The following is a 141,660-nucleotide window of genomic DNA, read 5'->3' as shown; positions in this document are numbered from 1 at the left end:
TTTCATCTTGAAGTGACCTCTTTCTTCAACTGACCCACAAAACACAGAACACCACAACACCTAGACATTGAAGAAATCATAGTAGAGAAGAGTGATTGCTTTCTATGATTTAAAGAATTGTTTTTCTGAAGGAGTTTTTTATCCATTACGTGACTTTAGTCACAAGACTATCCAGGCGTGCTTGGGGTATTGAGTTATTGGGTACTGCAAACAGTATACAATAAGGACTAAAGGTTGTGGGAGTGTGATGATTTCCTTCAAGGAACATATAGAATAGATTAAAGGGGCTTTGGTATGAGGAACTTGTTGTACCCCAAACACAACCTTTGTGTATAATAAATGAATATGCTTCTGAATGGAAGTTCGAGGTTCAGTTCACAGAAACTGTTCCTCCCTGCTGCCAGAGAGCCTAAAATTACATTCTATAGTGACTCTCCTTGTTTGAATGTCCCATGCAACACAGAACACCTGACACTTGGTAAGCACGTTTTTTCTGTAAGATGTGTAGGAAGCCTTCCTCCTGAACTCAGAGTTACCATACTATCTAGTAACTCACATAGGTAAAAAACTTTATGAATGTCCTGAATGTCAGATGTTTAATTGTACATCCAGGTACATGATGGAATTCACACAAAGGAAAACCTTACAAATGCCCAGAGTGTGGGAAGTCGTTCAGTTATGAATCCCATTTAAAGGTGCATCATCGAATACACACAAGTGAGAGACTTTATGTGTGTTCTGACTGTGAAAAGTACTTCAGCCATGAATCAGTCATCAACACACATCAAGGAATTCACACTGGGGGAAAGCCTTACCAATGTAAGGACTATGGAAAATCATTTATTTGTGCATCAGAACTGAAGAAGCATGGCTCATTTTGCATAAGGGAGAAGCCTTACAAATGCCATTTCTGTGAGAAATCATTCAGTATTAAATCCCACCTGCTTGTGCATCATCAAATTCATACCAATGAGAAACCTTATGAATGCCATGGCTGTGGGAAGTCACTCAGGAAATTGTTCCACATAAAGGTGCATCATCAAATATACATTGGTGAGAAACTCTGAGTGTGGAAAGGCCTTCAGTGATAAGTCAGTTCTTAATACCCATCACAGATTTCACACTGGGAGAGACTTAACACATGCAGTGATTGTGGAGAAGCCATGTCTTCTAAAGCTCATCTCAAAGAGCATGAATTAATTCATACAGATGAGGAGCCACAAGTCTTCAGTAAATGTGGGAAAGCTTTCAGTGGCAGGTCTTCCTTACACAGTAGAATGTGTGGTAGACTCCATACTAGGGAGACCTGCACTAGACAGAATACCCCGACAAATGTGGGAAGGCCCTCTTGCAGAATTTACAGTTGACTTCTGTCTTAGTTAGGGTTTCTACTGCTGTGAAAAGACAACATGACCACGGCAACTTTTATAAAGGAAAACATTTAATTGGGGGGCTTACAATTTCAAAGATTTAGTCCATTATCATTATGGTGGGACATGGCAGCATGCAGGCAGACGTGGTGCTGGAGAAGGAGCTGAGAGTTCTACATCTTGATATGCAGGAAACAGGAAGTGTCTACTACTCTGAGTGTAGCTTGAGCACTGGAGACCTCAAAGCACATCCCCACAGTAACATTTCCTCCAACAAGGCCACACCTACTCTAGCAAAGCCACGCCTCCTAATAGCGCCATTCCATTTGGGGGCCATCTTCTTTCAAACCACCACACCATCTCACCAGCAAACTCACCTTGCAAAGAAATTACAGTGATGCTGTCATTGGGAAGTCATTCGGTAATACGTGTCAATGGAGGGTGCATCATAAAAGTTACACATAGAGAAATATGACCATTACAATGACTGTGGGAAATCATTAAGCTCCTGGAGTACCTTGCAATCATGCTGTGAAGAGACCTTCTGTGTGTTGTGAATGCAAGCAGCCCTTCCAAATTGGCTCAAATTAGGAGCTGGGGAGATGCAGTTAAGAGTACTTGCTATTTTAGGGGAAGACCAGGGTTCAGTTCCCAGCACCCACCTACATGGCAACTGACAACTGTCTATAACTCCAGTTACAGAGCTCTGGTACCTTTTTATGGCCTCCCTGAGCACCAGGAACTCATACACTGTACATACATACATGCAGGCAAAAATATTCATACACATAAAAATAAGTAAATTTTTTCTAAAATCATGTCAAGCTGGGTATGGTGGCACATGCCTTTAATCTCAGCATGCAGGAAGCAGAGGCAGACAGATTTCTTAGTTTGAAGCCAGCCTAGTCTACAAAGTGAGTTCCAGAACAGCCAGGGCTGTTACACAAACAAAGCCTGTCTCAAAACACCAAATAAATAAATAAATAAATAAATAAATAAATAAATAAATAAATAAATAAATAAATAAATAAAAATCATGTCAAATCGCAATAGATTCAAGAACACATAACCAGGCACTGTTCTTACAGACTCCATGATTATATAAACAGCTTTACCATCAAGTCAGCCAAACCCATATTGCTCACTGTAATATTTTGCTTGACTTATATGAAAAATAGTATTTTATAATAGACCTAAGTAGGGGTCTAATTATATAGTTCAGCTTCTATGGTGCTTGCCTTTGCAAACTGAAGACCTGAGTTTCCAGAACCCCCATAAAAAGTCAATTGTGTTTGGTGTGTGCTTGTAATACTAGCACTGGGGACAAGGTCCTAGGTGATCCCTGGGGCTCACTGGCCAGTTATCATAGTGTAATTGATGAGTTTCTGTCGAATGAAAGATAGCACCTCTAAAAATGTAGATAGGACTGGCAAGATGGCTCAACACCTAAAGATACTTGTTCCCAAGGACCCATATGGTAGCAGGAGATAGTCAACTGTCAAAAGTTGTCCCATGGCTGCCACACTTCCAAGTGGCATGCATACACACATCCAAGGCTGTCTTCTGGACTCTACAGTCACACTTATTCACATTCAAACACAACACACAATAAAAGGGACCTAATTATATTATACTTCATAGTTAAGAAAAAAGTTATTTAAAAATATTGCTTAAATGATTATGAATGAGGAAATGTAATAATGATCTTAGAAGAAGCACAAAATGTTTATATTGTAGTAGACATTTTAAGGACTGTCATTTTCTAGGCATGAACAAACATTGAGATAAGCTTCTTTTTGGGGAAGGAGGGGGTTTTGAGACAGGGTTTCTCTGTGTAGTTTTGGTGCCTGTCCTGGACTAGCTCTGTAGACAGCCTGGCCTCGAACTCACAGAGATCCACCTGCCTCTGCCTCCCCAGTGCTGGGATTACAGGCGTGCGCCACCACCACCCAGCGAGATAAGCTTCTAATACATAATAGTAAGATAACTATTTTTATATAAGATACATTAATAGGTTTTCTGCCCCCGATAATAGGTTTCTCTGCCTGCTCTGTAAGCCAGATCATGTCGAATTGAAAAAGTACAACAACAGGTTTTCTTGAGCAAAGCAGTTCCAGAGATCAAGGCCAGAAAAGTCACATGCCCAAACTAAAGCAGATATTATATAGGTTGTAGGCAAGGAGTGATGTCATGTCCGCCACAAGCTAGGTTTATGCCCAAGTATGGTCAAAAGCTGAGTGCTTAGGAGGGGACTTGAGCAGCTGACAACTTCAGGAAAGGATGCTGCAGTAGCCACCAAGAACTCAGAACTGGGCTTTTTGGTGCCTTTCCTTTGTTCGGAGATTCTCTGAGTGGGCGTGGCTTTGAGAGAGATGGGAATGGGGCTTTCAGGATTATGTGCAGACCAGCTGGAGGTCCCACCTGAACATACATGTTTTTTTTTTTTTTTTTTGGTTTTTCGAGACAGGGTTTCTCTGTGTAGCTTTGCGCCTTTCCTGGAGCTCACTTGGTAGCCCAGGCTGGCCTCGAACTCACAGAGATCCGCCTGCCTCTGCCTCCCGAGTGCTGGGATTAAAGGTGTGCGCCACCAACGCCCGGCCCATGAACATACATGTTTTGAGGTAAGCCCTCTACAACAGTACAAGATTTGTGTTGTAGGAATTTTCTCCTGGGGGAACATATGATCCCAATGTCACCCCAAGGTTCAGTTTCACAGTCGTTCACCCTGGGGAACCAGTTTATTGAACTAACTAAAAGAGTATGGATGAGGAGTCACTTACAGAAAGAAGCGTAGGTGACCCTAAAGGAGCTTCACTGGAGGTTTTTATCCTGTATGGATAAAGGCTTTCCCATATGCTGCGGGCCGCAGAAATATATCATAAGAACTCAGCTGGTCATGGCAAAGTCACTACCTGGAGGGATCAGGGAATTCCTCCGGAGGAAGCCAAATCCCAAGGAGTTTTTGGTGTTACTTGGCTTGTTATATATCAGCTGTCTTCTGTTATGAAAATCATGTGTGCCTTCATAGTTTTCCCAATTGACTTTCCCCTAAGAAGGACTAACAGTGTAGACTGATCACTCTCTGGACATACACATTCCAGGTATTTGGAGAACAGCCTCAGGAAAGGCTTTCTCTGAAATCAGATATCTCCCCTAGCCACTTTCAAGGACTAAAGGACACATCCCCCATGTGGTCACCCAATTTCCGAGGATTAACAGTGATAACAACCCACAGGCAAGTCTCCTGACTTAAGGTAAATTCCACAAGGGGACACCGCCTAGGTCAGGTAGACATTAAGTAATAGCTTTACACAATTTAGCTCAGACCCCTCCTTTCTTACAGCCTTACTAACTTTATAGACCTCTAACTACTTACCTAACCACTTCTAGGAATATTTAGATAACCTTCTGTGCTAACAGCTATGCTCAGCCAGAACTCCCAGTTCAAGCCTCCCTGTAATTATCATTATTGGTAGCATCCGGCCAGGTCCATCACTGGATGGAGGAAAGTACCTTATCAGAGATACCTTTGTACTCTCTAAGAACAGACTTAAGCATCCAGGCTACCTGTTTGAGAAGGCCTGGTGGATGTGCTAATTAAGCTTAACTTCCTCCTTTCCCAAATCTTACCTCCAGTTTCAGATCTCCCTTTAACTATCACCAGGGGCATCTAGCTGTACACAGGTTGCCTAGAGACTGAGCACACTTTCCCCCACCCTGCAGAAAAACGGCAGACAGCTTGGACAGATAGGAGCCACAGGAAAAAAGAAGACAGTTTTATTTTCTCCCATTGACCTAGCAACTTATAGATTTTTAACATCCTTTACCAAACACATTTAAGATTATAGTTGTGCACGTAAGATCCCTCTTCTTAGATATTACCCATATTTAGCCTTTAGTTAATTCATTAGTCACTTCCCCTTTGGGTCACAAATGGTAATTAACAACTAGTGCCCCTCTTTGTAATTCTTATCAACCCTCCATTTGATCCTGATAGCGGACAATCACTGCCTGAGGAAGTTCAGGCTGAGTGTCCTGGGTGGAGGGGAGGATTGTGATTTTGGGGAGATATATAACTGTAAAGCAGAGGATGAGAGGAGAGAAGAGAATGGAAGAACGAGATGGGTAAGAACTTGAGAGGAACGAGCTGAGATGGGGAAGAACTAGATTGAAGAGCTAAAAGAGAGGACTAGAGGAACGAGATGGAAGATGAGGAAGAGCCAGATGGGGAAGAACAAGATGAGGAAGAGCCAGATGAGAGAGAAGGAGATGGGAGAGAAGCTGATGGAGGAAAGAACTAGATAGATGAGAACCTAGAAGGGACAGAACTAGACAAAGGAATTAAGATAGAACATAGAGGGGACAGTAGATAAATATAGAGAGAAATCAGGCAAGAAAGGAGCTAGACATGAGAACAGAACTGAAGCTGTGTATAAAGGATGTTATGCCAGACGAATTAAAGCAAGTGGACTATATAGAACTTGGTGTGCTGAGATTGTATTTCCTGATAATAGTCCTCGCCGTTAGTAGTTCTCTCTCCTGAGCCCCTGGGATGTATAATATTAAGGCTGGTCCCTCTAATATTATACAAGACCCATAGCCACGTAAGTGGAGCCCCGTCTTGTGTATCCTAGTCTCTCTATGAAACTACATGCAATTAGGGCAGAACTGCAACTGCCCAGAAGGAGCAGCTGGTAGGAGGATACATGGGTAGGAGTCCAATGAAATTCCTGCCTCTCCAATGAGCAAATGTCAACAGTCAACAAGACTAGCTGTGATAGTATTTCCAAAGAAACAGCTGGTTGGTCATACAAAAATGGTTTTGTTTTGCTTGGATGATAGTTTAGCAACATGCTACCAGACTACTTCTAGGAAAGCTTGTGGAAAATTCTATCAGTGGTGTCCCTGTTTACTAACATTTTTAAGTAGCACAAAGCCTTTGATTTCCATCTCTGTCCAGGAGGGGATGTAGGTGAAAGAGAGGGTGCTACACATGCTGGGCTTGTCCACAACATGGCAATACCACTGCTATGGGGTGTTGTGGCCCGTTTGGGGCTCCCAACTCTTCAGTGGGTTCTTCACCACCATCTCCTGCCAGAGACCTGATTTGGCATGTGTGTGTGTGTGGGGGGGGGGGGGGGTGGGTGGGTGGGTGGGGGGGGCGAGGTTCCCAGGGAGGATTGTGTATAGTCAGGCATACATGATCTGAGGGTTAATCTGGCAGGCCGCCAGCAGTGTTTAATTGAAAAAAGACTACACCTTTTATTGCACATAGGATTAAATGGGAGAAGGGGGGCATGTGAGCTGGGGTGTGGCTTGAAATCAGAGACTGAAGAAGTAGCTAGGCCTTGACCTTGACAATAGGCATCAGTCATATGTTAATGAAAGGGCCATAAATTCCTCTTGCCATGGATATGGAAAAAAACTGCTTTAGCAAGTCGGGACTTTCCTCAAGCCCCAGAGAATGTAGACTCTTATCCAAATACCTGACCTTGGGAAAAGGACTTCTTGTGGGGAGCAGACACTACTGTGAGACCAAAATGAGCCATCTTAGAAATAAGACCAAAATGCTTTCACCCAAAAACTAAGGCCTAAGATTTCTCCTTTTGGGAATAGGCCATTAGTTACTGAAACCAGTCAGTTCAGATTCCAGAAACCAGGAAGTGTAAAAGTACAGAGTCACAAGATAGTCACGAGGTAATGCCTCCCAGACTATGGAATGTCCTTTCCCTGGTTTCCAGGGTAACTGATCACAGAAATGCCTCCACCTGAGGTCAGCCAATGAGAAATGGTAGTGGGCAACCACTCCCTTAGAAGTAATTTCTAGAAGTCCCTAGAAGCGAGCCAATCAGAATTGTATCCATACTAGCACCCCTAAATGATGTAACCTTGTGACTTTTCCCTTTAAAAACTGAGCTTGCAGACAGGTGGGCGCTTCCTCCAGCCTCCACTGCGTTGGATGTATTGGACGAAGTCCCTGCCTAAGTTTGTATTGCTTTTGGATATCCAGAATTAAACCTTGCTTTTGCATTCCAGCATGCTCGTCTTTGGTGGTCTCTCTGGGGGTCACGATCTGGGCACAACACTACAAGTTCTTAGTCTTACTAAATGAGCCTGTTCCCCTCGTACGCTCCCAAAAGGGAAGGTCCTGATGTCTTACCCTTTTACCATTATACGGTACCATCTGATTTCTCTGTATTTATTAACTGGACTCCTGTCCTTAATGGGCTCAGGCTCTAGATATGAATTGTAGGCATTTCATCCTTGGGATCAGGGGTGTCTAGTAAAAATCTTTATTTATTTATTATGTATACAGTGTTCTGCCCAAAAGAGGGCACCAGATCTTATTATAGGTGGTTGTGAGTCTGTAGTTGCTGGGAATTGAACTTAGGAACTTTGGACAACCAGTGCTCTTAACCTCTGATCCATCTCTCCAGCCCCACCTAGTAAATCTCTAACTTTGCAGTTTTTGGTGTAATTAGGAGGGCACATTGGAATTCCTAGTTCCAAAGTGGCAGGATTTTTTTTTCCAGAGAATTACTTTGTTTAGAGAGGCTACCATTGTACACATTTTCATCCTTTACCAAAGCCCGCACAAAATTTTCCAAAGGGGAAGGCATTAATATTTAAAATCATTAAATATAAAAGTAAAAACGTGCTAGAGAAGTGTGGTCTGCAATGCTGAAATGCTAGAACTTTGTCAAGCAGCGATGATCGCCATGCGATCCACACCAGTCTCAGGTTCTCAGGGGTCCTCATCTTCAAGGGACCATCTGACAGACACAGAAGTCCAGAATATGCTAGTACTTCTGTTGTGCCCAGATCGTAACCCCCAGAGAGACCACCAAGGATGAGCATACCAGAATGCAAAAGCAAGGTTTATCTGTTACAAGTCATGACAGGGAACTCAACTCAAGCCATCTGAAGAGTTATTCTTTCTTAGGGAAGTTAGTTTTTATAGGCAAAACCCATAAAATTTCTTAGAGGGGAGAGGGTTAGTATGGGTCCATCCTTGATTGGTCCAGTTTTTCCTGGGCCTGGACTTTATCTTATTCTAGCTTATCTGTTTGCCCTGTCAGGAGTTTTACAACTCCTCTCCGGGGTCTGGTCATGTTATCTCTGGAGAGGGGCATCTCGTGGTTAATTGGTTACCATCAGACATCCTGACTCTGTTCTTTTGTTCCTGGGGCTGGCGCCATCATTTCTGGGGACTTGAAACTGGCCTGGGTCTATCTATATTGAGATATCTTTGTCTAAGGCCCCCTTTTTGAGACAATAGAGTGAGGGTCTTGTTGTGCCTAGATCACGTCCCCAAAGCCGCCACTGGAGACTTTAGGTACAGAATGCAAAAGTAAGGTGTTTTCTAAGTTTACAAGCCTCCAGGGAGGCTCTTCCAAATCTCCCACTCACAGCAGGGAGGTTGGAAGGAGCGCTCCCCTTTCTTTGTGAGGCTAGTTCTTTTTTTTTTTTTTTTTTTGGTTTTTCGAGACAGGGTTTCTCTGTATAGCTTTGTGCCTTTCCTGGAACTTGCTTTGGAGACCAGGCTGGCCTCGAACTCACAGAGATCCGCCTGCCTCTGCCTCCCTAGTCCTGGGATTAAAGGCGTGCACCATCACCGCCCTGCTGTGAGGCTAGTTCTTAAAGGCACAGACCATATAATTTATTTTAACCTGCCTCCCTTTTTAGTCTTTTGGTCGAATATCCTGACTGTGTTTTCCAAAGTCCCTGTAGCAGATACAGCCACCTGGGGAAAAGGGGTCTAAGTTCTTATCTACACTTACGAATCCTGGTTTAAGCTTCTCTTTGTCTGTAGGGAATAGAGTGGGGGGTTTTACTGAGGTATCACACTTCCACAGCCCAGTTTTGCTGGTGTGAATAATGCTCATCCATAATTTGTGACCTTCTAGAACCTCAGAAGGTGCCTTGTGGAAAATGGCTTCTTTGTAGAAGTAACTTGAGAGTCAGTCATGCTGGTCGGTGTTGGAGCTGAATCCACTCACAGTTGTTTTGTGTGTGGGTGGTTTCCCTGCATGCACATCTCTGCACCTCATGCATGTCTGGTGTCCAGAGGCCAGAAGAGGCCATTAGATTCCCTGAGACTGGAGTTCCAAACGTGTGTGTGCTTCCATGTAGGCACTGGGAATTGATCCTGAGTCCTAAGGAAGAGCAGCCAGTGCTCTAACAACTGAGCAACCTCCAGCCATGATTCCTCCTTTTTATGAATTCAAAGCCCAGGAATTTGTGCCACTCTCTTTTAGGGTATAACTTCTCACTTCAGTTAACCTGATCAAGATATCTTTATAGATAAGCCTTGGGGCTAATCTAATCTTTAAAAAAAAAGAAACTCACAGGTAGGCCTGGTGGCTTTTTTCCCAGGTAATCCCAGTTCCTGCCAAATTGACAAAACTAGCAAAATCTACCATTCCTAGCTTTACACCCTTGTTTATTCCCTTGTTCTCATACTGGCTCCCATGTTTCTCATTCTTCTCTCAGAAAGCTTATCTTTTTGTTGTTGTTGTTGTTGTTGTTGTTGTTTTGTTTTGTTTTGTTTTGTTTTTTGAGACAGGGTTTCTCTGTGTAGCTTTGTGCCTTTCCTGGAACTCACTTGGTAGCCCAGGCTGGCCTCGAACTCACAGAGATCCGCCTGCCTCTGCCTCCCGAGTGCTGGGATTAAAGGCGTGCGCCACCACCACCCGGCTATCAGAAAGCTTATCTCATGCTGGCTTTTGTTATGCCCAGATCATGGGGACCCCCAAAAGACCACCACAGAGACCATATCCTGTATATAAAAGCAAAGAGCCTTTATTCAAACTCGGGGTTGGTCTCTCTGTCTGTCTGACACAGTAGTGAGGGCAGAGAGCCCTGAGCCCAGGTTGAGTAGGGTTTTTATCATAGTAGAGGTTGGGGTGAGGGGATTTCCAGGCTTCAGAACCCTGGTTGGCTGACATTTGTCTGGGGGTCTCAGCAAAAAGGAGGAATAGGTGTGTGTTAGGCTCAAGGGTATCTGGCCGTCTTACCTAACCTTATCTAGTGGTTGGAATGTTTGGGATGTCAGGTACTTCCCATCCCCGGCCCATTCCTGGGGGCGTCAGCTTATGGCTTTTCCTGGATCTGGGTGTTGCCTGCCGGTAAGCCAGTCAGAGCAACCATGTGGTCTAGCTGTTTTGGTACCCCTCCACACCGTTTTCTTTCTATGGGAGCAAATATGGTCATGGATAAGCTCCGGGTGTCTCCTTCGGATTCTCAGATCTCTGCTCCCTCTCACATTTTTTCTTGTTGTGGATCCCTGTGTTAGTATTCTGACCTGCCCCTTGGAAACCCACCCCTTGGGGCAGCCCTGCGTCCTGACATAAAAGCCCGCTTTTAAGGAAAAATCCTTCCCCTTCCTCTCTCTCTTCCACTCTCCCTCTCTCCGTTCCCACGAGGTGTGCATACCTCTGCTTTCCCTCCCTTCCCTTTCTTCCTGTCTCCCTCTTTCCTATCTTTCTCTCCATCCCTCTATTATACAAACTCTCTCCACATGGATGCAGAACCTGGGTGTGAGTGACTGTTCCATGCACTGGGCTGCATCTGCCCGCCATGTTTCCCAGGGTATCATGCGATACCCTGGCCCGGCCAGCTGGGATCCCCCACATGATGTATCATAACACCCTGTACATTCATTCCCTTTGTGAGCCAGATCATGTTTTGTGTTTTTTAAGGAGTTATTTTTATGTATATGAGTGGTTTTTCCTATATCTGTATTAGTGTGTGTACCATGTGCATGCAGTAGAAGCTGGGACTTGAACCCAGGTCCTCTGAAAGATCATCAAGTGCTCTTAACCACTGAGGTGTCTCTGAAGCCATGGGTTTTCTATTTTGTACTGTTTGAGACAGTATTTCATGTCTCTCACCTTTCCCACTATTGAACCCCTGATTCTTCTGCCCCCACCTCCCAAGTGCTGGGCCTCTCTTGCCCAAATGATATTTTAACCAAAGACTACCACAACACTGTATCCCATCAAACATGTTCTTATAGTGTAAATTTGACTATTCTGTTGCAAAGTGAGTCTATATCCCCAGTTGGGTGGTCTTTTATCCTTGTTTCAGTATATCAGAAGTAGCATTATGTCACTATTAAAACCCCAACATTAAAAGCCATAGGTGCCGGGTGGTGGTAGCGCACACCTTTAATCCCAACACTCAGGAGGCATAGCTAGGTGAATCTCTATGAGTTCAAGTCCAGCCTGGTCTATAGAGTGAGATCCAGGACAGGCTCTAAAGCTACACAGAGAAACTCTGTCTCGAAAAACAAAACAAAACAAAACAAAGTAGGCTTCTACTTTATCTGAATGTTTGTTCTCTTTTTAAATCTATTTAAATTTTATGCATATAGGTGCTTTGCCTGCATGTATATATGTTCATAATGTTTATACAGCACCTGTGGAGGCCAGAAGAAGGCATTATAGACTTCCTGGAACTGGAGTTCCAGATGGCTGTGAGCTACCATGTAGATGTTAGGAACTGAATGCAGGTCCTCTGCAAGAACAGCCAGGCCCCTTAACCACTGTTCTATTTTTTCCAGAGTCTGAATGCTTGTTTTTGAATCCTTCAGCTGCCATATAATAACTAAGTCTGTGCTGAAGCTGGTAAGCTATGGGAAACCCAATGCAGCCTATAGAGAGACACTGTGTTGAGAGGTCCTGAGACGTACATGATGGACATCAAGATTGAATCAGCTCAAAGCTGAGTGTGGTAGTGCATGCCTTTAATCCCAGCACTTGGGAGTCAGAAAACAGCCTGGTCTACATAGTGAGTTCCAAGACAGCCAGAGCTACATAGAGAGACCTTATCTTAAATGAAAAACGAGATAAAAAAAAAAAAAAAAAAACGCTTCCAAGACTGGATACCAATATAAATGCTTAACTGAATGCTTAAGGGAAATTCCTTGTTTGTGTATCCTGCATATTGAGCGTTAACAGCTTAAATGCAAGAATGTAGAACATTCGGTAGCGAACTACTGCCCTCTGAGGTCCCCCCCATTGTGCTGTAAGCCTGTATTTAAGGTTTCCTCCCTCTTTCAATAAACGGCATTCGGCATTCTGCTGTGGCAAATGACTCACTGTCTTTTGTCTCTGTGTTTCGATCCACAGCCCCTTGTTCGGACATGGTAAATGGGTGGTGGTAGCGTGGGCATTATTGCTACAAAATGGTCAGACCTGAAATCATATTCAAACAAGTAACATTATATGGAATAAGCAGGTTGTATTTATGTATCTAGGAACACACACACACACACACACACACACACACACACACACACACACACACACAATTAGGAAATAGAGGCCATTAATTAGAGAGAGTGCAAGGGTGATTGGAGGGAGGAGAAGGAAGGGGGAGAATGTTGTAATTAAAATTTAATTTCAAAAAATTAAAAAGAATATTATTTAAAGAGATTGAACCAGTTCCCAAGGTGTCATTCTTGTTTTTGCATTCCGGTTGCTCATCAGCTGCATGAAAAACCAAGATTACAGCCACTCCACCAACCCCTCACCAAATCCCTGACCCACACAACATTAGAAAGGCAGTAGTCTCTCCAAACAGTAGGATTCAGTGTGGATTATGGTGACGTAGCAGGAGATAACCAGAATATCCTCCCTGCACCATATCCTTGGCTTTGTGCTTCCAGGTTCTCCTAGACTTCCTGTGGACTTTGCCACATTCCTAGATCCTGAGGTGGGGTTGGAGGTGGAGAAAACTCACCTGCAGGTTAGCATTGTAGGTTGAGGTGATGGGGAAGTTGAGTAGATCTGCCTCACTGATACTCACAGTTGAAGCTGCATGGATTGATTACAGGTTATAACGAGGCATTCTTGGGCAGGAGAACTGGCCCACCAAGGGAGTCATTCTCTCACCTTCTACCTGTATTTTTTTTTTAGGAACACAAAAGAGGCCAAGACTCAGTGGTGATGTTTTTGATAGAGAAATTAATATATAAGCAACAGTTATACCAAGAAATTATACCAGAACCACTCCTGCTGAAAACCTCTTAATTTTGTCCATGGACCCGTGGGGCTCCTTCCTTCCTCCTGCACCCAGCCTGGTCTGATTGGTGTTCAGCTGAAATCTCCAGCTCACCCCTGCTTGATCCGGGAAGCCCCTTTCCTCTCTCTCCAAACCCCACCCTCTCAGAGGGTCTCCAGCCAAGAAAGGCTGCCAAAAGCCCAGTTCAGCACTCTTGGTGGCGGCTCCTCCTCTGAAGCTGCCTGAGTGCCTTGATCCCTGCCTGAAGAGTTGTAATTAGGGACAAATCCAATTTATGGAGGACGTTCCATCACTCCTCACCTACAGGGTATTTAAGTTCTTTCCTAGTTTGACCATGTGGTTTTTCTCCTCCCTCTTCTCCTCCTCTTCTCTCGGGACTAGAGGACTCACCTGGGAGTTGCTTTACCCAAAATAAACCTGGTCTTTTACTTTTGTAATTTGGCTTGATCTGGCTTATTGTGTTGGTGGAGATACAGAAAACCTATTGACTTCTGAAGACACCAGAGAGGTGAAGACACTGTGAAAAGCATCTCGATGCCATGCTACCTTTGTGAAGCTGGTAGTTGTCTTCAGGAGGTGTCCTGCCTTCTAACCTCATCTTCTCCAGCCCCTCTGGTAATACCAGCCACAAATACAAAATAATTACAAATACAGAAGTAATTACAACTCTTCAGGCAGGGACTGAGGCACTCACTGGCAGCTTCAGGGGAGGAGCCACCACCAAGAGTGCTGAACTGGGCTTTTGGCAGCCTTTCTTGGCTGGAGACCCTCTGAGGGGGTGGGGTTTGGAGAGAGAGGAAAGGGGCTTCTGGGATCAAGCAGGGGTGAGCTGGAGATTTCAGCTGAACACCAATCAGACCAGGCTGGGTGCGGGAGGAAGGAAGGAGCCCCATGGGTCCATGGACAAAATTGAGAGGTTTTCAGTAGAAGGAGTAGTTCTGGTATAATTTCTTGGTATAACTGTTGCTTATATATTTTGATCATTGCTTGATATATTGCTGATCATTTTCCCTAGTGAGCAACTTGAAATGAGTTCTTGTCCATAACACGGAGCTTATGATTGCTATCTTTGCTGAGGTGTGTGTTAGGATGGACTGTTGTGCCCAGATTGTGACCCCCCAGAGAGACCACCAAAGACGAGCATGCTGGAATGCAAAAGCAAGGTTTAATTCTGGATATCCAAAAGCAATACAAGCCTAGGCAGGGACTTCGTCCAATACATCCAACGCAGTGGAGGCTGGAGGAAGCGCCCACCTGTCTGCAAGCTCAGTTTTTAAAGGGAAAAGTCACAAGGTTACATCATTTAGGGGTGCTAGTACAGGTACAATTCTGATTGGCTTGTGTCTAGGAATTCCAGAAATCACAATTCAGTTTTCCTTCTAAGGAAGTAGTTGCCCACCACCATTTTTCATTGGCTGCCCCCAGATGGGGGCATCTGGTGATTACACAGTCACTATGGAAACTAGGGTTGGGACATTCTATGGTCAAGCAGTTGCCTAGGGGGCCAGGGAGAGGACATTCCATAGTCCGGCAGCCATTACCTCCTGACTACCTTGTGACTCTGTACTTTTACACTTCCTGGTTTCTGGAATCTGAACTGACTGGTCTCAGTAACTTCTGGCCTGTTCTCAAAAGGAGAAATCTTAGGCCTTAATTTTAGGGTGAAAGCATTTTGGTCTTATTTCTAAGATGGCTCATTTTGGTCTCACAGGACCAGTACGCATAGGTACTGCTAGAATTCCTTCCCGGGGAGATATAAACAATGTCTACCCCGTCCTTATAGGGTCCTAACAACAAAGTACAGTTCCAGCAGTGTTCAGCCTGGGGAACCAACGAGTTTGTTAGAGAACCAATGACTTACTTAGGGAGCATGAGCGAGGGGCTCCGGGAGCATCGGGACCCACAGCAGTTGGGCTGAAGTGTTCACCCAGCATGAATGGTCGGTTTCCCTTTATTGAATAGAATTGTTCTCTTCTGTTCTCTTTCCAACCTAAAAGCACTAGGGGACAAGTACCCCTCACCCCACTCCCACCCATATGCAATCAAGAACAATCACATATAAATGACTGGGTGGGGTGCCTGGAGCCCACAACTACATTTCCATACACGTACCTCACAGTCCCACCCCTTCTAGCAATCCTGACACTGCTTTGGCTTGGGCAGACTGAGGTCCAATGACCAAGCCCAATCTTATGGGACTACAGGAGCCTTTGGCCCTAAAGCTCTGCTCACACTCCTGTGGTCTGTTCTCAGAGGAAAGAGCATGACCATCTGTGGAGATGGGCACAGCGGCACATGCCCATAATCCCAGCACTTGGAGAGTAGGTGCAGAAGATCCATCTAAACAGTGCAGGTCAGCCAGGGCTAGAGCTGAAAGGACACTAGCCCACCTGAGCATGTGGCTCTGGCGGGCCTTACCCTTCTCTCATTCCCTCTGCTTTGCCAAAAACCATCAGATTCATTCCTAAAGGTAGCTAGCAAGGACTGTTCCCTTATCTGGCCAATCCCTCCTTCCAAGGCGGACTACCAGGGTCCAGCTATCAAAGAACTGAAAGCCCAGCAATCAGAAGCCCCCTTTGGTTCACCTAACCAAATTAGCCGATTAAAATTACACACTTCGTCCTAACACCGGGCTTCCCCCTTTACCTCTGTCTCCTCTCTATCCAGAGGCCGTCCTTTGTCGTGGTCATGCCTCCCTCTCCCACTAGACAAATACCCTGCCCTCTTTCCCTGTTCCTTTCCCCTTCTCCCGTCTCTATCTCCTCTGCTACTGCATCATATCCATCTAACACAGACCTCCCTCCCCTCTCTTCTCCTCTTAAAATTGCACCTGGAAAGTCATTTGCTGCTGTTTTTCTGCCTGAGTCAGAAAGCAGCCGCTTTAACTTTTCTTCCCTGCTTAATAAAGAATCTCTCGGTGAAAACGGGTGTTTGGTTGTGGTTTGTGCCTAGTCCAGGGTCTGAGAGGGAGCCCCTGTTCTGCAGGAGGCCCCCTCTAGAGTTCTCATTAGGAATATGGACGTTCATTCTACTGTTCTGGTTATTTTCGCTATTTGACTGGCGTCTCCGCAATTTGCTCCTCACCAGCCTGCTCTGCATTGTTTCTATTCGGCACTGTTTGTTTTGTAGTTACACTTCTAAGTGAGGATAGATGTTTTTCCTCAGGGAGCCATGACATGTTCCCAGGATAGTGTACAAGGTTCATTATTTCAGACTTCAGTGTTCCCCATTGATTCACTTCCTGTTTCCCAATAACCCTTCCAACTTTTCAAATTTTAGAAAATCAGAAGAAAAAGAAAGCAAGCCTCAAGTTCGTGTGAAAATACAAAGAAATTTTAGGAATATGCAATATCACTGTCTCTTAGATACGTGTATACCCACCCACGTAGAAAATAAATCTCCTGACTATGTGTGACAGATTCAGACTTTTAAAGTCTGTGACATTCCACATGACTCAAGGATGTTCGGAAATGTGTATTCTGATGGTGACTTTCGCATAATTGGAATATGGACATGGCCATGACAACGTCTGGGGGGGGGCGGGGGGGGGAGAAAGAGAACCAGAATGTACACCATTATAACTATTGGCAAAACATAACCTCCCACGGGTGGTGGGCATGCGCAACACTACTTTGTAACTTTGCAAGCAGTAGTGGCAACGCGCAATACCGACTTCCGCCCGGGCGGGGCGGGGGGGTGGGGGGGAGGCTGAGGTGTGACCAGAAGTGTCCTAGAGTATCCATTTCCGCTTAGATCTTCACGTGGTTAGTTGTTGTTATCGTTACCAGGACGCCGTGGGAGTTTGGATTCGGAACCTGGGGAATCCTGAGGGTCCGTGGGCGGAAGTCGCGGCCCCGGAGTGCCGTGTGCAGAGTTCTCTGCCGTGCAGTGTGAGGTGAGTGGCGGCGGCGCAGGAAGGATGCTGTGCTGCTGAGCGCTGGTTTGTGCTGAGTGGCGGCTGAGAAGGCTGCTGGGGCATGCCAGGGTTGAGCTGGGCTGGGCGTCCTGTAGGAGTCTGGAGAGCAGGGTTGCTGAGGGCGGCGATGGAGCCTGCTGTTGTGAGCTTGGGGCTGGTGTGTGTCTGAGGGGCTGGTGTGTGTCCGCGCCGCTTTCTGTACTGGGAGTGTTTGCATAGCCCGTGACTGGCTTGAGTCCGTCTGTGAGAGGAGAAAAATTAGATGAAAATAGAAAATGAGTTTATAGACTGTTTTGACTTACACCCAGGCTGCAGTATTCTCGGTCTGCCCACGCCTAAGGAGTGTCAAGAATTGATAAAAGGGATGGTACAGTCTGTGCGAGCTCGTAGCAGTGGGCTCCAGGGAGCAGAGCTAGGAGAGGAGCCTTTGTGCAGGTGCTGGGGACCATGGCTTCGGCCCATTTCCCTAACCGGCTCCCCAGGGAGCTGGTGCTGAGAAAGAAAAAAATTAAAACTTACAATTCCTGTGGCCAGTTTTGGGTATTGGGGTCCTTGAAAGTGTGTAGGTTGCTCCGTGCTGGCCTGGCTTTAGGACTCTATGGACGTGGCAAGGCTCTGTGATCAGCTGTTGAGCAGCATGGTGCTGTAAACAGGTGTTAGGGTAAGTGCTTGGCCTCCTCCTGCCTCAACAGATTGACCGTGGTCGGGAAGCCCTATTGAAAAGACTAGTTAGTCATGGTGGAAAGCAGAGAGAGAAGGGGAAGGTTCTTCAATTAGCCACATCAGGCAGAAGAGGTAAAGAACCCAGTGACCGCAGTCTGTTGTAGTGACACAGAGGTTTGGGATTGCTGGTCAGGATGTGGTGGCTCCTGACTACCCTTTGGAGGCCCCTGACTACCCTTTGGAGGTTCCTGACTACCCTTTGGAGGCTGCTGACTACCCTTTGGAGGCCCCTGACTACCCTTTGGAGGCCCCTGACTACCCTTTGGAGGTCCCTGACTACCCTTTGGAGGTCCCTGACTACCCTTTGGAGGCCCCTGACTACCCTTTGGAGGTAGTACCGGCGGGATCCCTGAAAGTGGAGGCTGCTTAGTGTAGCAGGAGGGCTACATAGGCAACATCCTTTTTTGTTTTGACCTGTGTACATAGATGATTTAAGAAGTCCTGGGCGTGGTGTGTGTGGTCCTGCCTGTCTTTTTTTGAGCCCTGTCCTGCAGAATATTCCTTACATTGTTAATCTGTTCCTTGTCCTCGGCCCAAAGAGACCAATCTGTTTCCTCCTTGGTGTTTATTTCTGCTGTACAGTGAAGCCTCAAACGCATGCCTAATTGTCCTCCTCTGGGAGCAGTCTGTTCTCGGAGGCTTTACAGTTTCTGGAATTGAAGATGACTGCATCTTTGTGCCTTGAAGAGGGATGTATTAATCCTACCAGGAGATAGTAAGACCACTTCCAAAATTTTGAGTCAAATTTGAAGCAAGCTTGATTTTTATTGGGGTGTACCCAAGAACTGACCAGCGACTGCCTCCTAAGTAGGGTTAAAGAGAGTAGCCCTGAGTCCTTTTCTTAGGGCCCTTTTAAGGAGTAAAATTGTGAGTAGTTGCAAAGCAGATTTATTTTATTATTTATTTATTTTTGTTTTTTCAAGACAGGGTTTTTCCATGTAGATTTTTGGTTTTTCAAGACAGGGTTTTTCCATGTAGCTGTTTCCTGGCTATCCTGGAACTCGTTCTGTAAGCCAGGCTGGCCTCAAATTCACAGAAATGAATTCACAGAAATCTGCCTTCTGAGTGCTGGGGTTAAAGGCATGCCACCACCACGGCCAGGCTTGCAAAGCAGGGTTACCTAAGACAATGGAACAGTAAGGAATTACAGAATAATCTCAAAAAAACATTAGCCATCACCGTGTGGTCAGCCTGTGATCAGGGAGGGTTATGGGGCTGAGTGTTCCCAAAAACAAGTCAAAGTCATGAGTTGGGGCAGGTCAGGTTCCGGGAAACAGAAACTTGGGTTTAACAATACAGCATAATGGTTCTTGCCTTCAAAATGGAGTCAGGCGGGTTCCTGGGATAGTGTAGGTTGGATAGAGACAGCCAAGCAGAAGTCTAAGCCAGAGTGAAGATCTACTTAAGTAGACCAGGCCAGCCTCAAACTTGGCAGTGATCCTCCTGCTCCTGCTTCCTGAGTTCTGGGTTACAGGAGTGTGTCGTATAAATTGAAGGTCCCAGAAAATTAAAGTTTCTTTTACCTGATTGACTAAATAATCAGGAGGACACAGTTGTATGAAATCTTATCCCTCCCACTGCGACTTTTTTTTTCTTTTTTATTTTATTTTATTTTATTTTATTTTATTTTATTTTATTTTATTTTATTTTATTTTACAATACCATTCAGTTCTACATATCAGCCACGGGTTCCCCTATTCTCCCCCCTCCCCCATCCCACCCTCTCCCCTTACCCCCAGCCCACCCCCCATTCCCACCTCCTCCAGGGCAAATCCTCCCCCCCCCCCCCCCAGGACTGCGATCAACCTGGTAGACTCAGTCCAGGCAGGTCCAGTCCCCTCCTCCCAGACTGAGCCAAGCGTCCCTGCATAAGCTCCAGGTTTCAAACAGCCAACTCATGCCACTGCTACTTTTATTCTGCCGTTTCTCCACAAAAACTTCCCGTGGTTTCATTTCTACATTTCACTTCTTGATTATTTTAAAGCTATTAGGTGTATGACCTTGTCATGAATGCAGGTCGCTGTTAGGAGAACTTGGCTGTTAGTCATTTTCTACTCTGACTATTTAAGGATTTTTTGGGGGGAGGGGAGTAGGTAGCAGACACTAGCAGGAGTCAGTCTGATGGCTTTTGTCCATCTGTAGCTGGAGCTAAGCTGATTCAGGGTGCTTTGATTTTGAAGACAAACCATCGGATTTACTTTCTTAGGAATGTGTTCTCTGGCCCTCAGTAAGCGAAACTGAATGTGCTGTCTTTGCCTGGATGCCTTTTGAAAACACATTTGGGCTTCAGTAGCACCTGAAGTTTTCCATCTTCCACAGCACAAAGCACGAGGTCTGTTTTCCCCTCCCATGCCTTCCTTCCCATGTCACCATAGTTGTCTTTCTAATCTGACAACAGGAATGGTGTGAGGCAGGAGAGAGGTCCATCCCCTGCACTTGTACTTAGTGACCTTGGGTCCAATTATGGAACGCTGCACACAGCCTCATTCGCCTCTTAAAAAACCAGGTACACTAATGCTTGTGACATACAGTTCAGAGTATTGCGTGAAAATTGAATAAAATTGAGTTGACACTTGCTGACTTTTAGTCAAATTTCTTTCAACTTTTAATCGTGATTGTGTGATAAGTGCAGGTGCACGTGGAGGCCCAAGGCTTCAGATCCTCGTGGAGCTTGAGTGACAGGTGGTTGTGAGCCACCGACATGGGTGCTGCTGGGAGTCAACTTGGATCAGCCATGTAAAACAGCAAAGGGAAAGACTCGGTATGGGCTGAAAAGGAGCATTTTTACCAATATACACAAAATGTGAGGCAGGACAATAAAGGAACAGCTGTTATTCTCCGTAGAGCACAGCGGCTTAACTGTGAGAAGTCTGAAGTAGGATAGAAAGCCACTAAACAGAAAGAGTATTCTTTTATTTGTATTTCCTTCACTGCAGACAGGTGGAAGGACTTGATCCCCAATGCCTGTGAACACCTGCATCTTCCTTTAGAAACTTCACGTTGCTTAATATCCTCTCTTCTCACAGTTAAAGGGTGGGAAATCTGCAGTGAATTCTTTATAACCCTTTGTTCAAAACTGTGATCTTTTTGTTTGTTTTCTGGATCTTCATAAAAGATTTGAGCCAGGCATGGTGGCACACACCTTTAATCCCAGTACTCAGGAGGCAGAGGCAGGCTGATCTCTGAGTTCAAGGCCATCTTGGTCTACAGAGTGAGTTCTTGGACAGCCAGAGCTACATAGAGAAACCTTGTTCAAAAAAAAAAAAAGAGGAAAAAAAAAGAGTTGGTATTTTCTTAACCTTGTCCACTGCTCCGTAATGTTTGTGATGCCTGTCAGGTAGGGCTAAAACTTCACATGCAAATGTTGGGTGAGTGTCCCACAGTCACTGACTTTCCAGGACTTTCTGTGTCTTTGTAGATCCCCGAGTCAGGCCAAGTCATCCATGCTGCTGATTTTCTAGGACAACCAAGCTGAGTTCTGCTTGTCAGCTCTACTCAGCGGCTCCACATGCTCACCCGAATCCTGAGGAAAGCCAAGACCAAGAGTAGACACCACAGAGGACATGTTGACCGACATGAATTTCTGCCAGAAGCCCCAGAGACTGGAAGTGGAGGAGCAGGAGGGGTCATGTGAGGTGAGGAGACGTGCCCCAGAACCAGAGTGTAGACATTGGAAGTTCCAGATTGTAAGCTGTGTTCCTGAGGCAACCTTGATGCTCCAGCTAAGGACTGAAACCTCAGCATTTCCTCATCTTCTTGTGACATGTACATTGTGCTGCTTCTTGGGTTTAGGTTTAACTGCCCGTCTGTATGACATCCTCGGGAGCCCTGTTTCTATTCAACCTCTCTGTCTGGAGAGGACTGGCAGGACAAAGGAGTGGGCGCACCCAAGTCTAGCTCGGTGAACCAGAGGTTATTTTGGCCTCGTTATGGGATCGCAGATGAGGAGTGGCCTCCAGAGGCAGGAGCGGTTTGGGCAGTTGTGTTACTGATCTCTAGCATGGAAGATGGTTTGTGAAAGCTGTGCCTCCAAATCATCCCCCACCCAGTTGTGTCTCGCTGGTGGGTTTCTATTACTTCTGAACCTCGCCCAGAGCCCCCTGGTGCTCCCCAGATTCACTGTGATTTTCCTGCCTCTCCACTTTTCCTCCATTCCTTCTTGGAAAATGGTCTTCTATCCTGTTTCAAGACCTCATTTACAGCGCAACCTCTGTGCTCTGCAGATCGTGACAGCCATTCCTTAATTTCCCTCCCAACATTTTCTTGGTGTCGATTTGTAAACTGTTCCTCGTTAGCCCGTGTTGAGTCTTTGTCTGAGTTTTTCCAAGAGTGGAAGCTCATACTGGAGTGCTGAACTGCAGGAACCACACACAACTGTGGGCAAGCATAGTGTGGCTTAGTAGCTGTCATCCCACTTAAATTTGGTAGAGAAATTCTGTCCTTCATGAGGGTGGGAGTGAGTGAGACGTCACATGGCAGGGTATTTCTAGATACTGTCTTCATGCCTGAATGTAAAATGTGAAATCAGGATTTTTGTGGAAAGTTTAAATGGAACTTCCTGGGGGGCGAGGAATTACTAAAAACACATGGTTACTTATTGTATCTTTCTGTTATTACAGAGATTGGTGTCCTTTGAGGATGTGACCGTGAACTTCAGCCAGGAGGAGTGGCAGCAGCTGGACCCTGCCCAGAGACGCCTGTACCAGGACGTGATGCTCGAGATCTACAGCCACCTCTTGGCAGTGGGTGAGCACAGCTGGCCGGGGGTCCAGGATGAGCCTCATATTTTTCTCTTTGCAAAACTTGGTGGAATATCAGAAATCTGTCCTAATTTCTGTTGTTTGGCTCTGGCTTCACTCCCGTTGGGCACCTTTTATGTGTTCCTTTGCATGCAGTACTTACTGTTGACTTGGGCAGTTAGCCGGTACAGAGTTCACTGGCTACCCTCTAAGAAGATGTAACAAATCCAGTATCCTTCCAATTCACAGGGTATCCCAGGCCAGAGGCCATCTTCAAGGTGAAGGAAGTTCATTTCCCACATCAGAGGTGTCAGTGTCAAGGTGAGTGACTATTGTCAGGTGGAGGCAGATAGTTGAGAGGTGTAATCAGCCAGCTGACCTACTTATCCCCTCAGGAGTGGGCACCCAGATTGCCCTTTACTCCCAGTTTTCATAGTAAACACTGTACTACATTTTGTTAGGAGTCTTTAATAGGGACAGAAAGGTGGTTACTGGATATTTGCTTAATGGTCTGTACAAATTCATAGTCTATGTTTGCATGTCATGAAACATGAAGAAATCACACATGGATTTCTGTTTGTGCATCTTAACTGTCAACAGTTGACATCAGTGTGATGTATTGCTTGTGCAATGAGTAAAAAAAATGTTTCCTTGTTTTTGTTTTTTAGATTGTGTGTGTGTGTGTGTGTGTGTGTGTGTGTGTGTGTGTGTGTGTGTATGCGCGCGCGCACTAGAAGAGGCCTGAAGAGTACTAGAGTTACAGGTGGTTATGAGCACCCATGTGGGTGCTGGGAACTGAACTCAGGGCCTCTGGAAGAGCAGCAGACACTCTTAACCACTGAGCCATCTCTCCAGGCCCTCCTGTGATATCTTTTCATAACTATTTAGAGCATCTCATTGTATCTGTTCTGTAACCAGATTTTCTATGTATATATTACTTTTTGTATGTTTTGTCATTTTGTGGTTTTCTAATTCTTTCACCCCATTTATTTATCCCTTCATTGGTGTCCTTTTTCATCCTGGCTCTTCTTTTGTGTCCTCCTAAGTGAGCACCACCATATTCCTGTTTCACATGTTCTCCTGTAGTCATTTCTTACTACATTTGTGTATATATTTATGTTCCTGGGTGTGCACATCCACTCACCCCTGTGGAGGTCTGAGGACGACCAAACTCCGATCATCGGGCTTGACGGCAAGCACCTTTACCCCGTGAGCCATCTTGTGGGCCCAGTCCGACTTTCTTACAGGAGCTGCCTCTTAGTCCTCCTGTGGTTTGCGTTGTCGTCGATACAATGCAGAACCACCTGGAAGGAGTCTTGATGAGGAATTGTCTACATTCGATTGGCCTGTGGGCGTGTCTCTGGGGAATTCCATTCATCGATGTGGGAAGACCCAGCTCTGTGGGCAGCACCGTTCCCTGTAGCTGGGTCATCCAGTGTAGGAGTACAGACAGTGAGCTGAGCAATAGATGTGCATGTAGTCAGCCTTTCTCTTCTGTTCACGTGCCTGTGATGCGACCAATTGCATCCCACCACCTTGAATTCCCGGAAATGATGGACTATAACCTAGAATGCAAGATAAAATAAGTCCTTTCCCCCTAAATTGCTTCATGTCAGGGTATTTTATCACAGCAGTCAAAATGAAACCAGGACAGGCTCCACATTTGAATTGTGGTGATTTCTGTGTTAGCCTCTGCACTCTCTGTGTGGTAAACCTGCTGCCATGTCTAGCTATTTGGAGGACTGGTCCTGTGGATGGCCCCTTCCGCATTTTTGAGACATGAGAAACTAGAGTCATCATCATCCAAGTTAGAAAGTGCTTTCCTATGAGAAGCTGTAGTTTCTTGGCTCTTGTCCTTGAGTTTATTACATCACAGTTCCTGCTCATTTTTATTTTCCAGTATACGATGTACATGACTATTTCTTAATTCTGCTAAGATCAGTACAAACTAATTCCCTATTTCCTTAGACTCTTTGTTCCTAATGAGATTTTTGGATTTCACTTAGGAATTCAGTTTAACATTCTATCAACAGGTTTTTTTTTAGAGCAAACATTCTATTTTCTTTCTCTTCTTCCTGATAGAGTTGATGCAAATATTCAGTTATTTTGTATGATGTAGAATTCACCAGCTCTTCTGGTGGCCATATATTTCCAATTTGCAAATCTCTCCAAGTATTTTTTTACTTGTGCTCTGAGCCAGGTGTAGCTAGGTCTCTGTTAATGTCTCCTCTGCTGCTCTCCCCCATTGCATATAATCTGTTGATTAGATTGCCCCGTGGACAGCAGTTTGAGCTAATAAAGAATTATGTGTACTGAATTTCCAAAGATAAGCAAAAGAGACCACTTTCCCTATTTTAGGAGATTTTTCAGTGTCTGCTAAAGTAAGTGGAAGGAAACAGGTTGTAATGGATGGTGTGGTGTGACAGCATGGGAATCAGGAAAGCAGCCTTAGTGCCTTTGTCCTGTGTGGTTGAGGGAAAGCTGCTTGGAATGCAGCTGTCACCCGAGTGTGTAGAGAGTAACTGCCCTTGGGACTCACATGAAGTAGCCTCACCCTAATGGGAGATGACATGGAGTTGATTTTGAGGGCACATGGACTGGTTATTCATAAAGTAATTTTGAATTGGAATAAAGGACGAGACCAAGTAAACTTAGTTAATTTAGAGCAGTGGTTCTCAACCTTCCTAATGTTGGGACCCTTTAATACAGTTCTTTATGTTGTGGTGACCCCCAACCATAAAATTGTTTATGTTGCTACTTTGTAACTGTGATTTTGCTACTGTTATGAATCATAATGTAAATATCTGATATGTGACCCCCGTGAAAGGGTCATTCAAGCCCCCAAAAGGTGTCATGACCCACAGTGAGAGCCACTGAGTTAGAGGATATGTGTAAATGCTCAGAGTTAGGAGTAACTGACCATTTTTATATTGAGGTTATGGAGATATAGTGGAGAAATAAAATTTATTCTAAAGATGTATTTATGTTTATTTTATATGTATGAGTGCTTTGCCTGCATGTATGCCTGTGTACCATGTGTGGGCCTGGTGCTTGCAGAGCCATAAAAGAGTGTTAAATCCTCTGGAACTGGAGTTACAGATGGCTGTGAGTGGTCATGTGGGTGCTGGGAACCAAACTTGGGTCTTCTGCAAGAGCAGCAAGTGCTCTTAACCGCTAAGCCATCTTTTCAGCCCAATATTGGCAACTTATGGAGAAGCTTTTCAGAATCCTTGTGGTGCAAAGTTTATTATAGTGCAGATGGATGCTGAAGGATTGACAACGTAGTATCAAAAAGAAAAGTGAAGACAGTAGTGTGTGAAGTTTGTATTTAAAAGTTTGTTGCCCCCGTACTAAGGGATGGGAATGGGAAGACAATAGTCAATTTCTAGGTCTACCAGCCAGTCTAGCCAAAATAGTGTCCTCTAAGTTCAGTGAGCATGTCTCAAAGAAAATAAGGTGGTTGTAGCTGGTGAGATGCTTCAGTGAGTAACATGATTGCTGTGCAGTGAGAAGGACCTGAGTGTGTGTCCCCAGCTCCCAATTAAAAACCTGTGTCCCTGTAACTCTAGCACTAGTGGTAAGCTGTCAGTGGCCTGGGAGCCAGTCCAGCGGAAATAGTGAACTCTCGATTCAATGAGACACAAAAACTAACTAGTTAAATTAATTAATTAATGGAAAGCAATAGAAAGATCCAAAGTTGATCTCTGGTGTCCACGTGTACATGCAAAGGTGGGCACACAAATACCACACAAGAAGTTGGAGAACCATAAGAGAAAGATACTTAAAGTCCACCTCTGCCTCCACAAGTGAGCACACAGACTAACACACCCATGCACACAAGTCACACATCAGAAGAACAGAAGTAGGGCCATCTGGGCAGGTGGCTCAGTGGTAAAGTGCTTGCTCTGCAATGTGAGGACCCAGGCTTAATCCCTAACACTCCCATCAGAACCGAGCACAGTGGCACGCTCCTGTGATCCAGTGCTCGGCTGGCAGAGACAGAAGAGCCCAGAGCCTTTCTAGCAGCCAGTCTAGCTGAATTGGCAATTTCCAGATTCTGTGACGGACCTTGTCTCAGAAAACAAGGTTGAAAGTGAGTGAAGAAGGCACTGAGCCGTTGGCCCCCACATGCATGAGTAAACAAATGTATACCCATGAACACAAACATTACACAGATAAATAAATTACAAAAAATAAACATTTGGGGGTGTAAAGTTCAGAGGGAGGGCTTGTGGAACCAGGGTGAAGTATGTAGCTAACCCTTACAAACAGAGGGAAAGAAAAAATGTAACAAAAAAAACTTAACCAGGTGAGAAAATGGTCAGGGCTTTTCTCCAGAGTTAATGAAGTCTCTGCCTACATCCCCTTCTTCTGACGCTGGCTGCCCATTGCCAATAAAGTCGTGGCTGTTTTCTCCCTTACTCATTTATCTTTCTATATCTATAGCACAGGCCTCCTGCATAGTTGGTTGTCTTTCACCAAACCAAGTCTTCCCAACAAATTATCTAAGTCCTCTTGGCTACTGACCAACGCTTCGGTTTCCTCACGAGGAAAAGGAGGAGTGTAGGTGCAGATGCATTGTGGGATGGCTGTGGGGATTAAGTGAGCTCATCTATTCACGGCATAGTGTCAGGTGCCCTGTGTTGTGTGAGTTCATCGAAGAAAGACGTCACTCCAAGATGAAAATTTAAGGCCTGTGTGGCAGCAGGAAGGACCAGCCTCTGATGAACTGAACCCTGAATGGCACACAGGCATATTTATTGATTGTTGCACAAAGTTGTTTGTTGGGTAAACAAGTTCCTCAAACCAAAGTCCTCATTCTAATTCATGTTTCTTTAAAGGAAAGCATCATGTCTCCGCTACTCTAGTCCTTATTGTGTACCTTTTGCAGTGCCCAATAATCCAAGAGCCTCAGGTATTCCAGAAGCATCTTGTGACCAAAGTCATGTGAAGGCTGTAATGCCCCTTCAGAAAAACAGTTCTACAAATCATGAGAAACAATCACTGTTTTCCACAATGACACTTCTAGAGAACAGCTGTTCACTGTAATGTTTACCCTGGAGACAGTGAAAACTGTTCATTCTAATGTTTACCCTGGAGACAGTGAAAACTGTTCATTCTAATGTTTACCCTGGAGACAGTGACTCCTAGATTCACACAACAGCACAGATAGTTGCGCGGCACACATGGATGCTGTATTTCGTAAGTGTTGGCATTCTAGCCACGGTAGCATTTCTCGGCCTTGTCACCATCGTTAGCATCATTACTGCCTGACACAGATTTCTGTTCAGACTGATTCCTCCTTCATCATGCTCACTGTGTCTGTTCCTTCATCTCTTCTCTTAACAGGGGAATCAGAGCATGGCTCACCACATCAGATTTGTGTGAAAGCTGCATTTCCAAATGATGTATCAAGAGAACATTCTGTTAAAGAGGAACTGTGGCAGGATGGTGGCCCTACAAAGACAGATCAGCAAAACCAGATCCCACTCTTGAGTTCTGGCACTTTCTTCAACCAGAAAACACTGATAGGTGACAATAGTTATGAGCGTGAAGCCACCGGGAGATATATACCTTTAGGCCTCCACCTCATTTCTACACAAAACAGATCTCCAAAATGTTGCTCATTTGAAAAAACTCTGCAGCCTAATCCTAACCTTCAAGCAAATGGTGAACCTCAAAGCATTGCCCCAAAGCAGTCTAATGGCATTGTTGAATCCTGTCAGTTCTTCACACAAGGCCCTTCTAATGCTGTGTGCACAGTTCCTAACAGAGAAGAGAAAGCATGCAAAGGTAAACAGCTGGGAAAAGTTCTCAGCCCTAAGCAGCCACTTAGACAGCATGAAATTCCTTCTCAGGACACGCCGGTTGCATATACCATATATGGGAAAGTCTCCACTGCTAAGTCAGCTTTGTGTCAGCAGCAAATTGCTAACACTATAGAGACACCTTTTATTTGTCACATATGTGGAAAATCCTTCCTTCAGAAATATGAGTTGAGTTCTCATCCAGGAACAAACAGAGGAGAGACACCTTCTGAATGTCCTGACTGTGCAAAATCACTTAGAAGTACATCCAGCCTGCAGGTGTCTCATGAAGTCCACACAAAGGAAAAACCTTACAAATGCCATGACTGTGGGAAATCATTCAGCTATGCATCCCACCTAAAGGTCCATCTTCGAATACACACAGGTGAGAGACCTTATGTGTGTTCTGACTGTGGGAAAGCCTTTAGCCAAAAATCAGTCCTCACCACACATCAGAGAATTCACACTGGGGAGAAGCCTTACATGTGTAAGCACTGTGGGAAATTGTTTGTTTATGCATCAGATCTGAAGAAGCATAGTCGGTTTCACACAGGGGAGAAGCCTTATGAGTGCCTTGACTGTGGAAAGTTGTTCAGTAATAAATCCCACCTGCCTGTGCATCATCGAATTCATACTGGTGAGAAGCCTTACAAATGCTGCGACTGTGGGAAATCATTCAGAAGAAAATCCCACCTTAAAGTACACAATCGAATACACACTGGTGAGAAGCCTTACATATGCCCTGATTGTGGGAAGGCCTTCAGCCACAGTTCAGTTCTCAGCACACATCAGAGAATTCACACTGGGGAGAGGCCTTACACTTGCAGTGACTGTGGGAAAGCCATGTCATCTAAAGCCCAACTGAATGAGCATCAGAGAATCCACACAGGTGAGAAACCATTCGTGTGCATTGAATGTGGGAAAGCTTTCAGTGGCAGATCCTCTTTGCAAGTACATCGTAGAACTCACAGTAGTGAGAAACCTTTTGTCTGTCACAAATGTGGGAAAGGCTTCCTGCGCAAGTCACAGTTGTCATCTCACCAACAAACTCACACTGGTGAGAATCCTTAGGAGTGCTGGATGTGTGTGCAATTGTTCCGCCATGCATATCGGCTGAAGGTACGTCATCAAATTGAAATGGAAGGAAATGTTGCCGGTACTTGACTAGGAAAGTTTTCAACAACTGAAGGCTCATCTGTTTTAATCTGTGCAGAAAGACCTGATTTCAATAGACCCAGGGACTCATTCATACCTCACACTGTTCTTACAGATACTGTGATCATATGAAAGGTTTTACCACAGTCAATTCTTTAACCATTTTTTTTTATTAACTTTTTATTTATTCTTTGTAGATGGATTTTTCTTTTAGGGCCACCAGCTCACAGAGAATGACACAGAGACTTACTATTAATTATAAAAGCTCGGCTGGTATTTTAGCCTTGTTTCTAACTAGCTTTATAACTAAATCAACTCATTTCTGTTAATTAACTTTCTGCTTTGTGACTTGATTACCATTACTCTGTACTGCCCATCCTGCTTGCTCTGTGTCTGGCTGGAGACTCTGCCCTTCTAGCGTCCTCTGTGCCTGGAAATCCTGCCTAGCTATTGGCCGTTCATCTTTTTATTAAACCAGTTGCAGTCACATCTTCACACAGTGTAAAGGAATATCCACAACAATTCTTTGTGTCTTTTACATTATGCATCTCGATCCTATTCATTTCCCTCCCTTTTTTATCCACCCTCTGCCTTTGCCTACCCCCCCCCTCAAATAAAATAAAATTTAAAGAAAAATCTTGTCATTGAAGCTGCAGTGTGACACAGTCATACAGTAAACCCTTTCGTCCATACATCTTTACTTGCATGTGTTCATCGCAAGGAGTCATTGGTCCAGTTCAAAGCCTCTGGTTTCTGCTACACTATTGATGCTGGGCCCTCACTGGGACTCCTCTTGGATATCCTGGTGTTGCCCTGTGTCATGGAGAACCTGCAGCTTTGGGTCTTATTCATGTTTTTAATTTAAATAAAGAGACCTAATTATAGCTATACATTACTTATTTTAAATTCACAAATTATTATACCTGAGGAAAAGAATAAAGACAAGGAGAAGCACAAATATCCATGTTTATGCACTTCTGTTTATGTGTGTGCATGCCTCTGGGTGCATGTATTTGTGGATGTTCTTGTGTATTATGAGAACTCTTTTCTTGAGAAGACAGATTTCTACCTTCTCCCAAGAATTCCACCAAAGCCCAACTTAGGGAACCAGTGAGTTTACTGAGCACGCTTACAGAACATGAGGGATACTTTCAGGAGCCTAGGTGACTCCAAAGCAGCCACACTACTTAAAAGTTCACCCCAGCATAGATGACAACTTCCCCATAACTGCATAGATGACATTCCTTCAATTAATCTACCATAGTCTATACTTTAGCATCTTCCAAAACCATGAGGCTACAAGACTTGGAAGTATTCTGGAGTTGCACAGTGACCATTATTATATGGTAGTGGTTGCTGGCGAATTTGTCATGAATTTTCTCTCAAATGAAAATGTGTATCTATAACTACAAGTTACAAGGAGACTCCAGTTTTCATGTGATACTGACAAAGATATAAAGAGTTTGCAGGGACTGTGATCTGGCTCACTGCTTGTCTGTACATTTAATCCCAGTATGGAAAAGCAAAACAGCAGTTGAGAACCCTGTTGAGAATTGACAATTGTCCAGAATTGTCAAAATTTAAAAGATGTGATCCAGCTACTTTTTGGTTATTTTATGTCGATGACACACATTTATGGACATAGATCCAAGACTGTTTTTACATATTTCTTCAGCAGAATGAAATCAGATATCCACAGAGTTGGGGTCTCTTGTATCAGGGGTCTCTGAATTGAAACATTCTGTCCTGGAGGGAGGCTTAGTGGTTGCAAACATTTCCTGTTCTTCCAGAGGACTTGAGTTTGATTCCCAGCATTCTACATCAGGTAGCTCACAAATATCTTTAAATCAAGCTCAGGAGGATCTGTACCTCTGGCCTCTATGGGCATCTGCACTCAAGTGTACATACCCACACCAACACATATTTAAAAGATGCCAGGAGCAAACAACTCACAAGTCTCAAGAAATTACCAAAACATAAGGTTTATAAAGGCCTCTCCTCAAGGTTATGAAGTAGTAATTACTGCAGGGCATGAGAGGGTCTCTGATCATAAAAAGCTGCCTACAAGTTGTATAGGGAGCTCCATGGAGGCAGTCATCATCCATGCTGGGCTGGACTTTCTGTTGATGCAGCTGCTTTTGAGCTATGCGAGCCTTTCTAAAGAACCTCTCATTCACACTCCAGTAAGTCCATTACCTCATTGGTTCACTGATTGGACTTTTGTGGAATCATGACTTTGGCCTGTCGTCAGTGCCCTATCTGGGATAAATAGACATTGTTCACATCTCGGTAAGTCAAAACAGTCCAGCATTTCACTGGAGATCACTGTCATGACTTCTTAGCTTATGTTTTATGGGTGTTTGCCTGCATGTATGTATATGCACAAAGGCCAGAAGAGGGCATCAGATCTGGAACTGGAATTACAGATAGTTGAGATCCACCATGTGGATAATGGGAACCAAACTTGGGTCTTCTGCAATAGCAGCAAGTTTCCCTAACCACCCAACTTCTTTTTTTAATTGGATTATTTGTTTACTGGATTTTTGTTGTTGTTGTTTGTATATTCTAGATACTAACCCATATATATATATATATATATATATATATATATATAATTGTTAAAGATTTTTCCTTATCCTATAGACTGATGTTTTGTCCAAATGATAGTGTCATTTGCTGTACAAAAGTTTTTTAGTCTCATGATGTCCCATTTATTGTTGGTCTTAATGTCTGTGTTATCAGTGTCCTGTTTAGAAAGTCCTTTCCTGGGCCAATGAAATCAAGCCTATCCTGCACTTTCTCTTTGGCCAAATTCAGCGTATCTGGTTTATGCTGAGGCCCATGATCCATTTGGAGTTTTGTGCAGAGTGATAGATATGGATCTACTTTCATTCTTCTCCATGAGATATCCAGTTTGACCAGCACCATTTGTTAAAGATGCTGTCTTTTCTCCAAAGTGTATTTTTGGGTTGTCAAATCAGGTATCTGTCTGTATGTATGTGTGTGGGATTATATCTGGGTCTTCAACTCAATTCTATTGATCAGCATGCCTGTTTTCATGCCAATACCATGCTGTTTTTATTACAATAGCTCTGAAGGACAGCTTGAAATCTGGAATAGTGATACCTCCAGCAATTCTTCTATTATTCAGGATTGTTAGCTATTCTGTTTTTGTTTCTTTGTTTTTTGTTTTGTTTTTCTCCTGTGTTGCCATATGAAGTTTAAGATTATTTTTCTTTCAATTTTTATGAAGAATTATGTTGGAATTTTGATGGAGATTGTGTTGAATCTGTAGGTTGCTTTTGGTAGGATGGCCATTTTCACAATATTAATCTTATTGATCCATTCTTTCTATCTTCCAATATCTTCATTAATTTCTTTTTTTAATATCTATCTTGAAGTTTCACCTGCTTCGTTAGAGTTATCACAAGTTGTTTGTCTATTTGAGGCATTGTGTTTTCCTAATTTTTTTCTCAGGTATGTTTGTCATTTTGTGTATTGGAACGCTACTTGTTTTGTATGTTAATTTTGTATCCTGACACTTTTCTATAAGTGTTTATCAGCTGTAGAAGTTTCCTGGTGGAGTGTTCAGGGTCTTTTATGTATACAATCATATCTGCAAATAAGGATGCTTTGACTTCTTCCTTTCCTATTTGTATCCCTTTGATCTTCAGTTGTCTTATTGCTCTAGCTAAAACTTCAAGTATCATTTGAATTGCTGTGGAAAGAATGTGGACATTGTTTTGTTTCCAATTTTAATGAACATGCTTCTGAGTTTCTCTCCATTTAGGATGATATTGGCTGTGGGTTTGCTGTCCTTTATATCCCCAGAGTCTCTGGGACTTTATCATGAAAGAATGTTGGATTTTGTCAAAGGAATTTTCTGAATTTAATGAGATGATTATGTGTGTTTTTCTTTCTTTTTTTTTTTTTTTTTAAGATTTATTTATTTATTATGTATACAGCATGCATGACAGCAGTCCAGAAGAGGGCACCAGATCTCATTACAGATGGTTGTGAGCCACCATGTGGTTGCTGGGAATTGAACTCAGGACATCTGGAAGAGCAGTCAGTGCTTTTAACCTCTGAGCCATCTCTCCAGCCGGTGTGTTTTTTTTCTTAATCTGTTTATGTGGTGGATTGCATTTATTGATTTAAATGTGTTGAACCATCCCTGCATCTCTGGAAGGAAGTCAAATTGATCATAGTGAAATTGATCATATCTTCAAATAAGCCAAATTGATCATATCTTCTTGAATTCAATTTTCAAGTATTAAGAATTTCTGTATCTGTGTTCATAAGGGATATTGATATATAATTTTCTTTTTTTTTTATTGAGTCTATGTGTTTTTGGTATGGGATAATAGTGCCTTCATAAAAAGAATTAAGAAATGTGCCTTCTTCCATTTCTATTTTGCACTCTGGATCTTTAGTGGAGCTAGGTCCATAAAACAAAGATTCAGGGTCTGCAACATAGATTTTCCCCATAGAAGGCTAGAGACCCAAAGAGCATCTGAGAAGCTCTAAGGATCCAGAGTATATCCAGTGCTGTTTTACTAGAGGCAATTACATGTAAAGATACTATACAATGATTAAAGTATGTTTACAGCTAACAGAATGTTTTGTTTAATAGATAACCAGGGGAAACAAAAACAAGGAAGTATGGATAGAAAAATATACAGAAACTTAAAAGGCCTGAACATCTTAAGAAACAGTACATGCCCTGAACCTTGAGGTGGACGTGTCTGTTGTACAGACTATTTTCCTCTGTCAGTGTGACAAGGGTGCTCTTAGATGCAGGATGTTTCTTTCTCATACAAGGCTGCTGACAACACTTTACAGCCTCTCCTGCTGAAAATTCACATTGCCAGCTCCCAGTCCTGTTTCATGGACTGAGCTGTGCTGTCTGCAGCAAGCATCACACCAGATAGCTCACAGATACCTGTAACTCCAGTTCCAAGGAATCTAACTCCCCTTTCTAGTCTTCTTAGACATCTTGCACATCCATGGCATACACTCAGACATACATATACCTAAATAACTTTTAAAAGGAAAAAAAATACACACAGAGGGTATTTTTCAGAATATGTTCAGTGTGGAGCCAGATGTCTATAATTATAGAAAGGGGAAACTAGGGACGGATGATTGCCTCTGAAAACCAAAGCAGATAAATTATACTGAAAATATGCGATGTCAGTTTAAGTTAGAAATAGGTTACTGTACACAGTATTAAGAAATGGCCCGTCAGTGTGGTACAGCCTCAGACTTTTCCTTTCATTTACCCACCCCTCCCTCAGTTGCACTGAGTGACAAATCCTTACTTCTGTCCCCCAGTATCATGATCCTATGGGTGCCGCCATGACACTACCCGAGGTAACAGGAAACAGGAACTCATAAGTACTGAGGTAACAGTACTCATAAGTACTGGCACATCACAACTAACGTTAGTAGGCATTGGTACCCTCCTCCACGTGATTCCTACAGCAGTTCAAGCCGAGGAGCACCAGGAGGAGGTGGCCGTGGAGGAAGCCAATCTGATAGAGGAGGCAGAAGCAGATACTAGAACCAAGACTTTGGATCAAGGTCTCCATTCAAAGAAACAAAAAGATGGAAAGTCTTCTGTCGTAACTACCCAAGGACTACTAAGAAAAGTTGTATTACCTTTTTAAATTTTTCTGTTTTAAGTTCCCCTTCATCATTTTTGTGTTCTTGTGAGGATAAAAGTAAAACATGATTAATTTTGATATTATGAATTGCTTTCCATAGCAAATGTTAAATGTGTAAGACTTGACTTGTACTAGTGTTGTAATTTTCCAAGTAAAAGTGTCCCTAAAGACTAAATAAATAAATAAATAAATAAATAAATAAAGTTAGTAGGCATAAACCTCATTCACTTCTCAGGGGAGAGATCCAGATGCAACTGGAACAGAAACCGGAAGTGGCAGGGAGGACCGTTTCCGTTTAGTTCCCTAGGAGGTTCTGCATTGGTGTCTCTGGACACGGAGGGAATTTGGAATGTTACATCGGGGATTCCCTAGCATCCGTGGGCGGAAGTCGGGCGGGGGTGGTGGTGGAGGGCGGCCGGTGTGCAGTGTGCAGCTCTCTGAGTCGCAGTGTCCAGTGAGCGGTGGCGGCGCAATGAGGACGCTGTCCTACTGAGCACTGGTTTGTGCTGAGTGACAGCCGAGGCGGCTGCAGGGGGATTCTGTGGTTGAGCTGGGGTGGGAGTCCTGTGGGAGTCGGGAGAGCAGGGTTGCTGAGGGATGCGGTGGAGCAACTGCAGTGCTTTCTAGCCTGAGAGTGTGATTGGAGACTCGGCTGTGAATCCTGGCTCTGGGACAAACACTGGCCACGGGAAGAGAAAAATAGCATAAAGATAAAAATGGGAAAACTAATTTATTCACAGTTTGGGCCAGAACTGAAAAGATAACCATTTTCAGTGTTTTTGTTTATGCTTTTTTTTTTTCCATTCCAGAGGTAAAACTTACAGAAGGATAGAACAAGAGCCAGGACATAAGCACATGTACATTTGCCTCTGGACTCCAGCCAGGATGCTGGGCGTGGTGCTTTGTGCAGGTGCCAGGGCTTTCCAATCCCAGAAGGCTATTTCCTGTAAGGCCTGGAGCTCAAAAGAGGAGTAAAAACAAGACTTTAGTCCCTGCTTGTATTCTTAGGACATGTACATGGATATGGGCCAGTGCTGTCTTCTGACCCCGTGGACATGGTGTCTGATTGGCAGGTGACCAGAATGATGCTGCTTCCATATTGGGACATGTTATTTGAGCTATGTTTGGGGTTGAGTCTCAGGAAACCAGTAAATTAGATTCTGTGGGAAATGTCTATTGACTTTCAAGGTAGTGACATTTTCAGGAGCCTAAGACATCTCAATGACTGGAAGGTGAAACTACAGTTTGGTGATCGGAGGATACTGAACGTTCTTGGTGTCAGTGTCTGCATTCTGGTGTAGTGGAGGCCACTCCTTATGGGCAGGCATGAAGTGGCCTGTGAATAGAGGCCCTGGTGCACAAGTACATGTTTTCCAAACCACATTTAAGTGATGTTTCAGAAAAGAATAGGATGTATGGCATGTCATGGATGGACACAGAACTAGTCTGGAAATGAAATAGGAACCAGAAATGTCTATTGGCCCCTGAGCTTCTAAGTCAAGAGGAACAACCAAGGGCTCTTTCTAAGTGCTGACCACATGAGACAGTGGGAACAGTGTGTCATGTGATACCGATCCCTGCCTGCTCTTCTACTCAGTGACCATCGGGCAAATTAAGGAATAGCATCCAGCCTCATTATTATATATGACTGAAATGGTCATGTAAAATTTAAATAGAAATGAAGTTGGCAGCTTGCTGGTTTGGATGCATATTTGCCATGTGCCGGGCAGGTGCCTGGTCTTGAGTCTTATCCTTCATCAGACTCCCATCCAGTGCTAGTGAACATCACCTGCATCCTCACTTTGGTAATAACCAAGTTAGACTCTGATGACAGGAGCAGGACCCTCCTGAGTCCGCTTTGCCAAATCTGCATAGCGACCTTCACTTGGATCCTGAGAGTTCGATGTTAGATCAGTGGTCACATGGTCATTGACTTCCCAGGACTTTCCAGTGTCTCTGCAGATCTATGGTCATGCCACATCATCCAGACTGCAGTACTCGGGTGATATCACAGCTGGCCTCTGCCCAGCAGCTCTGCTTAGAACCTCTAATTGCCAACCCAGCTTCCAGCTCTTGTGGATATTAGGTCTTCTAGGAAGAGACACCAAGAGTGGAAACCAGTGAAGGCGTGTCTGCTGATGTGAAATTATCCCAAGAACCCCAGAGACTGGGAGCACAGGAGTAGGATGGGTCATGTGAGGTAAACAGGATCTTTCCCAGGTTTCCAGATCCCCAGAGCTAGAGACAGACACTGGAGGCAGCAGGTCCTGGGCTCCCAGTTTCTGAAGTGGTGGAGTGGACCACAGGAGTCAGATCCTCCCCCCATCTTATTGTGACATGCTGATTGTGCTACCTCTTGGGTTCTTCATTTAGATTTGTCCATGTGCCCAATGACTTCCTGTGGAGTCCATTTTTCTACAGCACACCTGCAGAAGGCAACTACAGATCAAGGGAAATTTCAAGTACAGCTTGGTGGACCAGAGAGTTATTGTGGCAACTTGGGCAGCTGTTTCACTGAAAAGTCCCTTCTCAGCACTGGGGAAGAGGCATGACGGCTAAAAAGACCCCACGGTTTCCTGTGCAGCTGTCGGAGAGCCGCATTGCTGAAGATTCTCCTCGCCTCATCCTCACTCCCCAGCTGAATTTCAGTCCAGAAAAATAACAGCTACCCAACAATTAAACATTCGTTGAGCCGTCTCTCCAGCCCATGCAGATCCTGTTTTTACAAGTTTCTGAGTTTCTTAAGAAGCTCATGTAACACTGGATCCCAATGACTAGGCACAGATACAGTCTATGTAATGCTACTTAAGAAATGTCATGCTGTTTGTACTGTGTTAAAGTTTCTGGTATCTGGGAATTGTGTCTGGTATCCTTCAAAAGGGAAACAACTTGAATATATAATAGCAAGACTTTTGTTTTTATTAAAGTAAGCTTCCTTCATGCCTAGAGTAGAATATGAAATGGGTGTTTATAAGAAGCCTAATGATGCATCCTGGCGAATAGTCACTACCAGCCCAGCCCTACATGCCATGCTCTAATCCTCAATGATTTACCCATTATTCATGTTACAGAGATTGGTGTCATTTGATGATGTGACCGTGGACTTCAGCCAGGAGGAGTGGCAGCAGCTGAACTCTGCCCAGAGACGCCTGTACCAGGATGTGATGTTGGAGATCTACAGCCACCTCTTGGCAGTGGGTGAGCACAGCTGGCCGGGGGTCCAGGATGAGCTCCATTGAGGATTTCCTTCTTTCCCTTTGCCAAACATGGTGGGACATCAGAAGTATTTAATGATTTTTGCCTAGGTAGTCCTGAAGTGTAATTCCTTTTGGGTACCTAAATGTTACACTAGGTTCAGTGGGAAATGTTGACTTCATTGGATGAGCTAGAACCCAAGAAGCTACTGGTAAAGAAATAATTTTTAGAAGTCTGACATCCTTCCGATTCATAGGGTATGGCAGTCCCAGTGTAGAGGTCTTCTTCAGGATTAAGAAAGGAAAGAAGCACAGATGGGGAAGGCTGAGTTCGCAAACCAGAGGTGTCAAAGTGAGTGACCATCACCCAGGTAGAGGTGGATTAGCGTTCTGGGGCCATTATCAGCCTACTTTCTTGCCCAATGGACATGTAGGTTGTTTCCTACTTCCAAAATCTACAATTGGTGCCAGATGCATTATATTATAACTACATCTTGTGGGCCACAAGAATATATCATAGAGATTCAGCTGTGTATTAAAGCTATTCCTTGATCAGCCAAGGGCCTGTCAAGAGGCAAGCCATTTATTATGAATATTTGGTGCTATCCAGCCTTTAATATTTCAGCTGTCTTCTACTATGAAATTCTTGCATGGACAAATATTTTCAGACCTGCTGAACTTCTAGGTAACTTCCCTGCTGGAGCCAGTACCTGGATAAGGTCAGGTAAGCAAAGACAAGCTGGCGGGAGATGCATACATAGCTTTGCTTCTTGTGCAAATGAAGCTCAGACCATCCCCCTGACCTGAGGCCTAGCGACTCTCCAGAGCAACTGACTGAGAACAAAAAAGGTTTTTACATATCTAGGTGAGAGGTAGAATAACATTCCTGAGGAGGCAGAGAACCTCCTGCCCAGGAAAGGAAGGGCAGGCATTTTCTGTAGAAACAGATAGAATGGCATGGCGAGAGAAAAGAGAGGAAGACAGAGGTTCTGTAGAGGTAAGCAGATCTCAGATAGAGTTTTCTGAGTGCCAGGAGTAGAGAGTAGCAGAGATGGAGAAAGAGGATACAGAGGATGAAGATGAGGTTGGTAGTGTAAGAGTTTAGTCGTTAGCAGGACTGTGAGCTACGGAGCTGGACAGAATTGAAGCTATGGAAACAGGATTTCATCCCAGAGAAATATAGTAGTCAGATACAGAGCTTGGTGTACCTAGAGTTATTCCTGCCCTGAATGCCTGTTGGAGCTGTAGCTGTACAGATAGAATTTGTCTTAGAGGAGTAAAGTTAACAGACATAAGAACATAGTGTACGTAGATTTTTTTCCCCTCAGATGTCTTATGCCAGATGTAGCTAAACCCCAGACTCCTGGGTACTCCATAAATACAGATGTGGGGCCACTGTAAAACTCAGTCAGAAGTGGACATTAAGAACTAGTCAGCAGCCAGGCAGCAGTGGTGCACATTTTTTTTTTTTTTTTTTTTTGGTTTTTCAATACAGGGTTTCTTCTCTGTGTAGTTTTGCACCTTTCCTGGGACTCACTTGGTAGCCCAGGCTGGCCTCGAACTCACAGAGATCCACCTGCCTCTGCCTCCGAGTGCTGGGATTAAAGATGTGCGCCACCACCACCCGGCTGTGGTGCACATCTTTAATCCCAGCACTTGGGAGGCAGAGCCAGGTGGATCTTTGTGAGTTCGAGGCCAGCCTGGTCTACAGAGCAAGATCCAGGACAGGCACCAAAACTACACAGAGAAACCCTATTTGAAAAAAAAAAAAAAAGACCAACCATCTTCTTTGTGGAGATCAGGGTGCCTGAGTTGATTAACTCAACCTCATCCTCCTTGTGATCCATGAAGAGCCTCAGGCACAAACACAGAAGGACAAGATGTTTGCACATCTTGTCAGTCACCTTGGACAGCAGGCACATTGGTTTACATATCACCCATGTGATATATAAATAGGCTTGTTTTTCTAATTTTATTTTTCTAAGAGAGCACCTCATTTTATGTCAACTGACTCAGTTTCCCATTTGTGCATACTTTTTGCATTATTTTATCATTTTGTGGCCATGAAGTTTTGTCTTGTTCATTTTTTTCTTACATTCACTGATGCTCTTTTCTCTACTGGATCTTTCATTTTCCCGGATGTCCCTATGGCCATGCCTTCCTGTGGGAATTGCTTCAAAGGACCCAATCACACTGAACATCAAAATTGTATTGTGATGATTCCTGTGTTCATTCTGCAGTCCTGGTGCCAACACTGTACCTGCTGCTATGTTTAGTTGCTTGGAGAACCATTTCCACAAGACAACCTCCTTCTTTAGTGTGTGTGTGTGTGTGTGTGTGTGTGTGTGTGTGTGTGTGTGTGTGTGTACAAGAATGCCAAAGGTTCATGTGTGGAATTCAGAGACAGCTTACAAAAGTTGGTTCTCTCCTTTCACCATTTGGGTCCTGGGGATCAAATTCAGGTTGTCAGGCTGTTGAGCCATCTTACTGTCCTTCCCCCTTACTTTCTGAGACAGAATCTCACTGAACTTTAACTTTTGTCACATTGATGTTAAGCCTGAGGACACTATTTTTGGATGGATGGATGGATGGATGGATGGATGGATGGATGGATGGATGGGTGGGTGAATGGGTGGATGGATGGGTGGATGGATAGATAGATAGATGGTGGTAGATAGAGAGATGGATGGATGGGAAGAAAGAAAGGAAGGTAGGAAGGAAGGAAGAAAGGAAGGAAGAAAGAAAGAAATTAATGAATTTCCAAAAATAATATTTTTACCTACTTTAGAAGGAGATTTTCAATATCTGTTTATAGAAACTCAAAGGAAGAAATTCTAATCCAACTAATGGTAGCATGAAATGGGGAGAACATTAACCTTGGTATCGTTGTTCTGTTTAATGAAGGGCTGCCTGAAATACAAGCCAACATGAAGGTCTGGAGAGCAATTGCTTTTGAAATTTAGACACAGTGATCTTACCCCAGATGTTAGGTGACACTGGAAGTTAGTTTTCAGCACTTGGTTGTGGGTACTGCTCCATGAAGCAGTTTTGAACTGGAACAAAGGAGCAGACAAAGCAAATTTAATTGTGGGTAGAGAATATGAAGAAACTGTTTAGAGTAAATTGGATATTTCCATGTCCACATGAGTAAGATATATTTGAGAGTTACAGAAAAGCTTTTCAGCATGGCGCAGATAGGTTACATTAGACATAAAAAGTTAGAGACACTCTAAGCATATGTCTGGGGATACGTAATGTAAGATCAAGAGCATAAGCAAAGCCAATATATGTGTGAAGTTTCTGTTTAAGAGTGAAGGTGTAGCTGGGCATTCAGTTACTTCGGCAATGGCAATACTTTGGAGGTGGAGGCAGGAGGACCAGAAGTTCAAGGTTACCCTCAGCACACATTTAATTTAAAACTAACCTACACTACATGAGACCTTATCTAAAAATACAAACAAATAAAATAATGAAACTGGATCTACTCCTAAGGGTAGAGTGGCTGTAGCATGAGTAAGACCATGGGATCAATTCTCAACAACACAGGACAAAAGAAGGAAAAAGGCAACAAAAATCATAAGCACGAGAAATGGATAAAGGATATTAATTTGCATTTCTCCACAGCTAATGAAATCCTCTGCTGTGACCCCCTTCTTCACCCTTGGTTCTGTTCTAAGAGTGCCCTGTACTTGTCTTTTTCCTGCATTACTCTCCCTACTACATCTAAGAATCCGTGTCCTCTCTATAAAGTTGACTTGGTTGCGTTTCTCCAAACCTGATCTTCCTTGCAGAGGAGCAAGGTGATTTTGGCCACTCCCTGAAGCAGTCTATTCTTCAGTTTTTTAACCTCTTAAAAAGTAAGAGTGGGTATAGTTGCCATAGTTGATATGTCCATAGCATAGTTGCCTAACACTTGCTGGGTGCTGTAAAGATGAGTGTCTGACATACGGCACAGGTTGTGGGATGTTCTGCTCATTGTTCTCAGCAGCAGCAGCATTAGTATCTGATTCAGATTTCTCTGTATTCATTCTATGTGATTCCTTCTCCATCCTGTTATTGTGCCTACCTCTTCATTTCTTTCTCTTCCTAGAAGGGGAATCTGGGCCTGACACTCCATCACAGGAAGTTTCTGAGAAAGTTTCAGTTCAAAATGATACAGCAAGGGAAGTCACAAGAGGTGGTTCACGGTGTTGGGTTTTACAAGAGCTGTGGTAGGATATTGGCCCTACAAAGAGAGATCAGCAAAATCAGATCCCACCTTTGAGTCCTGATGCCTTCTTCAATAAGAAAATACTGAGCACAGACAGCCTATGTGAATGTAAAGAGCCTGGGAAACCATTGCTTTGGTGAGCTGTTGTGTTCCTACACAAGAAGGACTTCCAAACTGTTCATTTGCAAAAGGTTTTGACCCTGAACTAGAAGCAAATGGTCAGAATCAAAACAGCATCACCAAACAGCTTAATGACACTGTTGCATCTGCTCCACTCTTCACACAAGGCTCTTGTAATGCTAAATGTAAGCTTGCTCAAAGGGAGAATGCATACAAAGGTAGTTTGGAAAAATTAGTCATGAACAACCACTTAAGCAACATGGAAGTCAGTCTCCGGAGAAACCACTTGAGTGCACTGAATGTGGAAAGGTCTTCAGTGGCAGGTCAGCTTTTCATAAACACCAGATAACACACACTAAGGAGAGACCTGCTATCTGTCACACATATGGAGTAGCCTTCCTCAGGAGATGTGAATTGACATCCCATCAAGGAACTCACATAAGAGAGAAGAAGCTTCACAAATGTCCTGACTGTGGGAGATGTTTCACTTGCATAATCCAGTTCACAATGGGGAGAAGCCTCATTCATGTCCAGACTGTGGGAGATTATTTCATCGCAAATCCCACCTGCAGGTCCATCATCGAATTCACACTGGGGAGAAACCTTATGAATGTTGTGACTGTGGGAAGTCATTTGGTAATAGAACCTACTTGAAGATACATAATTGAATTCATACTGGTGAGAGACCTTATGTGTGTTCTGCAGGTGGGAAGGCCTTCAACCAGAAGTCAGTCCTCAGCACACACCAGCGAATTCGCACAGGAGAGAAACCCTGCAAATGGAGTGACTGTGGGAAAGCTTACTCTGCTAAGGCCCAGCTCTAAGTGCATGAAAGAATTCACACAGGAGGGAAAGCCTATGTGTGCACAGAATGTAGGAAGGCCTTTAGCGACAAGTCAGGTTTCCATACACATAAGATGACTCATACTAAGGATAGGCCTCGTATGTCAAAAATGTGGGAAATAATTTCTCCAGAAATCAGAGTTGACATCCCATCGTTAGACTCACATTGGGGAGAAACCTTATAACTGTCAGGACTGTGGAAAATTGTTTAGTAAAACATCCCATCTGAAGGTGCCACATTGCAGTCACACAGGGGAGAGAACTTATGTGTGTTTTGAACATGGGAAAATCATCTTCTGGAAATTATCTCTCAATCTACAGCAGAAAATTCATACTGGAGAAAAACACCACATATGTAATGAGTGTGGGAAAGCCTTTAATCAGAAGTCAGTACTCAGAATGCATCAGAGAATTCACACTAGTGAGAAGCCTTACAAATGTAGAAACTGTGGAAAGCCTTGACTTCTAAGAGCCAACTCTAAGATCACCAGCAAGTTCACACAGGTGAGAAACCATGTGTGTGTCCCTCATGTAGGAAGGCTTTCAGTAGCAGGTCATCTTTGCAGAGACATTGCTTAACACACTAGGGAGAGACTGTCACAAATGAGAAAAGCCCTTCTTCTAGGCTTTGTCAGCATTGCCATTGGCAGCAGCCACATTGGAGAGAAGCCTTAGGAATGCCATTGCTGTGGGAAACTGTTCCACAACGCATAGCAAGTTTGAGGAGAATTGTTACCGTCACAGCAACTGTGGTTAGTTATTTAGCAATGCATCGCAACTAATGGTGCATCATCAAATTCATTACAGCTGATACTGCATTTTCAATTTGGAAATATCTTCCATTGGAGATTTCATACAGCAGAGAAGCCTCAAAATACAGTGGCTATAAAAGTTCTCCAGTTATGCATCACTGAGTTCACATGTAAGAGAAACCCCTTGTGTGCACTGATTGTAGGAAGGCCTTCCATCAGAAGTCAACATTTAGCACACATCTGAGGTAAAACTTTTCATTGCCACGACTGGGAAGTTCTTAAGTGATGCATCCTGACTGAGCATGGTTTTATAACAGTACCTTATGTACTGAATGTAGGCCTTCAACAACAGATCAAAATGCAATAGACACCAAGCAACTCATAGCAGGAGCAGTTCTTGGGCCAGTTCCCTGGGGCGGGCCAGCCCCCACCATTATTTACCCCAGGGACTCTTGAAGAATGAGGGATAAGAGACTTAGTTAGAAATAGAGGGGAGAGAAATAGAGAGAAAACACAGGATAGACTCGAGTGGGCCTGGATCCTTATCCAAACTTTAGTCCAAAGGTCTATTTATAGCAATGCCAAGGGGTGGAGCAAAAGCCCTCCCCCCCCTTGCTAGTTACAGTCAAGTGTAGACGCTTCCAAACACCTGGTACCCAGGCCCATGGTCCAATCAACCTCTTATGCAGTCCTGCTGGGTACAGCCACTAGGAAACCTAGGGGCCTACAACAGGTCCCTCTTTATATTTTAAAAGAAAAAAACTCTTGATGCAACTGTGTCAAACTTAAAGACTAACAGGTTAACATAATTCTAACAAATATTGCTATACATAGTTACAATTCTCGCAATCTTACATCTTAAAGCAAACTCTTAATCCTACAAACCTGCTCTCAATCTACAAACCTACTCAACCTTAATTTCTACAAACCTACTTTCAACTTACAAACCTACATTCAAAAACAATTTTCTAATAGAACTATACAAAACATAACATTAATTCACTCAAGTAACACGAAAATATTTTTTAAACTAAATATACTGAGGAATATTAACACTCCCCCGTTTTTTTAAACTCTATTTAAACAGTTCCATTTTTACATAAACAGTTCCATAAGCAGTTCATAGGTCATCACTGTTGATAGAGTCTATACATAAGTAAATTCAAACTGTCCCATTGTAATGAAATCGTTACTGTCCATTTCATTTCTTAAGTCCAAAAGTTCAAAAAGAGTTCTGGTACCAGACTTCTTTTTTCAATTCTGAAGAAACATTTCTCACAAACCAAAAACTTTCTGCAGTTAACAATTCCAGCCCAAACAAGCATCTCTGTGCAGTCAGCAAACAGAAACTGGAAAACTTTTGTTGCTGGATGTATCAGGCTTTTACGACTTTCACAGTCCAATCTGTGCCTCCCATAAGCAGCCATTCCTGGACTCCTGTGTCTGCTAGGAGCTGAGCGGTTGCTTTCCCACAGCAACTCTGGCTCTGGGAGGAAAACCTAGTTGCTAGGAACTGCGGCTTTCTTGGACCCCATTACCTGTTCTAACATAGTCAGCATCCTGGGTCCTGGAATCCTCTGTTCGCTGTCCTGTTGGATCAACGAATGTAGCTTCAGGGCAACTCCATGATTCAAGTAACATCCTGCACCTCGGCGCTGGAGCTCCGACTGCAGTCAGTCTCGGCAGTTCCCACAGAACCCGAGGCTGGCTGTTCAGCCTGGAGTACTCAGCTGCTTGTCAGGCACCGACACCATTCTTCTCTCAGCCTCTGGAAGTAGTCTGGTCTCTGAGGTCTCACTGTTCGCGGTTCATCTTTTCCGAGGCGAAGCAAACCACTGGGCTCTCTCTGCTGTTCGCCTTTCTCACAGTGTAGCATCTCAAAGGCTACAGAACCTTGCTGTTCACCTTTCCCACAGCGCGACGTCTCTGCTGGACTTTCCAAACTGCTGCTTGCCGTTAGCCTGTCTCATAGCTTAGCTTGTTCATTTTTCACCGTGGCTTTCTTTTGGTAGAAAGCCTGTAGACCCTCGTGCATCTGCCACCTGCATGGCGCTGATGCCTTGAGGGTCTCAGCTTCCGAGACCCTCTGGCTGCTAGCTCTTGCACTGGCTCTTGGCGACTGCTGCTGGAGAAGCTATGATGCTTCATGGATCTCAGATGTGGACACGTGGTTGCTATTTTCTGAAGCTGGCAGTCTCTGGAGCTGCTGCTTGTTGTTATTGGTGGTTTCCGGAACTGCCAAGTCTGCTATGGATATTGTTTTCCCAGGCTGGGAAAATCTATTCTTCATATCTTTAGACCTAAAGCCTATATATTCTAAACCTACATTTTTCTTACTAAATCTATGACCTATTTAAAGCGGCATTCTGCAGGACTACTTTATAAACCTTACCCAAGTCTCATTCAAACCTTCATAATAAACTTACATTCTATAGGACTACTCTACAAACCCTAAGTCCTATTCAAGCCTTTACATTTCTTATTTAAATTTACATTCTATAGGTCTACTTTATAAACCTTACCTAAGTCTTAGTTACATTCTATAGGACTACCTTAGTAAATATACTTCTTGTTTGTTTGTTTGTTTGTTTGTTTTTCCAAGACAGGGTTTCTCTGTGTAGTTTTGTAAATATACTTCTTATACTACCTTAACAAATATACTTCTTATCTTATTTAAACTTACATTTACAACTAACATGGCCATTTATTACTACATGTCTTAAAAAAATTCTATAGATCTATTCAAACACCTAAGGATTTTTTAATACCTAGAAGAGATTTAGAAAAGATATCTAGGAGAGATTTCTTAACTATTATCATTTTACATATAATAGAACTAACTTGACATTAAAGCAAACATCTACAAGGTATTTCTTAACACCTAGAAAAGATTTTTTTAGTTAAGCTATTAACACTAGAAGTAAGCAAATCATTTCTAAAGTTCAGAGTTTAGTCAGCTTTGATATTATTCTAAAAGTTCTTGAAAGTTTGAAGCAAGATTTGTCAACACTGGGATTTAGTGAGTACTGTTGCTATGGAGTTGCAACACTTGTTGCTAGGGAGCTGTAACATTCTCGGAACAAAGCCACACAAAGTTACCTTTCTAGCCAAGCTCTCTCAGCCATTCCGAACCGGCAGAGATGTGCTCTCAGCGGTAAATGGCTTCTAACTAGAGGCTGTCCCTTTACCCAAATTCATAACAGCTTCCCTGTGCCATAATTCAGACAAACGTTTCTGTTACAGCAGAAAAGCTACCATAAAGCCTCATCTTAGGCTGAGGTGAAATTCCCATATTGAACTGCCGTGAAGCTCTTAGCAAAAATTTCTTGCACAGCTATTAGACCATATAAGGCACTGTTTCAAACTTGCATTGATATTACATTTCCCAGAAAGGCTTTCGGGTACACTTGCAAACTTTCTGGTTCCCTTTACAGAGTTTTGCTTTTGCAGTGGGAGATTTTTCTTTCCTAAGCTTGCTTTAGAATGCCTGTGTCACCACTTAACAGGTATACCGCTCTGCTTAGATATTTTCTCTGACCCAGTTCCTGAGCAGTTTTGTATCCATTTGTCTGCACACCCAGGCTGCAGCGTATTGCCTGAGGCAAAACCCTTAGGGCTTCACTCTGGGTCAGTGAGGCAAACCAAAAGCATTTGTTTCAGAAAGGTCCTTTCTCTGATGGAAAAGAAAGCTTCTGTCCTGGATAGCTCCCTGTCCTGTCCCTGCCCGGCTCCTTCCAGATAGGCAGTGGCAGCTTGGCTTCCCTGCCTCATCAGGCCCTTGCCTCAGGGGAATTTTCCCGTCCAGGTGAAACCAATTTTTCCTTACAGAAAGCAAAACTGAGGAAGTTCTGAAAGGCTTTTGAGTTTTTTATGTTTTTCCCAAGAGAAAGAAAGACCATCAAGTTTTCCCAAATCTTCTGTTCTCTAAACTTTGGCTTCTGTGGCTAAGGGGGAACGAATTCCCGGTTACAATGTTGCACTGCTGGCGGAGCAGAGGATTTTTGTTTCCATCTGCACCGGCTGCAGGGGGATTCTCTTTCCTCTGCTGCTTGGACCTAGCATTTTAGCTGACACCAGGCCAAAAGCTTCCATAGGAATCTTTTTTCTACCCAATATGCTCAAAGATGATATATATATATATATATATATATATATATATATATATATATATATATATATATATATATATATATATTCTGCCCATTAAGTTCAAAGAAGATAGATTTTTTTTCTGCCCATTAAGTTTAAAGATGATGGATTTTTTTCCCAGTTTGCGTTCATAGCCCCCAACGTTAGAAGATTGAAGACTTAGTTTCTTTGTCTAGTTGCCTAACTTATCTTAAGTAAATTTTTCCTACACTATATTGCTACACTCTACCTTCCTAATTTTTCATAAATAGGAGAGAGAGAGAGAGAGAGAGAGAGAGAGAGAGAGAGAGAGAGAGAGAGAGAGAGATCTATGGAGAGAAATCTAATGCTGTAGCCTTGCAGTATTTCACCACCTGCCTATACACCCGAGAATAAAATACCATTGCCTTCATTTTTTAATTCCTTATTGGCATGCCTACACATGCAACACCCCCACAATCCTTTCGCCAAGTCCTAGGGTTATTTTTTCCTTTTTATCTTTTTCTTTGTCTCTGTTCAGGCACCATCTGTAGAGGATCAGCACCCACCATTATTTACCCCAGGGACTCTTGAAGAGCGAAGGATAAGAGACTTAGTTAGAAATAGAGGGGAGAGAAATAGAGAGAAAACACAGGATAGACTCCAGTGGGCCTGGATCCTTATCCAAATGGGTCCAGAACTTTATTCCAAAGGTCTATTTATAACAATGCCAAGGGGTGGAGCAAAAGCCCTCCCCCTTGCTAGTTACAGTCAAGTGTAGACGCTTACAAACACCTGGTACCCAGGCCCATGGTCCAATCAACCTCTTATGCAGTACATAAGGGTACAGCGACTAGGAAACCTAGTGGTCTACAACAGTTCCCTGAACCCAAAATGATTTTATGTGTTGTAGGCTCAACCTCAGACATCAGGATATTTGGACTGATTCTCTTCACTGACATCCACAGAGTTGACCTGGCTGAGGTTGGAATAGATACCCTCATTTGGAATTTCTGAGCAAGAGACGTGGACCAACTCTTCTCTCACCTTTGGGCTGTCTTGTATTAAGAGGTACAAAAAGGCGCAAAGCTACACAGAGAAACCCTGTCTCGAAAAACCAAAAAAAAAAAAAAAAAAAAAAAAAAAAAAAAAAAAGAGGTACAAAAAAATGAGATGAAGTCTGGATGGGTGATAGTTTTGCTAAAGGAATGCCCCCACAACTGACACTTGTACCCCCAGAAATGACCACAGGAGGCCCCGTGGTGTTCTGTTCTCGGGACACCAGGTCCTTCCTTCCCTCTGCAGTCCTCTCACTTCTATGAATAGCACTACAGGGCGCAGTCGAGTCCCTGGCATGCAGCTTTTTCTGTTGCAGATGCCACAGAGGAGAGGCTAGTCCAAAGCTACTCGGTGCCATGCTGCTTTGTGAAGGGAGTAGCTGCCCTGTGCAGATGTGTGCCCACTTTTCTTCTAGCCTAGCCCCCTCCAAGCCCACCAGTGAGCTGTGGGGCTCTAGGGAATAACTCAACATTTAGAATTATCTGTTGTGATCTGTACAGTGGGGCTCATGTTTAGATCAGACTTGACTTGTAGTGCTTGAACAGCATGTATAGATAAAGGTATGTCAAGCTCAGCATTAGGTGCTAAGACTAGACCATGTTCTCACAGCTCTAGTGTCCAGCATGGAGATCACACACCACTTGTATGTGTTTCTGCATGTTTTCCCCCACCACTGAGTACTAGGAAACCTTGGTGGTTTCCATTTTAGTGGTCTTCTGTATAATGTATCCTTGATGTGCCTGTCTGTACAACCCTCTATCACACTAGTTTGATGAGAGCAGGGCTCAACTCCTCTGTTGTGCCCCTTAGCACTAGGGATCCAGAACTGAGTACCTGACCCTCACATCCTCCATGTTCTAGGGACTGTATGCTTATCCAAGGAAGAGAAGACAGGACTCGAGAAGCGGGTTAGCATTTTTCCCCAGCCAGCCATACCTCAGATAGGCACCACAGGTCCCCAACCCTGACCCAGCAACCAAAGAGACACATTTATCTGGACTATTTTCTCCATGGTTGAACTAACTCCAAGGAATGTTTCTTGAAAGGTGAGGTTGGTTGTAATCTTGGAGTTGTGGGGACAGCTGACATCCAGTAGGCAGCAGGCATCCCCTGCTCACAGACCCAGAGCACAGATAATATTAGGTTCCTGGCACAGCCAGACTCCAGGGCTTCTGGGATGTGGATGAGGATGTGAGAGGGTGACATGCAGGATCAAGAATGGAACCAGGTGCAGAAAGCCCCTGATGTTCTGCGCTTAGCCAGTTCTAGGACAGGGTTCCATACCAGCCTTACAGTACAGCTCCTGTGACCTCCCAGAGCCTGTGACTTTCCTGCTACATGCACAGACATCTGCTCCAGTAGTTCCATGTGAAACTACTACTACTACTACTACTACTACTACTTCTCCTCTTCCTCTTCCTCCTCCTTCTTCTTTTTTCTGCCTCTTTTCTTCTGCCATTATCTCCTGTGAAACTCTGGTATCCACAGAGAAAAGGTGGAATTTGCCCTGGGCAGTGTGATTATGGTCACCAAAGTCTTATCCTATCAATCCTTGCGTGAATCAGTTGCCAGAGACAGACACAGTGCAAAATAGAGGCATGGTATAGGATGATCAGTGGGGCTCAAAGAATGGAATGGTTGCTGTTTCTGATATTTAATGGGGAATTATAGATTCCATGTCAGAAGCCATGTGGGGAGATGAGGCTTAGCTTGACTCAGAGCCTGTAACCCCTGTTCCCAAGCCCACTCACCTGCCTGGAACAGGCCCATCAGCATCATGGCGGGAGGTGTCTGGGTCCTGGGCTCTTTGTATGAGGGATGACCACAGCAAGGGCTTACTGTGGGGCTGGAGATGCTGTGAGAGAGTCCGAGTCCTTGTTCATAGAAGGCAAACCCCCCATCCACAGGTGGCAAAACCATATGCAGGGAATAGAAAGACACCTCAGAGCCAGAGGCCAGAGAGATGTTAGAGGCATTCTTGGAGAAGGAGTAAAGAATATGATCTGCTCCCACCTCACACTTCTCCGGATAGTGGGGTCTGAATCAGACATTTTTCCTGATTCACTAGCTGTTGATAGTTTTTTAAAGATCTTCAGACTGTCTTGAGAGTCCCTTCAGGAATCTCTGAGGTTTACCCAGGCTTGGGAGATGGGACAATGTGTGAGGACATTTTATTTCTTACACCTTGTGGAAGATGTGGTTGAGCTCCTTCCATTTATTGGGTGGAGCTCACACTGTACAACATTCTACAGCACACAGGGCCTCACCAGTCAAAAGTCATCAAGCCTCAACTGTTATCAACAAGTATCAACAACCTCAGAAGCCCGAGAGGTGCTGCAGTAGACCCTGAAGGCTGTCAGATTCACACGGATGAAGGTTCAGTGTGGGGATTTAGGAACATAAAAGATAGTAGTGGTCGTGGGTGAAGTGTTGAACGTTCCCTCAGTCAGCATTTACTGTGGGCTGGGGCTGAGACAGATGCAGGAAATGCTACTGATGCCCTTGGGGTTCTGCCCATGCTGGGAGAGCCAGACAAACGCCCCAAAGGGACAGGCCAGGGGGCTGGGCTATGTCGTGATTTCTTCTGTATTACAACATCCCATCCTGGAGCAAAGCTCCTGAAGACTTAGGAAGTTTTGATGGGAGGCTCATCCAGACCTGGGAAGTAAAGAACACATAAGTCTTCGGAAACACCCGAACCTGATCAGATACACAATGTGCCTTCCTCCCTAAGCTGATATAAGCAGTAAGGACTGCCGAAACAGCCTAGCCAAGCTGCTTGGAAGAGACATTCTCCAACCCGTGGAATGACCTGCCCAGCATACAGTAAGTGACGGTTGCAGTTTTTGTGAACCAATGCCCATTCGGGAGTGGGCTTTCAGGGATGCATTGCTTTTGAGACACTTCTCCTGTAATTAACCCCAATAAACGCGCTGGTTCACCATGTTGTACTCTGGTGTGTTGTTGTGTTAACCTGCCGTCAGCTCACCTATTGGGTGACCAGGCATTTGTCATACATGTCTTGCCAGTTTCCTGTGGGCACACTGAGCAGGCTATACATGGTTTCTCCTCTCAGAAAACAAGAGAATATTTCTGGGTATGTGGCTCTGTTGTGGATGGGCAGTATGGAGAGATGAGGTAAAGACCCATGTGATAGAACAAAGATTAAAAATATGGGTTAATTTTAGTTGTAAGAACTAGTTAAGTTATACAGCCACTTTGGAAATCAGTATGGTGGTTTCTCAGACGACTGGGAATCAATCTACCTCAGGACCCTGCAATACCACTCTTGGGCATATAACCAAGGAATGCTCAATCACACCACAAGGACACATGCTCAATCATGTTCATAGCAGCATTATTTGTAATAGCCAGAACCTGTAAACAACCTAGATGTCTGTCAACTGAAGAATGGATAAAGAAAATGTGGTACATATACACAATGGAGTACTACTCGGCAGTAATAACAATGATACCATGAAATTTGCAGGCAAATGGATGGAGCTAGAAAATATCATCCTGAGTGAGATAACCCAGACTCAGGTTAAGTCTACCAACATGGACAAACATGGTATGTACCCACTTATAAGTGGATACTAGATGTAAAGCAAAGGATAACCAGACTGTACCCCACAGCTCCGGAGAGGCTAGCTAACAAGAAGAACCCCAAGAGGAACACATAGATTGCCCTGGGAAGGGGGAATGGATGAGATCTCCATGAGTAAACTGGGCATGATCAGGGCAATGGAGGGTAGGGGATAGGGGATGAGAACATAAGGGAACAGGATGGTTGAGCTGGAACAGGGATAGAGGGGGAAAGCAATGAAAGAGATACCATGACAGAGGGAGACGTCATGGGGATAGGGAAGTTCCCAAGGAAACTACTAGGATGACCCCACCTTAGACTACTAGCAATACTGGAGAGGGTGGGTGCCTAAACTAGCCTACCCTGGTAATCAGATTGGTGAATACCCTAACTGTCACCATAGAGCATTCTTCCAGTAACTGATGGAAGCAGATGCAGAGATCCACATTCAAGCACCAGGCTGAGCTCCAGGAATCCGGCTGAAGAGAGAGAGAGAAGAGGGATTCTATGAGCAAGGAGCATCAAGGTCATAATGGGGAAACCTACAGAGACAACCAAACCAAACTAGTGGGAACTCATGAACTGTGGACCAATAGCTGTGGAGCCTCCATGGGACTGGACTAGGCCTTCTGCATGGATGAGACAGTTATGTAGCTTGATCTGCTTAAGGGGCTCCCTGGCAATGGGATCAGGATTCCATCCCTAGGGCACAAGCAGGCTTTCTGGAGCCCACTGCCTATGATGGGACACCTAACACAGCCTTGGTGCAGGGGGAGGGGCTTGGATCTGCCTCAACTGAGTGTATCATGATCTGTTGACTCACCATGGGAGGCCTTACCTTGGAGGAGGTGGGAATAGGTGGTAGGATGGGGAAAAGGCTGGGGGGTAGGAGGAGGAAGGGGAAGGGATCTGTGGTTGGTATGTAAAATGAATAGAAATGTCTTAAAAATAAAAAGAAGAACTAGTTAGGAACAAGCCTAAGCTAAGGTAATGCTTCCATAATTAATAATAGGTCTCCATGTCATTATTTGGGGCTGGTGGCAGCAAAGCAAGTCCATCTACATGTGGCATCCAATGTGGAGGCTTGAATATCCAAACACAGGACTTGATAAAGCTAAGAAAAGTTCTGGAAATGGATCTGAATGTGGCTTCCTAGTCCTGCGGTCTCTCGGGCAGGTGGGTGCTTGGTGGCACACAGAGGTTTGGCTACTGGCTGCTGCCTGCAGGCTAGAGCTAGCTGCTGGTGCTTTTGTTAAGCTGACATGACAGTTTAAGGTTTGTCTCACACAGTCAGAGAATGCTGCAGGTACTTAGTAAAGTCAGGTCCAGACATAGAAAACTTCTAAAAAGGTACAATCTGTTTTAAGATGTGCTTAGATGCTGAAGAAAGAAAAGAAAATAGGTATAGAAAAAATAAATGGTTTAAAAATAATAAAGTCTTTAAAGAGAGAGTAAAGTAATTAAAACAAATAGCCACATAAAGATGGAAAATACACAGGGTGTCTGGATCTTGTATGGTGTTTATTGACTTTGAATTTTTTAAATGCTAATGTACAAAAAAACAATAGTTGCTGAGAGACATTGGAGTATAGAAACTGCTAAATTAAACCAATCTATATATTTTGAGAATGTCTTAACTTCAAAATGGAAGTCAGAAAATATGTTGCATTGGGAGGGAGGTTATGCCTTTGTTTCCAAAGGAAACAAAAGTTATGATTCTTTCAAAATTAATAAAGATCAGATTTGACTGGGGAAGACCTCCTGAAATTCTTGGCTACAGACATAAAGAAAAAAAATGAAAGATTATATGACAGGTGACATATATGCTGATCCCTTGAAATGGAAATAGTTCTGATACTAGATGAGACATGATAAATCTTGTTGGCTACAGAGTCCTCATGACTTATTATTACATGCCATCCTTTCATATGGCATGGATAGAGGTTTGGTTATACAGTCCAAAAAGACTTATAAAGTTGACAGATACCTTTTACCTGCTCAAACATAAAACAGAAAAAAATCATCTTTAGCTGACCTGTACACACTGCACATTCCATACTTGTGTTAATGCAGATATATGTCACCTTTAAAAGTTTATGTGTTTTCAGAAAGAAAAAAATAAACCCAGATACCAATGAAGACAAACAAGTAGCCTAGGTGATCCAGCCTCTCAGAATGCCTCTGTTGCAGTTTCTTCAAAATTCTATATTCAGAACAACTTGAAAGCTGAGATGGTCCAGCCTCACAGACTACTGTAGTCAAGACTTCAGATAAGCACTACACTTAAGTCACACAGAGACTAACAAAAAATAGTACAGCTAGCTCTTCCAGAACTGGACCATTGTCCCAATTTTCTCAGGTCTGCCAGAAATGCCATTACTCCCAGACAACAGGAAGCAGTCTAGAGAACATAATGCCCACATTGCCAAGAGGTTTCATGGATGGTTTTGGGTTATTCAATGGATTATGGATGTTTGTTATTGTTTAGGGGGGTTGGTTGCAAATTGTTACTGGTCATGATAAGGGAGGAAACTAAGCAATTGAAGTTAGATTCAAGGATCTCTTTCTGAGAAGAAAAAGGGGTATATGTAAAGGATGAGATAAAAGGGTAGATTATTGAATCTACTTTAAACTAAAAAGCAATTATTAATCTCAAATATTTTGTATTGGTATGAATTTTTGTATATTGATACAAATTTAAGGTTATTTTTGTTAGAGCATACCCTATATATGTTTCTACTCTTGTTTAAGGTATTTTTTATATTGATACAAATTTAAGGCTATTTTTGTTATGTTATACTGTATGTATGTTTCTACTCTTGTTTAAGTTATTGTACCTATGCAGCTCATTTAAAAATGTAATGTATAATTAAGAAATACAGGTTAATAGTTAGTCATTTATAATAATTAAACTTGTAGTCATGTTAGGTATATTTTCAAGGTTAAGCAGATGTACTGGCTGGTTTTGGGTCAACTTGACACAAGTTTGAGTCATTAGAGGAAGAAGCCTCAGTTGAGGAAATTCCTCAATGAGATTCAGTTGTACGGCATTTTCTCAATTAGTGATCAATGGGGGAGGGCCCAGCTGATGGTGGGTTGTACCATCTTTGGGATGCTGGTCTTGGGTTTTATAAGAAGGTGGGCTGAGCAAGCCAATGGGAAGCAAGCCAGTAAGGAGCTCCTCCTCCACGGCCTCTGCGTCAACTTCTGCCTCCAGGATCCTGCTTAGTTTGAGATCCTGTTCTGACTTCCTTCAGTGATGAATGGCAATGATGAAGTGTAAGTCAAATAAATCCTTTCCTCCCCAACTTGCCTTTTGGTCATGGTGTTTGGTCACAGCAATAGAAACCTAACTAAGACAGCAGAGATATATTTTAGATAGGTAGGTGATCTTCAAACACTTTAGAGACCTACAGAATATGGCATTTAGGCTGTATTAACCTAAGGTTTTTCATGACAGTGAGACATATCTGCTCCTGGCAACACTTATTTACTTCATAAAAGGATGATAGGCATCAAAAAACCTCCATATGGAGTTTGCCTTTATTGTGGAAAAGCTAGCCACTGGGCAAGAAACTGCCCTTGCCTTGGCTGCTGACAGTTGCTGTCCAAACTGGACAAGCAGGACACAGAAGAAAGTGACTGCCAGACTTTGCCAAGACAAGGTAGGACAGTCCTTCAAAATTCCTGCTTCACAGAAAAGTCTGTCAGATATTCTAGGCCTGTAGGCCAAAGATGGATGCCCCACCATTGCAAAGAAACTTTGGTTGACTGTCCAGGCAGCCATCTGTTTCTATCATTTCTATAGTTTTGGAAGATATTTGCTCTGCACTTCCTGTTTACTCAGGTAATATTATATCCTTCTCAGGTCTCTGATGGGGTTAAAGACCCAATAGTTATAGTTACAATTTTCCTTGTTACCAAATTCAGAGAAGAAAAAAAAACTCACAAAAGAGGTGTAAAGTACATAAGGTTGAAAGACAAAAGCTTAAGTTGTTTAAGAAAATGTTTTGAAGTCTGAAAAATAGTTTTGGGTTAGTAATACAAGTTAGGTTAGTAAGTAAATTAGATACAAAACTTTTGACTCACCAAGATAGGATAGTTAATGGAATAATTTCTCTAAATTTGCCAAATACAGATAGACTGGACATTTTAAATGTAATTCTTACCTGATAGTTGTTCTTATGTATATAATTTTACTGTGTTAGAGTTAAAACCTTCCCTTTTTATTTAAAGAAAAAGGGGGAAATGTTGTGGGATATTTGTACACTGTGAAGATGTATTGCTATGATTGGTGTATAAGCTGGATGGCCGTGAGCTAGGCAGGAGGTGTAGGCAGGACTTCCAGGCACAGCAAGAACTCTGGGAAGAAGAAAGGCAGAGTCACCAGCCAGACATGGAGGAAGAAGCAGGATAGGCAGTATGGCCATGAGACAAAACATAGATTTAAGAACATGAGTTAATTTAAGTTATAACAACTAGTTAGGAATAAGCCTAAGCTAAGGCTGAGCTTTCATAATTAATAATTATTCTCCATGTCATTATTTGGGACTGGTGGCAGAAAAGAAAATCCATCTACAGTGGTTTTAATTTTTTTTAATGAGTGATTTTCAAGATTTATTTTTATTTTCAATAATTTGTGTGTTTGTGTGGGTTCAAGGAGTGGATAATATGCATAGTGTGTGCAGATACTCATGTAGTCCAGAAGAGGGCATCAGGTCCCCTGGTGCTGGAGTACAAACAGTTGTAAGTAGCCTGATATAGATTCTGGGAACCAAAACTCTAGGGTCCTCTGGAAAAGCAGTACTCTCTTAACTGCTTAGCCATCTCTCCAGCAACCCACACACACATACATTTTGAGGTTTTCTTTGTTTGTTCATGTGTGTGTATGTATGCCTCTGTGAGTTTATGTGCCCTGTATGCATGCAGAAGCCCATGGAGGTTAGAAGAGGGTATTGGCTCTGGAGTTATAAACAGCTATGATGTGCCATGTTGGTGCTGGGAACCAAATCTGGGTCTTGTGCAACAGCAGCAAGTGCTCTTAACTGCAGAGCCATCTTTACAGCCTCGTGATGATTAATAATGTCAACTTAATGATCTGGAAATGGAGTATGTCTCTGAGGGTGTATCCAGATAGTTAGGTCATGAGAGCTCTGATGTAACCACTGGGCTTGTCCTATTATAGGAAGGTAGAAAAAGGCAATAGGTAGGTCCTAGCTGGAGCGCAGTAGGTCTGTGTGCTGGCTGGGTTTTTATCAGTTTGGCACAAACCAAGACATATTTGAGAAGATGAATCTCAATTAAGAAAATGCCTCCCCCAGATTGCCTTTAGGCAAGACTGTAGGGCATTTTCATGGCTAATAATTAATGTGGGAAGTCCCAGCTCACTGTGGGTGGTACCACCTCTAGGCAAGTGGTCCTGGGTTGTGTAAGAAAGCAGACTGAGTAAGCAAGCAAGTAAACAGCACTCCTTCACGGTCTCTGCTTCAGCTCCTGCCTCCAGGTTTCTGCTCTGACTTCCCTCAGTGGTGGCTTGTTACCTGAGAGCTGTAAGCTAAAATAAACCCTTTCCTCCCCAAGTTACTTTGGGTCATAGTGTTTTATCACCGCAATGGGAAGAGCAAGCTATGGTCTGTTTATACCAGCACCATGGCCTGTGTCGTTTCCACAGCTGCCCTGGGTGGCAGGGATTTTCTCCTTTGTTTTAAGCCTAAAGGGCTGCTTCATATATGTGGTTTGTTGCCAGCTGTGCCTTCTGTGTGTAGTAATTCACAAGGTTTTCATTGAGTGGAGCTAGTACAGGCCTTTAAAAATGGCCTGATGGCAACGGGAGCGGGGCTGCCCTGGTGCTTTGGCTGGCTCTTGGGAACCCATTCCTCATGCTGGACTGACTGACTGCCTTGCCCAGCCTGAATACGGGGGAAGGTGCATGAGGGGGTGTGATGTGGGAATTGTGCTGTGGAGAGAAAGAGCATGAAAAGATCGATCACGACCCTGAACGGGAAAACCAGATAAAATGCAGCAGTCTTGGGCTATCAAGAGGGCTCAGCAGGTAGGAGTGCTTGCCACCAAGCCTGATTGTTAGAATTCTGCCGCCCTCACTCCAGCTGCACGTCCGCACATGTGCAGTTCAGGAGTTAAGCAAAGGGTCTTGTGTCTTACATCGTCAGCGTGTGCTGGTGACTACATGCGCACGGTGTGGTCACACAATCAGCGCATGCGTGGTGTAGCTCCATACGCCCACCTGCACATGCTCACAGTAAAAAGCCAGACGCAGACCCCACCCTCTCTCTGTTCTATTTCCTCTTCCCCCACCATCTTCCTTTCCGCACATGCTCCTTCCCAGGCCTGGTTCTCCTGTACCCCACCCCCACCCCTCTTCCTCCTAACAAAGCTCCGATACTGATACTGGGTTCTCTTGTGGCCATGACCTTTCTGCATGGTAACCAGCACCAGTAACCAGCGCTGTTTTCTTTCTTTGGTGCTGTGACGTTTGGCAGTTCCTTTCTCGGCTTTCTCATTTCTCCCATTGCACACCTTATATGCCACAGCTGAAACTTGACTGCTGTGGGGTTGGGAGCCTTGCTCTCCAGATGCTTAAGTTTTAGCCCTAAGGTCAGGGAGCTCTGGGAGACAAGAAACGGATTTTATTCCCTGTCTTGAATTTTTTTGATGTTTGCTGGCTTGAGGACAGCTTTAAGAAGACCCACCAGGAGGCAGGCTGTAAACTGAGCTCTGGCTAGAGAGCCATCCTGATTACTGTGACCCCCACGTGGGTCCTGATCGGAAACTTATTTGCATGCATCCTAGCCTGCTTCCAGACCTGTCTGCGCCTCTCAGTAAGAGGAAGAGAGTGGGAGGGGTTAGGAGAGCCAGGCTTGGGCCTACAGGCACTGGCATCTCCCCCTCCCTCCCTCCCTCCCTCTCCCTCTCCCTCTCCCTCTCTGTCTCTCAACAGACAAACAAACAAATAAATAAATAAATAAATAAATAAATAAATAAATAAATAAATAAAATGTTTTAAAAAACATAGACACTGTCCGGCGGTGGTGGCGCACGCTTTTAATTCCAGCACTCGGGAGGCAGAGGCAGGCGGATCTCTGAGTTCAAGGCCAGCCTGGGCTACAAAGCGAGGATCCAGGAAAGGCACAAAGCTACACAGAGAAGCCCTGCCTCGAAAACCAAAACAAAAAACAAAAAAATAGACATGCAGAAGGCCCTGGGTTCAAACCCTAGCACACACAAAAAATGCTATTTGTGGTTGGGATATAGCTCAGTGGTAGAGCATTTGTCTAGCACGCAAGGTCCTGTGTTCAATCCCCAGAGCTGGAATAAAAATGAAACAGACACATTGTGCTCTTGCCTTTGTAACTGCTTTTCCGTATTTCCCAGTTTTTGAAAAGTAGCAAGAAGCTGGCGTTGTTGGTGTCATAAGCAGAAAAAAAAATATTAATAGGTATAAAAGTAAGATAAATTAATGCTGAAAGACAACATAAAACCATAAAGATAAGAGGTGGTTGCCACGGGTCCACCCTCCCTGCTGGGCAGAGTCCATCTTAGGAGGAGCCACAGTGGAGCGGGGAGGCCAGGGCTGGCATACTGCAGTGGAACCTCCCAAGCTCTGGAGTACCAAAGAAGCTCATGGACCTTTCCAGGCCCAACCGGAGCCCCTGGAGGCGGCTCACCCTTATAGGTAAGAGGGGGAAGAATCTTCCTTCTGAGGCTGAAGGGAGCGCAGCAAAGAGCTCAGCTGGGAAGGGGTAGAGACAGAGGTGGGAAGAGAGCCGGAGGCAGGACACTCAACGGGACTTCAGTGAGCACAGACTCATCTGGGTATATCTCACCCACAGACACAGACAGATGAGACACAGATTCAGACATGTGCATACACAAGCCACAGACACATCTGGGTATATCTCACCCCAGACACAGACAGATGAGACACAGATTCAGACATGTGCATACACAAGCCACAGCAAGAACACATGCAGAGAGACAGAGAATTCAGCTATATCCACCTGCCATGTGGACTGGTGAACTTGGACCCCCTCCTCCCTACAATCACCCCATGTTCCCTGGGGTCCCCCTATCTGTCTGGACTCCCTTCCCACCCAGCCTAGGTCCCTTTCTAACCCCCTCCTTCTCCAGGACCCTTTAAGCTCCACAGCACGCACAGCTATTGGGATCCGTTAGGAGACACAGACACCGGCTCTGAATCTCTTCGTGTTCGCCCTGCACTATGGAGTGGGGTCTCAGGCACCTCTCCCTCCCCCATGGACAAACCTCAGGCATTGCAGCGTAGGGGATACCATTTGTGTCTAAAGTGGTAGCGGTTCCCACCCCCCCCACACACCATTCATCCTCCAGGCGGCCATGCTAGGTGCTGCCCCGTACATCAGCTGGAGAGCCGTGTGCCCAGTGCTGACTGGCACAGCCAAGCCTAGTCTGCCTGGAGCTCACAGATCTGTCCTCAAACTAAAAATCTGAGTGGTCAAGGCTGCGGTATGGAGATCTCAGGATGCCAGGAAACCCAGAAATCACCTGGCCCAGGCTGGTCAGGAGACATCAGAAATAAAGATGCAGTGAGTTTACAGGGAGGCTGCAAATGGGGAGAGTGGAGCAGGATCTGTGGGTCAGGAATGGGGGACAGCAGGGGAGAGTGGAGCAGGGTCTGTGGGTCAGGAATGGGGGACAGCATACATGGAAGGCCATTGAGCAGAGGAGAGCAGGGCCACATTTGGGTTTTATTGAGATCCACATGGCCATCATGTGAAAGGCTAAGGGAAGTGGGTGGGCTGAGAGAGGATAGGGAAAAAATGGATAAAGACAGGACTGAAGAAATGGGGGGGGGGGGTGATCATTCCTGAACTGAAAACTCTTGGAGGTTTATTTTTTTATTTTATGTGTATATGTGTGTGCTCGAGAGTATGATGATCAGCATGTGTATGCAAGTATCCATGGAGGCCAGAAAAGGGCATCAGAGACCCTGGAGTTACAGTGGTTGTAAGTCACCCACTGTGGGTGCCGGGAGCCAAGGCCAGGTCCTCTTTACCCAAGCGCTCTTAACCACAGAGCCAACTCTAGACCAGCTGTACTGGGAACTCTTAATTTATAGTATTAGTTACTTTGGAGTCACTGACAATTCCTGGCAGGAACAAAGGAGGGAAGGCTTATTGGCTCTTGTTTCAGTCCAGTATATGGGGGGAGCCATGGTGAGGCGGTCCAGCATCCTGGGGGAGCCATGGTGAGGCGGTCCAGCATCCTGGGGCAGCCATGGTGAGGCGGTCCAGCATCCTAGGGCAGCCATGGTGAGGCGGTCCAGCATCCTGGGGGAGCCATGGTGAGGCGGTCCAGCATCCTGGGGTAGCCATGGTGAGGCGGTCCAGCATCCTGGGGGAGCCATGGTGAGGTGGTCCAGCATCCTGGGGTAGCCATGGTGAGGCGGTCCAGCATCCTGGGGGAGCCATGGTGAGGCGGTCCAGCTCATGGCAGCAGCAGGGTGTAGTACCATGGCATGTACTACCAGGCATGTAGTACCAGGAGCATGGAGCAGGGCAGCAGCCAGTGGCTGGACATGTGTTCTAAAGGCTTACCCTTAGTGAACTACTTCCACCTCTTAGACCCTGCCCCCAAAGACTCCACAGCCTCCCAAAATAATGCCACCAGCTGGGAACCAAGTGTCCAAAATCTGAGCCTTATGAGAGAAATTGCAGATTCAAATTCTGACAGTTATAGAATTGTTAAAATAATTACCTGGATCTCTCTGTCTCTTCCCCTCTCCTCCTCACCCTTACCCTCTCCATTCTCCTCCCCTCCGCCTCCCCCGTCCTTTCTCTTCTTTGGTTTCCTCAGCCAGCTTGCTGACCTGTGGGATTTGTCAGGCTTCCGGCCAGATCTTCATCAGCCCAGACTCACTCACAGGAATAGAGAGGTTCCGGACCATTCTGACCCTAGAAAATATCCCAGAAGATGTCCTGGAGTACAGCTGGTACCGGGACATGGACAACAGTACAGAAAACATGATTTTTAGCTATAAACCTCCCAATACGCGACACCCTGGACCCTTGTACACCGGTCGTGAGAACGTGACCCGCGCAGGTAGCCTGGTGATCAGGAGGTCAGCATTAAATGACACAGGCTACTATACCGTCGTGGTGGACACTGGCAACGGGACTCAAAGAGCGACTGGCTGGCTCGAGATTCTAAGTGAGTTGTCAGGGCAACCAATGTTCCCAATGAGAAACCGGAAACTAGCCCTAAAGACTCTGATAGGGAAATTCCTCGGAGGACTTACTGTCCAGGGTCTCAGTCACCTGAAAGTGACACTGGAATCCGTGAAGGTGGCTCTCTAGCTTTTCCTGGGGGGTGGGGGGAGGTGGATCAGTGAGTTGCCAAGAAAGCTTGAAGACCAGCGTTTGAAAGGTGGGTGTGGTGGTGCACATCTGTAAGCCCAGCACTCCTGCTGAGTCCATGGAAGTTCACGGGCCAGCCAAGCTGGGCACACAGAGGTGAACAAGTGGCCCTGCCTCGATACTCAAGGTGGCCCTTTGTCTTCCACACACGCTCAGTGGCATGCATGTGTTGGTACTCTCACTCATAAACACATGTCCTACATACAACACATATAGACACACGGAGAGGGGGAAGAAAGCGACCACTAGGCCACCTGTTCGTGACCAAGAATGTGCTGCAATTGAAGTACAGAATGACTCAGGCCCTGCCCAGGGCTCTGCAGCCCATCGCCCACCCCACCCCTCCGCCCCTGTCAGCTCCGGGGCTTCTCTTTTGCCTTATCTTAGAGCTTTTGACATCTCTCCAATATGCCGTATCTTCAACATGTCCCAAAGCTTGAAAAAGTTGACTCTATGCCTTACCTGTTCCTTCTGCTTCACCCAGAGTTGGAAAGCGACCCAGGCATCTCAGCCAATGCTTCAGCCAGTGCCGGTGTCCTGGTGGAAGGCATGGATTCTGTGGTTGCCAAATGTCTTACCAACTCCTCCAACATCAGGTGGTATGTGAATTCTGTACCAACTTCAGGCAATAACCGCATGACAATTTCCCTGGATGGCAAGACTCTGGTCATCCACAGGGTCAGTCGCTATGACCACAGTCTTCAGTGTGCCATAGAAGATTTCCCAGAAATACTTCAGAGGAGTGAGGAGATACCGCTGCGTGTGGCCTGTGAGTGGACAGGGTGCTGGGGGAGGGAGTGGGAGAAGCCAGGGGTAGACTCTGGTATATACTGACTGAGGAGAAAGGCTGAGCCAACCTGCAACCAGCTTGATGTGGTTAAAATCCCAGCTCTGGCCATTCAGCTCTGTGGTCCCCATGGGGTGTTGGGCTTTAGGAGAGGGATGTGATCCCCATTCTGAGATTAGAAATGGCCAGTATCAGTTTACTGAGGTCTGTTGGTCGGTTTGCTTGCTTGCTTGCTTGCTTGCTTGCTTGCTTGCTTGCTTGCTTGCTTGCTTGTTTTTTAAGAGAGGCATGTGGGGCTGGGAAAGCGCTGTCCTTGAACAAGCATGAGGACCTGAACTGGGATCCCCGACATTTGTATAAATGCTGAGTGGGGTGGTGTGTGCCTGTAGTTCCAGGACTTGGGAGGGGGAGCAGAAAGACCGCTGGAGCTCACTGGCCAGCCAGCCTGGCCAGAATAGATGAATTTGAGGTCAGAACGACACTTTGTCTTGTTTGTTTGTTTGTTTGTTTGCTTGCTTGTTTTGTTTTTTTGTTTTTTTGTTTTTTAAAGAGAGAGAAAAAGAAAGGGCATGGAGATGGGTTTGTGAGGTGGTGGGGAGGATCTGAGGGGAGCTGGAAGAGGAGAAAATCATAATAGAATATATTGTATGAAAACAATTTTTTTCAAAAAAAAAATAAAGACGACTCAAGAGTAGTTGAGGGATGCATGTGATGTTGACCTCTAACCTGCACATGTAAGTCATGTATGCACCCACACCTTCATGCACATGTGTATAAATCTACCACACATACCACATAATTCATAAACACACACACACACACACACACACACACACACAAACAGGAGCAGATTACAACTGACCTTTTATTATTTTTATTTCAAATCACAATTTTACCTTTTTATTCGCTTTTATTTATGTGTATATCTGTGTAAGTATATACTGTGTGTGTGTGTGTGTGTGTGCCAACAGAGGCCAAAGAGAGTATTAGGTCTCCTGAAGATGAAATTAAAGGCAGTTATGAACTGCCTGCTGTGGGTGCTGTAACCAAACTCAGGTCCGTTGTAAGAACAAGTGCTTGACGTTTTTTAAAAAAAAAATAAAAAAAAAAAATAAAAAAATAAAAAAAAAATAAAAAAAAAAAAGAACAAGTGCTCTTAGCCACTGAGCCATCTCTTCATCTCTAATTATGTTTAGATTAATTTTTAGTTATTAACTCTCTGAAACCTTCAGATCTGTTCATGGATTTTGTTCTTTTCTTCTGAATTTAGGTAAGTCACCTTCACTTTTTGTAGCTCGAATTCCAATTGGTCTTAATAATAAAAACCTAGAGTCAGATGTTGGGGTAAAAGCTGTAAGATCAGAGAAGCAGAGCAGCCGGCCACCAGAGAGTTCTTACCTCTAGGACTCCTCAGACCGAAAAGGGGGCCGAGCTCCTGTCTCCATCTCGCCTTATCACTTCCTTTCTCCACCCAGCCATATCACTTCCTGTTTCTTCCTCCCAAGTGCTGGGATTAAAGGTGTGAGCCACCACTGCCTGGCCTCTATGGTTAACCAGTGGCTGACGCTCTGATCTCCAGGCAAGCTTCATTGATTAGAGCACAAACAAAATATCACCACATTTTTTATTCTTGCTCCAGTTGCATGGATTATGCTCCCTCAACAGCAAGTTGGATTTAAAAACTTACTCATGGTGTGGGATACAGTTCGGTGACAGAGCCCCAGAACAGAACCCTCCATGACGGGTTGGGGTGTAGCTCAGTGGTGGGGTGCAGGCCTAGCTTGCATGAAGCCACGTGATCCCAAGCACAGCAGCAGCAGCAGCAACAACAGATACGAGGAACTAATAAACACCCATCCAGAATCTTTCAGCACTCAGAACTGTCTTTAACATTTAGTTTCAACTGAAAATCATAATCAGACATCTCAGATGGTTTTCACATTGTAGTTAGGAACTGCTCAGTGCTCCTCCTGTTTCCTAAGATGGAGGCTGTGACACCATCTGAAGGAAGCTAATTCACAGGAGGACAGACAGCTTCTGTCCTCCATGCTCCTGTTCATGGGTTTCTGGCTGAAACCAAGACTGGGCCCCTAGACTGGGGCTAAGCCCTGACTACTTGCTGCTGTTGTATGAATAGGGAACTTGAACCCTCTTCCTCTCCTCTGAGATTTGCATCTGTAAGATGGTCATTTCTGGAACTGAATGACATAAATTTTGTGGATTACACACTTGTGAAATATGTACAGAGCTTAGCTTGGTTCCTTTCACATAGTTGGTGTGGTGAGTTTTTCTGCTTTGCTCTGTGTCTTTTGCTATGGTGTGTGGGGCTACCAAGGTTTATCCCATAGGAGGTACAAGAACTCAGCAAGGAAGCTGCCATACCTGTTTCAGCTGTCACCTGGGGTGGCTCATTTTACATAGAGGGACACTTTGTGTCTGGAGGACAGGATGCCATCCTAAGAGTGATCAGAAGTATAGCTGTGGTCTTCTGCCCTGTCTCTGCAGATGGGCCAGACTATGTATCACTGAGGACCCAGCCCGATGTCTTCAATGGTGTGCTGACTGCTGTTACTGGCTCCACTGTGAAGCTGAAATGCACCTGTTTCTCCAGGCCAGAACCCAAGTACCACTGGATCCATAATGGCTCCCTCCTAAGTGTCTCAGAGGAGAACATGACCCTCCCTACTCTGTCCTGGGAGCAAATGGGCAGTTACCGGTGTATTGTGGAGAACCCGGAGACCCAGCTGGCCTTCTACAGGGAGGTCACCATCCAGCCACCTCGTGAGTGCAATCACCATACTTTCCAGACTTTTCCTCCCATGTTTTTGTCTAGGCAATTCCCATGTCAAGAAGCCCCTCTTACGACACGCCACTCACAGCTGACTGGTCAGCACAGGACACACCAAGACTAAGCTCTCAACACAAAGTGTTGGTTTTACTCGGCCCTCCTACCCTGTGAGGAAAAGTCATGAAACACAACAAAAACCCACTATCAAGAGTTTTGTTAGGAAGACAAAAGGACAGGATGTGATCAGGCCTGCTGAAAAGACACATGAGGAGGAGAGGGAGTGTACATGGGATCTGCCTTTTAAGGACTACCCCACACATGCACACATGGGCCCACATGGCTATTCCACACATGTGCATAGATTACATGGTCATGCTGTGCACAATTTATGTGACCATGCAGTGCATGGGTTGCATAGGACATGTGACCCAGAAATGAGTAGGCGGAAATGACTACATGTCCCACCCAGACATGCACGATCATGGGGGCATGGCTAGAATTCCTATAATCCCAAACTCTTTGTTTTTGTAAAAGATGGCGGATGAGCGGGTATGGGATGTTGTTTCTCCCAAAAACTGCTTCCAGCTGACTTGGTGGGCATCGGTTGGCTCTTAGGGGGATAGGAAAGGGGACTTTTGAGGTAGTTAGGCATCCTGGGATGGTGGGCTGTCGTCTGCTGCCCTGAAGTTGTCCATCTTTCTTGGCTTGGGACTCTGGCTGCTTGAGTCTGGGAGGGTGCTGGTAAGACAGAGAAAAGCTTAGAAAAAGAACTTTTTTATTTTTTCTTTGGGGGCGTCCCCAGGGTGAGAGAGGGGGTCCCAAGACCAGGAAAGTTTGATTTTTGCACTTATCTGAAGCAGATCCAACCTATCCAGGTGGATTCAAGCTGGTTTCTGGAGCTTAGAAAAATTTTGAACATATTAAGAAGCAGCCATGAGAAAATTAAAGTCTTGGGCTGGTGACCATTACATTGTAGTCTTTAGTACTTTGTTTATATTGGTGTGTGTGTGTGTGTGTGTGTGTGTGTGTGTGTGTGTGTGTGTGTGTGTGAGAGAGAGAGAGAGAGAGAGAGAGAGAGAGAGAGAGAGAGAGAGAGAGAGAGAGATTTGGAACATGTTTTTAATTTTTACCTGAGATAAGCTTTATCAGAGACAGATTATTTAAGGCACCTATTTCTTTTATTAGTTTAGCATCCAGGAGACACAGGTGATCAATTGCTGAGAGCATTTAACAGTAATAGATGGTTATATTAAAGTCTGTTTTTGCAGAGCCCAGACCCTTTGGGGTCTGGGGGTGTAAATACCTTCGGACTGTTACTGTTCCTTACCACCTGGGTATATCTGATGGTCCTCGGCCTCCAGCCCTATGGTGATCTTGTAACAGTTAGCCGAGTAGTTAATTAGGAATAGCAACCAGAAAGGAAGAGCGTATGAGGTGATACCTCATTCTTCTGGAATTGGTGACAAGGCAGTGGATCCTGGTGTCCTCTGGAACTTGAGAGAGCCGGGCCCTGTCTGTGTCACTACGTATTAGAGATTTTTCTGGGATGGAGGTGAGATAAAAGGTTTCATATGAGACAGGTGGACCCAGTGAGGAAAGCCCTCAAGTTTAGCAGCTGTAGGGGTTACAAGAATTACCTTGAAGGGTCCCTGCCATTTAGGGGAAAGGGGAGGAGGGTGCTGGCCTGGAAGGGAAAGAAGAACCTGATCCCCAGTGTGGATTGGGGGTGGGCAAGGACTGTCACATGGCTGAGGTAAGGAGTGGTCTGCGAAGTTCCACAGGATAGACCTTAGGTGACACAGCAGGCGGGTTAACAGGCTATCTGGAATGGTTGGAGGGTTGGATAGAAGACCTGGTGTTAGAACCGGCCTTCCATACATTAGTTCAAACGGAGAAATTGAAAGAGGCTTCTTGGGAAGAGCCCTGAGCCTGAAAAGAGCTAGAGGCAATAATCTTATCCAGTCAAGGTGAAGTTCCTGTGACATTTTAGTAAGAATAGATTTTATTTCTTTCTCCTCCCCGCCCCCCGGAGCTGAGGACCAAACCCAGGGCCTTGCGCTTACTGGGCAAGCGCTCTACCACCGAGCTAAATCCCCAACCCCAATAAGAATAGATTTAAAAGACCAGTTGGTGCGCTCCACCTTCCCTGAGGACTGAGGATGGTATAGGATATGAAAATGCCAAGGAATATTGAGAGCCTTAGCTAGTGTCTGAGAAATCTGGGAGGTGAACTCTGGACCATAATCAGACTGAAGAGAGGCAGGAATCCTAAACTGAGGAATAATTTCTTGGAGAAAGAGATCTGCAACTGTCTGAGCCTGTTTATTAGAAACTGGGTATGCCTCTACCCAGTTCAAAAATGAGTCCACCATCACGAGGAGATATTTAATTCTCCTGACAGTGGGCATATGGGTAAAATTAAGCTGCCAGTCGGTCCCTGGAAGGGAACCTCTAGGCTGGAGGGTGGGAAAAGGCTGACTTCTGTACTTGGTATTGGGGTCTGTCCTTTGGAAAATCTCACAAGAGGCAGTAATAGTTCTTAAGAACTGTAAGTCCTCAGAGGTGGGCTGCAAGTGAGCTTTCACAAACTGAGACAGAACAAGACCATTGGGGGAAAGAGCTGGTGTAGATAGGACAGAATTTGCCTAGTGTCAGGGGTTGCCTATGAGGGTGTGGGCTGCACTCTATGGATTCCCTGCGGTGGGTGGGGTGAGACTTGGCCCTGGAGGGCCGCTGTCCTGGCTGCCTGGTCAGCCTGGTTATTTCCCTTGGAGATGATGGAGCTGTCAGTCTGATGAGACCAGCAGTGGACAATTCCTATAGCCTTGGGGAGGTGGGAAGCCTTTAGCATGGCCATTATTTGACCTGAATTAGATATGGATCCTCCCTTTGTTGCAAGGAGCCCACTCTCTTTCCAGATAGTAGCATGGGACAGGAGGATATGGAAAGCATATTTGGAGTCTGTGTAAACATTGGGATTGCCCCTGTGCCAATTGGAAGGCACGGGTGAGAGCTATCAGCTCAGCCTGTTGGTTAGTGGTGTGTGTGGGTAATGCCTGTGTTTCTATCACCTCAGTATCTGACACTATGGCATAGCCCACTTTATGGGTCCCCTCATGTAAGAAGGAGCTGCCATCTCTGTACCAGGTATGAGTGGCCTGGGGCAATGTGCCCTCCTGCATGTGTGAAGGGTAAGGCAACAGTTCCTCCAAGGTTTCGGTGCAGGAATGAGAAGGAGAATAGTTAACGTTAGATTACGGGAGGAGGCTTGAAATATTAAGAGGTGGACAAGTCTGGAAAATAAGTGTGACATCTTCTAGTAATGCCACCTGGAGAGAAAGAAGCTGGGATGGAGGTAAAGTTTGTAAGCCTTTATAAGCTAAGAGATGGGACAGGTTATGGTGAGAGAAGACAGTAATAGGTGACCCAAAGCTTAGCTTCTTTGATTCTCAAATAAGGAGCTCTGCAGTTGCTAAGGCATGGATGCGAGGTGCCCAGCCCTGACTGGTAAGGTCTAACTTCTTTGACAGATAGGCTGCAGGTGCAAAGGAGGGTCCCAGCTGATGCCCTAGAGTTCCTAGGGCAAATCCCTCCTTCTCTGCTACGTTAGGTCTGGAAGGTGAAGTGCTGGGGCCTGGAAGAGAGCCTGTTGGAGCTTCTGGAAAGGTTTAGTAATGGGGTGAAGGAAGGGCTCATGTGGGGAGCTCAGAGCTGTCTCATATAAGGGGCAAGCAAGGAGAGAAAAAGATGGAACCCAGGACCATTAGAAGCCAGTTATTCCCAGAAAGGACAGAATCTCCTGTTTAGTGGATTTAGAGACTGGATTAGATGCTTTCTATCTACAGTGATAGCCTTGGGGGTTGGGGTAATGGTTAGACCCAAATAGGTGACCTGGGGAGTGGACAGTTGAACTTTGGAGGGGTATATCCTATAACCTCGGCTGGACAAGAAGTTTAGGAGAGCAGAGGTGTTAGTTTAGTTAACTTGTAAGGATGGGCTGTAGAGGAGAATGTCATCTACATACTGTATTAGTTTAGAGCCAGGGAAAGACAGAGAAAGCAGGTCAGAGGCCAGAGCCTGACCAAATAGGTGTGGACTGTCTCTGAATCCCTGTGGCAGAACAGTCCAGGTCAGCTGTGTGGACAGGTGAGTGTCAGGGTCAGTCCAGGTGAAAGCAAAGATATTTTGAGACTGAGGCCTGAGAGGAATAGAAAAGAAGGCATCCTTGAGGTCTAGAACTGAGAAGTGAGAGGTTCCTAAAGAGATAGAGGACAGGAGAGTATAAGGGTTAGGCACTACTGGATGGAGAGGGACCACTGCAGAGTTAATGAGCCAGAGGTCTTGAACCAGGCAGTAGGTTCTATTAGACTCTTTAACTGCAAGTATGGGGGTTTTAAAAGGTGAAGAAGTTAGGCAGAGCAGCTTTTTTCTGAGGTCAGAAATGATAGGCTTAAGTCCTCTTAGGCTCTGGAGTGAGAGAAGGTACTGAGCTTGGGTGATATATCTGGTAGGGTCCTGTAACTGGATAGTCATAGGCAGATGGTGCCTAGCGATAGAAGGATTCTGGGTGTCCCAGACTTTGGGGTCCACCTGAGAGACTGGCAAGGGAAATGAACTGATAGAGTTAGTAGGTTGGGTGGCTAGGAGGAGGAGGAGAGGAGCTTCTGGCGAGTCTGGAGTGAGGCAAATGTGGGGAGCAAATGAAATAGATGCTCCTACCTTAGCTAGAAAATCCCTTCCTGTTAGAGGCACAGGGCAGGTTGGCACCACCAAGAATGTGTGTGTAAGAGGGATGCCCCTGAGAATACAATTAAGTGGTGGGATCTGATGCGGTAGGTAAGGCTGTCCCCTACCCCGACAATAGGGAAACGAGGAGAGGTGGGACCTCAAAACTCCCTCAGGACTGAGTAAGTGGCTCGGTGTCCAACAGGAAGGAAATGGATCACCTCCTGGGTTCCCTGTGAGCCTGTAGGCAAGCCCAGGAGGTCTGCTGGAGGTCTTTGTTTGATGTCCCCATGCCACGAGGTGCATGAGGGCAGTCAGCTGACCAGTTATCTCTCTAGGCGGCACTTCGATCAAGGCTCAATTGATGGCCCAAGCGGCAGGGCATGCACTAGCCCATGTGGCCTTTTCTAGCACACATTTAAAACAGGGACCTGGGTGCCCTTATGCGCTGCTCGGATGGCGCGTGCCAGCATTTGGCAGTTCTGTTCATGAGCTTTTCATCTCTCCCATGGTACCTTAAATGCCACAGCTGAAACTTCTGCCTGTGGGGTCAGGGGACCTCTCTCCAGATGCTTAAGCTTAGCCCTGATGTCAGGAAGCTCTGGGAGACATGAGATGGATTTTATTCTGTATCTTGAATTATGGGTTTTTGGTTTTTTTTTTTTTTTGATAGTTTGTTGGTTTTGAGGACAGTTTTAAAAAGACCCCCTAGGAGGCAGGCTGTAAACTGATCTCTGGCTAAAGAGTCATCCAGATTATTAGACCCAATGTGGATCCTGATCATAAAACTCATTTACATGTGTTTTAGCCTGCTTCCAGACTTTTTTTTTTTTTTTTTTTTTTTTGGTTTTGGTTTTTGGAGACAGGTTTTCTCTGTGTAGTTTTGGCGCCTGTCCTGGATCTCACTCTGTAGACCAGGCTGGCCTCAAACTCACAAAGATCTGCTTGACTCTGCCTCCTGAGTGGAGTGCTGGGATTAAAGGCGTGCACCACCACCGCCTGGCAGGTTCTTTAGAATAAAGGATTCCTCAGGTTCAGGAATGCACATGGGCAGGAGAGGAAAACTCAGAAAGGGAGGGTTCAAGGGCTTAGGTAAAAGCATGAGGATAAGGTAACTCTTTGCATTTGCCCATTCACTGGCAGAAGTTAGATAATTCCTGTGAAATATCGGGATTCAAGCAGCCGTTATGCAGCCATATTTATGTAAAATAGGGATATTTAAAGCATTTCCCAGAGGAGGAGTGAGACCAAGGGGAGGAAGCCTCTATGTCCCATGACTGCAGCTGGGAGAAAAAAAAAACAAATGTGACCCAAAGCCAAAGCCTTGGGCATCCCTACGGCCAAGGATAGATCTATAAATAGGCATAAGCTGCCATGGCACTTTGTCAAGCAGAGGGTGGGGGCCAAGGCATGCAAAAACAGGGACCCTCTGGGAGTCTATCAGCATTTACTGCTTCGTCAAGCCAGAGAAATGTGTTGGCCTTATGCAGCTTGAGGATGCACCCGAGGACAGGGGTCCAACAGCACAAATTATATCTCAAACTGCAGACATGAGAGATGGCTAGAAATTTAGCCTGCAATAGGGATCGACTGTAGCCAGTAAAGGCCATGCCCAGGGTTATCCCAGTCTCAGGGACACCAGAGAGGCACCAGACACTCGGTGGCATTTCCACGGGCCCAGGAGGATGTTTACATTGGCTGAAAAGTGGGGGACTCACCAATTGCAGTAACAATTGTTGTTGTGTGCAGAAATCTGGTGGGCAGGCAAATGGAAAGTGGGCAGTCATGAATGGAGGAGAATCCTTGGCACAGGTTCCCAGGCGCAAAGTGCCAGGAGGGCCTGCTTTGCATAGCACCCAAAGTTGGTTTTATGTGGCACTCTTACCCTGCGAGGAAAAGTCATGAAACACAACAAAACCCCACTATCAACAGTTTTATTAGGGGCTGGAGAGATGGCTCAGAGGTTAGGAGCACTGTCTGCTCTCCCAGAGGTCCTGAGTTCAATTCCCAGCACCCACATGGTGGCTCACAACCATCTGTAATGAGATCTGGTGCCCTATTCTGGCCTGCAGTCACACATGCTGTTTACTAAATACATCTTAAAAAAAAAAAAGAGAGTTTTATTAGGAAGACGAAAGGACAGGATGTGCAGACCTGCTGAAAAGACACGTGAGGAGGTGAGGGAGGGCACATGAGATCTGCCTGTTAAGGACTACCCCATGCATGCACACATGGACCCATGTAGCTACTCCACGCAAGCGTATAGATCACAAGGTCATGCTGCACGCAATTTACGTGACCACACAATGCATGGATTACATAGGACATATGACCCAGAAATGACTAGGTGGAAATGACTAAGAGTCTCACCAGGGCATGAGGGATCATGGGGGTGTGGCTAGAACAATACCCCTATTCCTGTTCACCTGCCTTTTTTACAATAAGCAAAAAAGTCTGGAATGTTAGGATTCCAGTCACTCCTCCAGCTATATGACCGCACATGCACAGTTCAGCAGCCAAGCAAGGAGTCTTACGTCTTACATCATTCATACACTGCATGATTACATAATGCACGCAGCATGGTCATGCAATCTACACATACGTGGCTTAGCTCCATAAGCCCACATGTGCATGTGCAGGGAAATCCTCCCCCTTTTCTGCTCTCCTCCTCCCCACTCTCTCTCTCTCCTGCACATGTCTTTCACAGGCCTGGTCACTCTCTTCTGTGCCCCTTCTCCTCCTAGTAAAGCTCTGATACTGGTCTTTTTCATGCCTTGTGACCTCTCCTCACAGAGCAGAAGTGCCTCAGAGGGACAAAGGGCAGGGAATAAGAGACAAAGACAGGAGACAGAGAGTGAGGGAGAAGGGAGGGATATTTGCCCTGGGGAACAAAGGACTGCCTCTGGATAGACAGCAGACAGATGTGGCCCATAGACAAATGGCAGTTTATAAAGGGGAAGGGGAAAACCCTGTGTGAGGATGAGGTGTTTAGTTTTGATTGAGCGTGTTAATTAGGGTGTCCAAAAGGACACTTTTGACTGCTGGACTTCAATACTTTGATAGCTGGACCTTGGTGGTCAGCCTCAGGAGGAGGAAATGGCCAGATAAGGGAATAGACCTTGGGGGCTAGCTTTAGGAATGCAATCTAATGGTTTAGCAAGGAAGAGAGAATGGGGAAGGGCAAGGCCAGAGCCATGTTTGACATGCTCAGGCCTGCTAGAGCCCTTCAGTGACACCCTCCTCATCTTCTAAGGGCCTGTCCAAATCTGTCTACTCTATCAATCATCTGTAGTTTCCAGTCCTGAAGTCAGAGCAAATTCCACCAGAGACAAGACTGGCCAGCATTTACTTTCTATGTCTAGCCACAGTCCGGGCCTGTGTGACCATCCTGGTCTCTTGGCACAGTGAGTGATTCAATACCTCTGCCTCACAAGCAAGGAAACCCAGCCCCAGGGAGTTGAGCACCTGACCCAAGGCTCCACTGCAGATGGGAAAGTGGAGAGACTCCTTTACAAGGGACTCTGACCCCTTAGCCTTTGCCCTCAATGTATTCATATGGTGTGTGGGAATTCCCTCTGGGCTACACCTGGTCTGACTCCAGAGTGCTAGCACCTAGCCTTAATCAACCTTTTGTTTCTCTTGTTGCCCTCTATGTGAATCTTGCCCGAAAGTCTCTCAAGGATACAAGCCTATGCAAAACTTGGTTCAGGAAACCTGGGAAACCATGGTACCTGATAAATCGAAAAACTTGCACTTGGCATTATATTTTTGGATGCTTCATTCAGGTTGTTTTGAGCATATGGATATGAACTGGCTAAACTATAAATATCGAGAAAAATAAAAATGTCCTGGGCAAGCATTTTTAGAGGTTCCTTAGAGGCTATATCCCCCTGCAGCCACAAAAGGATAGATTCATTCTTAAGGAGCCTCTGAGTTTTCATTCAACAGTCCAGTCCGTCATGAACCCACAGACACACACCGCAAAAAGACAGTAACTCCCATAAGCGAAAGTAGGAAGATGGATGGAAGTCCAGACACTGCAGAAATAGTTATTTCTTGTGGTTTTAAAATCAGGAACGTGTGACAACTTTGCAAATAAGGAAAGCACCGCTTTCTCCCCAGCAGCCACAGAGCTCAGTCATTTGCTGGAAGGAGAGAAACTGACCTGTGTAGGGAGAGAGCCAAGGAAAGGGTCAGTAAGCGGTGGGGGCTCGGCCTGAGGGAAGTGAAGTGCTCACTGTGCAGTGAAGTGCTCACTGTGCAGTGAAGTGCTCACTGTGCAGTGAAGTTCTCACTGTGCAGTGAAGTGCTCACTGTGCACATGAGGGCCTGTATCCAGAACCCAGGTGAAAACGTCAGCTGTGGTGGTGTGCCTGTGATCCCAGCACTGGGGCAGGCAGAGACAGGGAGATCCCTGGAGCTCACAGGCTAGCCCGCTTTGAGAGCTCCAGGCCAGTGGGAAAGCTTGTCTTGAAAAGTGAGATGGGGTCAGATACTGTGGCATTTGGGAGGCAGAAACAGGGTTGGAGGCCAGCCTGGTCAGCAGGGCTGTACAGTGAGATCCTGTCTTAAAAAAAAATCCAACAACACACACACACACACACACACACACACACACACACACACACACACACACACACACACAAAGATGAGCTAGTAAGATGGCTCCGCAGGTGGAAGTGCTTGCTTGCCTCAAGCCTGACAGCCTGGGTTCAGTCCCGGAGACCTGCAACAGGACAAGAGGAGGGATGCCTCTCTCCAGTCGTCCTCCCACCTCCACACACAGGTGAGTAACCAAATGCAATTTTTTAAAACACACATTGGGTAACACCTTAGGAATGACATTTGAGGTTAAGCTCTTACCTTTGTATGCATGAACAAAACACACGCACATGTACACATTACACACACTCATATGTACATGCACACTTGAGCACACACACACACACACACACACACACACACACACACACACACACACACACACGATGAAAGGATTAGGATTCAAATTGTACCCCTGCTACCAATGTGTAGCAGGAGCAAGAATTGCACCATTTCCAGACTCAGTTTTCCCATGTGTAGTTTCAGGACAAGTCCCTCTACAACAGAGTTCTGTGATAATCAAAACACTGTAGAAAACTCCCCAAAAGGCGACCAGCCTGCCTGCACATCCCAGAGAAAGCTGTGAGCTGATTCAGCATGGCATACTTGTGAGGCTCCCCAGTTCATAGTTTCCCACTCCACTAAGCTTTCGGAAGGCGAAGACTAGCCAGCCATTAGCTCATCGCTTGCCCCTTAGCACGGTGTCTGCCGTGCCCATGGTGCTTTGTGTTTGTTTTCAGTGAGTTAAGGACCCTGTGTAACCAGACTTCACCCCTCATAGCTCCCTATCCTCAGGTACACTGGCCGTCTCTACTCTGTTGTCCACTCTCTGCATCTGTATTAGTTACTTCTCATTGCTGTGACAAAATCAGCGTCATGATGGAGGGGTTTATGTCAGTACGCGGTGTCAGGGAAATCATGGCATCCATCAGGAGCGTGAGGCAGCGGGTCACACTGCACCTGCAGTCAGAAAGCAGAGGAGAGTGTTGGTGTGCAGCTTACTCTTGCTCAGGCCAGGACCTCAGCCCTGGGATGGCTCCTCCCTCCTCAGTCAACCCTCTCTGGAAATGCCCTCTCAGACATGTCCAGCGGTGTGTCTCATTGGCCATTCCACATCGGTCAAGTAGGCAACATCAAGCATCATGTCCTCCCACCTGCATGCCAGCCCAGGAGGGCCAGGGCTTGGTTTTGTTTTTATTGTGTGTGTGCGTGGCATGTGCACATAGAGCGATGCGCCCCACTACAGTGCACCCGTAGAGGCCGAAGACCAGCTGTGCGGAGTCCGCTCTCCTTCCACCTTTACATGGGTTCTAGGCGTTGAGCTCAGGTCATCAGGCCTGCTTGGCAAGCGCTTCACTCACAGACCTGTCTCACTAGCCCCAAGGAATTGATTTTGATCATTGATGAATCACTGATACCTGAATCGTGCTTTGCACATAGTGGGTGTTGATAAATCTTTGAAGAACCCATACGTGGCTGAGTATGCTGGTTAGTTTTTGTCAACTTACAGAAGCCTTGATGCAGCTGGGAAGAGGGTATCTTAACTGGGAAAAATGCCTCCGTAAGACTGGCTGGTAGACAAACATGTGGGACATTTTCTTGATTAATGATTGACGTGAGAGGGCCCAGTCCACTGTGGGCGGTGTCACCCCTGGGCAACAGGTCCTGGGTTATATAAGAAAGCAAGCTGAGCAAATCATGGAGAGCCAGCCAGCAAGCAGTGGTCCTCACAGCCTGTTCCTCAGTTCCTGCTTCCAAGTTCCTGCTTGAATTCCTGTTCTGACTTCCCTTCATAACAGACTGTAAGATAAAATAAACCCTTTCCCCTCCAAGTTGCTTTTTGTCATGGTGTTTTATCACAGCCAAATAAACTCTATGTCCTGTTGTCCTCTCCTTTCAGGGCCACTACCTGCTGTCCACAGAGAATTCTCCATTTCAGGATCCTTGGTATTATTACTCATCATATTGGCAACCCTGGGCAGTGCCTTCATCTGTGGAATGCTGGTCTACACCCTGATTATATTTTGCTCCATCAGGTGACCATTGTTCAACATCATGGGGTCAGGAATCTTATGACTCAGGAGACATGGCCAGATAGAGAAACGAGCCAGGAACTGGACACCAGGGTTCATATGAGGAAGACAAATAGATTCCCAGGACGTAGCTAATGGGAGAGCTGACTCATTATGTAGGAGCTAGAGAAAGGTGCTGGAAGATGAAGGTATCTTTCAGCAGAGTAGACCATGTCTCAACTTCAGCACTGCCTGTGCTTAGGGAGAGTTAGTTACTTGAGATGTGGGGAGTAAGGCTCTCCTGTGCATGGAATGGTGTTGAGCCCTGCTCCTGGCACGTGACTGTCAGATGCCATTAGTAAAACCCACCACCACTCTGGTTTAGATAGCTAAAAATATCTCAGGCACTACAAATGTCAGGTTGGGAGCACAAATATGCCCTGGCATGAGATTCAATAGTAGTGATAGTGATGGGGCTGGAGATATGGCAAAATGGTAAAATTCTTGCTATGGAAGAATGAAGATTTAAATTCATATCCTACAGCCATGTAAAAACCATTCTTGGCAGTATGTGCCGGTAATCCCAGCTCCAGAGGATGTGATGACAGCTGTGTTCTAGGGTCTTACTGGTCAACCACCAGTCTAGTTGAAATGGTAAGCTCTAGGGTCAGTGAGAGACTCCTAAAACATAAGGGTTACCTGGACATGCCGGCACACACCTTTTATCTCAGCACTTTGGAGGTAGTGGACAGGTGGACCTCTGTGGGTTCTAGGGTAGCTGGGAGATACATAATGAGATGATGGTGTTATGGTAGCAGTGGATGGTGGTGATGGTAATGGTGAAGGAATGGTGATGGTATCTGTCAGCTTTCTGTTACTGTAACAAAATACCTGGGTCAATTAACTTATAAAAATGAAGATATATCTTGGATCACAGTTTCAGAACTTTTAATTCATGGTCAGTTGACCCCCATTGGTACTGGGCCAGTGCCAAAGCAATACATTCTGGCTTCTCACCTTGTGATGAGCAGACAGCAAAGAGAGGGGAAGGAGCCAGGCTTCCAATCCTCCCTCAGTGGTCTCCTACTTTCACTAGGCCCCTCTTAAGGGTTTCACAGCTCTCAATACCTTGGGGACTGAACCTCTAACACAAAGTTCTGTAGGGAACTTTCTGGATCCAATATACAGCAGAAATTATGGTGATAAAGTTGGCACCACTAAATGATGGTGGTGATGATGCTGACATGGGTATGGTATACTTTAAAAAGCTGGCTGAGTCTAAGCCAGTCTGTGAAACCAGCAGGCAGCATCCTCCACGCCTTCTGCTGTACTTCCTTGGTTGTGAGTGAGTTTCTCAGTTGGGTGTCATATTGTGCGGAGCAGCAAGCAGGCCTGCCTGCATCCTGGCCTTGAGTCCCCTCAGTGATGGACTGTGATCTGGAATTGTTAACTGAGACAAACCCTCTCCTCCCTACATTGTTTTGGTCTGGGTGTTTTGTCACAGCAGCAGAAGTGAAATTAGAAAGGTGGGTTATGCTAATTATTTTTCTGGCATTAAAATAAATTAATATTAAAAAGTATTGGTGGAAATGTTAGGAACTCTGAGCACGGAGACTAAGCCTGGGTTGTCTCTTCCACAGGCCTCTCTATTTCTTTCCCAGGACTTTAGGAACACAAAATGTGACTTTTCCCCTCCTTCTTTCCCATAGGAGGAACCGGACATAAGAGTTCATGGCAGACCTAGAAGAGAGCTCAGCCCAGCAAGGAGGTGAGGGAGAGAGACAAGAGAGAGTTTCCCATGGGGACCAGCTGAATCGGACTATCACAGGGTGTCTCCTGGGGAGGGAAACAGCCAGTCTCAGTGAACCAAAGAAATCCAGTCTTCTAGATGAATTGGAAGACTCTATATGGGACCTGGGTGAGGGGTGACATCATAGGTAGCCTGGCCATTAGCAGCACCATCTGCCAATCAGAGCCAGCCAAGCTGGGACAAGGTCATGAGAGCTCCAGGCTCTAATTCCAGACCCCTCCCCCCCCCCCCCCCCCCCCCGCAATGTTTCCAACTTCACGTCTTTTTCCTGACACCAAGGAATCTTGAAAGAGCCTCGAAGATGCTTGAATCAGTGTTGCCAATGACAGAGAAATCAATCAATTTTGAGCTCAGACAACTGGTGTCAGTTGCTTCAATGGATTCTCACACACACAAGTTTAGGAAGCACACTGGCAGAGGGGCTTCCCAATGAGGAAGGCCACTCTCTTCTAAGTTATCAATGAATATGCACAGCTCCATCTGTCAGGGCCACAGATCCACAGAGATGACATCAGAGACAGAGCAGATCAGGGGCTGGAGGAAGAAGACTTCATAAGGCTCTTGCAGAGGACCTGAGTTGGGTTCCTAGCCCCCATGTTGGGCAGGAACATTTCTCGTTGTCACCTGTAACTCCAGCTCAGGGGAATCTGTCGCCCTCTTCTGAACTCAATAGAAACTGCACTTCTCTCTCTTCTCCGTCTCTGTCTCCGTCTGTCTCTTTCTGTGTCTGTCTTAGTGAGTCTGTGTTCTACTGCTGTGAAGAGATACTATGACCATGGCAACTCTTATGAAGGAAAACATTTAATTGGGGCTGGCTTACAATTCAGAGGTTTAGTCCATTATCATCATGGCAGGAAACATGGTGGCAGATAGGCAGACATGGTGTTGGAGAAGAAATTCTATATCCAGATCGGCAGGCAGCAGGAAGAGAGAGTGACCCTGGGCCTGGCTTGAGCTTCCGAAACCTCAAAGGCCACCCCCTGTGACATATGTCCTCCAACAAAGCACACCTCCAATAATGCCACTCCCTGTGAATTATAGGGGCCATTTTCATTCAAACCATCACACCGACTCAAAAAAAAGTATAGATTAATCAGCAGTGATAGGTATAATATGTACAGCACAAATACAGGTTCAGTTCAGTTGTATGTTCACAGAAAAGTGAAAAAATTGCAAATAAAAAAGTTAAGTATTGCCAGTGTTTCCTCTTATGTTAATTTCTTTCTTTATGCTTTTTATTCTAAAGTGCTTTTCCTTCCCAAAGAACATTCATTGTTTAAAAAAATCTGGAAAAGGAAACCAAGTTAGGACACTTTGGACAGCTCCTCAGCATCCACAGGGCTCTGTCTGCAACTTTCTCTGAGCTGTGTGCATCAGGCAGTCCAAACAGCAGAGCAGAATGGAACAGCATCTCTGTCAAACTGTCTATTATTTATCTTTCTATCTCGCTCTCTATCTGTGCATCTATCTTACATCTACCGCCATTTATCTTATCATTATCTATTTTCTTTTTTTTTTTTTTTTTTTTGGTTTTTCAAGACAGGGTTTCTCTGTGTAGCTTTGCGCCTTTCCTGGAACTCACTCTGTAGCCCAGGCTGGCCTCGAACTCACAGAGATCCACCTGGCTCTGCCTCCCAAGTGCTGGGATTAAAGGCGTGCGCCACCACCGCCCGGCATCATTATCTATTTTCTATCATCTTTCTACCATTTACTTTTCTATCTCGCTCTCTATCTGTGCATCTATCTTACATCTACCGCCATTATCTTATCATTATCTATTTTCTATCATCTATCTACCATTTACTTTTCTATCATGTCTCTCTATCTGTCTACCTATCTCTCTAGCTACCTACCATTCACCCACCTAGTTTTGGTTTAAATGTACATGGTCCACACAGGCTTATGTATTGGACACTTGGTACCCACCTGGTGGTAATATTTTCTAAAGCTACAGAGCTTTTCAGACATGTGTCCCAAATTGTAACAAGTAGGTGTCTGGGGCTGGGCCTGGAAAACAGATATCTACTTCTGGCTCTGGCCTAAACCCACTGTTTCCTGATCTACAAAGATGTGTGGAGCTTCCACAACATGTACCCACTGTCTTGAATACCATACTGCCTCCCTCATGATAGACTGAACCATGGGCCAGAATAAACCTCTCCACCCCTCATGTTTCTGTCAGTGTTTTGTCAACAAAGGTAAGAAAACAAACTAATACATACAACATGAAATTAGAAGGCAGATTGTTTGGGTAGAGAAAGGGACAAGCAACTAACAAAAGACAGACAGGAGAAGGTAATAGCGATGAACAAGGCTATGTATACATGATACACTTGGAAGAAAATACAACAAAACTTATCATGGTGTAAATAATACATGATATTTTTTAAATAAAAATTAAATCTAAAAACATCAGTCTTGGGACTGGAGGGATGGCTCAGTGGTTAAGAGCACTGGCTATTCTTGTAGAGGACTAGGGTTCAATTTCCAGCACCCATGTGGCAACTCACAACCCTCTGTAATCCAATTCCAGGGGATGTGATGACCTCCGCAGACAAAAGACATGTGAGTGGCGCACAGATATACAAGCAAAACAGATACACAGGCAAAACATCCACACACATACAATTGAAAGAAAGTCAAGTTTATGGTTTCCTGGGCACAATAATGGTTGCCAGAGCCTGGGGACTGGGTGGACAGGGAGCGCAGGGGCATAAGCAGTAGCAGAACTCCTGTGTGATACAGGAGCGGCTCTGAAGTCATGTGCAGGGCATGCTGACCCGGTGGACTCTTTCCTTCTCTAGAACCAGCCAGCATCTGGTGTCTCTCACCCTGGCAGCTGCGCTCCCTCCAACCGTGGTCACAGCCATGCGGGTCACTTGTGGGACTTTATCTCCGAGTACTCCGTGGTGGTGTCCTGCTGCCCCTGTGGATTCCTGGGCTTCATCTCATGGAAGTTGAGGGATGCATAATGTACCTCTTCCTCTGTGGATGAGGGGGCCGCCTCAACTGTGGGAGGCAGGGGTTCGAGGCTGTCATCTACCTGGGGTTCAACCAGGGGACTCTGTGTAAAGAGAGGGAGAAAGAGAGTCAGGGTAGGACAGCAGGGACCCTTGGGACCCCTCATCCACTCACCAACATACATTTTAGTTTTTAAATTACAAGTATGTGTGTAAGGGTGTATGCACATATGGTGTAGTACTCACAGAGTCCAGAAGAGGGCATGATTCCCTACGGCTGAAGTTAAAAGATGTTGTGAGTGCTGGATGTGGGTTCTGGGAACTGAACTTAGGTCTTCCACTAGAGATAAACACTCTCTTAGCCACTGGGCCAGCTCTCCAGCCACCCGTGTGCATTTTTGTTGAATTCACGCTCATTTCTACATTCTCCAAACATTTAATAACAAGCACCCAGTCTCCCTAGCTCCACCAGCAAGATACTATTTTTGCCTCTATTTTATAGATCTGAAGCTGAGATGGAAACAGGCAAGCAACTTTTCCAGACTCCCTGGCAAAGCTGGTGCACAGCTGCCATCCTAGACTCAAGGCAGAGGCAGGAGACTTGCTACAAGTTCAAGGCCAGCCTGGACTACACAGTGAGTTCCAGGCCAGTTTGGACAATCATAACAGGTCATAAAGAGAAACCCAAACCAAAATCTCAGCCAAAACCATAACCAATTCTTCTGACTCCAACACCTAGTATTGTACTAGGAACACATGTGTGAGATTTGTAGATGGTTGTTGGATAGTCCAAGGTGGTATGGATATGCTAGACATAGGACTGTGGCTCTTTCTTCTTCATGTGTGTGTTACATCTGTGTGTGGTGTGGTACATGTGTGAATACAGAAGCAAGAAGTCTGTATCAAGTTGAAAGGACCAATCAGATGCTGTCAGTCTTCTCTCAGAGATCAGGCCTCAATTTCAGTTTCCTGAGACTTAAGCAAGCAGTCTCTGGGAGGGCCATGAACAAAAGACATAGTCCTTGCAGTAGCTCCCTTTCTGCACGTACTCTGACCTCTCAGGGTTCAGCCAGTTGTTTGCTGTCTGGGACTACTCACCAACTTAGAGCTGCGTGCATGGGTCAATGTGAACGTGCAAGGCCAGCCAGCCCCCATTGCAGCCCAAGGACAGAGCCTGGTGGCGGCACACCCTTTAATCCCAGCACTTGGGAGGCAGAGGCAGGTGGACCTCTGTGAGTTTGAGGCCAGCCTGGTCTATAGAGCGAGTTACAAGATAGCCAGGGCTGTTACACAGAGAAACCCTATCTTGAAATGAAGAAAGGAATAAGAAAAGAAAAGAAAAACCATGGGCCACACACCTCATGGCCTTGGGGCTATCGACTGGGGGCTGTGGCACATGGCTACTGCCCAGAATCACAGGAGAGTATTGTACCACATGCTGCTGGTACCAGTAAATAATCAAAACTCAAACTTTGAAGTATGGTTTCCACAGAATGGGTGTTGCTTTGATGTGATGTTCAAGCTAAAAATTTCTTAGCTGGGCTGGCAAGATGGTTAAGGGGGTAAAGGAGCTTGCTGCCAAGACTGATGACCCGAGTTCAATCCCTGGGACCCACATGGTGGAAGGAGAGAACCAACTCCTGAAAGTTTTCTTCTGACCCCCACATGCACACCCTAGCATGCACACACACACACACACACACACACACACACACACACACACACACACACGGGGAACATTGTGAGCCTGGAGCATTTGTACCTGAACCCTCAGCCCCTGTCAAGCAGCAAAGCAGTAGACTCAAGGTTAGAGAAACGGCTCCGAGGTTGAGAGAATTCACTGCTCTGCCAGAGGACCAGAGTTCAGCTCCCAGCACCCATAGTGTCTGCAACTCCAGCTCCAGAGATCCGATTCCCTTTTCTGTCCGCGGTGGGTACTGCACTCAAGCATGTGTGTCCACACATGTAATTAAGCAATAATAGTAATAAGAAAGAAGGAAAGAAACAAAGAAACAGAGAAAGAAATGAAGGAAGTGAGAGTATTTGTCCTTTTGTGACTGTCTTGTTCTTGTTTTGTTTTTGCATTCCTCCTTTTTGCCCCAGATTATTTCCTGTGCTCTCTTCACCCTCAGTGATGGGCGCCTGTCTCCTCCTGTCTGCTCAAGGCAAACATCTGATTCAGCTTCCAACCTCTTTCACTTATTGCCCTTCATCTCCTGTCACTCAAACCCCATCCTCAGCCCATACTTACTTTCTTCATTTTGGCTTCATTAGCTATCCAGCAGTCAGTCCAGACTCCCTCCACACCATCTCTAGCCTCCTTCCTAACGCCTCTGCCTCTGTCCTTTCCTTGCTAATGTTTTTCCTGCCTATTGCATCCAGAAGCATCCACAGAAATTACAGTTGGAGTGAGGTAACCCAAACCCAGAAGGACAAACATGGTATGTACTCACTCATAAGTGGATTCTAGATATAAAGCAAAGGACAATCAGACTGCAACCCACAGAACCAGGGAGGCTATATAGCAGAGGGGACCCTGGGATAATAAGTTTTGGTTTTACTCAATTACTGGACAAGCCTCAGTGAAACATTTTACTATTAGAATAAGAATTTATACTGTATCAAGCTGATAGTAAAAATAATTAATTAATTAATTAAAAAAACCTGCCCCATTGCTACTCAGGGTCTCTCCTACTCTGCTGCTGCATCAGATGGACAGAGAGTCCTGAGTTAAGTCATAACAATACAAAGACTCTTTGCTTTTGCATCAAAAAAAAAAAAAAAGAAGTTACAATTGGATGATTGTTCCTTCTCCATGGAGGCTGGGGTTAGATTGTTCCTTCTTGCACTCATAGTGGTCTGTTTGCTCAGACATGATTTACACACTCAACTTCTCCAAACTCACTTCCTGTAGTGGCCTAGGCTTCTCTTGTCTCTTCACACAGCCCTCATAGTTGCTTTTCCACTTGCTGGCTGCCTCCTGTTTCTGAGAATTGGTACCTGCTCCTCCCTCTATCTGAAATAATCAAATGGCAGAATCCAATCTCCCTCATCACTAACCAAAACCACATTTAATCTACAGAAAATATTTAGAAGCCATGCATCAGATGAGGACTAAGAGCCAGAGTAGATAAAGAATACCTATAATTCCTCAACAACAAACAACCCAACCAGAGAAATAGACAAAGACCTGGAACAGACATTTCTCCAGAAAGACAGGAAAGAGATACTATTATTATTAGAAAAATGCACATTTAAACCACAAAGAAATAACACCTCACACTCTTGAGGATATGCACTATTAAATTAATACAAAAGAAAACAAAAAATAGCGGTATTGATGAACACGTGGAGAAATGTAAAATGGTTAAATCACCATGGAAAATAGTATGACAAATTCTCAAAAAATGAAAAGTAGAACTATATAACCCAACAATACAAGTATATATATATAAAATAATTGAAAATACAATCTTGATCTTTCACATTTAGGAATGTTCATATCACAATAGTAAACAGATAGAAGAAACTCAGAAGTTGGCTAAAGAAACTGTGGTACATACACATACAGTGGAATATTACCAACCTTCTAGAACAGCAAGGACTCTTATAGTGTGCTACAACATGATGGATCCTAAGTACATGTATTAAATGAAAAAAAAAAACAGTCACAAAACGACAAATATGGTGTGGTCCTACATAGGAGGTATCTGCAGAAGTCAAATTCACAGAGGGGGATGAGGAAGAGGAGGAGGAGGAAGAGTGGCAGGTGCCAGGGGCTTGGGGAGGAAAGCCTAGGGAGGCAATAGGAGCTGTTGCTCAGTATGTAGTTTTAGTTTTTCAAGATGAAAAAGTCCTAGGCATCTGTAACACAACTGTGTATGTGAAAAGGGCAAAAACGGTGAATTTTATGTTCCATGGGGTTACCAAAATCTAGAGCACAGATGATAGATAGACAGACAGGCAGATGATAGATGGACAGATAAATAGGCAGATAGATGATAGATAGAAAAATAAATAGATGATAACAGATGGATAGATAGATAGATAGATAGATAGATAGATAGATAGATAGATAGATAGATAGAGATAGATAGATGAGAGATAGATATAGATAGATAGATAGATAGATAGATAGATAGATAGATAGATAGATGAGAGATAGATAGATAGATGAGAGATAGATAGATAGATAGATAGATAGATAGATAGATAGATAGATAGGTGATAGATAGATGATAGATAGATAGATAGATAGATAGATAGATAGATAGATAGATAGATAGATAGATGGATGGATGGATGGATGGATGGATGGATGGATGGATGGATGGATGGATGGATAGATAGATAGATAGATAGATAGATAGATAGATAGATAGATAGATAGATAGATAGATAGATAGACAGATAGACAGATAGATGAGATAGTAAACAAACTAACCACACAGCCTATCTTCCCAGCACTTCCTAGTTTTTGTACCTTCATTTTCCTACAATAAATGTCTCTGTCTTTTACATCGTATTCATATATTGGTCTTTGTTGTTTGTTTGAGTGGTTTGATAACTGCCTGTCTAGAATAAAACACGACTGAGCCCACGGTTCTCTAAGTATCTTCAAAGACGGGTCCCTGGCACCTGGTCTGCTGGCTTCCTTGTAAGTACTCCATATTTCACAAACGGATGGAAGGATGGCCCTGGGGCCATGGCTCGGGTAAAGGGCTTGCTGCAGAAATGTGAGAGCCAGAGTCTGGATCCCGAATGACATAAATGCCAAGTGGTGTGGTGACCCGCCTGTGGTGACCTTAGAGGGCAGAGGTAGGGGCTCCCTGCAGCAAGCTGGCTAGTGAGACTAGCCATGTCCGCCACCTCTGGGTTTGACTGAGTGGCACTGCCTCAATGATGGGGTGGAAGAGCCAGGGAGGGTGGTTCTTCACATCAGCCTCAAGCCTCCGCTCGCATGTCCACCTACACACACACACACACACACACACACACACACACACACACACACACACACGGAAAAAGACAAAACAAGGATACATGGAACTCTGTATCCTTTCCAGAGCCCTCCAGAGGCACTCAGAACTTCCTGGAGGTTGACCACAGAAAAGATTCCAAGGATGGAGCATTGGGGGTGGGGGCTTTATTCACCGAATCTAGGAAAAGCTCAAAGGAGCATCAAGGCTGGGAGATGGCTCAGTCAGTAAAGACCTTGCAGCACAAGCCTGAAGACCCGAGTTCGATTCCCCAAACCCATTATAAAAGGTCAGGGATGGTCTGACAGGTCCCTGTCAGCCAGTTTAGCCTAATCTGCAAGCCCCAGGCCTCGTGGGAGAGCCTGCCCCCTAAAAATGACTCTTGAGGAACTACACTTAAAGTTGATCTTTGAACTCCAACATTCTCTCTCTTTCTCTCTCTCTCTCTCTCTCTCTCTCTCTCTCTCTCTCTCTCTCTCTCTCTCTCAATGACTGATACTTTGGCAACATCTTAATATTTGCATCTGAGGCAAGCTTCCCATCTTCCCATCAGGGCTGAGGAGTTTGGGCTTTTACGTTCTAAATCAGCCCTTGTGTCAAATCCAGCCTATTGTTTATTTTTTACAAATAAAGCTTTATTAGCACAAGGCATGCTCATCAGTTGCATATGGCCTATGATGTTTTTCCTATTACAGCAGCAAAGCTGAGCAGCTACAGAGTCAGACCACCCTTCATGTTACTATATAAAGTGGGGTCAGGGAGCAGAAATTCAAATACAGAGCAAGTGGGTAAAACTAATAACTTGCTCCTGGTAGCAGGTAAGGGAAGCCAAGGGTCAGGGAAGAGGGAGGAGGAAGAGGAGGAGGAAGAGGGACACACTGGGACTGAGAGACAGAGAGAGGGAGAGTTAGAAGATGAAAGAGAGAGGAAGACAGCAAAAGAGAGAGGGGAAGAGGAGGAGAGACACAGTGAGGAGAGAGGGGACATGGAAAGGGAGGAAAGGAGAGAAAGGAAGAAGAGGAGGAGGGACCCAAGAGAGACAGAAAGAAGGAGAAAGGGGAGGAGGAGGAGAGACCCAGAGAAAGTCTGAGAGACAGAGGGAGACAGGGGAGGGGAGGATAGAGGGAGGGGAGGGGAGGAAAGAGAGGAAGAGAGAGAAACAGAGAAAAACCGAGACAGGGTAGAGAAAGAAGCAAAGGGAGAGACAGAGATAAAGGAGGAGAAAGAGAGGGAGAGACAAAAAGACAGACAGGCTCTCTCCCCCCCCCCGTCTCTCTCTCTCTCTCTGTGTGTGTGTGTGTGTGTGTGTGTGTGTGTGTGAGAGAGAGTCATGGCAGGGGCCAAAAGGTGAAGAGGATCCTGCACCTTGTTATCCTGATGAGGGAGACTGGATGAGAACCTATGAACTTGAGGTAGAACAGAAGAAAAAGAGAAAGATAAGCTGAGTCCTCCTCCCTGCCCAGCCAGAGAGCAAGCAGTGTGGAGGACATGGTCTGCAATTATCAAATTGGGGAACGGACTAGAGAAGTCTGCTTGCAGGACATCCAGCTTGAACCACACTCAGCAGAACAATCTGGGATCCATCTCAGGGATGGTGTCCAGGCAGGAGGATGCTGGGTTTGAACACATGCACACGGGTCACTCACCTGAGAAACCGAGCCCTTGAGGGCATCTGGATCCGGGGCTGCTGAAGCTGGCCTGGCTGGTCTCCTATAGGATCTTACCCTGCAAGGACACCAGGGGCCTCTCAGTGTGGGCAGGTAGAGGGGCAGCTGGCATCCCCCCCCACCCCCCACTTGTAATTAAAGCCTCTGAAGGATGGTCAGGTTGGCCGGTGGTCCCGTCCCAGAGGCTCCTGTGTTGAAAGGTGGTTTTCATCATCTGGGACAGTGGGGCCTGAGGGTTGCAACACTCCAGGGTCCCACACACCGACCATACGCCTAAACCACAGCTTCCCCTGACTTCAGGCTCCCCTGACTTCAGGCTCGCTCTTCCAGGCCTGGGCTCAGGGTCAGGCGCCAGGCTTGTCCCTCATCACCCCAGGTTGTCCATCCCCACTGACACTGATACTCACACCAGGAGGATGATGCAGCAAAACAGGAAGAAGAGGGCTGTGGCTCCTGCACCCACAAAGGCCCCCACAGTCATTTCTGATAACGCTGCACTGCCTGCAGAGAGAGAACTCTAAGAAAACTCCCTTCCTCTCTTCTCCTCCCCTCCCCAGCCTTGCAGGAGCCTGGACCTCCTGCTTTTCTCACCCCTAGCTCAGGTAACCAGCGCAGGGACCTGTGTGGAAGGGGCAGTGGAAGGACCCGAGATGGCAGAGGGGACATCAAAGAGCTAGGTGGCAGTTTGACTTGATTTAGTTTGGTATCTTGTCCAGGATTATTTTTGCATTTTTAATTGGATCATTAAGTGTATCTCAGTATATGTCAGGACCTGGGTTCCAACCTCAGATTCACAAACAGGCAAAGGAATGTGTCATCACAGCCAGATGTAATGAATGCATGCCCTTCCAGCTATCTGAGGCTAAGGCAGGAGGATCTCAAGTTCAAGGGGGGTTTGGGCTATAGACTGAGTTCAATGACTGCCTGGCCAACTTTGTGAAACTGTCTCAAAATAAAAATTAAAAAGAGGGCTGGGGATATAGGTCAGCTGTTGAATGCCTGCCTACCATTCCCCGTGAGGGGCTGGCAGTGCTGCTCAGTGGTAGCACCTTGTCTCGAATCCCCCAGTGAGGGGCTGGCAGTACTGCTCAGTGGTAGCACCCTGTCTCGAATCCCCCAGTGAGGGGCTGGGGCATGGACCACTACATAGGCTTGACTACTGAGTTGTCCATTTGTTTGTATGCTGTTTTGTTTTGGTTCGGTTTTCTCTTGAATTTTATGCTCTTAGCAAATGCCCCTTCCTCCTGGCCTGCAGAAGCAAGGAGCTTGTGTGCAAAGCTCACCCGTCTCAGTCCCAGCCACTCTCCTCAGGATTTGCTGCTTCCTGAGGTGACTCCCCACCCCCACCCCACCCCACACACCCTCCTTGCAGCAGGAATAAAACAGAGAGGCTCTGGATATTTACAGGCCGAGCTCACAGCTCAGCACAAGCTGGAGCTATGCTCCCCTGTGAAGCTGCGGGAGCTGCTGGGAACACCGCACGCACAGATGGGACAGGAGTTGACCTCCTCCTGCTGCCCGCCTCTGGCCCACAGGTCACTCACGCTGTGGATGCAGGCTCAGGGAAATGTGCTGGGAGCCCAGGGCATGCTGAGCTTGGCAGGTGTACACTCCTCCATGCTTAAGATGCACTGGAAACAGCTCCAGGAGCCCAGGTTTGGATGGCTTCGAGGGGCACAGACTCAGATTACCCCAGGTCCAGCTCAGGTTGGCAGGGGGATAGCTGTCAGTGCTACAGAAGAGGCGTAGAGACTGGCCCTCAGAGACGGAGAGAGATGAGCCATTCTTCAGGATTATGGGTTCTGTAGAGAAAGAGACAGTCATTGTGACGAGATTAAGAGAAGAGACACTAGAATCCAGAGAGGTGGACTGACACCAATGGGGAGAAAGAAAAAAGGAAGACACAGACTTTCATCTACCACCACAGCAAGAATCCAAACTTATTTTATTTCAGTGTGAGGTTCTTGACTCTAAGCCTCAAACTTAGAGAGAACAAGTGATCCAGGCATATATTTGGAGTTGATGATGAGAGTGAGTCAGACAAACTGGGGTGGGGGGGTGAGAGAGAGAAAATTGAAGGCAATGCCTTGAGTAGCTCAGGCTGGCCTCAAACTCATGATGTAGCAAGAATGACTTTGAACATCTGATCCTCCTGCCTCCACCTCCCAAGTGCAGTTCTGCACCACTATGTCCAGCTTATGGGGTCCTGGGGATGCAACCCAGCTAAGGCTTTGGGCATGCTTGGCAAGGTTTTATTTTATTTTTATTTTTATTTTTATTTCATCAGTTGAGTCACATTCCCTGCATGTAGTTTATTACTCAGGAACATACACTTGTGGTCATAGATATAAGACCTGGTCACTGTTCACTGCTGGTGGTAGAATGGACTCCCTGCCCTTGCTGCCCATGGGTATTAGAAACCCACAGAATTGGATCCATCTGTGCTGGGTACTGCAGTCATGGAGAACAAAGATCATCTCTGCTACTGACATCTTGTTCCTCTCAGAACCTCAGGGGGACAAGGCCAGGCTCAGCCAGCCCATGTGGACAGGACACTGGTCACTTACAGTTTGGAGACCGAGCTTCTGAGAACAGTACTGTGTGTGTTCTAAGTGTCTAACCATGTAGCTGTGTCTCTTTGCACAAGAACCCAGAGAACAACTATTGGAGGCGTGCAGGCAGATCCATAAATGGAGAGAAGGTCCTGGACGGTGTGGTTCTGCTGTGTGCATGTCACCATGTGCCTGTGGTGGGCAAGGGGCATGTGCAGATCTGGGGGAGTGAGGGGTGGATACTGACTGGTGCAAACACCTAGGAGCTTCAGAGGGGATGGTCCAGTGGCTCCCCAACAAACAGCCTCCGTCTCCAGGTGAGTCCTATGTGAGGAAGAATAAGCCCCGCCCTGAGCTGAAGAGGTGCAGATCTCCTACCGAGGACAGCTCCTACCTGGGTCAGCTCCTTGATAGATGGTCACAGTCAGATTCTTTGGAGCATCTAAGAGAGAACGACACAGTGGATTCATCAGTCACCCTCTGTCCCCAGCAGCTGTCTAGGTGGGTGTGGCAGGGGACAAGCATCCTGACAAGTCCCCTTATCAGGATTTTAGGACCCAGAGTCCAGACCCTGACACCACCCTGGGGACCACTCTGCCTTAGCAAAACAGGCAACTCAGCCCAGCCTCACATGACACATTGAGACGGATGGTCATCCTTGTGGTCACACCAGTTCCAGGCAGGGTCACCTGACAAGTGAGGTTGGTGCCATGGTCCAGGGGCTGGGGGATGATGGTCAGCAATGAGGCATTGGTGTTCAAGAGTGACACAGAGGTACCAGTCCAGGAGAAGGTGGGGGGCTCACAGGCCCAAGGCGCAGAGCAGGTCAGGTTGCTGGGATGGCCATGCTCCAGGGTGTCCGGGATAAGGATGTGGGGGGTGTTAGTGAGGGCTGGTGAGGAGAGGGGAGAAATGGAGGATCAGGAGGGGTGAGGTGCAGCTTCAGGGGAAGCCCTGGCTCTGATCCAGCTCCTCTCCTGAGCCCTGATGCTCAGACCCAGCTGCTCCCAGGATGGAGTCCTATCCCAGGCCTGCCCTGTGGCACCCATGGCTTTCCCTGGTGGCTTCTCTGCAAGCCATGTCTGACCTTTCACATGCAGCGTCATCATGTTCTGAACATAACTATACTTCTCTTCTTCTCTTTCCAGGCGAAAGAAGTATGAGCCTGTGTCCTCCTTCCTGATCTTTCTGATGTCCAGGGAGCAGTCATTCATCTGTGGGTCTCCCAGCAGGAAGAATCGGCCCTGGGTCTCCTTCAGTGCTGGTCTCTGCGGGTTATTTGTGGCCACTGGGGAATCACTCTCTATTTTGGCTCCACTATGGAACCAGTATCCATGAATCAGGTCTGAGTCAGTCCATTTCTTCTTGGCGTAGGAGAACGTACAAGGTACGCGGATACACAGGCCCTCTTGCACCACCACCTTCTTTTTCACACTCAGGGTGTAACCCTTCACGGCCTCAGGCCCACCCTCTACCCCTTTCATTCCCCAGAGCAGCAGCAGCAACACCAGCATGTCGAGCTGAAGCTGCAGGGCCACCAGAAGTCTGACTCTCTGGGCTCTTCTCTGAGGAACTAAGAGATGCAAGGCCTGGAGGAAGTCCTACCGGAAGCAGGGGGAGGCCAGGACAGTGGCTGCCTTGGGAGGAGGAGCTTGGACCTTGAAGATCAGCCACCCAGATCTCCTCCTGAGGCCTAAGAAGGCAACTGCCTCCTCCAAATTCACCCGTGTAGGGTCTGATCCCATCTTCTCCCTCTCTGCACTGACCTTGGCCTTTGAGTGACATGTCCTGCCCAGTGAAAATGGGTTTGCTTCATCCAGAGCCCCCAGCCTCCCCTGAGGCTGATGATATTGGTGGAGTTGGGGACGGATGTAGAGCACAGGGGAGAAGAGGACCTGGGAGATGCAGGCTGGGGGTAACCAGCCTCTCCTCCCTCCCTCCGCAGCTTGTCATGGGCACACCCTCTCTGAACACATCTGGGCTGTGTTCCAAAGCACCACAGTCCAGTGGGAGGTGGATCTCAGGCCCCGGGATCGTCTCACAGCCAGAGCCTCAGTGGAGGAGGCACAGATTGGGTGGACAGCTGCTCTGAAGGGGTGGATGTGAACGTTCTTCCATTTAAATCCCTCCAAGGGATCTGGAGATGGAGCGAGCTTGGTAGAGTGTTTGCTTTGCAGGCACAAAGCTCTGGGCTCCATCTCCAGCACCACCTGAATTGTGTACGGCAGAATGTGCTGCAATCCCAGCACTTAGGGGTAGGAGGCAAGAGAAGCAGGACTCCACAGTCAACCTCAGCTACAGAGTGAGGTTCAGCCCAGCCTTGGCTTCAGCAGACCCTGTCTCAAAACATACAAACCAAACCCTCAAACCAAACCAAAACAAACACAACAAAAGCAAATACACGGAGGCCACAGAGGGGAGTCTCACTCCCAGGAGAGCCGGGGAAGTGGAGGCTGAGGCACTATACAGTGGGACTTGCTAGAGATGTAACCTATCTAGCAGGAGGGGAGATATTTTAGAGAGAGGTGCTTGTGACCTCCATTTGGCTATCAGACTTTTGGGGACAAAGGGCCCCAAAGAATTAAAATTTCCACAGGGCTCCCGTGTTGGGGAAACAGAAAAGCTAAAGTCCACATAACACCTACAGGATGAACTCACCACCCAGGTAGAATCCACACAGTTTTGACAACACATTGGAACACCTTGTGGGCCAAACAAGGATGTGTCACTGATGGGCACCACCACACCTTGACCAGGGCTGCTTGATCATGCACATCTCTTGCCCTCTAATTAAACCTAAATTTCACATCAGGACCAAGAAGATGGACTTGAGGGTCACTGAACCTCCATTTGTTTCTCTTCCTGGTGTAACCAAGTTACATTAAATCTCCCTCTTTCTTATGTCTTTAGTTGGTGTATGGAGGGTGAGTGTGGCCAAGCCTGCTCTCTTGGGGCTACTAGTGCTCAAGCATTGACCTTGAAAACTACAATAACACAGATTTTTGGAAAAAGTAAAATGTCCTTCCTTGTTCCAGGATGGATTTCTTGTTGGCGTTGGAATTCAGGGTCCCTCACATTAGTAGATGCTCTGCTGCTGAGCCACGTTCCCAGCCCCTCACTGGGGGATTCTAGGCAGGGGCTCTACCACTGAGCCACATCCCCAGCCCCTCACTGGGGAATTCTAGGCAGGGGCTCTACCACTGAGCCACACCCCAGCCCTACTGGGGGATTCTAGGCAGGGCTCTACCACTGAGCCACACCCCAGCCCCACTGGGGGATTCTAGGCAGGGGCTCTACCACTGAGCCACACCCCAGCCCCACTGGGGGATTCTAGGCAGGGGCTCTACCACTGAGCCACACCCCAGCCCCTCACTGGGGGATTCTAGGCAGGGGCTCTACCCCTGAGTCCCACCCCATCCTCTCACTGAGAATTCCAGACAGGTTCTCTACTGCTGAGTCATGGCCACAGCCCATCATTACATATTTCTTCCTTGCTGTTGTCTCTTACTGTCCCCTTGTTCCAGAGGACTACTAGTTTACTCAGGGTCGCCCACTCACCAGGGGTTCCTGTGAACAGATGAAGTAAAGTGAGGAACACCAGCCTTGCATTGTCTACCCTCAGGGATGGTCAGCATTCTTAGAAGAAGACTGTGTTTAACTTGTGGTGGGAGGTAGGAGGAAGTGGAAATATTCCTAAGAGGTTGTGCCTCCTTTGACTTACGTCAGTTTTCCTTGAAACATCTGAGATACATGCAGAAAAGTGACCCAGAGATATACCAGAAGATGAGTGCCTGAAAGAAACCATCCATTGTGAGCCCTCCAGGGCCATCCACATATTCCCTTTTCCTGATTCTACGTTTGCTCCCCGTGATGGCTATTCGTGGTTGTTAACTTGACTGCATCTGAAATTAAGTAAACCCAAGTGATGGGCACACCTGTGAGGGTTTTTTTTCCCCTCATCATTTCAAGTGGGAAGACCCACTTTTAATCTGGATCTCTTTAGGTGAGAAGATCCACCTCTGATCTGGGCACACCTGCTGCTGCTGCATTGGAGCCTACTTCTTCTGGATTCCAGCACACACTGAAAACCAGCTGAGACATTGAGCCTCCTGGACCGAACAATGACTGGATTCTTGGACCTTCCATTTGATAGCAGTCATTGTTGGACCAGCTGGACCACAGCCTGTAGATCATTCTGGTAAATCGTATATGTGTATATAATGGTATATATCATATATGTAGTGTATATTCATTCTATAAATCCTGTTCCTTCAGAGAACCCTGACTAATACATGTGGGTTTAGGCATGTCTAGCCACCATCCTCAACTAGCATTCTCAGTCTCTCTCTTTCTCTGTCTCTGTCTCTCTTTTTCTCATCTATCTATCTATCTATCTATCTATCTATCTATCTATCTATCTATCTATCTATCTATCTATCTATCATCTATCTATCTATCATCTATCTATCTATCTATCATCTATCTATCTATCTATCATCTATCTATCATCTATCTATCTATCTATCATCTATCTATCATCTATCATCTATCTATCTCTATCTCTCATATGAGAGTGCACACACATCACTTTCTGCATTTTCAAGTGGCAACTAACCTTCACCACCATCTTTGCCCAACGCTCTCTCTCTTAGTTAGCAGAAATTGCAGCAACTCAGTGGTCAGAAGGGCTGGGCCATGGCCCATCTGGTTCCCTGTTGTCCCCAGTTTGTAAAGAAAGCAGGACAGGAAGAGAAGACTCCGAGAACCTGCATCCGAGAGAGGAACTTACGACTCACACAGCCCACAAGAACTGAGAAGACCTAGAGTGTCACTTCCCCATTTTCAGAAGACCTTGAGTTCCAGAATGGAAGTGCTAAGGTGGCATCTGATCCCTCCCAAACACACGTGCTGAGATCCTTATCTCCAAGGCTGTGGTGATAACAGGTAGGTTCTTGTGGATGGAGGGAGGTCAGTGTGTAGAGGGGTGCACTTGCCTGCACATGCGCATATACAATCCAGAGCTCTGCTTTGGGTATCTTCTTCTGTCACTCTCCACCATAATTTCTGAGCAGGATCTGTGATGGTTAGTTTCAATGGTCAATTTGGCAAGACCTAAGACCACATAGGAGCTGGGTCTCTGGCCATGCCTGTGGGGTATTATCTTGATTAGAGTAGTTGAGATGGGAAGGCCTGCTCACTGTGGGTGGCTCCATTCCCTGGGCTGGGACCCTGGATCGTATGAAAAGGAGAAAGTGGCTGAGCACCACCATGCATTGCTTTCTGCTTCCTGACTGTGGAGCAACGTGATCAGCTGCTTCAAGCTCCTCCTGCCCTGATTCTCTGCCATGGTGGGCTGTATCCTGAACTGCAAGCATAAATAAATGTTTGCCCTTTAAGTTGCTTTGTCAGGGTATTTTATCAACAGGAAAAAAAGAACACTAAGACAGGCTCTCCTGGCTGGCCAGTGAGCCTCTGGGATTGGCCCTCTCTGCCTCCACACTCCAGCACTGTCATTACAGACGCACACCACCTCTCCTGGTTCTTATGTGGGAGCTGGGGATCCGAACTCAGATCCCCACACTTGTGTAACAAGCACTCTACTGAGTCATCTTTCCCATCCCATGGAAGTGAGTTGTTTAGTGTCTTAGTTAAGGTTACTATTGTTGTGATAAGACCCCATGATCAAAGCAACTCAGGAAGCAAAAGGCTTATTTCACTCACAGTTCCATTATCAAAATTAGTAGGGGCAGGAACTCAGGCAGGAGCTGATGCAGAGCCCATAGAGGAGTGCTGCTTTATGACTTGTTCCTGAGGCTTGCTCACCCTGATTTCTTAGAGAATCCAGGACCACCAGCCCCAGGCTGGTACCACCCACAATGGGCTGGGCCCTCCCCATCAATCACTAATTAATAAAGTGCCCTACAGGCTTGCTGACAGCCCCATCTATAGAGGCATTTTATTAGTTAAAACTCCTCTCTGGGGACTCTATCTCGTGTCAAGTTGACATAAAACTAGCCAGCACATTTAGGAATGGCTTAGGTCATGGGGGTGGCGCCTTCACAAATTGGAGTAATGCCCCTCATACAAGACACCCAAGGAAGGTGGTTTGCTTGTTCTACCACATGAGAAAGTATCATTTGTGAAGACATAATCATTCATCAGACATTGAATCTGCCACTGCACTGATTAACCTTTTTTAAAAGGAATAAATCTCTGATGTTTATAAGCTGCACAGTTTGTGGTACTTGTATGGCAATACAAATCTTGCTAGTGTGAGGAGTGAACTGTCCAGTTGCGTGCATTCTCCACCTCGTGCTCCATTCTCTCCTTTATCAACTTTTGTCCACTGGTACAATTTAATGCTTATGAACTATCACCTGTGTCCCATGATATGATGGATGGAATTTCATTCACTCATTCCATTCATTATTCATTCATTCAGTTGATATAGCATACTCATGTTGTGTCTCTAGTCTCCAGCAAAGGCAGGTAGGACAGATCCAGTGGGCAGCCACATCTTGTTGGAAAATAGATTTGCCCATGGGGGGTGGGGGATGGTGGTTTGAAAACAATGGCCCCTAAAGGAAGTGGCACTGTTAGGAGGTGTGGCCTTGTTGGAGGAAATGCGTCACTGTGGAGGTGGGCTTTGAGGTCTCATATGTGCTCAAGCCACACCTTCAAGTGTCTCAGTTCACGTGCTGTTGCCTATCTGCCCATCAATATGTATTAACTCTGAGCTCCAGCACCATGTCTGCCTGCACGCCACCATGTCACACCTCTGATAGTGGACTGGACCTCTGAAACTGTAAGCTGCCCCACCAAATGTTTTCCTTTATAAGAGTTGTTTTTAACAAAATCTTAGTCATTTGATTTTACTAATAAAGACTTGGGAGCCGATGCTGGGGTGAAAGCCTGCTAGCTCAGAGAGGCAGAGAAAGCACCCAGTTAACCTTCCTCCTCAGCAGACATCCCAGAAGCCTTTCTTCTTTTACACCATCTCCAAACAACCTCCTCAAACTCAGTGCCTCCCCCACCCCACTTCCTGTGCATCTCTCTCTCCATCCTCCTGACTCTGTTTACCCTCTATGGTTTTTTCCCCTATGTTCACTTCCTGTCAACTAGTTGCTTGCTCTGCCTCTGGACTTATGGTTGACTTTATTTAATCCTGTTTACAATATTTAAGCAAAAAAAAGGTGCGTGCTAGGGCTGAGCCACACCACAGCTAGAAACAGGTTTTTCCAGTAAATAATGCGATCTCGGGGTTCACAGTGTGAGCAAATACCCTTAAGCAGCCATGGTCATAGTGTCTTCACAGCAGTAGAAACCCTAAGACAGTGGGTGAACGCTTGAGGTCATACATCCAAACCCAGCCAAGATCCCCATCTCAAGTTTAACTTCTTGAAAGAGCCTGGAGCAGAACTGGAAGTGGAGTGATCCAGATGCAGCCTTGCTGGTTTAAATCAATTAGGAAACGAATAAGTTTTGATGCTCAACAAAAGGTGAAGAAAGTCACAGTAACCATGAATAATAGAGAAAAGTAAAATGAGAATTTACTTTTCCCAGTAACTTTTCTACATACTGTACTGAATGGATTACATTTAAATTTTACTTACTGGTTGATTAAGAGAAGGCCTCACATAACCAAGGCAGACCTCAAACTCACTATGTGGCCACAGGCCACTTTGAACTCCACATCCTCCTCTTGCTTCCACATCCCAAGTGCTCAGATTACAGGTAGGTACCACCCATGTGGTCTATGCAGTGCTGGGACTTGAACCCGTGGCTAAACACTCTATCAATTGAGGTATATCCTCAGCTCCCATGTGTGATATTTTCCTGAAAGGTAATGGTACCACAGGAAATGCAGTATCTGGGACAGAAATGTGATAGTTTCTACTTAACTGACACTGGTGAACAAATGTCGGCTGTCCCTCCTTCAGAGTGATGGTTAAGCTAGGTTATCAACTTGTAACACAGAGGCAAAAGGAACCTCAACTGAGAAATTGCCTCAGTCAGATCAGCCCATGTGGGATCTTATTGATTGTTGACTGATGTGGGAGGACTCAGCTCCCTGTGGATGGCACCACTCCTGGGAAGATGGTCCTCCCAGTATAAGAAAGGCAGTTAAATGGGAGCCTGGAAGTAAGTCAATAAATAGAGTTCCTCCATGATTTCTGCTCCAGCTCCTGACTTCAGCTCCTGCCACGGCTTCCCTTGATGATGGACTGTGGTCTGTAGGCTAAAATAAATGCAAGTTCATTTTGGTCAGTATTTTATCACAGCAACTAGGAAGCAAATTAGGGCATTGAGCCATAAACACACCAAATAAAACTTGCCTGAAGATCAGAGTACAGAGTTAAGCCACTAGTTAGCCATAGAGGCCAGGCAGTGGTGGCACATAGCTTTAATCCCAGCACTCAGGGGGCAGACAGATCTCTGTGAGCTCAAGGCCACCCTAGGCTACACAAGATTGATCCAGTCTAAAAGATAAACAGAGCCAGGCAGTGGTGGCACACACCTTTGATCCCAGCCTTTGGGATCTCACGCCTTTAATCCCAGCACTAGGGGAGATGGAAACAGGAAGTGATATGGCTGGACAGAGAAGGACTATAAGGTGGGAGGAGACAGGAGCTCACTCTCTTTCAGGCTGAGGAGTTAGTGAGGTAAGATGTGGTGGCTGTGGCTTGCTCTTTTGTCTCTCTGATCTTTCAGCATTTACTCCACTATCTGGCTCCGGGTTTTTATTATCAAGACCAATTAGAATTCATGCTACACACAAGGACCACAGGACAGAGTGGACTGGTCAGACAACTGAGCTGGCTCTTTCTATGGTATCGAAACATCATCCCCATGGTCTAGGTCAGCATTTCTCAACCTGTAGGTCATGACTCCTTTGGGTCGAATGACCCTTTCACAGGGGTCACCTAAGACCATCAGATAACACAGATATTTACATTATGATTCATAATAGTAACAAAATTATAGACACAAAGTAGTAAAGAAAATAACTTTATGATTGGGGATCACCATAACATACAGAACTGTATTAAAGGGTCACAGCATTGTTGGACCCCAAAGCTTAGGGTCTCAAGTGGGCGCCCCAAGAACCCAGACTCCAGTCCAGTTGATGCAATAGCACGAGGTTTTATTATTAAAGCTTCTTTACCGTAGGGCAAACTCTTATCCTGAGAGCAAGAGCCGCATCTTACTGCAGCCCCATGGGGGCTTTTAAAGGAAAAACCCAAAAAAGGCATAAGATTACAATTCCCATACAATTTTATTTCACAACATCATGGTCTGGTTACAGAGTGATCACAGAGGGGTATAGTTATGTCAACAGGTACATTTTTCCTGAAACCTCAAGGGGGGTATCAGGGCAGGAGTGGAGTTTACACAAAGGTCACAGTGGTCCTTCCTGGAACACCTACAACTATCCCAGTCACAGTTGAGCACATCTCTTAACAGAAATTTCTTTATATTGTTACATTTTGGCAGGGGTGATTGAGTAGTGGCTGAGTCAGGTTGCCCTTGGAACTAGATTTTTAGTTTCTCATTCCCTGGTGCTTGAAGTTTCTCTTTTCCTGAGGCTTGGGGGTGTAAGCCTGAAGGGCTAGGGTCTTTCAGCATCAGGAAGGTTGAGAACCACTGGTCTAGGTCTATCTACCACACAGCTGAACCCAGACTTGTAGCTCAAAGGTGTAATTCCAGCTACTTGGAGGACAAAGTCAGAAGGATTGAGGTCTGCATGGGCCACATAGTGAGACTCTGTTTAAAAATCAAAAGCATAGGAAGGGGCACGTGTTGAGGCTATAGCTCTGAAGAGTGCTTGCCTAGTATCCACCAGTGTGGAGCTTGGGCATGGCTCAGTGTTAAAACATTTGCCTAGAATCTCCCCAGGAAGGCGCTGGCAGCATAGCTCCATGGTAGAGCACTGAGTTAGAATTCCCCAGTGTGAGGCTGGGATGTGGCTCAATGATAGAGTTCCTGCCTAGAATCCTCTAGTGAGGGGCTGGAGTGTGGTTCAGCCTGTAGAGAGAGCTGTCTCAAACTGGGGAATGATCCACGACAGCAGTGCTTTTCATTTCAAGTTCATGAACAGCAGACTGCAGAGAGATAACGGGGCACCAGATCAGACATGTAACGAACATCCAGCAGAAACAGCTGGGGAAGCCGGGGAACCATACAGTCAGCAGAAGCCTCTGGCTGAAGAAGAGGATCCCAGGCAGACCGTCTCTGAAACAGCCATTCCCACAACAGATATTTTTAGTTTATATCGCACGGGATGAGCAGTAGCAGAGGTATCTGAGCACGGCTCACTTCCCATCTGTGTTCAAGGATGCGCTATCCTTCTTAGAGAACGTACTCGCCTTCTGTTCTCAAGGACGCGGCATTTCCATCTCTGGCTGTTCTCCCTCTCTTTCTCACAGGGCCAGGAGGCCAGCTGGCAGCTGAACCAGTGCTTGGGTCTAAAGGATGGGGCGGGTAATCCCACCTCCAGAGCCAGGTTCTGGGCAACCTTAAGCAGCACACAATGACAATTTACTGATGTATATTACAATAGCGTGTGTAGCCGTGAGTCATCTGGATTCCTTTCACCTCTCTGAAGAAAAAAGGAAAGAAAGAAAATAGAAATAGAAAGGGGCAAGATGGCATACGCTTTTAATCTTAGCATTCTGGAGGCAGTAGCAGGTGGGGTTTTCTGAGTTCAAGGCCAGCCTGGTCTATATAGTGAGACCATTTAAAAAAAAAAAAAAAGCAGCGGTAGCATATAATAAATCGCAAAACTAAGAAATTAGACCACAGCCACTTCTGATTTCAAGCATCTCGCCTGGTGACCTCGCGTTGCCAGGGCAACAGCAGTACCCTGAGCTCGGTCTCCACATCAGCGTGTGCACCTTAAGGAGCCCTGCGTTTTGGGAGCCATAGGATGAAGCAAAGCCGTGCCCTCAAGTGTTGCTGGGAATTGTAGTCCAAGCTGCTGTAGAGTTACAGGCGTTCCGCTGGAGCTGTTGCATTCTGGTAGTCGTAGGCAAGGCATTCCAAGGGCTTGTGGGAGTTGTAGTCTCAGGGCAGCTTCCGCTCCAGGCTTCCGCGTGGCAGGCAGAGTGCAGAGCCCATTCCACCCAGGTTAGTGTTCCTCTTGCTCCGGGTCGAGCGAGCTCGGGATTGTGGTGCCACCGGAGAGTTGAAGGTCTCTCAAGGGATTTAGCACTCGCCTTTATGATTGCCAACCCGTGTTCTGACTAGGATCCCCTCTAATCGGGTCTCTTGCCAGGCCTCTGTTCAGCTGGTGGTGGCAGACCATCTGCCTTCTATTGTTCCCAGTTAAGTAGTTCTGGAGACCTCTCCTCTGCCCTTTATGGAAAGTCGGCCATAAAGTCGGAGGCACCCCCTCGGTTTTTTTTGTTTGTTGTGTTTTTGTTTTTAGACGAGATTTCACCATGTTGTCCTGAATGGCCTGGAACTCACTATGTAGACCAGGCTAGCCTGGAATTTGCAGAAATTCACCTGTCTGTGCCTCGTGAGTGCTAGGATTAAAGGTGTGCGCCACCATGCCTGGTATTACCTCTGGGTTTGCAGCGTCTGTACACAATTTTCTCCCTTCCAGCTATTTACTCAGCTCAGCCTGGTTCACTCCATCAGCTCAGGACTGCCGATGTGGTCTCCTGGCTTCCGTTTCTGCCTGCGCCCATAAGCTACTCCTTATAACAGTAACCCCCTTACAGCATTAGAGTGACTTTGTACCCCATTCTGAATAAATGCCAGGCAGAAGGTGGTGGCCACTCTCAGGAGACAGAGATGCCAGGCAGAAGGGACAGATTTCAGGGGCAATTGAGGTCTGAAAGTTGCCCAGCAAGAATCTTCACTGGGTCATTTGGAGGTTGATCCTGGAAGCACCTTCTGAGCTTGATGATTCTCAGCTTGCTGGGCAGGGCTTGAGGGAATGAAGTGGTGAGACACTGATGGGTGCATAATCCAGGCAAGAGGGAGGATAGAATCAAAAGCTAGGAAGGAAATATTTCAAGGAGCAATGCTCCGTCATGAGGGATGAGTGAGCTCTGAGCGCTGCTTGCTGGGCTCAGCAATCGGAAAGAACTCTTTGGGCCAAAGGGGGTGTGTTCCTGGGATACTTGAGAGTAAGGGGGAGGAGCCACAGGGCCTCCCAGGCTGTGAGTGGGCCAGTGCTAACCTCAGTCACAGAAGAACATAGAAAAGATAACTGGGCTGGATCTGCTGATTGTTAATATGCAAAACAGCGATTGTAAAGGAGAGGAGATCAAGGCAGAGACCAATGACCCAGACAAGCATGCTGGCCATGGAGTAGGTGGGAAGTATCTGGTTTCTCCCTCTCTTTTGAAGCCACAAACAGGATGGGCTGTACTCTTTTAGGGGATCTGAACATGAGTTCTGAGGATGGATTAGGGACTTTGGAAAGCAAGTCAAGACTGGACTTTGCATTTTGAGCCCCCCACAGGGTGAGTGATCAGGGTGGTCCTAGACCCCAGAGCGTGAAGTCTGAGTGCCTGGAAGGGCGGAGCTTCATTTCCCTGTAGAACATCATTTGGTGAAAGGAATCCGGGATGTGGGGGTTAAGGGCTGAGTGGCACTGGTCCTGCCCTCATGGGAGTTAGTGGCAGTAAGTTGGCAGTTGCCAGATAATCCTGATCATTGTGGTCAATCCCAGGGCAGCTGTGCCTGCTCGGATTGACAGGAGGCTACTGAACAGTCCAAGCTGGAGATGCGGTGCTCTGGGGGAGAGGACTGAGCCCCGAAAGTTTTTACTGGTTCAGCAGAACCGGTAACCTAGAGGTGATGCAGGAGGCTGCGGTGTGCCTAGAGGAGGAGGGCACCATGCCTTTGAGGGGTGCTGTCTGGTATCCTACCTCCTCTACTAAAATCCAAACATCTGTAGCCCTCTGTCTACAAATAGCAGGCTTTTCCGGGTTCTGGTCAGCCCTGGAAGTCAAAGTCAGTGACACCTACCTCGTCTTCATGGTCAAGGCTGTAACAATAGTGACCTCAAAACTGTGCAACGTGTTCTTAAAGGCACCTCACTTCTTGCATGTCTTCCTCCCTGCCCCCCTGAAATCACATCGTCGGGTCTTTGTTTTCTTGATGCAGAAAGAAGCTGCCCTTCCCTTAGTCTCCCCTGTGCAAGGGCCATTCTGGGTAGGACGTCATTTCCGCAGCCTCCACACAACATAGACTATCCATGTGACCTGCTTCTCTCTCCCTTCAGTGCCAGAGTGCAGACATCCTGGGTGACCAGCTTCCCTTCTTTTTCCATTAGCCCAGCATTGTGGGTATCTCTTTTGACCCCTCTCCTCTCCCATCAGCCCTGCAGTGTAGACGCCCCAAATGATCTCCTACTCTTTCCTTCACAGTGTAGACATCACAAGCTTCCCGCGATGCCCGCCCCAACGTGTTCCTCCTGCCACGCGGCCCGTGCTGCTCTCCGCCGCCCGCGCTCAGGGCAGGCGCTGTGCGGCTCCTGCTTCTGTGCGGCCTTTGAGGCCGAGGTGCTGCACACAGTGCTCGCAGGGCGCCTGCTGCCCCCGGGTGCCGTGGTGGCCGTGGGCGCCTCGGGCGGCAAGGACTCCACGGTCCTGGCACATGTGCTGCGCGAGCTCACGCCGCGCCTGGGCATCACGCTGCACCTGGTGGCGGTGGACGAAGGCATCGGCGGCTACCGTGACGCAGCGCTGGAGGCCGTGAGCAGCCAGGCAGCGCGCTGGGAGCTGCCGCTCACCATTGTGGCCTATGCAGACCTGTTCGGGGGCTGGACGATGGACGCCGTGGCCCGCAGCACGGCCGGCTCTGGCCGCAGCCGTTCCTGCTGCACCTTCTGCGGGGTGCTGCGGAGGAGGGCGCTGGAGGAGGGCGCTCGCCTAGTGGGAGCTACACATATCGTGACAGGTGAGCACAGGAAGGGTGTGGAGGGGTAGTGTATCCTGCGAGGCCGTGGGGTGGCATGGTGTCTCCACCGCCCCCTCTTCTCTCTGGGTTGTCTGTGTCCCCACTTTATGGTCTCTTCTCCATTATCTCATTACTGAAGTTCTATCTATAGGATCCTCCCCTCGGTCTCCTGGTCCAGGGGTTCCCAACAGCGTCCTCCACTTTCCATTTCCAGGGGTTCTTGGCGCCCCCTCCCGGCCCCTCTTGTCTGTCCCCATCCTTCACCCAAGCTCTCTCCCGCAGGCCACAATGCCGACGATATGGCGGAGACAGTGCTCATGAACTTCCTGCGTGGTGATACGGGGCGGCTGGCACGGGGCGGAGTGCTGGGCTCTGGGGGCGAGGGGTGCGCCCTCCCGCGGTGCCGGCCACTGCAGTTCGCTTCGCAGAAGGAGGTGGTGCTGTACGCGCACTTCCGCCGCCTGCGCTACTTCTCCGAGGAGTGCGTGTACGCGCCCGAGGCCTTCCGCGGCCACGCTCGCGACCTGCTCAAGCAGCTGGAGGCGGCGCGGCCATCCACAGTGCTGGACCTCGTGCACTCGGCAGAGCGCCTCGCTCTTGCCCCGGCGGCTCGGCCGCCTCCTCCAGGCACCTGCTCCCGCTGCGGGGCGCTGGCCAGTCACACACTCTGCCAGGCCTGTGCGCTGCTAGATGGCCTCAACCGAGGCCTGCCACGCCTGGCCATTGGCAAGGGCCGCCGCGTGCTGCAAGCCCAGCCACCACTGCCCGGGAACCGGAGCCAGGCCACCAGTGACCCTGTGGCCCCACGGGGACCCTGCACCTGTGAGCAATCCAGAGATGGAGCCACCCTCTGCCGGGATGGAGGGGGCCAGGCAGGAGCCCCCTGTGCCCTGCAGAGTGACCTGAGCGCCACTGAGTGACCTAAGCCCTGCACTCTACATTGCCCTGTGCCCTGGGAAGTGACTGTACTCTGTAGTGCCCTGTGCCTGTGAAGCAATCTGTGCACTGTGAAGTGACTGCCCTGCAGTGTCCTGCCCTTCTAGAGCTACCTGTCTGTGTCTTATGGGACCTGAGCCCTGTGAAGTGACTGTGTCTCATGGGAGGACCGTGCCCTGTGCAGCAACCTGAACCTTGGAGAAGTTGAGGGAGAAGAGACCAACAACTGTGCATTTCCACGCACTTCTGTGGGCTCAGGAAAGCCCTGGCTCTCACTTTGTTTGCCCAAGTCAGGTAAACAAAGCGAAACGAGTAGGAGAAACATATTCACAATCATCACTGTGCCCCTTTCATCGAGGTAAAACACAGCTCTTGCTCCTAAGGGAATCAGAGAAAGCCTATTCTGAACCAGCTAAGGGTTTCCATGGCCGGGTGCATGGATTCAGGTTGCCCCGGAACGCTGCTGTGGAAGCAGTTACACAAACATTTACAGCCCTAGATCTACAGAAGGTCATTAATCAAGCCTATTGGCCAAACACACTGGTGTAGGCAGGTGATAGCAAGGCTTGGGAAACCCCTGCTGTGGGCCTCAGCTGCTCTCTGATGGCGTCTTAGCCTGCGAGTCCTTGGAAGACAGTGGTCTGCTGAGTTGATACATTCCAAACCAAGCTTGCATGGTTTTCGTATGACTGTTGGGTCAGTGTCCTGGTTGGTGCTTTTTGGTTTTATTTTGCCAACTTGACCCAGGCTGGGATCACCTGACAAAATGCCTCCATAAGATCGGCCCATAGGGCATTTTCTTGATTGATGATTGATCTGGAAGGGCCCAGCCCACTGAGAGTGGTGCAGTCCCTAGGCAGGTGATTCTGGGTACTATAAGAAAGCAGGCTGAGCAAGCCAGTAAGCAGTGTTCCTCCATGGCCTCTGCCTCAGTTCCTGCTCTGACTTCCCTTGCTAATGGAGTGTGACCCGAGAGATGAGAGAAATAAAACCTTTCCTCCCTAAGATGCTTTTGGTCATGATGTTTTACCGCAGCAATGGAAACCTAACAGAGTGAGCATGCGGCATGCGAGTCTTCAACACACACATGCTTTCTAGGGGCTTCGTTTTAAGCTTTGCTTTGTGGTCTTATAGGTACCTTCTTGTTTCTTCCCTATGGCAACCTCATGGTTGTACATGGCTATTGGTCACTCAGCTGGAAGGCCACGGGGGCTGTCACCAGCCCTTGCCTACTCCTGGAATCTCTTGTGGGAGGGTGACTGCCTTGTGGGTGAGGAAGGCACTCCAAGCCTGGACTCTGTAGACAGAACTTGTGCCAGGTCCCTGTCTTAACCTCTCTAATCTACCGTTTCCTCCTGTGAGAATAGAATTGGCTTGCCTTCACCCCATCAGATCTCTGGAGAGATCAGAGTCCAGTGGTCAAAGGAGCTGGCCAACCATGTCCAGCTTCGGTCTGCATTTTAGGATTGGCCACCAGGGGGCTCCAGGCTTCTGGGTGTTGCCCTGCCGTATAGGAAATTGAGAGGCTGAGGAAACTTCCCCAAGAGACGTGGTGGCGCCAGTCTCCCCTCCAGGTGTGACCTGGCTTCTCAAGAGCTAACGTCTCCTGCACCAGAGTACTAGAAGCCTTCCCTGATCCTTCCCGAACCCTGGACAGAGGGTGCTCCTTAGTCTTTGCAGTCCTGTCCTCATAGAAGTGACCTGTTGACTTCTTGAACTTAGTAGGTACCCAGTTTGCTAATGAAGATAGGCCTGAAAGGCAGAAATGGATGCCTTGCCTCCTTCAGTTCCCCGGGGCTTATTAAGCACCATGTCAATTGTTCATTCGGCAAATATTGGACATTCCTTTGTCTGGTCCTCTAGGTACCAGGAAGCTGCAGTGGGCAGAGATAGGAGCCCCTCCCTCCAGGCATTTGCAGCCTGGGAGAAAAGGACAATATACAAATAAAAACTGGGCCATTGTGACTGCCACTTTTTCTTTTTTCTTTTCTTTTCTTTTTCTTTTTTTTGCTTTTTTAAAATTTTTATTTTTTTATTTATTTTTTAAATTACATTCATGATATTCATTAATTACACTCATGATATTAGCCACATTTGTGGTAGTCATAGATTACATTCACAGTATTCATTCAATTATATATATATATATATATATATATATATATATATATATATATATATAAATTTTAAATGTTGAATGTCATTTCTTAAAGGGGGTAGGAGGTCTTAAATACAGGCTTACAGCACAATGGGAGGACCCCGGAGGGCAGAAGTTCGCTACTGATGTTTTACAATCTTGCATCTAAGCTGTTAACGCCCATTATTCAGGATACACATGCAAGGAACTTCCCTTAAGCATTCAGGAGGGTGGAACCTGGCAGGGAATTAGCATAGGGAGGATATCAAGGTCAAGGTCTACAAGCAAGGCAACAGTTACCCAAAACGGGGGCCAGGGACCTACAGGTCCCCCTTTTATTAAAAAATGAGCTTCTGACTTGGGTTGCATGGGACGTCAGCAGGTCACCTTACCTATCATGGAGACTCCTGCACAGGCCACACAGGTGCTCTGTCTTAGGTTGGTGAGTGCCCCCCAGATATTACCCGTCTCTGAATACTCATTATCATACAGGCTCAATCGTGTGTGAGCTGCATAGTTAATTGCTGCCAAAGATCTCAAAGTGGCACTGGGCTTGTACTCTGTGTGTTTGATACAGAAAAGACCAACAGAGGTCCTATCTCACCCATAGCTAGGAGGCTAAAGGCAACTGAGCCATTCCCTTCCTTAATGAGCCATACTGTACGTTGGAGTCCATGTAAGATAGTATCCCAAAAGCAACTGGAACTTGAGTTTATAAATTTATAATTTTCAAAGACAGTCGAGATGTATATAACTATTGAATTAAATTTATCATGCCCAATAGAATGAAAGATTAACTGTGGTAGCTACTTTTGTTGCCAGGGTCTCCACTGTGCTAGCTGTAGTAAGCAATTATGAAATGGCAATCCCAGAATCAGTAGCAGCGGTGTGCGCCATTGTTATAACAGCAACAGTGGCAGCAGCAATGTCAGATTCTCTTCTGGAGTGTGTGGACATCCACTGGCATGGGTACAACTCCAGGAACACGAACCTCCAAGGCCCATTTTTCTTGATCGCCGCACGACTTTAGCTGGCAGCTCTTCTGGAGAATCCAGTCTCATGGCTACAGTTCCTAGGCTTACATTAATGCTTGCCAAAGCTGGCCACATTGGGCTCTCAATCTCCATTGGCATCAGAAGGGTAGATTTTTTCATGATGACCCATTAGGTCTCTGTCATGTTGGGGTTCTGCAGCAGCCACAGGGGGCGTTCAGTGCTCGGGAATCCAAAGAGGAACCTCATTGTCCTGAAGAAAGACATAAACAGAACCCAAGGGCCACACCAACACTAGATCAGATCTCCTCCACATGCTAGTACAAAGATCCTTCCATCGCTCCAGAGGGTGATTTGCAACAGGAGCCCTCCAGTATTTATCTGCATCGGATCCTCCAACAGAATCCACCGATAAACTCCAGCAGAACCCACCGATAAAAAAATTTAAAATATATAAAACAAGGGAAAGGATAGAATGTGGAGAGGAATGATGAGTCCCTAGTTCTCCCTTTTTTTAACTTTAGTAAAATGTTTGTTTAATATTTCAAAATTTTCTTTTATTTTTATTTATTTTTTTATTGTTTAAAATTAATTAATTAATTTTTCTATTATCAGCTTGATAGAGTATGTATTCTTATCTTAATAGTGAGATATTTCATTGATGCTTGCTCAGTAATTGAGTAAAACTGAAATTTATTATAAGCCACAGTTGTCCTAGGGACCTCCATGCTATATATATATATATATATCTTCTATGGTTCTATGGGTTGTAGTCTGATTGTTCTTTATTTTATATCTAGAATCCACTTATGAGTGAGTACATACCATGATTGTCTTTCTGGGTTTGGGTTACCTCACTCAGGATGATTTTGCTGGAGATTGAATGAAGGCCCTAACATGCTGAGCCACACTCCCAGCCCCTCACTGGAGACCTAGGCAGGGGCTCTACCACTGAGCCACACCTCCTGGGGATTCTAGACAGTCTATCTCCCAGCTACAGATCCAGCACAAAGGTTTGTTTGTTTTAAGTAGAATAGAGGAAGGGAGGAAGAAGCAGGACCCACATAAAGTAAGGGGACGAATCTCAAAGATTTCTTGGGGAAGAGCTCCCTCTAGAGGAGGGAACTGCCAATTCAGCAGCTAGGGTATGGGAATAACCTTGATCCCTTCCAGGGATCCAGCAGGGGCTTCCATTAGCCACATCGGAGCTGGACCAGGTGTGTGCAGTCGAATACTTGGGTTTTATTCTAACAGTGAAGGCCAGTCTTCCGAGGGCTTCTATTCCGGGAGTCCATCCAACGACCACTTTCTGAAAATCGCTTGGCTGCTAAAAGAGAAGCAGCTGTGGATAAGAAGTGGGGGATGAGGGACTGGGGTGGGCGGAGCTGAATATTCTCCAGGTAGACTGTACAGCTCCACGCTTGTGTGTTTGTGGGGCTGGCCTAGTGCCAAGAAGGCGTTCCTCCCTTGTTAGTGCAGGAATATGAGAGTAATGTATGTTTAATACTTTATGGTAACTGAACGTGCAACCCAGCCAAGTAACTTTCCCAGAGTCACATAGCAGTGACTCGGGGAGGGGGCAGGGGCTCTTGATCCTTACTCTGGGATCCGGATGACCTGCTTCCTGATGCATACACAGCAGGGCGTCCCTGGGACTTTGCCCTCCTCCTGGGCTTCTAGTGTTAGGAAGGCGCTGTATCCAGATTTGACCACAAGAGGGCGCTGTGACTACATCTGCTCACCAGGTGGCCTTGCCCCCGAAGCTGGGTTTCCAGCCTGAGCCCAGGCAGCATCGGCCTCCAAATCTAGAAAGCCCTGGAACTGGAGAAGTTCACACAAAGATGCTTGTGTCCATGCCTTGCTCAGACTCAGTATGAGACCTGTGATGCAGCAAACTACAGAAGCTGCTCGGGACAAAGGCCAGAGAAGGAGAGAGCTGGGAAGAAATGAAGAGGGAGAAGAGAGGGAGGGGTACATGGCACAATATTCTGCAGCAGTCTGGTGCTGAGGGGTGTCAGTGGGGACTGTATCCTGTCCATTTAAGCAGAAAAGGGGTGGCCTTGGGGAGAGAGCCCTGCCCCAGCACAGAACCATGTAAAGTGGGTCAGAGTGCTTTGCTGACTGCAGGAAAGTGTTCCTGGCCGAGGGAATGGCTAGCCTGAAATCTGAGGCTGGAGGACAGGCCAGAGGTGAGAGAGGAGAGAGGTGAGGGGCAGGCAGGAGATGCAGAAGCAAGCCCTGCAGCTCTCCCAGCAGGGGAAAGATAAGGATCGGGATTGCAGACATTTCCTGACAGCTCCCAGTGTGCCCAACCTAGGGTGGTGGGGAAATATCTGAGTCAGCTCTGGCCCCTGCCCTCGGTGGGCTCTCCCTCTGGTGGGGAGGCAGGGACAGGCACTGACAGGTTGGGACCAGAGGGTTACACGCCACTGGTGCCATTGTGAGGGTTCAGAGGGACACAGACAGCCGAGAGGTGGGGCACCCAGCTCAGTGTGGTGTGTCATAGATCCAGGAGCTGAGTAAGACTGAGGCCAGGAAGGGGACAAGAGAGGAAACTGCCTGGTAGAATGGTGGGAGACCTGAGTCCACAACTCAGGAGATGCCTGTCCCTGTGGAGAAGCATTGTTCCAGGTATGGGAGGTAGGATGCTGCCCTAGAAAGGGGACAGGGCTTCCCAGGAAAGGTTCACAGCAGACAGGGCTAGGCTGGGGCTGGGCCTCAGTGGGTAGATTGCTTGCTTAGCATGTATGGAGCCCTGGTCTCCATCCCCAGCACTGAATAAACTGGGTGTAGTGGTCCACACAGCTGTAATCCCGGTGCTGGGGAAGCAGAAGCAGAGGATCATGAGTTTAAGGGCATCCTCGGCTACGTGGTAAGGTAGAGGCCAGCTTGGCTATACGAGACCCTGTCCCGAGACAAAAAGTTTCCCGGGAGAGGCCAGGGAACTGAGGCTGGGGCCCCCACGTAGGCTGAGGATCTGAGCTTGAGAGAGTGGAGGACTTGGTGATGACGAACAGGGACAAGGGCATAAAGAACCTCTCACCAAGAGTTGAGAATCCTTCTGTGACTAGGTGAGTTTTAAAACTTTAAAACTCCTGTGTGAATTCAAAGGCTGTAAATATGGGCTTGAGAGATGGCACATCCACTGGGAGCATCTACTGCCCTTGCAGGGGACCTGAGTTTTGTTCTAAACGCCTACATTGGGTGCTTGACAACACCTGTAACTCCAGCTCCAGGAGATCTGACGCCCTCTTCTGGCCTCTGAAGGCACACACACACACACACACACACACACACACACACACTTTAATATAAATGCTTTAAAAGACAATATAAATACAAGAGGCACCCCTCCTAATAGGAAGACCAAACAGATTTCCCACTCAGGGGACTTCCTGGGGGGGGGGGGGTCTTTGGGAGGACAGTGGCTTGTGGAGGCAGGAAGGCAGGAGGAAGAGTCAGATATCCCTGAGGAAGCCTATGGCTTTGGAAAACAACCCCTGTTGAAACATAAAGTACCCTGTATTCGTTTTTAATGTGGTGGCGGGTCTTCCTAATTCTAGTATCCTGTGCCCTGAGTTCAGAAGCATTATCTCCTAGCAGGGGCTTGACCAGCAAGAAATTGGCTTTCCCAGCGATTATCCCAAAGCCTTTTCCAGCTGTGCCCTGTCTCAGAGCTGAGTAATGAGACAAACTTCAGGTCTAAAGAGAAAGGAATTATGGGTGCAGAAGTCCTAGAATTAGGTGTGAAGACAATGTCACTCATTCAGCGTGATCCATATAATCCCATCACATATACCAGGTACCAGATTAGGTACTGGAGATTCAGCAGTGGACCAGGTAGGCAAGGTACCTGCCCTCACGAATCCTCTGGGAGACACATCCCTTCCCTTCATGAGGTTTCTCATGGAGGCTGCACAGGCATAAGTGGGTGAACATTTTCCTCATGAGAGTTGACACTCAAGTTGTTGAAGACAGACTTGCATTCTGAATGAGAATTAAATTAAATTAATAAAACATGAATATTAAACAGTGATGAATGCTTGCACACACACATGCGTGTGCGTGTGTGTGTGTGTGTGTGTGTGTGTGTGTGTGTGTGTGTGTGAGAGAGAGAGAGAGAGAGAGAGAGAGAGAGAGAGAGAGAGAGCACAAGGAAATAAACACATAAAACAGATTAAAACAAGACACAGGAAGGAGAACAATAAAGACAGAGACAGGAAGAGAACACTCAGTTCAGAGAAGGGGATGGGGAGATGGCATGGGCAGGGTGGTGGCGAGTATGTCCAGGGAGAGGGAACAGCAATGACAAGGTCCCTGAGGTCGGAAGACACCAACCATGTTAAGAACATCAAAGAAGCATAGGGGTCTGAGGCGGGGGACGTGATGAAAGGTGAGTCTGGAAGGATGCTGATTGCCTAGGGACACTTGGAATTTATTACAATTCCATTATGGACTTGGATGGGTTTTGACAATGTGCTGTCCTGGGTTTTAAGACCACAGTGCTATGTGGAGAATGGGCTTGACATGCGTGGCAGGGGTTGCGTGAGCATGGCAAGCGGAGACCAGTTTGTGTGCTATGCAACTTGTGCTGGATGGAAGGGGCTGAGAGGAGCTAAGTGGGTGGACTCTCTGCTCTCTATTCTGGAGCTAACATGAAGGGACTTGCCAGTGTGGCAGGGGGGGGTGTGGGTGGGAGGCAGGGAGTGTGGGCAGGAGTTGGGGGCCACTCCCAGCTTTTGACCTGAGCAGCTGGTTGGTTTCTGATGGACCACAGAGCTTCAACAGAAATAAATGGGAGATAGCGTAGATGGAGGGATAGAGGAGGTCCACCGCCATCAAGGATGCCTGGTGTCAGCAGGCACCAGTGGGTATGGATGCTGACTTAGAAACATCTACAGATGGGGATGGAGAGATGGCTCAGTGATTAAGAGCACGTGCTGCTCTTCCAGAGGTCCTGAGTTGGGTTCCTGGCACTGACCTCAAGCGCCTTACAACCACCTATAACTCCAGTTCCAGGAAATCTAATGCCCTCTTTTGGACTCCATAGATTCTTCCTTTGCCAGAGGGAGCCTGGGTAACCAAAGAGTCACATGAGTTCTGAAGCCAGAGAGAGACATTGAGTCAGGAGGGCTGGTATTCAATCTGTCTCCTCACCTGTAAAATATGTGTCAGCATGTGTAAGGAAGAAGCCTACCCCTGAAAAAAAAAGGGGGTGGGGAGAATCATATCTGTGATCCAAGCAACTGGGATGGGGAAGCAGGAAGTCAGAAGTCCAAGCTATGCAGAGAGTTCAAAACCAGTCTTGGGACTCTGTCACCAACAATCAGGCAGGAACCTTGGGAAGCTGGGGGTGTCAAGATGTGTCCTTCAGAGACTGTCTAGCCCAGCACTATGCAACATGAGGTCAGGAGCCCAGAGAGAGAGGTCCTACCAGCTTTTGAGGTCCATAGTCTTGCCATGGCCACAGACTGCCTCCCCTGATACCCTTTTCCATAGCCCAGCTGAGCCACAGGAAGTCCGACTTCAGGAAGGACTCCATCTCTGAGGGACACTTCCAGTGGGTGCTGTGGATGGCTCAACCATAGCTGTTCTTCCACCCCAAGACACCTGACCCTCCCAAGGCAGGTCTCGCCACCAAGATCTCCTGTCTTCACTTCTTCCTCTGCCCTAGCCTCTGACCACCTTTAGCTCTCCTGACTCAGCATCAGTGGCTCAGCATCCGTGGCTCAGCGTCCATCCTGCAGGTGCCTTCTTGGCCTCCTTGTTCTAGTCACTTACCAAAACAGTGCCCCATGCAGTAACATGGGCACCAATTCCCAGTCATTTCCAGTACTTTCCACCTCACCTGAGTGTGTGTGAAAGAAAGAAAGAGAGAGAGAAGGGAGGGAGGGAGGGAGGGAGAGAGAGAGAGAGAGAGAGAGAGAGAGAGAGAGAGAGAGAGAGAGAGAAAGAGAGAGAGAGAAGGGAGGGAGGGAGAGAGGGAGGGAGGGAGAGAGAGAGAGAGAGAGAGAGAGAGAGAGAGAGAGAGAGAGAGAGAGAGGAAGGAAGGAAGGAAGGAAGGAAGGAAGGAAGGAAGGAAGGAAGGAAGAAAGAAAGGAAAGAAAGAAAGAAAGAAAGAAAGAAAGAAAGAAAGAAAGAAAGAAAGAAAGAAAGAAAGAAAGAAAAAAAAAAACAAAAAAAAAAACAAAATCAAGCCACTAGACAGGTATATTCTCCACTTCCTGCCACCTGATCCACAACCCACACATAACCTCACCCTTCCCTCTTCCTCTCTGGACAATGGAAGAGGCGTACTTCCTCTTGTCTGGGACTAATCTCACCACTTAGCCAGCTGTACCATCCACTTGAGTGTTTCCCAACTACAGCAGGGAAGAGCCTTCATCTAGGTTCGGATCACCGTGTGGCTACACAGCTTTGTGCAACCCTGGACAAGGGAGCTGACTTCATCTTGACTTCCTTGTCTAGTACAACAAAAGGTCAGAGCCACACTGGGATGTTTCAGTTCTCACGCAGGTAGGGAAGGAGCCAGTGGGTTAATTTGCTTATCGTGGCGTGAAATCCTATTGGTCACATAAGCAGATGTGCTGATGAAGTCCGCAGCTGCCCCAAGGGGCAGAAGAAAGATTCAGTACAGTTGTGGGTTTTGCACACTGCCTCCTTCTTTCCTCAGATAAGTAAACATGCCATTTCCTCTCAATCAGCCTCAGTTTCCCAATCTGTAATCCCAACATGAGGTAATGTCTACAGACTTTCCGGGACATACACACCCTTTGGTTTCCATTCTCTTCCAGACATACTGACTGGCCTCTCCGTGGTCTCACATCTGCCAGACCCTTCTACCCCAGAGCTTCCATTTAAAAAGGATTTGCTTTTATTGTATTTTTATTATGTGTAGATAGGTGTTTCTGTTTGTGTGTGTGCACATGAGTAAAGTGCCCTAAAAGGCCAGAAGGGGGTGTTGGAGCTGGAGCTGTGAGCAGCCTGAAGTGGGTGCTGGGAATCAAACTCCGCAAGAGAAGTACTCACTCTTACCTCTGAGGCATCTCTCCAGCCCCTGCTTCTTTCCATGTAGTCTCTTAATATATGACACATAATTGTAATTACATACTACATTTATTTTTGTTTCCTTTCAGAATCCAAGATAGGGATTTTTCTCTTATTTGGCCAATTTTATTCATTGCTATGCCCCTAGTGCCTGGAATCATGCTGGCTAGATACACTTTAGTGCTTAAGTAAATGTTAGTTCAAAGCACTGAGGCAGAGGAAAGGTAGGTAGGTTAGAGACTAGAAAGAGTGGGAAGGAAGATGCTAGCCTGTATAAAGAGCGGAGCCAGAGGGCTGAGGATGCGGCTCAGTGGGTAGAGTGCCCGTCTAGCATTTGCCCGTCTAGCCTGCACCCGTCTAGCATGTGCCTGTCTAGCAGGCATGAAGCCCTGGGTTCCATCCCCAGCACCAGATAAACCAGGCATGGTGGTGTATGCCTGAGATCCCAGAATTCAGGAGGTGGAGGCCAAAAGATCAGAATGTTCAAGGTCATCCTCTGCTGCCGAGCAAATTTGAGGCCAACCTGGACCACATGACACCCTATCTCAAGATGAAAATAAGAAGAACACAGCTGGGAAAGCTGGGCATGGTAGAGCACATCTGTAGCTCCAGCACTTGCACAGCTGAAGCAGGAAGACAAACCCATCTTTAAAAACCAGGGGTGGAGCCGGTGAGGTGGCTCAGTGGATCAAGGCACTTGCTGCCAAAGCTGACCACCTGAGTTCCATCTCCAGATCCCCGCATGGTGGAAGAAGAGAATTAAATCCTATAAGTTGTCCTGTGCACCTTCACACACACACACACACACACACACACACACACACACACACACACACACACACACACACTTTTTAAAGGAGTAAGTTGGAGAGTAATCAAGGAAGACACCCAACATCACAGCTTACACATCAGCTTACAAGCTCTAGCTTACGCACATATACATACATCACACACACAGGAAGGAAGGGACAGAGGGAGGGAGAGAGAGAGAGAAGAAAAGCCTGTGAGCAAGTTGGGTGACACTGAGGGAACACAACAGCGTGGACACACAGTCCCACTGACATGTCCTGAAAAGCAGCCGAGAGGAAAAGGCACAGGGCAGTACTGCTCTCTCTGTCTTCCAGACAGCAGTTGTTCCTTCCTCTTCTCCCTTCACAGCTTTCCTCAACTCTTCCCCACCCCACACACCTTTCAAACCCTTTATTCCCAAAGATGTTCTTTGCTGTTCTTGTCCTCCAAGGCCACTACCCCATTTAACAGTGTTTCAGAGCTGGGCTGGAGAGACGGCTCAGCAGTTAAGAACACTTACTGCTCTTGCAGAAGACCCAGGTTCAGTTCCTGGGCCCTACATAGTGGCCCACAACTATCTGAAATTCCAGTTCCTGGGATCCAATGCCCTCTTCTGACCTCTGTGGTCACCAGGAACACGTGTGATATGTACACACACATGCAGGTAAAACGCTCGGGTGGTGGTGAGGAGATGGTTCCATGCTGATGGCTGGATGCCCAAGCATGAGCATCTGAGTTCAAACTTCCAATATCCACATTAAAACCCCAGGTTTGGCTGCATGCAAGCCCGTAACTCCAGTGATTTAGTGGTGAAGACAAGAGGCCCTCGGGGACTTGATGGCTGCGAGCCTGGCACCAGGCTCAGTGAGAAGCCCTCCCTGAAAGGAATAGAAAGAGAGCAATAGAGAAGGACACCAGACATCCTCCTCCGGCCTCCCCCTGCACACAGCCATGTGCACCCACATGTGTGCACACTCCACACATGAACTACACCAACTGTACAACAGATGACTAAACAACGTGTCTCAGCTCCCAGGACACTTCCTCATCATCCTCCTGGCTCCCTCACTGCTCCTTCTGAGCCCCCAGGTTGCTCCTCCTTGCCCTCCAAGTTGTGAGCTTCCATGGGTCTCCATGATGCTCCTTCTTCCTGTTGGACTGACTGCGTATGCTCTGGTATCCTTGACACAACACTGGCTCTAGCCAGACGCCTTCCCAGAGTCCTTTGTGAACATGCTGAAGTGCCCTATGCTCCCGTCTAGGAACCCCACATAAGGCCATCACCTGATCCCCTGCAGCATCTAACCCTTGTCTGTCTTTCTCTTCTCTTCCAGCCTCTGTGCACACCATCCTGCTGTTGACAATCTCCGCTACGCTTCCTCACATCACTCACCATCCTGGGAAATTCCTCTTTGTCTGCAGAACCCTGGAACTTGCCTGGGGCTCTAAGAGGATTGAGTTTCTTGTTGACCTACCCCACCAGAGAGTGCGCTTGAAACTTGTTCATTAATGCATTCATTAATGCATTCACTCATTCATTCATTCATCACAAATTGTTAAGTAACCATGCCGTGGAAATCAAAATGATGCTGAGCAAGTTGAGTGAGAACCTTGGGAGTTCAGAGTCTGGTGGGAAGAGGAAGAGGGCGCTTCTGTGACAAGACTCTGATGGGCTGACAGGTCATGGAGGCTTCTCTCCTTCATGGCTTCATCTCCAACCTTTTGCCAGCAGCCTCTTCCTCTTCTTCCTAGTCTCCCTCCTCCTCTTCTTCTGGCATGGAACTATATCACCCAGGGTGGCCTCAAACGCATGGTAATCCTCCTGCCTTAGCCTCTTAAGTGCTGGGATTACTGGTGTGAGCCACCATACCCACCTCTCAGGGTGTTCTTCTGGTGAAAAGGAATCCTATTGTGTTTCAAACTTTTCACGGAGATGACTACACACTCAGCCTTAGTTTCACAGGTAGGAAGGAGAAACCCATGTGCCGTCCCCCCAATCCCCCCAACAGTAACATCTGCCTACCTAGATCCCAGTACAAGGCCCGGAGACAGACATGCCAAGCTTACTTACAGCTCCTTCAAGGGCATCCATCTGAATGTGTGTACATGTGTATGTGGGTTTCTCCGACATTTTCCCTTGTGCAGAACCCAGCATGAACTGTCACAGTGGGGCTGCCCCCCCCCCCCCCCCCCCCCCGTGCCTATGATCCTGTATCATCCGAGAGTCTTTCTCTCAGCATGAGTGTGTCTCCACACTCATCTCATTGCCGGGCCTTCAGATCAACCAGTGAATGAAGCCCCTGGTTAGCAGAAATAGTTCAGAGAAAGCCAGGCATGCAGATTTCCACAGGTGTGTAGATGGGCCCAGGAGAAGCACCATCCCAGAGAGACAGGCTTCTCCAGGAAGAAAGTCACTGGGAAGCAAGGTGGGGTGAGGAGAGAGATGAGGTGGGGTGAGGAGAAAGATGAGGTGGGGTGAGGAGAGAGACTGCAGGCTGTGAGTCACCGCGTGGTCTAGGCATGGGACTGCCAAGGCCCAGGGAAAAATTATAATCATTAGGTACTTTAAGAGGCTGGGGGAGGGACCAAGGGGGGCAGATTGCAATGGGACCCCCCAGCTCCAAGGCCCACTACAGTCTTACCTCAACTCACCTTCCATCTCTCCTGCCTTCTCTGGGTCTGTGTCCCTCTTTCTGAGTTACACACACACACACACACACACACACACACACACACACACACACACACACACACAGAGCCCCTGTCTCTGGGTCTGTTTCCTTCTCTTTCTGGGTCTCTGTTTCTTTCTTTCTGTCTATCTATAATCTATCTATCTATCTATCTATCTATCTATCTATCTATCTATCTATCTATCTATCTATCTATTCATCCATCCATCTTCCTCTCTGCCCTTCCCAGTATCATCTTTGGAATCCCTACCCAGATTTTACCCGTCCACTGCACACTCTTTAACTGGGCTGGCCACCTCTCCCACCCTCCTTGCCCAGGATCAGTCCTCCCCCCATTCTTTCCAGATTATAGCATCTTTCACTGGGCGGGCTCCCATTAATAACTGTGTCTGCCTCTCTGGCCAGAGATGGGAGGGAAGGGAGCAAAGAATCTTGGAATGGAAACTAGGTAATTAAAAAAAAAAGTCAGAAGGGCGGTGGGGGGCAGGGCCAGCTGCCCAGACCAGGGATAAAAGGCTTTGCTGGCGTGTCCAGGAAGAGACACCACCCTGCTTCTTTTACACTTGCAAGGAGCCAGAGTGACTGGAGCCTGGTAGGCATCTTTTCTTCACAGCTGGAGGAGGCTGTGACCCCCATCCTCTCCGACTCTGGCCTCTACCACTCAGCTCTGTCCTCATGTCACCGAGGTTCTGGGCCTCCGTGTGAGTGGTACTCACTGCCCCAAGTCTATTTCTGGTTTTCTCTTCCACTTGCTCTCTGCGTTTGTTAGACCTGGACCTTCAGCTCCAGAATGTTCCTTCTACTGACCGTACTCCAAGCCTTGGCTCTAGGTAAGAGCAACGGGGTCCCCTGGAGACTCTGGGATGAGCTAGGGATGGGTTCTGGGGTGTAAACATGCTCTTGGAGACAGCTTGGTTAGAAAGAGTCCAGAGGGGCTGGAAGATGGCTCAGCCTTGTAGACCAATGGCCTGAGTTTGACCCCCCTAGAACTCACTCTTTTAAAAAATGCAGTGGACTATTGTAATTCCTACACTGGGGAGACAGAAGACAGGAGCCCCCTGGGGCCCGCTGGCCAGCCAGCCTAGCCTAACCAGCAAGTTCTAGGCCACTGAGAGACCCTGTCTCAAAAGAAACACAAAAAGATGGATGGTGCCTGATAGATGACACCTGAGGTTCACCTTTGGGTTCTACATACACAGAGAAAGCAGAGAGTAGAGTAGCTGAGGACTTCACTTAACTAGAAGTTCATGCCCTCATTCTAAGTTTGGAGATACCAGGGAAAAGGGTTGGAGAGAAAGCAGCTATAGGAAATGGAGGAAACCAGGAATTAGAAAAGTTCTGACACCTCAAGTGGCTTCCATCTGAAGAGGCCCATGGGGCTGTCTCTGGTCGTGTCCGGGAAGATGAAAGCAGACTATGAAAGGGTGGAGGGAGTCTGGGGGAAGGTTTGGAAGGACACAGGAACTCGTGTGTTGAGGAAGGACTGAGTAGCGTGTGGTACTCTGTGGGGAGCACTGAGTGGCGTGTGGTACTCTGTGGGGAGCACTGAGTGGCGTGTGGTACTCTGTGGGGAGCACTGAGTGGCGTGTGGTACTCTGTGGGGAGCACCAAGAGCTCGGCAGTAAAGTACTTGTCACTCACCCATGCGTAGAGTTCAGATCCCCAGAACCCACATAGCAGCATCTGTTTGTGACGGGCATCCTTGAATTCCAACTTTGGAAGGCAGAGATGGGGTCCCCAAAGGAAGCTGGCTAGTGAGACTGCCCCAAAGAATGAGTTCTGGATTGGACTGAGAGACTCTGCCTCAATGGACAAGATGGAAAAATGATCAAGGAAATCCCCAACATACCTTCAGGCCTCAATACATACATGCACCCATGCATACATGTGCCCATATATATGCAAATACACACACATATGCATACCATATGAAAATGGAAAAACAAAAATATTCATTGGAACCATGAACCGCTATAGCAAGGCCCTGGATGAGTTGGACAGGAATACAATAACAGAAACCATGGAGGTCAGTTGAGGGAGGGTCGGAGAAATCCCGTTTGTGTTGGGGGTAATGATGCATGCATTTCACACTTGGGGGAGCAGAAAGAGGTGGATGTTTAGGTGTTGGACCACAAGGAAGAGTCTCTGTCTGCTGGGCATGGTACAGAGTTGGGGATTAGAGGACATTTGTCCATCTTCTCTCCCACTCCACCCACCCCATCTGCCCCCAGCCATGGTCCAGAGTCAAGGAGATCATAAAATTATCGGTGGCTACACATGTATCCAGAACTCCCAGCCATGGCAAGTGGCCCTGCAAGCAGGTCCTGGGCGTAGATTCCTGTGTGGAGGGGTTCTACTGTCGGACGAGTGGGTCATCACTGCTGCCCATTGTGCCCGCCCGTGAGTGATCTCTCTTGTTCTTATGTCAATAACTTAGAGAATTCCAGGGTCCCAGAGTTTAGCTGTGAACGCAGTTCCATGTACAGAACATAACACAGAAGCTAGGCTGTGATTTGGAGTCTAGGAAAGAATCGCGACTGACAGGCATACGTAGTTCAGAGTATGGAGCCCTGCCATCAATGACCTAGCTTCACTCATGGGCCTCTTTAGAACTCAAAACCCAGAAACCTGCATGGACACAGGAACGGAGTGAAGAACTCCAAGTTGCTCTTGAGTATAGCACACAAGAGGAAGGCATGTCAAAGGAGGTTGGGCAAAGAGAGAATGCCCAGGCCATGAGAAGGGAAGGCCACAAGGTGCTCAGCCCACAGTTAGAGGGACGCAGGTTAGACTCTGAGTGAAATTCATCACCGCCGAAGAAAATGGGGCTGGAGCATGCTCCGTGGTCAGACTTCAACCAGCATTTACTCTTGGGGTCTGCGGGACAGGATTCTTCACGTGGCCCTGGGCAAGCACAACCTACGGAGATGGGAAGCGACTCAGCAGGTGGTGCGCGTGGCTCGCCAGGTGCCGCATCCCCAGTACCAACCCCGGGCCCATAACAATGACCTGATGCTGCTAAAGCTGCAGAAGAAGGTGCGGATGGGGCGAGCAGTGAAGGCCATTGCCTTGGCCACGTCCTGTGCCAGCCCAGGGACTCCCTGCCGGGTGTCAGGCTGGGGGACCACAGCCAGCCCCGTTGGTAAGGAGCCCTCGCCCTGGAAATGCAAAGCTGGGTCCGAGGGAGGAGGCTGACCCTGGACCCCTGGGTTCGTAGTTCTCTACTTGTGACCCTTCTGTGCCCCACTGCAGCCAGGTACCCCAATGCTCTGCAGTGTGTGAATGTCAACATTATGTCAGAGGAGGTGTGCCGTCGGGCCTACCCGGGAACCATCACATCCGGCATGGTCTGTGCCGGGGTTCCCCAAGGCGGAAAGGACTCCTGTCAGGTGAGGCCCAGTATCTCAGTAACAGAAGAGTCAGAGGATGTGGTTGGAAGGGACTTCGGGGGCACAGACATGCAGGAATCACCCAGTTTCCTTGCCTTGCAGTCACATGTTCCTTTGGATTTAACTCTATTATGCCTCAGTTTCCCGTTTTGTCTAATAAACTTCTTAGGTCTGTGGAAGCAGCATAGAGTGATGTGTGTACATAGGGAAATTTGGGGGAACTTCTGGAAATCCAAAGCTAACAGTGAAAGAGGCAAAGACGGGGTGTGAAGAGACACAGAGTCGCCTGGAGATACGGTGGGGGTGGGGTGGGGCATGATCCATGGAGGGAGCCTGGGAGGGGGGCAGTGCAGACGGAAGCACTACCCTGGTCTGAGGCTGGAGTCAGAGGTGAGGAGGGCTGGTGTCTAACTGCTTACTTCCTGTGGCTGATTCTATTCCCATTCCCCCTCCTCACAGGGTGATTCTGGGGGACCCCTGGTGTGTGGAGAACAGCTCCAGGGCCTTGTGTCCTGGGGAATGGAGCGTTGTGCCATGCCTGGCTACCCGGGGGTCTACGCAAACCTGTGCAATTACCAAAACTGGATCCAGAGAACAATGCAGGGCAACTGATTATCCACTACCATCCTGTCATTACCAGCTGTCCCTGCGCTTTCACTGCCTCCTCCATCAGACGCTGAAGTCCTCCTCAGCCCTCCTCCCACACACTTAAGACTCTAGTCTCCAGCCTCCTCCCTCAGACCCAGGACCCCAGGCCCAGCCTCCTCCTCAGACCCAGGACCCCAGGACCAGGCCTCCTCCCTCAGAGTCAGGACCCCAGGCCCAGGCCTCCTCCCTCAGAGTCAGGACCCCAGGCCCAGCCTCCTCCCTCAGACTCAGGACCCCAGGCCCAGCCTCCTCCCTCAGACCCAGGACCCCAGGCCCAGCCTCCTCCCTCAGACTCAGGACCCCAGGCCCAGCCTCCTCCCTCAGACCCAGGACACCAGGCCCAGCCTTCCTCCCTCAGACTCAGGACCCCAGGCCCAGCCTCCTCCCTCAGACCCAGGGATCCAGGCCCAGCCTCCTCCCTCAGACTCAGGACCCCAGGCCCAGCCCTTCTCCCCTCAGACTCAGGACCCCAGGCCCAGCCTCCTCCCTCAGACCCAGGACCCCAGGCCCAGCCCTCCTCCCTCAGACCCAGGATTCCAGGCCCCAGCCCTCCTCCTCAGACTCAGGACCCCAGGCCCAGCCTCCTCCCTCAGACTCAGGACCCCAGGCCCAGCCTCCTCCCTCAGACTCAGGACCCCAAGCCCAGCCTCCTCCCTCAGACTCAGGACCCCAGGCCCAGCCTCCTCCCTCAGACTCAGGACCCCAAGCCCAGCCTCCTCCCTCAGACCCAGGACCCCAGGCCCAGCCTCCTCCCTCAGATCCAGGACACCAGGCTCAGCCTCCTCCCTCAGACCCAGGACCCCAGGCCCAGCCTCCTCCCTCAGACCCAGGGTCCAGGCCCAGCCTCCTCCCTCAGACCCAGGGTCCTTGCCCTTACTCTGGGCTCCCCCTTCCTCCCAGGGTCTTGGCTCTGGAATCTCTCATAGCTGGTGGTCACAGTTTGAGACTCACTGGGTCCAGAAGCTGGAGTACAAATGCTCTGGACCAGCAACCTCATCCAAAGAAGGCTGCTTCAAAAACTCTCTCTCTACAACCAAATAAATAAAAACAAAAATGGAACAACCCCAACTTTGCCCTATGCTCTCCATTAGTCCATTCCCACGAACACTGTGCTGTGAGAGGGGCTGCCTCCGGCACCGGACTCCTGCCTGGAGTCTGCCCATCACTGTCCATCCACCTGTGCCTGGGTTCCCCATCTCTGAGCTGCCTCGTTTCCTGGCTACTGCACACACAGAGAGCAGTCAGGGTAGGGGGAGGACATCTGAGTTCAAGTTCCAGCAAAGCCTGTCTCATTCTGCCTGTTCATCTCTAACCTTCATCCCTGGCTCCAATCCCCCACAGAGGCAGGACGCAAATGACCTTGAATGCCAGGGATCCAGGCCCAGCCCTCCTCCCTCAGACCAGGAGTCCAGGCCCCAGCCCTCCTCCCTCAGACTGAGGGTCCAGGCCCAGCCTCCTCCCTCAGACCCAGAAGTCCAGGCCCAGCCTCTTCCCTCAGACCCAGGAGTCGAGACCCCAGCCCTCCTCCCTTAGATCCAGGGATCCAGGCCCAGCCTCCTCCCTCAGACTCAGGAGTCCAGGCCCCAGCCCTCCTCCCTCAGACCCAGAGGTCCAGGCCCAGTCCTCCTCCCTCAGACTCAGGGATCCAGGCCCAGCCCTCTTCCCTCAGATCCAGGGGTCCAGGTCCAGCCTCCTCCCTCAGACCCAGGGGTCCAGGCCCAGCCCTCCTCCCTCAGACTCAGGGATCCAGGCCCAGTCCTCCTCCCTCAGACTAGGAGTCCAGGCCCCAGCCCTCCTCCCTCAGACCCAGGGATCCAGGCCCAGCCTCCTCCCTCAGACCCAGGGGTCCAGGCCTAGCCCTTCTCCCTCAGACTCAGGGTCCAGGCCCAGCCTCCTCCCTCAGACTTGGAACCATGAGCATGATACAAAGACAGCAGATTTTGCCAGCGTCGTGCAAGCCATCCCTAACTTCCTGTTATGCCCCGAGGCTCCTCTTTCGGTCGTTATTGGACACCCACTGTCAGCAGTCACTTGTCTATCGTGGATTACCTACTCTGCAGCAGCCCTCAGCCTAGCTGCTGGAGAAGATACAGTCAAGATTCCATCCCAAACCCTGCTTGTACAGCCTACATTCTGGCAGTGGGCAGCCTACAGGAAATAGCAAACATCAAGAAAGTCAAGTGGCGTCCCTGTGAATGAAAACGGCCATTCAGCAGTGCCCACTCATACTTATGGAAACAACTGGAGAAGATTCAGCCATTTAAGAGTTGCTTGATAAACACAACCATTGTTAAAATTCAAGTGACATAAATTTTAATGAAATAATTTGAAAAATAAAATCAAAGGGCTGGAGAGATGGCTCAGCAGTTCAGAGCACTGGCTGCTCTTGCAGAGGACCTGGGTTCCATTCCCAGCACCCATGTGGTGGCTCACAACTGTCTGTGACTCCAGTTCAGGAGGTATGGAGCTGTCTTCTAGTTGCTGCAGGGACTGCATGCACGTGGTGCACAAATACACACACACAACACACACAAACCTAAGGAGAAATACATTTTAATAGATCAATCCATACAACAGCATCCCTACGCTTGTCGTTTGAGGCCGTGTGTGTATACTGTGTCCCATCTGTCCATTTTCTGTTTGCTGTGACAGAATGGGTGGCAAAAGCCACTCAGGGATTAGTTTACTTTAGCTCACAGTTTAGGGGATGTGGACCATCGTGGTGAGGAAGGCATGGAGGGAGAAGTACTGCCGTCTCACAGCTCAGTGGGGAGGGAGGGAGGGAGGGAGGGAGGGAGGGAGGGAGGGAGGGAGGGAGGGAGGGAGGGAGGGAGGGAGGGAGGAGGAAACCAAGGACAGACCAACAACAATTACACCACAGTCCGGCTTGCTAACCCAGTGACTGTTTCCAGGTTCCTACATGAGCAGGGACAACATGAAGCAGTGGCATCACGACGGAGCTCCCTGGAGCACAGCTGGGGCGGGGGGGACTCACGGAACTCTGCAGGCCCGGAGCTCTGCCTGTGGCTTCCAGGGAAAATCCCCCCTCCAGCCCTTGTTGCTGTTTTTATAACCTTTAAGATGGCCCTTGTGAATCTTGGAAACTTTAGCTTTCTCAGACACTTTCTGTGACATTTGTTTACTTTTAGAGTTTCATGAGTACCCTGAACCTCCTTCCTGGAAAGAATGTACATGCAATTTAAAAATATTAATTTCATTTTAGACAGGATCCACTATGCACTCCTGGTTGGCCTAGAACTGGCTATGCAGACCAGGCTGGCCTTGAACTTACAGAGATCTGCCTGTCTCTGCCTCCTGAGTGCTGGGATTAAATAGGTGTGCCACCATGTCTGACTGGCTTATTTTTAATTATGTGTATGTGTGTGGGGTCAGGGTGCACGAATTCATGCAGATGCCTACAGACACCAAAGAGGCCATAGGTGTTGGGTTCCTAGAGCTGGAGTTACAGGCAGTTGCAAGCAGCCCTGTGTGGGTGCTGAGAACCAAGCTTGGGTCCTTAGCAAGAGCAACATGAGCTCTTAACCACTGAGTCATCTCTTCAGCCTCAGTGGGGGGGTGACCCCTTATCACCCCGATGCATCACTACTAAACCCTAAAGCTTCCTTTCTTGTTTGTCCCCAGGAGCTCATATTAATACCACTAAAACAATCTAAAACATTCCAACTTGTAAAAGCTCTAGTCTCTGTCAAACACTTTAAAAGTTCAGTCTTTTTGAAATATTTAGTTTCTCTCTCTAATACTAAAACTCAAACTGTGGACTTTTTTTTTTTAAGTCCTTCTTTTTTTTTTTTTTAAATTCTTTCTTGCTCCAGGAGGGAAGAGCCAGGGCACAGTCACAGTCAACTCAGGTCAAAACCAAAGTCCAACCATGTCCAGCTCAGTGCTGTTAGGTCTCAAACTTGGGACAAATGGCTGAGGTGCCTATTTAACATATCAAGTGGAAGCTGGCCACCAGGTTCTCCCAGCATCCCTCAGTCCCGACCTGTTACAGCCCTCCTGGCTGGCATACCCCACCCCCTACCCCGAACTCTCCAGTACAGGGGGCTGGGCTGCTCTTCCCTGTATGATCCAACCATTTTGGTTACCTGTTCTCTTTGTAGCTTTGGGCATCCTGGCTGCTGACCTGGTTCCTCTCTTTCCTCTCCTCTTCACATGGCCCAGCTCAGTCTGATCATGTCCACTCTGGACTCTCCCAGATGTCTCTGCCTCTGATTATACTCTCCCTTTTATCTACAATAAGCCTTCTCCTCCACCATACCTAGACGCAGTCATGTTTTCCTTTCCATTATTTATTAATTCAAGTGTCAGTCACCTGGGACTCACTTCTGGACTCCAGGGGGCTTGAACAGCTCTCCTCTGCTCTCTGCCATCCCCAGCCTCGAAGCTTGTATCCTAACCTCAGAGCAGCTCCACTCCACACCTGCTGGTGTCCTTGGCGATCGTCCCACGGTATTGGCATCTCCAAAATGCTCAGGTCTCTACTGCTGCTGGCTTCCCTTCACCAACAGCCTCCTCTGGGCTCTCTTCAGTGACCCTGACCCTGCCACATGGTGCCAAACCTCGGCTTCTCTCCAGGACCCCTCAAATACTGGAGTTTCTACTGAAAACCGGGGTTGTACTTCACCAACGTCCTCTTCTCAGGGACTCCAGCCTTGGCACACAGGGCAAAGCCTTATCTGCTCTCTATGACCCCTTCATGCACTCAAAACCAGTACCACCTGGGAAACTTCCCACATTACCAGTTCAGCTGCCAGCACAAGACACAGCCTTGACCCTGTCTCTGAACCACAGCCTCTGCGTGCTGACCCTGAAGACACACTCCCAGAAGACTTCACCCCAGTGATGCTGCTCTCTTAGCCACAACTCCAACTGACCAGCATTCACTGTCCCAGCAAAGAAGAGATTTCACTTCAGTGTTTCTGGTCTCTTGTTAATGACAGCTTCACCCACCTGACCAGAACCACAGAGTCTCAATATCAAACAGCCCCAACAGAGTCTTTAAAGGACTCTCAAACTTCCCTCAGCAGTTTCACAAGCCAGGCCTCCGGTGTGCACTGCTCTCAGCATTATCTTCCAAGTCCCTACAGTAGCTCATTAAGCTTTGCACACTAAGTCCCAAAGTCCTTCCACGGTCCTCCCCAGTCTCGTCTGTCACAGCAGTACCCACTAGTACCAGCTTTTGCCCTTGTCAGGGTTTCTATTGTTCTGATAAGGATCACAACAAAAAGCAACTTGGAAAGGAAAGGGTTTATTTGACTTACACTTTCACATCACAGTTCATCACCAAAGGAAGTCAGGACAGGAGCTCAAGGCAGAAACTGAAGCAGAAGCCGTGGAGGAGTGCTGCTTACAAGCTTGCTCCCCTTGGCTTGCTCACTTTGCTTTCTGATGCACCCTAGGACCACTGCCCATAGGCTGGGCTCTCCCACAGCAATCAAAAAACACACTACAGTCTTGCCTACAGGCAATCAGATAAGCCAAGCAGGACAGAGGGAATGTTTTAATTTAAAACTTCCTGACCCTTAGCGTGTGTGTGTGTGTGTGTGTGTGTGTGTGTGTGTGTGTGTGTGTGTGTATTTAGGTCGGAGGTCAACCTCAATTGTCATTCATCAAGAGCTGTTTACCTTGTTATTTGAGACAGTCCTTCACTGGTCAGGAGCCTGTTGATCAAAGAAGGCTGGCTAGAAAGCAAGTCCCAGATTGGGATTGCAAGTGCATGCCACCATGCCTGCTTTTTTTTTTTAATGTAAGTATGTAAGGTCATACCAACTGAACTATAATATCACCAGCTTTCCTAGGAATTTCTTCTTTTTTTCTTTAATTTTTTTCACTTCAAAAATGTTACATGCATGACTGTTCTGCCTGCATACATGCCTGTGAACCATGTGCATGCCTAGTGCCTGTAGAGGCCAAAAGAGGGCATCAGATCCCCTAGATGATTGTTACAGATGATTGTGAGCCATTGTATGGATGCTGGGGATTTAACCTGTGTCCCCTGGAAGAGCAGCCAGTACTTTTAACCACTTAGCCATCTCTCCAGACCCTCTAGGTATATCTTAATTCAAACAACTTGATAATCAAAATTAATCATCACAATAAACTACATATCTCATCCCAACTGCATATCCAGTGAGTTAACATTTTTTTTCCTGGTTAGCGTTTGTCAACTTGACATAGCCTAGTATCACCTGCTGTGGAATAATCCTCTGTACACTGTAAAGATTTGTCATTTGAATTGGTTTAATAAAACACTGATTGGCCAGTAGGCAGGCAGGAAGTATAGGTGGGACAATTAAACTAAGGATGATGAGAAGGAGATGGGCAGAGTCAGGAGTCATCAGCTAGACTCAGAGGGAGCAGGAGATGAACATGCCATTCTAATAAAGGTAGCGCCATGTGGCAAAGCATAAATAGAAATATGGGTTAACTTAAAATGTAAGAGCTAGTTAGTAATAAGCCTGAGCTATTAGCCAAGCATTTATAGTTTAGATTCAGCCTCTGAGTCGGTTATTTGGGACCAGGCGGTTGAAACACAGAATGTTCCTTTACAGTCACCTAAGAAGGGGGTCTTAATTGAGGAACTGTGTAGACTAAATTTGCCTGTGGACATCTCTGTGAGGGATGTCTTGATTATTAATTGATGTAGATAGAGGGCCCAGGGCATTATGTGAGGCACTCCCTAGACAGGTGGTCCCAAGCTGACCATGAGCCTGTGCAAGGAAGCAAACAGTATTCCTCCATGGTTTCTCCTTCAAACTCCTCTTTGAGTTCCTGCTTTGACTTCCTTCAGTGAAGGACTTATAACCTGTGAGCTGAAATAAACCTTTTCCTCCTCTAAGTTGCTTTTGTTATGGTATTTTTCACAGCAACAGTGTGAGACTAGAACACACCAGTAACCTGACTTCAGACAAAGCAGAACTATTTACACCACAGCAATTGGCAAATAGGACGGCTTTGTTTTCAGAGAGTCAACATCAAACCTCTACCGTCACAGCCATAGAAATGTCTGCCTGGGAATGACCTCAGGATCATTGTGTATGTCTTGGATATGGTGTGGTTAAGATACAGGAAGCTATTAGGCTGGCCTCGTGTAGGAGACAACATGGGGTTTGGCAGTTTTGGGGTGGCAAGCCTTAGACCTGTATTATTAAAGCAACACAAAAGATTGCTAGGGAGTGGAACTGGAGAGGTGGCTCAGTGGTTAAGAGTGTTTGTTTTTCATGTGACCTGAGTTTGGTTGCTAGTACTCACATTGGAGGGCTCATAACCACCAACTCCAGGGGATCCAGTGCCCTATTCTGACCTCTGTAGGCACTGTATTTGCATAGTATAGTATACACACACACACACACACACACACACACACACACACACACACACACACACACTTAAAAATAAAAAAAATAAGGGCTGGAGAGATGACTTAGTGGCTAAGAACTGGCTGTTCTTGCAGAGGACCAGAGGTCAGTTCCCAGCACCCATGTGAGTTTAGCACCCATATGGTGACTCACAAACATCCACAACTCCAATTTCAGGGGATCCCAAACCCTCTTCACACACACACACACACACACACACACACACACACACACACACACACACACACACACACAAAATAAATAATCAGAAGTTAACAAGGGTCTACTGTTGGTCTGTATGTTGGAAACAGGACCTGAGCTGACTTCATGCACCATTATCTCTTACATTGTACAAAGCTCATCCTGTAATTCTCAGCTTGCATTCTTCTACAAAGCTAAGGAAAAAATAATTTATTTTAAAGATGGCTTCAATCTGATTTTCCAACTCACCAACCCACCTATAATGGTTGAATACCTTATTTTATTGATTCTAATAGGTACGTCCTTTTTATCTTTCCTGGTGCTGGGAATTGAACCAGGGCTTCTGCTTTCTAACCTATATCCCCAACCCTCCCCTTACATCATTTCCTTCTTTCCTTCCTTCCTTCTCCTCTCCTCTCCCTTTCTCCTTGTCTCCTCCTCCTCCTCCTCCTCCTCCTCCTCCTCCTTCTCTCTCTCTCTCTCTCTCTCTCTCTCTCTCTCTCTCTCTCTCTCTCTCTCTCTCTCTCTCTCTCTCGTGAGACTATGTAGCTCTGTGTTCTGCAACTCACTATGTAAAACAAGCTAGCCTCGAACTCACAGAGATCCTGCTTTGTCTCCTAAGTGCTGAGATTAGAGGCGTGTGCCAATATGCTCAACTCCAGCCCTTTTTATACACAGAAGAAAATAATATTAACACATTTTAAAATCAAAATAGGAACAGAGTGAATTCACTAACTTGGGGAATGTTAGGTTGCACAGGAATAAGAAACCCCATCTCCAACAACTGTAAACATTCCTGTCTCTACCTCTTTTTCAGGGGATGGGGTGGAGCACAGACAGCAGAATCTGCTTGTGAAGACAAACTGTCTTAACTAGAATCCGATCCTTAGCTCTTGTAAAACTTGCTTAGCTCCAGAGGAAAATCTCTTTGGGGATGGGGATGAAGAGATCAGCTTAGGATGGCCACATAGACAAGACTATGGCATGCCTGACTCTAGATAAGCTATGGGCGATTTCTTGTCACTATGGGATCTCCTGCAGCAGAAGCGAGGCTTTGGTAGCCCACCCACTAAAGTTCCTCCTTTGATGTCTGAGCGCTGTTAGATATCTCACTGGGAGTGGGTGATTCGTAGAACACTCCCCTTTTATACTTTAATATCTCTCAGATTGGACAAAATCTCACAATTAACTGAGCATCATGTCTTACTATTATTCCATAATTCAGATGACAGCTCCTTTGTCTTTCTTAGTGGCTTAGAAAATAATAACTCAAATATAACCAATACCATATATTTAATAAACTAAGGCATAAAGGAAAGTCATTGTAGCTGGGGATGTCAGGCTGCAGCTTTAAATGGGTGGCCAGATTTCTTTGACTCTTTTCTTTAAAAAAAAAAATTATTTATTTTATTTTATGCCTATGGGCATTTTGCCTGAATGTGTATCTGGGCACCATGTGTGTACAATGCCCTCAAAGACCAGAAGAGTGTGTTGGATCCCCTGGGACTGTAGTTACAGACAGTTGTGAGATGCCATGTGGATGCTGGGAATCAAGCCTGAGTCTAATCTATTCTTAATCACTCAGCCATTTCTCCAGCTGCCCTCTCTCTCTCTCTCTCTCTCTCTCTCTCTCTCTCTCTCTCTCTCTCTCTCTCTCTCTCTCTGTGCATTCACAGGTGCATATTGAAAATGCATTCATCTGCTGGGCATGGTGCCACACACCTTTAATCCTAGGTAGGCAGAGGCAGACACATCTCTGTGAGTCTCAGCCCCCATCCCCCCTCAAAAAAAGGAAAGGAAGGAAGGAAGGAAGGAAGGAAGGAAGGAAGGAAGGAAGAAAGAAAGAAAAGGGAAGGGAAGGGAAGGGAAGGGAAAGAAAAGGGAAAGGAAGGGAAGAAAGAGAGAGGAAGGGGGAGAGGAAATGCATTCATGCAGTGAAGATGTGTTCAGTGCCTACAGAAGCCATCAGATCTCCTTTGAGCTGGAATTACAGGTGGTTGTGAGGCACCTAGGGTGGGTGCTGGGAACCAAACTTTGGTCCTCTGCAAGAGTGGTATGTACTCGTAACCACTGAGCCATCTCTCCAGCTCCATTCTTTCTTTTTACTTAAAAAACAAACAAGTATTTGTGTGTGTTCATGTGCATATGTGGTATGTGTAGGTAAATGTGTGGAGTCCAGAACATCTCTGGTGTCATCCTTAGGGAGGTCATCCACCTCTTAGGGAAAAGATCTCTCATTAGTCTAAAGTTCACCAATAATGACAGGCCAGCTGGTGAGTGAGTCCAGTGGACCCTCCTGTCTCTGTTTCCCCAGCCTTGTGATTACAATCATATGCCACCATGCTCATACATTTCAACAATTCTGAGGACTTAACCGATCCCTCAGCCCGCTTTGTCTTCTTAACCTTCCACCTTGTTTAATATTCTGCTTTCTTGCTTATAAAGCAGTCACAGAATCTTCCTGACGTATGCTCTCCAAGCATTAGGCATTAGATTTATTATGTGAATTCATTTATTTTTTAATGTTTTTTTAATTGTATACAGATCTGTGGGGGTGCAGTGTCCACTGAGGCCAGAAAAGGTCATCAGATCACCTGAGCTAAAACTACGGCCTGTTATAAGCCATCAGATGCCAGTACTGGGAACTGAACTCAGGTCCTCTTCAAACTTGCTCTTAACTGATGGGCCACCACTCCAGCCTCATGAGTTCATTTAATATTTTATTAAAATTAGCTAAAATTGGATGTACACTAAAATTTTGTTACTTAATCACACTCTATTTTAGGTACCTGGCTAGTGATGTTACATTGAACAACAAACATACAGAGTTCTACTGGAAAACACTGCTCCAGTTTTTACTCTCTCTTCTCAGGTGGATGTCTAGGAAATTGTGGAAACTTCCTGAACTTGTTGCAAGTGCAGGGCCTTGGGTGTTGTTTCAGATCAACTGACAGCATGTCTGAACTCTATAAATTCCAGAAACGGAATCAAATCGAGATCCCCAGAAGCCTCCAAGAACACTAAAGTTTGAGAAGCCCTGCTCAGTAGTGTGCGCCCACCGTGTTTAGGGGGGGACCCATCCACCAGTGATGGACGATTAGGCTGTGCTTCGTACACCATTTAAGCAACAGTTCAGCCATAGGATGGGTCATCTTGATGGTCTATTTGATGGGATTTAGAATCACCATGGAAACAAAAGATGGCTAAAACAAAAGGCATACTGTTGATCAATTTTACCAAACACCAGGAGTTGTCCCCCAGAAAATAAAAGTTCCCATCTTCAACAATGTGTTTTATTCATTCATCCAGTGAATATTCATTAAATATTCCTACTGTGTGATAGGTACCAGTCAAGGAATAAAACAGTTAAACATTTCTGCATTTCAAGAGTTCACCTCACATTCTAGAAGGGAAGCTGAAGAGAATCAAATGAACAAATAAAACATGAAGCATGAGAGATGAGAGTAAGTAAGTCCCATAGAGAGAAGAAGTAAAGCTGGGAAAAGAGAATGCCTGTGGAGAGTTGAGATTTTTATGTTGAGTAGTTATGAAACTTGAAAGGCTCGGGTTGTCCCAGCACTGCACATCACAGAGAAGATATTTGAGGCTGGGTAGATAACTCAGTTTAAGGACTTGCCTTGGAAGCATGAGGATCTGAGCAAGGCTGTATGACAATTTTCTTCAAATTGAAAACATTCAATTCTGGAAAGTGGTTCTTCTAAAACTTATGAAGTAACCAACTCACAAGTTTCAGAGAGTCCCTAAAACCAACAAGACCCACAAGGCCCCTCCCCAAGTAAAGACTGCTAAGGAGAAGAGACTCTCTAACCTGTGGAGCTGCTCGCAAGTTCTGAAGAGAGTTCTAGGGATGCATCTTTCACAAGTTGTTACCCATGCTAGAGTGGGCTTTTTGGTGATGCAATTGCTTTTGAGTCATCCATGCTCCTGGAAGTAACCCTAATAAACTCATTGGTTCACTATTTTTAGACGTCAGGAGAGTGATTTCTTTGGTCTGTAGTTGGTGCCCTATCTAGGATGAGTAAATATTTGTTCACAACTCCCCAGGAAAAGCACTCACATAAAAAGCTGAGTGTGATGGTGTGTGCTTTTAATCCCATTCATTACTGGACAGGTAGGGACAGGCAGATCCTTGAGACTTGCTGGCCAGCCAGAGCAGCCTGCTAGGTTAACTCCAGGTCAGTAGATGTTGTCTTAAATTTTTTAAAGGTGGACAGCACCTGAGGAACAGCATTTGAGGTTGTTCTCTGGCCTCCACATGCACAGTGTACCCACACCCAAACACACTATTGCTATCACCACCACCACCACCATCATCAAAGAAGACTTTTGACTCTCACCATTTTTGTAAGTCTTTGGAACATCCTGACTGATGACAGTCCCTTTGTTTACCTTGGAGAATTTGGCTACACCATATCATCTATACCAGTGGTTCTCAACCTGTGGGTTGCAACCCTTTGGGGGGTCAAATGATCCTTTCACAGGGGTCGCCTAAGACCATCAGAAAACATGGATATTTACATTACAATTCATAACAGTAGCAAGATTACAGTTATGAAGAAGCAATGAAAACAATTTCATGGTTGGGGTCACCACAGCATGAGAAACTAACTGTATTAAAGGGTCACAGCATTAGGAAGGTTGAGGACCACTGGTCTATACTAATGCTGTGTAGGAAATGTGGAGACAGGTATCAGTTTGACCTCAGTGTAACAGCAGACTGAAAGCCCCCACACTGGTGGGCATCCATGTGGGTGTGACCAACCTTCCCAGTACAAACTTCTGTGAGTGCCCCTGGCTGGCAACACTCCATACACGTCCTGCATCATGGTTGAGTGTAGATGTAACCAACTATCTTATTAAATAAGAAACACAGAACCAATGCAAAGAAGAAAGCCAAGAGGTCAGAGTTAAGAGCTAAAAACCTTACGCTTCCTCTCGCGGTGGTCCTACCTCTCTGAAAGAGAGCTACTTCCTGTGTCTGTCTTTTTTTTTTTTATAGAGTTTCTGTTCTGCCTTCTCATTGGTTGTAAACCCAACCACATGACCTCCTAGTCACTGCCTGTCTATACAGAACTCCAGGTCTTCTTTGGTTGGTATTGAGATTAAAGGCGTGTGTCTCCAATGCTGGCTGTATCCTTGAACACACAGAGATCTGCCTAGCTCTGCCTTCCAAGTGCTGGGATTAAAGGCGTGTACCACCACCAGCTTTCCTATGGCTTCCTAATAGCTCTGACTCCCAGGCAACTTTATTTATTAACATACAAATAACATTTTAGTACAAATAAAATATCACCATAGTGAGAAAGTAAAGAACTCTCCACAGGCTTGCACAGGGAGAGCATAGATGGGAATTTGTGTTGGGACCTTCTGGACTCTACCCAACACAGCTTTTCTATGATTTTTTTTAAAGATTTATTTATTTTATTTTATGTGTGTGGGTGTTTCACTGGCAAATATGGCTGTGCACCATGTGAGTGCAGTGACTGTGGAGGCCAGAAGAGGGCATCAGATCCTTTGGAACAGGAGTTGTAGACAGTTGCTGACCAGCTTATGGGTGCTGGGTGCTAAACCTGGGTCCTCTGGAAGAGCAACAAGTGCTCTTAACCAGTGAACCATCTCTGCAGCCTCCGCTTTGATGCTTCTTAGTTGATTTCTTTTCTCTTTTGTGTGTGCAGCTGTACGTGTGGGGAGGTATGCACACACATGTTGCCTGCAAATGCGTTTGTGCACATGAATGCAGTGCCTGCCTGTGGAGGCCAGAAGAGGGAGCTGAGGTTACAAGTGGTTGTGAGCTGCTGGACATGAGTGCTGGGAACAGAACTCCTGTCCTCTGCAAGAACAGTGTGTTCTTAACCACCGAGCCATCTCTTCAGACTCCCCTTGGTTTTTGTTTGTTTTGTTTATTCTATTTTATGTGTATGAGTGTTTTGCCTGCATGTATATATGTGACCTATGTGTGCCTGGTGCACAAAGAGGTCAGAAGCGGGGGAGGGTCTAAAGTCTTGGAACAGGAATTACAGATGATTGTAAGCCATCACATGGGTGCTGGGTTTTGAACCCAGGCCCTCTACAAGAGCAATGAGTACCTTAAACCACTGAACCATATCTCCAGCCCATCCCCTTTGTTTTTTGACATAGGTTTCTTTCGCTGATCTGAAGCTCACCATAGTAGGTTAGATTGTCTGGCCAGTGAGCCCCAGAGATCTACCTGCCTCTGCCTACCCAACAAGGGAGCTGCAAGTGTGTGCCATCACATCTGACTTTTTCATGGGTTCTAGGGAGTGAAACTCAGGTCTGGTGCTTGTAAGGAAAGCACTTCTCTCCAGACTGGTTTTTGTTTTGTTTCGTTTCTTGTGGGAGTGGGGAGCATTCGAGGTTTTCTGTAGCCAAGTCTGGCCTTGAACTCACTATATCTCAAGACAACTCTGAGCCTCCACCTCCTGAGTACTGGGGTTACTAGTGGACACCACCTTGCCCAGCTCCAGATTTTCATCTGTATCATTTTAATTTAAAAAGCTTTGACTTTATTTAGGTAAAGGGTATCATGAGGGTGGGTTGGGATGGATGTGGGTGCACATGTATCATTGTGCGGATGCCACATCACAAGGGCGGTCAGAGGACAGCCTGTGGGACTCAGTTCTTTGTTTCTACTGTATGGATCCCAGGGATCAAACTCAGGTTGTCCGATCTGACAGCACGCTCTCTGCTCTCTGAGCCGCCTCGCTGGCCCTCATTGTAGCTTTCCACGGCGACCAACAAAAACCATGAGCCTAACACTTTCCAGAGTTTATGATCCCCCAACTTCACTAGCCAAAGACATCTTCATGGAGATGATAAGGACTGGGGAAACCATAGAGACACAGCTGAGAAAAGATGGTTCCAGGCAGTGAGAAGAGCAAACAAAATATCCTGAAATGAAAATGTGCCTGGCCTGAGAAGCAGGAGAGAGAAGAGGGCATCAGATCCTGTCGAGAGCATTGGTTGCAGGAGGTCTGAACCTGGTTCCCCTGCCATCAGACGGCATTCATTCTGAGTGAAGCCTCAGGGTTTTGAGAACCCTCTTACTCTGTAAGAGGTCCCTCTGGGGAGTAGGGGCTGGAGAGACGGCTCAGTGGTTAAGAGCACTGACTGCTCTTCTAGACAACACTGGTTTGATTCTCAGTTCCCACAAGGTGGCTCACAACCCACTGTGGCTCCAGTTCCCCGGGATATGACGCCATCTTCAGGCCTCTGTGGCCACTGCACGTACATGGTGTGGAGGCAAAACACTCATACACATAAAATAAAAATAAATCTCAAAAAGAAAAGAAAGTAGAGAGAGGCCCCTCTGCATAGTTGTGAAGCCTGGCAGGTCTGGGTTCTTTGAACCCTGCACTTCACAAGGGGGAAATGTGGTTCTTTCCTGGGAGATAATCTCTAAGTCCTTGGACTATTCTGCCTGCTAACACCATCTCGCTCATCTGGGTTCATACCGCTAAGCTACATCTGTGTATGCTGAAAGCAGGCTATGGATAGGGGATGTCAAGACGGTGCGGTGGGTTAGGTGCTTGTCATGCAAGCACAAGGACCCGAGTTCAGATCCCCAGAGCCCACGTAAAGCTGGATGCTATAGCATTCATCTCTAACCCCGGTGCTCCTGCAGAGAGGTGAGAGGTGAAGCAGGAGAATTCTTGGAAGCTCCCCAAGGGAGCTACGCACACAGCAGTGAACAATGAGAGATCTCATCTCAAGGTGGACAGCAGTGACCATCAACAAAGATTGCTATCTGACCCTCACAAGTGCACCCTGGTCCATTCCTTCCTTCAATTATAAACACAAGCATGTTCACACACACACACACACACACACACACACACACACACACACACATACACACACACACACACACACACTTAAAATATAGAGTTCAGACAGAGACAGAAGCAAAGAGACCACACAGGGAACTCAAAATAGCCAAGCTGAGAAGGGGGAGTCCAGGAAGACGTCAGGGGAGCAAGAAAGAAGATGGTGAGAAATGGTCAGACTCTGGATGCTTTGAAGGTAGAGCTTGGAGGGTTGGTAGAATGATCTATGATGTGAGAAAAGGTCCAAAGTCAAGGCCAAGTTCGGGTGAGTAGGGAAAGGATGGTGTGACCACTGACAGAGAAGATCAAGAGGAGCAGAACACAGCAGGCAGATGGGCAGAGTGGGCAGGCAGATGTTAAACTTGAAAGCTCCGGAGCAAGGGTCCAGAGACATTAACTTTGGAAGTAGTCAACCTGTAGATAATATTTAAAGCCATGTGCCTGGATGAGGTCAGTGAGGGAGTGAGTATAGAGAGAAAGGAGACGAGGCTTTGGACAGACGACATGGCTGAGGAGACCCAGAACACCACGTCCTAGAAAGCCAAGGAAAGGAACTCTGGTGGACCAGGGAGGGATGGACTTTGAACTTTACTGATAACTCAAGTAAGATGAACCATGAAGAGATTTTCAGATTCTACAACATGGAGGTCACAGGGGCCCTTAATGGGGGTACAGGGAGAATGCAATCATGGAATAGGCTCAGGGGAACTACACACTAGAAGTGTAGCCAATACTTTAGAGACAGAACTGAATCAAATGGGAGCAGAGATGGGCCAGCAGTGGAAGGGGAATGCCAAGGCTGGAAGAAGGAGGTGTGCCCCCCATTGTTATTTTCTTATGATAGAAGGGAGAAATTCTACCATTTTATGCTAATGGAACATTTTCTGGGGAAGAAAAATATTGATTGTCCTGTCAAAAAGGGTGTTGGAACAGCACCCTTGAGTTGTCAGGAGGGACAGGCTCCTGAGGGGTCTGTCTTAGCCACAGGTACAGAGAGACAGAGGCAGAGGCTGTGGTGCAGAAGCAGGTCATCGGTAAGACAGGCTTTTGAACTCTCTCTATTCTGGTGGCAAAGAATGAGGGTGACAGGGATTAAACTCGG

The 141,660-nt window shown here is 46.7% G+C and overlaps 5 protein-coding genes and 1 pseudogene across 15 annotated transcripts; 5 read left to right on the top strand and 1 right to left on the bottom strand.

Moving 5' to 3' along the window:
• Positions 1 to 16,881: 16,881 nt before the first annotated feature.
• LOC102918495 (zinc finger protein 175) lies at positions 16,882 to 53,145 on the top strand. 8 transcript variants are annotated; one of them, XR_013052829.1, is made up of 8 exons: positions 17,088 to 17,292; positions 21,455 to 21,671; positions 22,656 to 22,782; positions 23,025 to 23,096; positions 28,125 to 29,471; positions 38,475 to 38,601; positions 49,543 to 49,700; positions 50,550 to 53,145. XR_013052829.1 is itself a non-coding variant. In XM_076576703.1 (6 exons), exons 2-6 carry the CDS (start codon positions 21,600 to 21,602, stop codon positions 38,489 to 38,491), a joined length of 1,635 nt encoding a protein of 544 aa, XP_076432818.1. In that variant the 5' UTR covers positions 17,088 to 17,292; positions 21,455 to 21,599; the 3' UTR covers positions 38,492 to 40,057. The 8 variants fall into 8 exon arrangements, 5 of the variants coding, with proteins under 5 accessions (XP_006986222.1, XP_076432818.1, XP_076432803.1 ...); XR_013052826.1 differs by having other exon boundaries at positions 49,788 to 53,145; XR_006070536.2 differs by lacking the exons at positions 49,543 to 49,700; positions 50,550 to 53,145 and adding an exon at positions 42,688 to 44,664.
• Positions 43,407 to 44,664, top strand: LOC143274291 (uncharacterized; annotated as a pseudogene). The gene is made up of 2 exons (XR_013052851.1): positions 43,407 to 44,274; positions 44,578 to 44,664. The product of XR_013052851.1 is annotated as an uncharacterized LOC143274291 (transcript).
• Positions 53,146 to 60,334: 7,189 nt separating the features above from the next.
• Positions 60,335 to 80,622, top strand: Ceacam18 (CEA cell adhesion molecule 18). The gene is made up of 6 exons (XM_006986306.3): positions 60,335 to 60,967; positions 63,127 to 63,480; positions 64,171 to 64,455; positions 66,979 to 67,254; positions 78,489 to 78,624; positions 80,310 to 80,622. Exons 1-6 carry the CDS (start codon positions 60,916 to 60,918, stop codon positions 80,323 to 80,325), a joined length of 1,119 nt encoding a protein of 372 aa, XP_006986368.1. The 5' UTR covers positions 60,335 to 60,915; the 3' UTR covers positions 80,326 to 80,622.
• Positions 80,623 to 81,945: 1,323 nt separating this feature from the next.
• On the bottom strand, positions 81,946 to 94,154 carry LOC102918805 (sialic acid-binding Ig-like lectin 12). Of its 2 annotated transcripts, XM_006986161.4 has the most exons (7): positions 93,656 to 94,151; positions 93,200 to 93,460; positions 92,963 to 93,010; positions 91,561 to 91,818; positions 90,424 to 90,517; positions 89,996 to 90,074; positions 81,946 to 83,474 (listed from the first exon to the last, which is right to left on the bottom strand). In XM_006986161.4, exons 1-7 carry the CDS (start codon positions 94,080 to 94,082, stop codon positions 83,286 to 83,288), a joined length of 1,356 nt encoding a protein of 451 aa, XP_006986223.1. In that variant the 5' UTR covers positions 94,083 to 94,151; the 3' UTR covers positions 81,946 to 83,285. The 2 variants fall into 2 exon arrangements, with proteins under 2 accessions (XP_006986223.1, XP_042129788.1); XM_042273854.2 differs by lacking the exon at positions 93,200 to 93,460 and having other exon boundaries at positions 83,148 to 83,474; positions 93,656 to 94,154.
• A 3,072-nt stretch (positions 94,155 to 97,226) lies between these two features.
• Ctu1 (cytosolic thiouridylase subunit 1) lies at positions 97,227 to 108,428 on the top strand. Of its 2 annotated transcripts, none has more exons than XM_076576604.1 (3): positions 97,227 to 97,512; positions 105,954 to 106,485; positions 106,768 to 108,428. In XM_076576604.1, the coding sequence occupies exons 2-3, from the start codon at positions 105,978 to 105,980 to the stop codon at positions 107,403 to 107,405; spliced, it is 1,146 nt and encodes a 381-aa protein (XP_076432719.1). In that variant the 5' UTR covers positions 97,227 to 97,512; positions 105,954 to 105,977; the 3' UTR covers positions 107,406 to 108,428. The 2 variants fall into 2 exon arrangements, with proteins under 2 accessions (XP_076432719.1, XP_006986224.1); XM_006986162.4 differs by lacking the exon at positions 97,227 to 97,512 and adding an exon at positions 103,640 to 103,695.
• A 13,141-nt stretch (positions 108,429 to 121,569) lies between these two features.
• Klk14 (kallikrein related peptidase 14) lies at positions 121,570 to 125,188 on the top strand. Its single transcript, XM_076565354.1, has 5 exons — positions 121,570 to 121,906; positions 123,308 to 123,476; positions 123,965 to 124,218; positions 124,329 to 124,465; positions 124,925 to 125,188. Exons 1-5 carry the CDS (start codon positions 121,867 to 121,869, stop codon positions 125,075 to 125,077), a joined length of 753 nt encoding a protein of 250 aa, XP_076421469.1. The 5' UTR covers positions 121,570 to 121,866; the 3' UTR covers positions 125,078 to 125,188.
• Positions 125,189 to 141,660: the final 16,472 nt, after the last annotated feature.

Source organism: Peromyscus maniculatus, chromosome 1 (assembly GCF_049852395.1).
Source record: "Peromyscus maniculatus bairdii isolate BWxNUB_F1_BW_parent chromosome 1, HU_Pman_BW_mat_3.1, whole genome shotgun sequence".
NCBI lineage: Eukaryota > Metazoa > Chordata > Mammalia > Rodentia > Cricetidae > Peromyscus > Peromyscus maniculatus.
Note: the sequence above shows the minus strand (reverse complement) of the source record. Positions and strands in the feature narration are given on the sequence as shown.

Excerpts from the sequence above, each read along its gene's own strand:
- LOC102918495 (XM_006986160.4), top strand. The coding sequence starts at position 21,600 with ATGTTGACCGACATGAATTTCTGCCAGAAGCCCCAGAGACTGGAAGTG. Across the intron at positions 22,783-23,024 it reads CAGCCACCTCTTGGCAGTGG|GGTATCCCAGGCCAGAGGCC; the intron begins GTGAGCACAGCT and ends TCCAATTCACAG. Across the intron at positions 23,097-28,124 it reads TCAGAGGTGTCAGTGTCAAG|GGGAATCAGAGCATGGCTCA; the intron begins GTGAGTGACTAT and ends TTCTCTTAACAG.
- Ceacam18 (XM_006986306.3), top strand. The coding sequence starts at position 60,916 with ATGGACCTTTCCAGGCCCAACCGGAGCCCCTGGAGGCGGCTCACCCTT. Across the intron at positions 63,481-64,170 it reads TGGCTGGCTCGAGATTCTAA|AGTTGGAAAGCGACCCAGGC; the intron begins GTGAGTTGTCAG and ends TGCTTCACCCAG. Across the intron at positions 64,456-66,978 it reads GATACCGCTGCGTGTGGCCT|ATGGGCCAGACTATGTATCA; the intron begins GTGAGTGGACAG and ends CTGTCTCTGCAG.
- LOC102918805 (XM_006986161.4), bottom strand. The coding sequence starts at position 94,082 with ATGCTGGTGTTGCTGCTGCTGCTCTGGGGAATGAAAGGGGTAGAGGGT. Across the intron at positions 93,461-93,655 it reads GATGACGCTGCATGTGAAAG|CCCTCACTAACACCCCCCAC; the intron begins GTCAGACATGGC and ends TCTCCTCACCAG. Across the intron at positions 91,819-92,962 it reads CTATCAAGGAGCTGACCCAG|AACCCATAATCCTGAAGAAT; the intron begins GTAGGAGCTGTC and ends CTTTCTCTACAG.
- Ctu1 (XM_076576604.1), top strand. The coding sequence starts at position 105,978 with ATGCCCGCCCCAACGTGTTCCTCCTGCCACGCGGCCCGTGCTGCTCTC. Across the intron at positions 106,486-106,767 it reads AGCTACACATATCGTGACAG|GCCACAATGCCGACGATATG; the intron begins GTGAGCACAGGA and ends TCTCTCCCGCAG.
- Klk14 (XM_076565354.1), top strand. The coding sequence starts at position 121,867 with ATGTTCCTTCTACTGACCGTACTCCAAGCCTTGGCTCTAG. Across the intron at positions 124,219-124,328 it reads GACCACAGCCAGCCCCGTTG|CCAGGTACCCCAATGCTCTG; the intron begins GTAAGGAGCCCT and ends GCCCCACTGCAG. Across the intron at positions 124,466-124,924 it reads GCGGAAAGGACTCCTGTCAG|GGTGATTCTGGGGGACCCCT; the intron begins GTGAGGCCCAGT and ends CCCTCCTCACAG.